The sequence below is a fragment of the Pyrus communis genome, chromosome 2, assembly GCF_041283825.1.
Source record: "Pyrus communis isolate YQ-2024b chromosome 2, ASM4128382v1, whole genome shotgun sequence".
NCBI classification, from domain to species: domain Eukaryota; kingdom Viridiplantae; phylum Streptophyta; class Magnoliopsida; order Rosales; family Rosaceae; genus Pyrus; species Pyrus communis.
Window position 1 is genome coordinate 13,736,314 of NC_142566.1, and position 144,179 is coordinate 13,880,492.

General features: G+C 38.1%; 4 protein-coding genes and 2 pseudogenes across 4 annotated transcripts; 3 read left to right on the forward strand and 3 right to left on the reverse strand.

Annotated features, from left to right (window-relative positions):
* Window positions 1–3,211: 3,211 nt before the first annotated feature.
* On the forward strand, window positions 3,212–71,069 carry LOC137737313 (uncharacterized; annotated as a pseudogene).
* On the forward strand, window positions 19,378–26,148 carry LOC137748600 (phosphatidate cytidylyltransferase 4, chloroplastic). Its single transcript, XM_088684118.1, has 8 exons — window positions 19,378–19,457; window positions 20,188–20,528; window positions 21,117–21,418; window positions 22,118–22,308; window positions 22,420–22,544; window positions 23,530–23,663; window positions 23,773–23,888; window positions 25,396–26,148. Exons 1-8 carry the CDS (start codon window positions 19,415–19,417, stop codon window positions 25,485–25,487), a joined length of 1,344 nt encoding a protein of 447 aa, XP_088540244.1. The 5' UTR covers window positions 19,378–19,414; the 3' UTR covers window positions 25,488–26,148.
* LOC137747063 (scarecrow-like protein 22) lies at window positions 53,815–56,931 on the reverse strand. Its single transcript, XM_068487066.2, has one exon. It carries the CDS (start codon window positions 56,317–56,319, stop codon window positions 54,073–54,075), a length of 2,247 nt encoding a protein of 748 aa, XP_068343167.2. The 5' UTR covers window positions 56,320–56,931; the 3' UTR covers window positions 53,815–54,072.
* On the forward strand, window positions 60,872–66,869 carry LOC148698600 (uncharacterized). Its single transcript, XM_088677311.1, has 2 exons — window positions 60,872–62,297; window positions 66,784–66,869. The coding sequence occupies exons 1-2, from the start codon at window positions 61,316–61,318 to the stop codon at window positions 66,867–66,869; spliced, it is 1,068 nt and encodes a 355-aa protein (XP_088533437.1). The 5' UTR covers window positions 60,872–61,315.
* A 17,715-nt stretch (window positions 71,070–88,784) lies between the features above and the next one.
* LOC148698601 (uncharacterized) lies at window positions 88,785–89,216 on the reverse strand. The gene has a single exon (XM_088678424.1). The coding sequence runs from the start codon at window positions 89,214–89,216 to the stop codon at window positions 88,785–88,787; it is 432 nt and encodes a 143-aa protein (XP_088534550.1).
* Window positions 89,217–89,593: 377 nt separating this feature from the next.
* LOC148698602 (uncharacterized) lies at window positions 89,594–111,413 on the reverse strand (annotated as a pseudogene).
* Window positions 111,414–144,179: the final 32,766 nt, after the last annotated feature.

Consider the following 144,179-nt stretch of genomic DNA (forward strand, 5'->3'; position numbering starts at 1 on the left):
AATTGGATTGGTGCCAATCACCTCACTGCCTTGCTAATTAGAACCTAAAAGATTGTTCACCAATACACTCTTGTAGTGAGTAACTAATGGATGATGGAAATAATTAATTGGATTAATTAAGTGTTGTGATTAATTTAGAAAGTCTAAAGAAATCATAAAAGCGATAAAAGATCGTTTTGGGCTTAAAGAAATGTTCGGGTTTAATTGGGCCCATTGGGCCTAAACCCATTGGGCTTTTATTCAAGCATTGGATGACTTGAAATAATAAAAGCCCAAGGCCCAAACAACACTAAGAAGGCTGGCCAAAGAGAGGGAGAGAGAAGGTCAATTGTTGACTTGTTTCTTTATGTTATAAAAGGAACTTTATAATAAAAGTTTCATAAGGGTTTTTTTTTTTTTTTTTTTTGTGTGTTCAAAACAACAAAAGAGAAAAGAAAATAACTCTCTCTAACACTAAAAGGGCCGGCCACCATAGGGGGATTTTAGCTAATCATTTTATCACCCCTTTGGTTATTCCTTCATCCTTCTCACTACACTAGTGGGTGAGGATCTTTAGAGGTTTTCAATTTTGGAAACTTGAAGAGAACCTAGGAGCACTCATTCTCAACAAAGTGGAGAAGGCAAGGAGGGAGGCTAGGCTCAAGGAGTTCAAGGAGCAAAGAGCTTGGAGGTGATCCATCCTTGGTCTAAGATCTAGACCAAGAGGTATAAAACTACTCCTAAACTTTGTTCTTCAATAAATTGTTTTTGATGCATCATAAATAAACCTATGAATCTTGAAGGGGATTTTCATGACTAGAGCTTTGATATTAATTGATGACATGCTTCCGTTGTTTTCGTATATAAATTTTGAATTGTATATGCATGCTAGTCAATAGAAATCCCACATAAATCTCATATTTTCCCTTCAAGTGGTATCAGAGCCAAAGGTTTATATTTGATGTGTCCCTTTGGATTTTATGCATATGGGTACTAATTTTATGTTTGACATATTAGTTCTTCATTCAAAGTATGTTTATCTTTTGTTTTTCAAATGTTGAAAAATTGTGAATCAATAGTTGAAAAAGATATGTATGCAAAAGGTGTTTTGGATGCATGAATGAAGAGTGAGTTTAGAACAAATTTTGGGGCTTTGAATCATAGGGAGGGCACGGCAAAAGGGGATTTTTTGGCTATGTGTTTGTGTTTTGTTTTGAACCTCACCCACACACTTTGAAGCTAGAAAAATGTGTTCTTGAAGTTCTTGGTTATGTTCTTGGTGTTCATGGTTTTGTTTTTTGAAAATAGTTTTATTTAAGTTCATAAATTGTTTTATGGATTTGGATGATATTCTTATCATCAATATTTATTACAAAAGTTTTTTTTTTTTCAATCCTAGACTTCTTTAGGATATTTTAAAACTTTTTCCCTAATTTCCTTAAAGCAAAATCAAGTGCAAGCATAATTTGAATTCTTTTTCTTCTTTATGTTGAAATAATGCAAGGTGGGTGAGACCTACCCACCTCCCCCTTCATATGGCCGGCCAAACTCAATGGATTTCCCACTTGAGGGTCCTTTTGTAATCATGAAAAGTTTGGTTTTACTTTTAGTATTTATGATTTGACCCCTAACTTTTTCATATTTGCATTTAGACCCCTACTATTTAAAAATTGAAATGTTTGATTTTAATTTTGTTTAATGTTTAAACTCATCATTTAATTATGCCCATATGCACTAAATCTAATTGATTATGTTGCATTCCATTTAATCATTTAATGTGATTAAGTAATTAGAAAATGGGTGACTATGGACTTATGCCTTAAACGATAATTGAGCTACGAGAATAAGGCGCTAAACTCAAATTGTTTGAACCTTGGGAATGTGTTTTTAATTTCTATTTCAATTGGACCTTATCATGTTTGACATTAATCTATCTCTCCCTCTTAGTATGTGTAATTTGTAGGAATTTGTACAAATCGGTTTGTAATTCTTATTACTTCTTAATCTCTTTTAGTTAGTTGATTCCCTCTAGTACTAGACTAGAGTTTCTTTAACTATTGGTAAGGAGACATATTTAAAAGAGGGTTTTGACATGAGATAAAAAGATTAAATGGGTCCAACGCCCTAATTAGCAATGAATCATTGTCTTTCATTTCTAATGGTTCAATCAAAAATGTTTTAATTGAATTGAAAGCACGTAATTAAATTGACACAACCTCCCCGAGATCTTATTCAACAATGTTGGCTCGTTGTTGAATTAACCAATAAGTCCATGGTCATCCAAGAGCCTAAGATGACTATAAAGTCCAATTACAAGGGAATGCAAAAACCGTAGTAGTAGTAGTTACTTCCAATATTTGAAAAATTCGTTTTTGATATTGATTTGTTTTTTCTCAAAACAAATAGTGGGAGTATCATACGCTACTAAACTATAATGAATACAATTAGTAGTTATATGTATCTCCAATATTTTGAAAAATGTTTTGATATTGATTTGTTTTATGAAAACGAATAGTGGGGATATTGTATGCTACTAATTTCATTAAACTTTGGACTAGTAGTTATAATAGGACACAATTTATTTGAATGTGTTTAAATAAATAAAATTGATGAGACCTTAAAATCCCTCAATCAAATATAATATTAAGTTGAAAGCGTAAGAGTGCTTTGAACACTTTTTTCGTGGCCTTCCACCATGGTAGGCTCCAATCGTTTATGACTTGTACACCGCCTTCACCCTATCATGGGGGAGTACAAAGTGCATGTTTATACTCAGGAGGAGTCTATTTAAAAACATTTGATGTGGTGAAAGTAGGCAACAAGTGTAACCAACATCGTATCATCGTGAGGTTATATTTGGACCCCTATCTAAACCGGCATGGTGGGTAAGAACTTAACTAAGAAGAAATGGTGCCAACATCGTATCATCGTGAGGCATTATTCTCTAGAGGCCAATAAGATAGGTAATCACAAGAGGTTGTTGTGAATGGGTAAGTATACCCTCTCATTATTATTTTTGCTAGCCGACATCGTATCATCGTGAGGTGGGCTTGGTAATAGTGAGCCTCCTATAACCTGCTAGGAGCTTTCTTTGAAATCTCCCGGATTCCATCTTGAGGGATATGGAATTTGCCAAAAATGGTGGGTGGTGTCATTCGGTTCAAAGACCCGAATCGTGTGACTTAATCAACAATCAAACTAATTTATTTTATTGTTTATGTATTTAGATATGGTTGGAAGCACACTCGCGAAAATACTCGACAAACATTGCCTAGAGGGGCACAATTTCCCATCATGGTATCGTAATGTCAAGATTCTCCTAACATTGGAGAAGATTGTTTACGTACTAGACAAAGCTCTACCTCACATACCTCTTGGCCCTTCGGCCACTGAGGATGAACGTGCTAAGTTTGACAAGCACATTGAGGATGACACAGAAGCCAAGTGCTATCTGTTGGCTTCCATGAATGAGGAGCTACAGAGACAGCACGAGGGCATGGACAATGCATTTTCCATAATACTCCATCTTACGGAGTTATATGGTGAAGGGACGCGCAACCGTCGCTTTAGCACTGTCTGTGAACTTGTGAAGACCAAGATGGTCAAGGGGGCTCCAATGCATCTACATGCACTGAAGATGATAGGATTCATTGAACAACTGGAGAACCTAGGTACTCCACTTGACGGGGAATTGGCCCAGGACTTTATATTGGCTTCTCTTTCTGATTCATTCTCACAGTTCGTAATGAACTACAATATGAATAAAATGGATAGTACTCTCTCTGAGTTACTAAACATGTTAGTAACTGCTGAGAAAACTATGATGAAAGAGAACGTTGTAGGGACTTCTGCAGTAGCCTACAACAAGCCATCCTCTTCCAAGTCTAAGCCGCAAGGCAAAGGCAAAGGGAAGTAGAAGAAGTCACCCACTCTTAAACCGAAAGGAGGAGTGAAGAAAAAGAAGGCAATGGAGCCCAAGGGGGCTTGCCACCACTGTGGAAAGGAGGGGCATTGGAAGAGGAATTGCAGGTTATACCTTGCAACTCTTAAGGACAAGCCACAAGGTATGGTTTATGTTCTTATCTTCAATTCTAATTGTTAGATCTTCTAAATATTTATATTTGATATAAAATGCTAATCACTTGTATAATTGTATATAGGTGGAGGAGCTAAGTAGAAGAGGAACAAGCAAAGAAAAGAGTGGAGAAGGGTTCGGTCACCATGTTTTTTGCTTACTACTTGGGAAGTTTGTTTAGGCATTTAAAGATTGTCTTTAAAACTTTCTTATTGTGTTAAGAACTTATTATGTGGCTTCATATGATGGAAGACCACTATTAATGCCTAAATGTTTGAAGGTACTTAAATAAGTCTCTAAATGTTTAGAGATAATTCCTTTTAAGTTAAACATTGTGAATGTTTGTGTTATCATATTAATGTAATGTGATGAATGCCTTCTAATAAATAAAATATTTCCTTAAAGTAATGTTATGAATTGAATATTGTCTTGTTGTATCCTAGTTGAGATACATGATTATAATGATATTAGAAATAAGAAAAAAGTTTCTTATATGGTTATCACTTAAACCACAATAATCAAGATCACTCTTGATTCAATTAGTAGTTTTGAACAATTAATTGGACATTCTTAAAATTGTTTTAAAATGTCAAGTGTGTTAGTGATTAAACCAAGAATGAAGTGTCTAAATCAATAAAATGTTTAAAGATTTTAGTCACTTAATAACAAGACATCAACTTAGTGAAGAGTGAAACAAATGAGCTTGAAAGGTTTTAAAGCTACTACACAATGTCCTCAACCCGTATACTCCACGTTTATACATTTTTTTGAATGTGTGAAATGATTTCTCATTAAAGTCATGAGAAATAGTGTGAGGTGAGAAATTGGATATAAACTTGAATATGATTGGTTTATAGTTGTCTAAATAATAATAGTACTTGACTATTATTGAGAGTTTATAATTTTAATTGTTAAAAGACTCAAGCTCTACAAAACGTTAATATTCTATGTTGTGTAACATTCTAAAGAATAGTCTTTGAATGTAGGTTTCGTCAACCTAGCATAAAATGGTTATATGTTGGGAGTTGTCCATCATTCTCTTTTATGAGAACAAGCTAAATAACAAAGCATATGGACAAGTTGATGAAACAAAAGGGAATAGTTTCAAAATGAGTCACAACATATAGTTTAACAACAAGACAATCCGAATTCGTCACCTTATGTAACTATAACGCTCTATGTAGTTTTGATAAAGAATTATATCAACCACCTAGAAGGAATGGTTGAGTTTCTATATCCTTAGTAGAAGCCATGCTTTCACTAAAGACTTGGATAATTCTTATATGACTACATTAAAGTCTTAGTATGACTAAAACTTGAAGTATGGTGTATGACACCATTTAAATGATTCATTTAAATAACTTGTGTTAGCTAGCGTTGTTGATAGTCTCAAAATTGTTGAGACATCATTAATAAGCTAATGGATCTCAATGATTGTCAATAGATCCAAAACAAGTTAGTAGGAGCAATATGCATTCAAATCAAGAAAATTGAAGTGTTAAGTTTTTGAATGAATGCTAAGTTACAACAAGCCCAATGGGAGTGATGTCATAATTTGAGCAACAAGATATGAATAAAGTCTATTTGATAGACTTGATCAAACCTAGATGTTACTCGAAAAATGACAAGACATGACACGGTTAATTTTAAGTATAGACTTGAAATTGGACTTATTGATATAACAAAGGCTATCTCAAGGAAGTTATATGGGGAAATTAAATCTCAAATGTTGAAGATTTAAGAAAGCATTTTACTATATGATAGAAAATCACTTTCATAACCCTTATAATAAATGTGTCATAAAATCACAAAAGGGACACATGTATGGACTTGTGAGTAAATATCAAAAGGTGAAAAACCACATGGGTTGTCACTTTAAGATATTACTATATCCCAGGATCAGAATCATAGCAACTGAAAGAGTATTATTGCCTTTAAGAAAGGAACATCAAAGTGGGACTCTAGAAGCGTGCATTCACTTAGGTTATGAACCAAAGTGAAAATAATCCATTTTAAACAATGGAACTTCATAATGAATGAAGTACTAATCATATGAATATATTGATAGTATTGTACTACAATGGTCTCAAGGATTGGAGCAAAGTTTGTATAAAGTATACAAACGAAATATATGTCGATATATTGTTTTAGAAACTGCTTCAAAAGGTGTTTTGAATGGAAGGGGTTCTTTTAGAACCAATGATTGAATCCAAACCATAAGGTCGTTAGTAGGATACTATGACGTAATGGGGTGATAGCTCAAGCCATGGAATCAAGGTCTCATCAAAGTATTCGAACACAAGAAAGAGACATCATCAAAATATTTTAGAAACATTTGATAAGTAAATCCCTTTTAAATTAAAAGGTGATTAAATACATAACCAAGTTAACCTACGAGCATAAGCTCACTCAACTAGCATGTATAAGTTACACTAGTGATTGACTTTAGTGCAAGTGGGAGATTGTTGGAAATATGCCCTGAAAGTCAATCTTTGAAAGAAACCTTTCAGGACAATGTAATGATGTATATATGACTCTTATACATCGGAAGGCAAAGATACTAATTAGGACTATCTCAATGAACGAAATATGTCCTAAATAATGAATCCATGGACAATGGATTGATGGAAGAAGTAATCTAATGATGATTAGACTACAGAGACCTTCTTCTCATAACCATTATGTCCAAAAAGGTTCCTGGTCATAGGATTGTCGGAGGGATACTGACAATGCATAGACCGGTACATACTATGTCTGCTTCAAATGGAAGGATGGAAAGTCTCATCCCATTCGTGTAGTGACACTAAGACAAGTATGTAGGTGCTCATTAAGGGAATGAGTTCACTGAACACAATCGAACGAGAGTACTTGCATGGAGGTCTACTCACATGTCAAGCAAGTAACTCTGAAGGTTGGAATAATGTAAGTAATCCTTTGACCTGAGACATCATAGATGTCTAATGGTTAGGTCCTTGATCTTTGATCATGTCAAACGACATTCCATTGGAGTGTCCACGGCATTGTTGGGGTTAAGGTATCTAAACATGTAGGCATGTGAATGATCAACAAGGAATCTCTGATCCTCGTTATGAGAGGAAGAATACTCTGAGATATGATTCGGGAATCTTCGGCCGAAGTCTCGAGCGTAATAAAGGAAAACGTTCCTATGCGACTCAATTGAATCATATAAGAAAGCATAATCACATTAGGGGTTTGACATAGTATATCCATACCCTAGTGATGTGATTGAGAGTATTGTTTTAGAGAAGGATCGAATTACATTGTAATTCCAACTGAATAGGTTCTCCGAATGAACTTCTACATTAGCTTGGGTAGCCATGATATATGTTTAGATGTCACTCATGGCTTGTGAGTTCTTCTAGATGATTAAATGTAGTCATCAAAGAAGAAGGTGAATTAAAAGTAAGTTTTAATTCACTAAGTGGATGGATTAAATATAATCAATTGGATTGGTGCCAATCACCTCACTGCCTTGCTAATTAGAACCTAAAAGATTGTTCACCAATACACTCTTGTAGTGAGTAACTAATGGATGATGGAAATAATTAATTGGATTAATTAAGTTTTGTGATTAATTTAGAAAGTCTAAAGAAATCATAAAAGCGATAAAAGATCGTTTTGGGCTTAAAGAAATGTTCGGGTTTAATTGGGCCCATTGGGCCTAAACCCATTGGGCTTTTATTCAAGCATTGGATGACTTGAAATAATAAAAGCCCAAGGCCCAAACAACACTAAGAAGGCCGGCCAAAGAGAGGGAGAGAGAAGGTCAATTGTTGACTTGTTTCTTTATGTTATAAAAGGAACTTTATAATAAAAGTTTCATAAGGGTTTTTTTTTTTTTTTTTTTGTGTGTTCAAAACAACAAAAGAGAAAAGAAAATAACTCTCTCTAACACTAAAAGGGCCGGCCACCATAAGGGGATTTTAGCTAATCATTTTATCACCCCTTTGGTTATTCCTTCATCCTTCTCACTACACTAGTGGGTGAGGATCTTTAGAGGTTTTCAATTTTGGAAACTTGAAGAGAACCTAGGAGCACTCATTCTTAACAAAGTGGAGAAGGCAAGGAGGGAGGCTAAGCTCAAGGAGTTCAAGGAGCAAAGAGCTTGGAGGTGGTCCATCCTTGGTCTAAGATCTAGATCAAGAGGTATAAAACTACTCCTAAACTTTGTTCTTCAATAAATTGTTTTTGATGCATCATAAATAAACCTATGAATCTTGAAGGGGATTTTCATGACTAGAGCTTTGATATTAATTGATGACATGCTTCCGTTGTTTTCGTATATAAATTTTGAATTGTATATGCATGCTAGTCAATAGAAATCCCACATAAATCTCATATTTTCCCTTCATCAAGCAGTTAAGCAAATCACATTCATGTTTTATGAAGCAATAATTGGATGAAATCAATTCATATCACATATATGTTCATGGCTTTGAATTCTCCCTTAGCCAAAACGAGTTTAGCTCCTCATGTTCGCACTTAAACAAAGATAACTTAAATTAAACATTGAAAACAAAATATAGAATACACCTAAGAACGTTCCAACAATCCGAACTTGAATGGCAGGGCACGGCTCCAAGGGTCTCCTCTCCTTTCTCCTTGCAAGGTTGCGGCACATATCTTATTCCTTGTCCTTCTAGAAACCTGTCATAAAACCCCTTTCTAGAAAGCCTATTCCCTGCAAGTTTTGAATCCCTTTCCTCCTTTGTCTCTACCGTGTAACCCTAGTCCTTTTCCCTTAGGATTGTGCAATCTTTTTCCCTTCAAAAATTGTGTGAACCCTAGCCTATAAATACCTCATTATGCCACATAAATCAGACCACCCTCTACCATCAGATCACCACACCATCCACCACACCTCAAGAGCCTAAGTTCAGAAAATCCCCATTCTGCCGCAGCAAGGAAAGAATGAGGAGCCACCTGGAGCCGTGCTTGCCATTCAAGACGTTAGATTGTTGGAGCATTTCTAGGTGTATTCTATCTTTGTTTTCAATGTTTAAATTTAATTATCTTTGTTTTGTGAACATGAGGAACTAAATTCGTTTTAGTTAAAGGTGAATTCAAAACCATGATTATATTTGCAATATGAATTGATTACCTCCAGTTGTGATTTCATAAATCGTGAATGCAATTTACTTAGCTGTTTGATTAAGAACTTATTTTTGTATGTTGATTAAGGAGGCCTACTTAGTTTGCATGTATGAATTTGATGCTAGAATATAAGGGAGTTTCACCTAATCGTTATGAACTTATATTTATAAGTAGTGGAGGTTGCTAGTCACAATCGTGTTAAGTAAATTCCTGGCAAAAGTATCATGTTGTTCATAGTTACGAATGCCTTGTCAATGCTTATGATTTTCACAAAGCTTAATGATCTTTGATTGTATCTCTATTATGCTGTTCATGTAGGGAACTTTTGAAGAATAATTTGGTTGCCAATGCGTATCCCATCCAATTCAATGACTTAAGGAAAATCTGAGGGTTAATTAGTATTGTTCACGGTTAATTTGAGGCATTGAGGTTCATGGTTTATTGGAAAAGCTACTGGAAATCAATTTGTATGCAAGTGTATCATGTGTGGAGAAGAACCCTCTAGCTAGCCTATCACCCATCAATTCACCCCAATTTCGTTCAAATTGTTCAGAGTCTTTAAATCTGTTTGTTTTTACTTTAATTTCGTCAAAATCAATCCCCCCCCTTTAATTAAGTGTGTTAGATTAGTTTGGAATGTGTTCAAATCTATCCAATTTAGTGTTTTGAGTCTTACTAGTCTAAAATTCGTCCAAGTAACTCCTTAGAGTCTGTTTTGAGTCTATTTGCTAGTATTGTGTTGTTTAGAGTCTATTTAGTGTGTTTTGAGTTTTTAGTGTCTAGTTGAGTGTTTCTAAGTCTAGTTTTTTGTTATTGAGTCTAGTTTAGTGATTTAGATTTTAAATTGAGTAGATTAGCATCCCTTCTAATTCCCGGCCCAAAACGATCCCTACTTTCATATACTACAATCATAGGGTTTTAATTTGAGTGTTTGAATATTTCACATCAAATTTTGGCACCGTTGCCGGGGATTAGTAAAATTGCTAATCCCTTTGGTTTTTTTTTGTTTATTTTACTTTTGATTTTTGATTTAGTTTTATTTCTTTGATTTTAGGTACTAGAGAAGCAAGACATGGCAGCAAGCTCAAATTGTGAATCTTACTTCTTAGTTGTTGCAGTATATCGAAAGGACCACAATGCAAAGTGTCCTTACATTTGGTGTGTCCTATAGGCAAGGATATCAAACTCATCAACGTCCTCAATTAACTGAAAATGGAGGTGCCTGGGGTTATCAAGGCCATAGTCAATCAAGGAACAACCTGTTTTCCAACACTTACAATTCAGATTAAAGAGATTATTCAAATTTTATGTGGAGGGAATCTCAACAAGTTCAACAAGAAGGATATTGGCAGCCATATGAGGAGTTTTATTCAAGACCTATGCAGCCACCACAGCCTCCCCCACAACAATTCCAACCAAATTCAGGTTCGCTATTTGATAATGATCAAGCTATTCAATTACTAATTTCTGTATCGTAGGGATTACAAAATCAAATAAATAGAATAGCGAACCAAGACAAGGAGATGAGTGACATGAAGAAGCAAATAGGGTAGATCTCAGAGTTCCTTGGGCAATTTTGAGAACAAGGCCAACTTTCTAGTTCAACCGTTGTGAATCCAAAGGGAAGCTTTGAAACCGCCAAGGCCATTACTTTGAGAAGTGGCAAGGAGCTTGGAAATCACCCTTAACGAGGATGAAAAGCTGCTGCAAGAAGAAGAACAGGAAGCAAGGGCCATGACAAGGGAAGACTAATCCTTGCCATAGCCCCCTAAGGCCTTAAAACCGTCCCAAACCATTAAGGTAGTCCAAATTCAAATTTTTCTCATTCTATTCCACTAAATGCGCCCTTTCCTAGCAGGTTTATGCAATCTAAGAACAAAGAGGATGAAAAAGACATTCAGGAGACGTTTAGGAAGCTGCACGTCAATATCCCGCTCATTGATGTTATAAACCAAATCCCAAAGTACGCTAAGTTTTTGAAGAAGCTTTGTACAACAAAGAAACGGATTTGGGAGAAAGAGGTGGTACATGTAAGTGAGAATGTCTCTGCAATGTTGCAAAGAAAGCTGCGAGCTAAATACAAAGATCCAAGTAGTTTCACTATCCCTTGTGTAATTGGTAATACAAGGTTTGAACATGCTATGCTAGATTTAGGTGCATCAATTAATGTCATGCCATATTTTGTTTATCATCTATGAATCTAGGAGAGCTTAAAAATGATGGTGTTATTATTCAATTAGCCGATCAATCTAATGCATACCCGAGAGGAGTTTTGGAAGATGTTTTGGTGCAGGTAGATCACTTGATTTTTCTTGCAGATTTCTATGTGCTTAACATGGAGGATTCAACCCACTCTCCACCATCGCCAATCTTACTTGGACAACCTTTCATGAAATAAGCCCACACCAAGATTGACGTGGCCAAGGGAGCCTTAACTATGGAGTTTGGTGGCAATATGATTAACTTTAAAGTTTCCGAATCTATTGAGAATGCTAATGATGTTCATTCTTGTTTTGTCATTGATTTTAAAAATATAGGGCAGGAACGTTCAACACCAATTAAGAAGGATGCATTTCAGACCACCAACGAAGAGGGAATTGGAATAAAGCACAAGGGACACACCCCTACCATCAAGAAACCCAATCTGGCCGAAAGCACCCTTAGTGATTTTGTTGACAATCAGGACGGATCACTATCCCTTTCCATTCATTGAACCTTATTATGAGTATTTTGAGGAGCATGTCGTGGAGGATGTACCCCTCCATGTCGTGGGCACTAATGGAGCTTAAAAGGAGGTATCGTCCAACTAGAAAACGTTAAAGCAAGCGCTTCTTGGGAGGCAACCCATGTGTTCAAATAAAGAAGACCTAGGAATCTTCGGCCCCACAACCAGATTTACGTTCCTAAACCCTACTAGTTATTGATTTTACTTTGCCATAATTGTCATGTTTGTTAGTTGTGTGTTTGATTGTTTGTGTGTGAGGCTATGTTTGAAACATTGAGGACAATGTTTGGTTTAAGTGTTGGGTGGGTAAACAAATGATTTTTCATTGATTTTCATGGGATTTTATCACCTATCACTTCTAAAGTTGTTACTCACTGTTTTTAAGTGTTTTTAGTGTGTTTTGAGGTGTTTTAGTCTGTCCTATAACAGAAAATCTGAAAATTTGAAAAAAAATCGAAAAAGAGTGTTTGAAAAACCCAAAAAGAATCATTTTTGTTTGTTTGTTTGATTGTTTGTGTCTTAGGGTACCTTTCAACACAATGATGAGGATTTGTTTTTTTTTAATTGCATGACTGTTAAAGAAAGTTACAAACATGGATGGAAGTTTGATATGCTCTTTGGTTTATGCTTAGTTGTAGTTGTCGTTTACGAATTCATACGTAATCACAAAAGGAAAAAATCAGTTTTTGTAACATGCTTGAAGGAAGGAACTCAAATTAACGTTACAACCCTGAGAGACTTGAGCCTAAACTTTATTTGGAGAGTTATTAATCTATGATATTCTTGTTTTCTAAAGTCGTTGCATGATCTCATTATTTCTTTGCTTGGTTGCTACTTAGAATACGTTTCATCACTATAGATCCAAATACTAGAACTCATGCCCGTTTCATTCAAAGTATAAAATTGAGTGCATAACATATAACAAGATGAAGTTGTTTAGTTACCACCAGAGCCAAAAAGCCTTATCCCTTGAATTTGTATTGTAGGTTTAACCCCTTTGAGCCTTAGTTAGCCTATTTTCTTTGTTAACCACATTATCCTTACCTAGCCTAGAATAGGACTATCCGTACCCTTGTTCTTAAAGTATAGGGGAACAAGACTTAGAGGGAATTCCTTTTGATCTACAATTTGCAGAAAAACAAGTGTGGGGGAAGATTTTTCGTTGGAGTTCTATGAGGTTGTACGTTTTGTGTGCCAAAGAAGAAAGAAAAGGGCACGAAAAATAAAAAATAAAATAAAATAAAAACGTGAAAAAGAAGAAAAAAGAAGAAAAAGTTGAAGAAAAGAAAGAAAAAGAGTTGAAAATAAGTGAGAACGAACTCACAAGTATTGGTTGTTGAAGAAAGGGTCCAAAAGTTTGAATCTAGCCCTAAGTGTTGTGTGAATCTCCCATGGGCGTTTAAAGTTGATTTCTGCATTCAAAAGTGAATTCTAAGTATTTATTTCATTACTTTGCTTACTATTGCTTTGAGAACTTTTGTTTATCCTCACCTTTCTTTGTTAGCCAATACCTTAGCCCCGTTACAACCCTTAGACTTCGATCTTAATTGTTATGTCTTTCAATATGTGGAGTTTAAAAGTGGTATGAGCATATGGTATTTCTAGTTCTCGCATCTAAGTAGTGGCATTCCATTCATGAGATCATATACATGTTAATAATTCTAGAAAGTGCCTTCTTGGATTATACATATGTGAGTGATTATGTTTACATCAATCTTCTCACATATACCTAGTGTAAGGAGTGTAGTAAAAAAAATCTGTGTGAAAATAGAGAGTATATCCGGTGAGGAATTGAGTGAATTCTCTAAGGCATGTTACTACATTCAAAATATTGTTTTAATTGATTAAATGCGAGCTAGTGAGTGGTGACTGCGTATATGCTCGCGGGTAGGGATAACTAAAATCTTTGAGAATAGTGATTTTTAACATGTCATGTTGCATTGGAAATCCCTAAGGCAATTGTTGGAAGGTTTAGGTTGTGTTTTGTTTTCTTTGTTTTGCTCGGGGACTAGCAAAAGCTAAGTGTGGGGGAATTTGATAGGAGCATATTTATGCGACTTAGTTAGCTTGTTTTCTTGCATTTACATACTTGTTATAGTGTTTTAAGCTATTTTCGTGTGTTTTCAGGTTCAATTGACAAAGTTGGCAAGAAAGTGCAATTTTGAGCATTTTAGAGCAGTTTTGGGCTTGGAATGGATTGCACATGCATGGAGCAAGGTGGATGGACGAATATGAAGATCAATAGAGGCTAGGAATGTGCTTAATATCTAGAGAAACAAATTTGGAAGCATTGAAGATAATGAATCAACTACAAAGAAGGAACATTATCCAAACAACCTTATCTTATCCAAACCTTATCCAACCTGATCTTATCTTATCCTATCCTAATATTTTCCTACCTTAATTCCAGCTGCAAAGAGGATCCCTTTTCACAGTAAATCACCTAAATATCAAGTTCTAAAAGCCCTATTTTCGTGCCCTAAGTTTGTGCCACATATCTTATCCCTTTGTCCTTCTAGAAACCTGTCACAAAACCCCTTTCTAGAAGGCCTATTCCCTGCAGGTTTTGAATCCTTTTCCCACTTGGTCTCTACCGTGTAACCCTAGTCATTTTCCCCTAGGATTGTGCAATCTTTTTCCCTTCAGAAATTGTGTGAACCCTAGCTTATAAATACCTCATTATGCAGCACAAATCAGACCACCCTCTACCATCAGATCACCACACCATCCACCACACCTCAAGAGCCTAAATTCAGAAAATCCCCATTCCGCCGCAACAAGGAAAGAAGGATAAGCCACCTGGAGCCGTGCTTGCCATTCAAGACGTTAGATTGTTGGAGCGTTTCTAGGTGTATTCTATCTTTGTTTTCAATGTTTCAATTTAATTATCTTTGTTTTGTGAACATGAGGAACTAAATTCGTTTTAGTTAGAGGTGAATTCAAAACCATGATTATATTTGCAATATGAATTGATTACCTCCAGTTGTGATTTCATAAATCGTGAATGCAATTTACTTAACTGTTTGATTAAGAACTTATTCTTGTATGTTGATTAAGGAGGCCTACTTAGTTTGCATGCATGAATTTGATGCTAGAATATAAGGGAGTTTCACCTAATCGTTATGAACTTATATTTATAAGTAGTAGAGGTTGCTAGTCACAATTGTGTTAAGTAAATTCCTGGCAGGAGTATCATGCTGTTCATAGTTACGAATGTCTTGTCAATGCTTATGATTTTCACAAAGCTTAATGATCTTTGATTGTATCTCTATTATGTTGTTCATGTAGGGAGCTTTTGAAGAATAATTTGGTTGCCAATGCGTATCCCATCCAATTTAATGATTTAAGGAAAATCTGAGGGTTAATTAGTGTTGTTCACAGTTAATCTGGGGCGTTGAGGTTCATGGTTTATTGAAAAAGCAACTGAAAATCAATTTGTATGCAAGTGTATCATGTGTGGAGAATGACCCTCTAGCTAGCCTATCACCCATCAATTCACCCCAATTTCGTTCAAATTGTTTAAAGTCTTTAAATCTGTTTGTTTTTACTTTAATTTCGTCAAAATCAATCCCCCCTTTAATTAAGTGTGTTAGATTAGTTAGAAATGTGTTCAAATCTGTCTAATTTAGTGTTTTGAGTCTTACTAGTCTAAAATTCGTCCAAATAACTCTTGAGTCTATTTGCTAGTATTGTGCTGTTTAGAGTCTGTGTTAGTGTGTTTTGAGTTTTTAGTGTCTAGTTGAGTGTTTCTAATTCTAGTTTTCTGTTATTGAGTCTAGTTTAGTGATTTAGAGTTTAAATTGAGTTGGTTAGCATCCCTTCGAATCCTTGGCCGAAAATGATCCCTACTTTCATATACTGCAATCATAGGGTTTTAATTTGAGTGTTGGAATATTTCACATCAATGATTTCATTTGGATTTAAATGTGCCTTCATCTTCCTCTTTCAAAGAGTTGAATCTTTTGAACCTAGGGGTCTACCACAATTCAGATGTGCGATGGATGAATCATTTGCTGCCACATTATATTGCACAACAATGACATCAATTCTTGTAGGAGCATTTGCATCTAGTATAGGTGATTAGTCACTTTTGTTGCACCATTAAATGCATCTGGCATTTGATCGGCAATGCTTTGAAGATGAACAATTCTTCTCACTTCATTTTCACACTGAGTGCTTTATAAATCAAAAAGAGACAAGGTGAGTACATCCCATGTCAATTCCCGTCTCATCAAAGTGACAATTTGCATAATGAGCTATAAAACTATCACCCGTCAATGGTTTCAAATATCGAATGATAGATGATGAATTAAAACATACATAAATTCCCAGTTTGCACTGAGGTCCCATTTTAGTATGTTGTGGTGGTGCGATTAGCACATAGACGACACAACCAAAAACTCGTAAATGTAAAATGTTTAGTTGGCGCCCAAACACATGTTGTACTGAGAAGTATTGATGGTTGGCAACAAGTCTTAATATAACTAATGATGCAACATGTAGGATGATATGTTCCCATGTAGAAAATGGCAATATTGTTTTCATGAGCAGAGTGAGAGCTACTAATTGAAGCCATTTGATAAATTTTCTGCTAACCATTTTGAGTATGGACATGAGGAACAGGGTGTTCAACATCAATGCTCAGTGTCATGCAATAATCATCAAAAGTTTGAGATGTAAATTCACCAGTGTTCAGTCATATTAACTTAATAGAATAATCTGTAAACAATGCTTGTAACTTAATTATCTAAGCAAGAAGTCTCGCAAAAGTTATATTTTGAGTAGACAAGAGACAAACATGTGACCATCGAGTAGATGCATCAACCAAGACCATGAAGTATCAGAATGGTCCACAAAGTGGTTGAATAAGCCCACCAATATCCCTTTAAATTATTTACAAAAATTATTGGGATTCAACATCAATCTTCAATTATGTCTGATTGGCTACATATTGTTGTTACTTTTGCTTTTGTAAGCATCAAGCTTAAGAAATACTTTTGATCTCGAAGTATTATATCGTGGTTGCGTTGTCTACAAGACAAATATCTTCAACCTTGTTCTTGTTTTGAGAACATCCATATTTTTTATTCATACTTTTTGAGTAAGACAATTTGCGTTAAAAATAGTTTATTCATAATAAAAGGAAATTGTAATGCCACTTTTATTGAATTGAAGGTACAACGTTTAAACGACAAGTTTAGGTAATGAAAAGCAAGAGTACATTGAAAATAAAATTGATTTATTTGGTTCCATAAACTTCGTTTCCCCTTTCCATAATAAAGTTTGAAATATCTAGATGGGTTTGTTCAGCTGTCCTGATAAATCGAACACTGGATAAGGTGTATTCATCGAATCAACCTGGTCGATAAAGTTTGTCTCAACATTTTTTTTCTTTGAAGGATGCTTGATAAAGATCCATAAGGTATTTCGGGGTACGACATGTATAGGCCCAATGACCATTGCTCCCACACCTATGGTAGACTTCTTCAGGATTTTTAGGAGTCTTATTCATATGAGCTTTTCCCTTATAGCGATTTACATTTTTAAAGCTTGTGTTTGGATTATGCCTTGGACCCTGATTGTAGAATTGACCACCATCGTTCTTGCCTTTCTCATGCCATCGACCTCACTTGTAACCACGTCCTCATTTGTAATTATTGCCATGAGAAGAGGTTGTGTTTACTTCAAGGGAGATAACATTTACTTTTGGGAACGGTGTCGATCCAGATGGTCGGACTAATGATTTTTCATTAGGAGCTCATTATTCTGCTCTGCCACCAGAAACACAGATATCAACTGGTTGTACCTCATTCTGTACACTACTGCCAGCACCGAAAGTCTTTTCCAGCATATCTTCCACAGTGATAGTCTCTCCACAAAGTTTCATTTGAGAGCTAATTCTGAACATTACAGAATTGTACTCAATAACTGTTAGGTACTCGCTCTTTCATCCTTATAGAGGTGGTGACGAATCAAGATCATGGCTTTCGTCTTATCTTGAGAGAATGCAATGTTTCCTTCCTTGATGGTGCCTCTAAGGTCTCCTGCCTTCAGATGGATCTTGGCGTCCATAACCCAGGTAAGGTAATTTTTTCAGTGACGTTCAAAGGGACAAAATCAAACTTTGCCAAGTTCATCATTTTCTTTTTCTGAAAAATAAAAGTGAGATGTGCAAGAACTTGCAATAATATGTATCCAGGTGGAATGTAGTGTTAGAACTTTTGGTTCGTACAAATTTTTCATTTTTGAACTTCAAGCCAAAATGATAAGCATTCGAAACTTCATGCTCGAGATTAACATAATTTAGACATTAATTAAAAATTGTTAGGTAGTTAATTAACGAGGAGGGCAATTGTACCGCACCATCCTCAGCACAATAATGTAATGCAGGATGGGCAACTATATTGCACCATCTAAAATTGCAGTAAAATTAAATATGCAATGCAGGATGAACGATTATACTGCACCATCTAAGATTATAGTAAAATTAAATATGCCGTACAGGATGAGCGGTTGTACCGCACCATCTAAAATGCAGTGCAGGATTAGTAATCAGGAGCAACACCAAATAAGAAATAAATATTATAGGTAATTATTAAGTTGAGGACTAGGAGAAGGCATGATGCTAGCAGTTCTTGGCAAGGGAACACAAAGCAGGTGAGACAGAGAAGAAAGAGGAACAGTAATATCCCTATGGGAAACATTTTTCAGTAAAGGAAATGAAGATTGGTTAGGGTTAAATAGTCATGCTGATAATGTGTTATAAATAGGTGAAAAAGAGAGTGGGAGAACCTTTGCTTGAGGTTGAAGTGGAACATATCAAAGTATCACACTTCCTTAATATCTTACTTGTTTCGGGTATGAGAGATGGATACAAAAGAAAATAGTGAAAAGAAACTTGTATGATTTCTTTCTGCTGTTGTTTGTGCTTTTTTATGTTTCACAAAAAGGACTGAAAATCTATGTTTTTCAATCTATATTTGGAGTCTCCGCATGGCTCCTTTAAGCAAATATCAATATCACCGCCTTACTTCCATCTTTTATAGACAAAAGGCACTGTAATAAAATAGTAAATACTATTCACCATATGCAAATTAACTATTTTGCCCACATGGGCATCACTTACAACAGTTTCATGATTTTGCTTCATTTCTTCTCTTTTCCTAAATAATAGTTTATTTTTTATTTTTTATTTTTTATACAAAGATTAGTGAAAAAATGGCTAGCAATCTCGAATTATTAAAGAAAAAAAGGGAAGAAATTAATCAATTTGAAAATAAGTCCAAAAGTGAAGAAACAAATAAAACCATGTCATTCACACGACCGTTCGTTTCTATAAAAGAATGATTTTTTTCTCTCATAATATTTTTCTCCTTTTTTTTCCTTTATATTTGAAACATGTTAATATTTTATATTAATTTTTTTATAGAAACGATAATAATAAGAAAGTAAAATAGGGGAGAAAGGAAAGGAATGACAAGGGAATAGAAGAGGGAGAATCTCATTCCCTTTCTAAATCGATGGCGCGGTACTCTCTGCAGCACCCACAAAATCGCAATCAACATTTGGGGTGGTTCGGTATGGGATACCATACCGAAACTAGTATCCCGAATCCCAAACCAAAATTTTTTGGGACGGAAATTTGAAGATCAATCCCAAACCAAATTTTCGGTAATCCCAAATTTCAGGAATCCTGAAATATTTTCGGGATTTTGGGACAAATCGGGAATCCCAAATTGAAATATGAAATTATGAATTGTTCTTCAAATATATAATTCAAGAACACATTCATGATCTAGGAATTTCATTTCATTAACACTACCATTTAATTGAACACTGGCATGCCTGACTGTTTTTATCATAATCAAAATTCAAATTAATTAAACCATTTTTGCAATATGTTGAGAGACAAAGAATCAAGTCTTCTAAAATCATCAGCCATGGCAGCAGCAATAATAAAATCCACATGAATATCAAACAAAACATGAAAAATATGCAAGGTGTAGGGCATTCCAGGTTGCAGAGTATGAATTAGAAACTACTAACATCAATTATAAAAGAATAATATATATATATATATATATAATAATTAATATTGTATATTTTCGGTTCGGTATGGGATTCCCGAAATATCGAGTAGCCAATCCCGAATCCCATACCGAAATTTTGGGATCGGTTCGGGATAGCATCCCGAAAATTTCGAGAATTTCGGTTTGGAAAATTTTTGGTTTGGGATCAGGATTTTTTTGGTTTGGTTCGGGATTTTTGGGAATTTTTTCCACCCCTAATCAACATGGTCTTGTTAAATCTCAGCATCCAATCCCTAATAAAAGTGCCTACGCCCCAATAAATTCACAACCCCTCATGGCAACGACGTCGTTTTCCCAACGCCACCGGTGCAGTCCACCCCCACTCCCCCTCCCCTCTCTTTGCTTCTGTCCCTGCCGTCCCTCACCCTCAAGAACCCTAGTTTTTAATCGTCCGTCGGCGAAATTGGGTAATTTGGATCTCTTGTTCGATGGGAATAGACGTCAGCTGGGGCTAGGCCGGAATAGAGTTTTTGCGCGCCGCCGTGTAATTACGGCTGTGGCTCGGGCGGAGCCGGAGCATCTTGGCGATGACAATGCCGATCAGGTACTGGAGAAAAAGAAACAAAAAGGACGAAGTTTGATTCTTTTTTTGTTGTGCATTTTTGGTTTTGCTGTGATTGTGAGTGGCATTTTGGTGAATTAGATTAAAAATTAAGGTGGAAGTGAATTTGATTGTGAGTTGTGGTTTTGGCGCGTAAAAGGAACTTTCTTTAGTGGCTTAGAGTGGTTGGTAGTTAAAGAAAAGATTGGAATTAGGAAATTTTTGCAGAGTGCATATTTGCTTGACACCGCATTGATTGTCATCGGATGAGTGTGATTTAATCTATTCACTACACAAATCTCGAATTTTAAACTCCGTGCATTGATTACCATTGGATGAGTGTGCTAAGAACTTCAAAGGTTCGTTGAATGGGTGGTGTTGTGAATGTGTTGTCGTATGGGTGAAAATATTCTCGAACTCTGAACAGCTTTTTTCTTTTTTTTTTTTTTGGGGGGGGGGGGGGGGCGGGGGCGGTGTGGTGTGTGGGGAGGTTGGTTTCTGCTTGATTGAGTTCTAACTAACACATTTCTGTTTTCTTTTGAGAAGTTGCATGTTCTCTTGAAGCAATGTACTGAAATGGGTATGTTTTAGGAAGTCCACAAAGGCAGTAAATTGTCATCAAACGAGGATGTGGTCTCAGAGCATCAACAGAAAGCAAGTCAGTTGAAGAAAAGAATTGTCTCTGGATTTGGCATTGGGTTATCTGTTGCCGTTGTTGTGTTGGCTGGAGGATGGGTATTCACAGCCGTTGTGGCAGCAGCTGTTTTTATTGGTGCACGTGAGTACTTTGAATTGGTTAGGAGTCGTGGAATTACTGAAGGAATGACACCTCCACCTCGATATGTATCACGAGTTTGCTCTGTAATTTGTGCTCTCATGCCCCTAGTAACCTTGTAAGATCCGTAATGTCCCTCAAGTACGGAATTTCTTTAATAATACTTTATCACTTTCCTCTTGTGTTGATTTATATATTATTATTACCTTTTGTACATACGCATTGGAAGCTGGAAATAAAATTGTAGCTAGTATCTAATTCCTTTTTTCTTGAGAAATTTTAATAGAAACCATGTTCCTGCAAAAGAAACTATTTTTTACTGGGCCGGGGGGTACTGGTTTTAAGAAATGTGGCAAAAGAGTAAAACTTTAATATGTAAAGTAGGTTTTTACCAATTTACAGGTCTCCGCACATTCCATTTATCATTGCAGGGATTTGTTTGATGTGTATTACATTGAAATCCTATGGTTGTCACTTCAATTAGTTTGAATATGGCTGTGGAGGTCGGCTTTTCCATTTACGCTTTCATTCATTGGGAATTTTAATTCTTTCATTCTGGTTAAACTTGTGTTATTATGGATGTGCTTGAATGGGTATAGGAATTGTCAGAATGGTAGTGTTGTCCGAAACTTGCATAAGTGTTTATTTGTTGCTTCAATAGACTCTAAAATAATGCTTTTTCATTCATCTTTGTTTTTTAAATATTTTAACTTTGAATCAAAGCATTTGTCTTAATAATTAATATGTAGGCATGAATTTCAGCTTGGGATAGGTGATCCCGGTTCAATTATGATTAGATCTTCTGATGTGTGGGCAGGTATCGCGGTCAGATTGATGTTTCAGTGACCTCTGCTTCCTTTTTTGTTGCTATAGCATTGCTTTTACAGAGAGGAAATCCTCGCTTTGCACAACTTAGCAGCACTATGTTTGGGCTATTTTATTGTGGTTATCTTCCTTGTTTTTGGGTTAAGCTTCGATGTGGTCTAGCAGCACCAGCCTTGCACACTAGTAAGCAGTTGGGCTTACATTTTTGTAATGAAAATTTGTGGGATGGATGGGAACCGGAGTTTACTTGCTCTACGTGAAGCTTTGGTTTCTAATTAGTTTGTTCTTTGGTAGGACTTGGAGCAGCATGGCCCATACTTCTTGGTGGACAAGCGCATTGGACTGTTGGTCTTGTGGCAACCTTGATTTCTTTCAGTAGCATTATTGCAGCCGACACTTATGCCTTTGTGGGTGGCAAGGTATCTATGCATCACATCTATCTTTTCTCTTCTTAATTTTTTAATTTAAAAAGTACATCTTCCTTTGATATCAAGTTCTTTATAGAACTGTTGTTATTGCATGTGGCAATTTTCTTTTAAAGGTTGTCCCCCAGTTATTTAAGGAACACATTTTTAGGTTCCACCTTGAAACAAAAATTAACAATTGGAACTCTCCATTTTTAAGGTTTACCTACGATCTTTGCAAAAAATCAACGAAATCAGAAGGCATAGAACCATCTGATTTATTGTTGATCATTTTAGTGTTTACCAAAAGCACCATGTTTATCTATTTATTTTGTCCCAATTAGATCATTGAACTACAATGTAGAATGGGCCTCAGAAAGTGTCCCTCAAAAGAGCTTATTTGAGGGATCCCTCAATAGAAGGGGACTCAAGGTATTATTGCTTCCAATCTTATGCAAATAAAGTTTAGAGTGGCTCCGAGATGTTGTCAACAAGCAGTTATAAAATCCCTGTGGAATAAACAATCCAATTTTGATGATGAGTATACCTCTAAAGAAATTGAACCATGAATTTGGAAACTATCATGATTTGATTTTTGGGAACACAAGTGATGGTTAACAGTTCTTGGGTACATGTGTGAAAGATTGTATGTGTTCTGCATTTTAACCTTTTTCCAACTGATTGCTTTCCATCTCTGTGAAGGTGTATAGGTTTTTTCCAAAAAAATTTCTAATCCAACAAAGCAAGTTTTAGTTTGTTAATGGCTCACTCTGCCTGAAACTTATTTGAAATAATTTTTCCGTTTTTAGTATCCAGCTATCTCAGTTTTGGAGAAAACAGTAATTTTGGCAATTGATATGAGAAGTTGGATAAGTCATCTAAAATTTCAAGATGCAAAAAGTTTATTTTCCAATGACATACTGTGAAGGACTTTCTTGTTTCAGGGTATTTGTTGGTCCCATGCCTGTAATAAATTCTTGATATAGCTGTGTACATGCAGGCATTTGGTAGGACGCCCCTGACTAGTGTTAGTCCAAAGAAGACGTGGGAAGGAGCTATTGTAGGCCTGGGTGGTTGTATAGCCACTTCTGTTGTGTTATCAAGGATTTTTTGCTGGCCAAAATCTTTGCTAAGGTATTCACTCTTATACAGTGAAATCTTTAGCTCTGTACAGCTTGAAAGTATGTTTAATGTTCATTTATTTATTTTCATTTATTTATGTATTTATTTTTATTGTTTTCAGTGCTATAGCTTTTGGGCTTCTCAATTTTTTTGCGTCTGTCTTTGGTGATCTTACCGAATCAATGATCAAACGTGATGCGGGTGTTAAGGACTCCGGATCACTAATACCGGGACATGGTAATGCCTTTCAGCCAATGATTACTCTTGTGCTAAAGTCTTTTAACTTTTGAAAGTTTTTGAGAAAATGCATTATCTGTTAGTTGACGAAAATTGTTTGAAGAATGTTTCATTCTATTCTATGTTTATTTAAAAGCTACTTATTGGTATATATATGTTATAATTCCAACTCCCTTATGGAGCTTGTTCTTTGATGTATACGACAATAGACTAAACATAGCAAATAGAAAATAACTAGAAACACACAAGATTTATACTGGTTTGGCAGAACCTACGTCCAGTTGTTATTTCTCTGGGTGGAGAAATCATGGCTTCTCTGAATTAGTAATAGAGCAAACGGTACTTTTGTAAACCCTAGAACCATTCCCTCTAACTTTCTCGGCTGTCTCTCTGTTCTCTCGTGTTTTTGCCTCTTGCCCTCACCCTATTTATAAGTATAGGGTGCGGCGTACACACCTATTTACTAATTAGGATTCCTTTTCTATTTGGGATAGGAAGTACACTTACATTCCTACCCCATTTCTGCTTCAAAAATTCCTAATTCAATTTTACAAGAAAAGCTATTCTTTCCTAATTCTTGTAGGACAAAAGTATGTGCACGTTTAGCTTTCCTAATACAACCCTAAACAAAATACGAGTCTAACGAATGACGAGCCAAATCCAAACAATATACACTCACACTAGTGTTCTTCTGAGAGCTGAGAACAATTTGAGGATTTGCAGCTCATTTTAGGTCATATATGGACTGATGAGATGCAAATTAGTTCATAGTGGGTGAAATGTATTTCAAAAATTTGAATATGATCTAAAGACCAATACAGAAGTCCTCAAGTAGGGTCCTTAAAGGAGGGGTCCTGTTTTGCAGCTGTTACGTGTTAGATCATGTCCAAATGACTTGAGACTTATTAAGATGATCTTCCTTCACTCAGTATCTCAGTCCTCCATTTTTATCTGACAGCCGAGGTGAAACTGTCCTCATTTAAGAGTCTTACATAAGACCTTAGCTCTCAAAAAACTCCCCTGCTGGATGCCTCGTCTTCTCCAACTTGTCAACCCCTAATGTTATTACTTTTTAATCCATATAATAATATTTTCATTTATCTATCTTTACCTGGTTGGGGATATATGATTTAATACCCGTCATCTTGTACAGTTATAATTGTAGCTTAGAATATGGAGCATGGACAATTGACCATGAATTCTAGAAAAAGTTTTTAACTCAAAATCTATTGGTTATCTTTGTTGATTGCATTACATATTCTTCATACCAGCTTACTGCTGTGTTGATTCAAGCGGTGTTTGTACGTGATCTTTCTATGGCCTCCTGCAGTCTCTCTTTACCTAGTATTCCACTACTGCTTTGTCTTCCGTGTAGTGTAGTTTTACATGAGATATAGGTCTGTCATGCAGGTTATGCTTTTATATTTTCCTTCTTCTCTCGAGTAATATCACTCCCTTGAAGATTGCGATCGCATGCCGCTCATATGGTATTTGTCATTTAATGCAGGTGGAATACTAGATAGAATGGACAGTTGCATGTTCACAGGTGCACTTGCATACTCCTTCGTCAAAACCTTCTTGCCAATATATGGGGTTTGATAGAAATATTGTCATCGCTGATCGAGATGTATAAAGAAACTATACAAAGCAAAACTAAGGTTGAAGAGTTCTGGTTAGCATCTATGTTCTAATCTGCTAGCTTGTTGGAGTGATGATTGAGGATTCCTTTCCTTTATTTATCCCAGGAGCTTGAGCTTTTCTAAGTCTTAATTTTATTCTGATCTAGATGCGCTAAAATGATGTTTCTCGTCACTTGTAAGAGACTTGAGGTAACATTTTCCTGACGTCACCGGGTCCTCATAATCCTCGTCATACTGCATGCTCTGAGGAGTTACGCTGTTTCTTGAGTTACACAGCATTGCCTGTACTTCAATCTAGGTACCTAGTGTCAGTGATAACATGAATCCTTATTGATTTTTTTGTATATTTATGTCGAATAAGGCCCATTGTGATGACAGATAAAACAGGGGGGATTATTCTCGTGGTATATTTATGTCGAATAAGGCCCATTGTAGTGAAAGATAAGATAAGTTGCATCATCTTTAGCAATCAATTTGTATATAATTTACCTATCACTTAGTATTACGGTCGAGTGGTATTCCTCTTCACTTGTAAGTGAGAGGTTGTAGATTCGATTTTCGTCAAATACGAATTTGAACCACATTTTAAAATTAAATTGAAGCTAATGTTTGCTTGCTTTCGGACGGGCTTATGCTTAATTACCAGTTCTACGAATCCTAATCCTTGTAACCAAAGGCTTGCAATGTATATGTAAAGGGTGTAACGCAATGAAATCAATCAATCCATTCAATTCAATATTTCTTTTGGTACCAATTTTATTTATGTTCAGGACCTAATTTCTAGCTGGACTGGACTTATAATATATGCTTGCTTGCCAAGATAAATACTATTTTGCATACCAATTAACCATGAAAAAATTTCACTGGTTTTAACAATGGTACTTAAACATCTTACTTTGTATCTGGTAGCATTTGCGTTTACCTGTACACCACTATAAGCTGTTCGGTTAACATTGATTGTGAAATCAAACTAGGGAAAACTAATGAAAATGGCTTGAAAACTGAGTTTTAAAGATAATGACAAAATAAAGGGTAAAGTGAATAGTACAATGATTGATTTTTTAGTGTAAAAATGTAGTTTTTCGTTAGAGTGAATAGTAGCGGAAGCTTTTCATTAAAGTTTCCATCAAACTATCGCAATTTATACTTTTTAAAACCGATTGCAGATCCCTTATCATTCAAATTTCGTGGTCATGACAATGTTTATACTAAGGGGATGAGATTTGGTTAAGCTATACAATGAGTCAATCATAATAATTTGTTTTGAATACACGTTTGGCGAAAATTAAAACCGAGACCTCTCACTTACTAAAAATGTTATTAGACTGTAGTATTGCTGTAATATGGGGCGGCTTAACTAGTTGTTAATCTATAAAATATTTAAACATGTCTAAGTTGAGAGTAATATAGCTTAGATCATCAAATTTGTCAACCCTTGTTCTTACATAAAAGAAAACAAAAGGCTTACTTAGATCATCAAATAGTTGAAGAAAGTTGACATCAATTATGCATCAGCTATTAGACCAAGTTGGCAACCACCATTTCAAGATATGAATGTCTCGACAGATATTTATAGGGCTCATATGTTGTGTCTTTTATTGCTGTATAGCAACACTCAATTTTTATTTGTTTTCTTAAGTTAAAATTTTATTAAGGACGACAAATGGCTGAAATGTTTACTTTGTCAACAATAAATATAGTTATGATTTACAAACACGTGCACACACACCTCATGCATGCATAGGATTTCAGGTTAATTTTCCACCCATTAGAAACATTTTGTAAGTTATTAAACACAAAACTGTATCACAAAATTTGCATATGTGATTTTATATATGAACAGAAGAATTTTATGAGGTGTTTTTTTTTCGAAAAAAAAAACAAACCAATCAAATCTAAGAGCACTTCTAGCGTTGGCTAGAGCTCGGGGGACAGGCCAGCAAACAGGATCCGAGAGTCTAGCCTATTGACTTCAGCGTGTGGGAGCCTGAGGGATAGGGCAGGCCCGAGCACCAGGCCTGTCACGAATTGCCAGCTCGCGAGCCTGAAGGCTATTTGACGCAAGGCTAACTTCAGTCAGACGTCAACCCCTTTTTTTATTTTTTTTTTGTCAAGCACGTGCACTGCACTCGCATGTGGAGGCGTGTCACCCGACATGTTTTCAACGATTGGGGCCCACGACGCAGTTTCAAATTGTTACCGTTGGGAAGCCACGTGGCTTCCCATGATCCATTGGATCTCAACGACAAGAAAATGTGGATCGTCAGATTTGCAATGGTAAAAAAATAAAAAAAATCTTATTTAATATCAACCGTTGATCTATTCTCCTTTATAAATAAATAAAAAAAAAAAGAAAAAATAGCTTTAAATTTCATAAATGTTACCGTTGTGCCACGTGGCACAATCTGAAGTGTTGGAATTCAATTTTTATTTTTTTTTTAAATCCAACTGCAGAGATGAATTAGTTGAATAAAAAAAATTTAAAAATTGTAAAAAATGAATAAAAATCTGAAAAAAAAATTTGAAATTTTTTAAAAAAAATTGTTTTTACTTTTCTATAAATACATTCTCATTATCATCTACCTTATACTACAATTTCGTATTTTCTCAACTACTTGCAACCACATTCCTATCTTTCTCTCAAAGTTTCAATCCAATTTTTTTCAACAAAATGACTATTGATGCAGGTATGAATTGGATGCTTCTTGAAGATGTTGAGTTGTGTACTAGCTGGGTTGAAGTTACTCATAGTTCGCTTACGGGTAATGAGATGCAGTTGCGAGAAATGTGGAGTCTTATTCATACCAATTATCTTGAGAAAATGGGTGGGAAAGGAACCAAAGAATCGATGTCCAGTCGTTGGAAATTACTTAGCCAATCGTTTAGTACGTGGAGAGACGCCTTGGCACAAGCTAGTACTAATCTTCGAAGTGGGGAAAATTACACGGATCATGTAACAATATATTATTTATTTGTTTGTACTATACCCAAATTTACATTATAATTATTTGTTACCTACTTTCATTATAATTATTTCTTATCCTGCATTGTGTAGCAACTTCAAGCACAAGCTTGGTATGGTGCCAAAACCAAAACAAAAAAATAAATCATTCAACCGGTGGGAATGTTGGAATATTGTCAAAGATTGTCCTAAATTCAAAGTTGTGCTTGTCGGTCTAGAAGTTTTCATAAACAACACCCCTCTACAACTCTACACCCAATCATGCCTCTGTGGTGTAGATAGATTCGATTGCTCCGCAAAACCTCATCAGGGACTCAAGAATGGTTGATTTCCCCATCCTCATTATCTCATCCACTTGGTCTGTAGATGCTCCATATGCAAGCAGCAGTAATTTTTTTGCTGAGGAAGGAGACCCATAGCACCAAAAGCATCATTTTTTTGCACAAAGTAAGAATCATTTTTGCAAACAGCAATCATGATTTTGTTGAACAAATGTCATTCCATTCTAAAACGACGTCTAAAGTACATATCAGGGAATGCACTATTACAGACAAAATAATCGTCCAAGAGTTTATTACCTCGTCGTTGCCTGCTTCTATCAAGGTTTCCGAAACGGCTGGGCCTGCAGATCTGCCATAGCTTGGATGACTCGATGAGAATGTGAGGCTCTGCCCATTCTTGCTTCGTCATCTCTCCTCTACACTCCTCATCCTTTTCCCTTTCATTTTGGGCCACCTGGAGATTCAACATTTCTTCTGATTGGTTAAACAATTCTTCCTCTTGCTGATCAATTTCCCACATTATCCTTGAAGAAGAAGACATTGTAAAAAAAAGCAGAAACTATGAATAATGATATTTTGGTGAAGAAGGAATAAAAAACTATGAATAATAATAGAGATCTTGAGAAAATTGGTGTGAAATTTGTGAGGATGGATGGTGGATTATATGGAGGATTCAGAAAGGATCAGGTTGTAAACCACGTGGCATGCCGTCATTCGTTAACAATCTGATGGAAATCTATCCTTAAAGATTGTAAACAGATTATGACACGTGGTGCAACGTGATTAGTTAATAATCTTATCAGAAATTCATCACCAATAATTGTATTTTCGGATAATGACACGTGGCGCAACGACTACGATTAAAAATCTTATCGAAATCCATCTCCAATAATTGTCTTTTCGGATTTTATAACATGCGAAGCAACGAGAACGATTAAAAATTTTATCCGAAATTACAAATAAAATTATTTTGTGTTATTTTATAACTTTTCGGATAATGACACGTGGCGCAACGACAGCGATTAAAAAACTTATCCGAAATTACAAATAAAATTATTTTGTGTTATTTTATAAATAAAAAAATAATAATATTTTATTGTCTATTACAAGGGTTATTAAAGTGCAACGGTGTAGATGCAAAAGACGGTTACTGTTCACTAAGGGTGGTTACTGTTCATTGGATGGATAGCATAATGTATTGCCTGGGGGTTCCCACGCTGGAACTGCTCTAAGTTAATAGCCCAAACAAATGGTACAAAAAAATAAAAAATAAAAAAATAAAAAAAATATGAAAGAGACATGAGAAGCGATCAACGTCGGGTTGACCTAGCTAGTTGGATGAGATTTCCATACAAGAAGAAAGATGGAGCGTTGTAGTCAACTCATCCATGCAGAGCTTTGTGGAGCCAGAACACCACCAAATATTAGAGAGAGAGAGAGAGAGAGAGAGAGAGAGAGAGAGACTAATGCATGAGTGTTTGTGTTTTGTTATTGATATGGCCTACCATTTAGTGGCTTTTGACAATCATATGAGTGCTTACTTTTTGAGGCTCGGGCACGAAAGAAAATGTGTGGGATGCAACGAATGCGTTGTATCCAAGCTGACTAATAAAAAAAAATAAGAAAAAAAAGATAAAAGATAGAAAATAAAAGAGAGAAGATTAAAAACAATGAAGCGAAGAGGGAGAGTTGGAGAAGATATGCATGGTGGGCAAGCATCTATAAAAGTTAAGATAGTGACAGAAGCTAATAAGATTGTCTGATTTGCAGAACCCTAGCTTTTCTTAAGCAGACATACGCACCCCTTCCATACATATATCTCAAACCCCACTCCATCTTCCACCTCATACCAACTTTTGCTTTTCTTTTCATTGCTTTTCTTAGCCATTTGCTTTGGATGCTCACATGGTTTTGTCACTGGCTTCTTGTCTTCTCTTTTATTTTACTTTTATAAATTTAAAAGAAAAATCTTTACAATTCTTTTTCCTTTATTATGCCTATTTTACTTGGGGTATAGCAAATAGTATTTTGAATTCATGGCTCAGCTCATTTCTTTGCAACTAAGGAAGTAGCAATATTTGATGAGATTCGTTTGAGAGCCGTGAATGACATAATTGGTGAAGAAAGCTTAGGGATATGCATGCAGAAATAACTAGAAGAGAAAAATGACTTCAACTGTCGTACTATTCATGATTTAGAAAAACATGTAAGTTTTGGAATATGATTCTTGAAAGCAATCGATCTAGAAAAACATGTAAGTTTTGGAATATGATTTAGAAAAACATGTAAGTTATATTTTCTAGTTTGGAGAAAAGAGATGAATGGTGGAAAAAAAGATGGTGTGAACTAACTGTTATTAACACTTCAATAAAGTCATTATGCACTCTTTTAATTACAATAAAATTTTTACAATGTCAGTGGTGGCTCTCAAAATCAAAATGTGAAAACCCTTTTCATTTGTTTTCAATTCCAAGTTTATGTTTCATACATTTTTCCATTTCTCGATCATTTCTCCCTCCATTTTTTTATTCCTACTTGTTAATATATTTTCTTTATCTCCAGAAAAAAAAAAAAAAAAGAAGTGAAAACTAAAATCTAAAACTTAAATTGGTACTATCAAACGAGCTCTTGGCTAATTCACCAATTTCAATCCCATTTGAAGAGGAAATGTATGTGTGAGATATATAATTCTTGCTCGTACACATTCAACATACTATAGGGGGGTCTCACTGGTTTTCTACATGCATTTTGCAATAACCTTTACAAGATTTGATGGTGGCTTTGTATTGATTGAAAATACTCATGCATGGGCTGTTCAATTAAGCTTTATGTTGTGTCCTACGCAACTTATTGAAACTTTGAAGAAAAAGGCTACCAAATGACTTTGAGAGAAGGTTGGGTTGCGGGTTTCCGGGGGGGGGGGGGGGGTGGGGGTGGGGTGGGGGGTGGGCGGAGGGTGGGGGTTGCTTTAACAAATCTTTGTTCTTTCAAAAATAACTGAAAAAATCCCTCACTCCTAGGAGGAGGCTTCTCCAAGACAAAAGTGCTTACCTCAATTCCTTAATAAAAAGTTGTTTATCATCATTATACTTTCCAAAGGAAGGTTGATTTTCTCTCTTTTACAACAAGAAAAAATGTGCGTTGCTTTATGGGCCTCCATGACTAGCAAGATGCTTTAGATGGGTCTCTCTCTGTCTTTCTATCTTTGCCTCCCTTGCCTCTCATGGAATCTGCTTTCAGCTGTTGAAGTGACATGGGCAAGAATGGAGAGCATGCAGGACCGGCAGGTCCATCCAAGAGGGGATTGCATTTTATTTTAATGAAAAAATAAAATACATTTTTAAAGGAACTGTTTTCCACTATTACATGCTTGTGTTCGTTCCATCTCTTCATCCAAATTGGGCAACATAGAGACCTAAAGATCAGGACCATACTTGCTAGTTGTATAGATTTTGACATCTTCGTGGAGGGCATGCTTGTTTTGCATTAGAACTCACCACGCAAAATGCCCCTTAAATCTCACAAAACTTAAAAAAATATGAACAAACAAATTCTGGATTGGTAAATATCGGTCATGGTTTTATTTGGGTTGAAAACTACTTTGCCTTTTGATAAAGCCCATTTCGTGGATAAGAAATTCCCATTGTTCCTCAATTGTTCACCGTTCTTGAAAATGGCTTTGTTCCCCCAACTTGCCCCTCAAATTTTCTGGACAATCCAATATTTGATGAGTATAGCATTTGGTGGGTTCTGCTGGCTCGAGTTGAAGATATAATTAAACAGAAGTGTGCATGAGAAGAAAATGAGTGAAGCTGATGACATCAATTGGAGAAATGGCGAGAGAAAAATCAAATACTTGCTTGGATCATACAAAATACTTCAAATCTCCAACACCATTCGTTTAGAACTTTCCCATATTAAGAAATTGGAATCTCTTATATGATGGCAAGGAAATACTACATACGTACCCAGTAGAAAATAAACTTAGAGTGAGAAAATAGAAACATTTCTACCCCACCTGGACTTGAATGGGGCAATGGAGTTTTGCTTCAGACAAAGTAAGAAGGAAAGTGAACGTGGTCATCGTGAAGAAGTGAGCGATCGAGAGAATCCGACTGTCAGAACCATGACCTTGGATTCTTGGTCTCAAAGATACTGCAAGCATTCAAATTGTAACCAAAAGACGTACAGCATTATCTAAACCGAATCCAAGAGCAATGACATTCACTCAATACACTCTTAATTAAGTTTGAAGCATGTCGCATATCAGTGTGTAAATAGTATTCCCTTTGTTGGTGAAAAGGAAAAAAATAAACCAAGTTACTCAGTCCAATGTTCACTGAAAACTAATGAGATTTATCAAGTTTTAGCTTATCTTTGACCGGCTCACACAAAGAGGCACTAGGGCATGGTAAATTCACCATTTCTTTTCTGTTTGTGTATGTGTGTGATATATATAGAGGAAAGTAATATATATATGGAGTAAAGCTTCTATATACTCATTACTTCGGGACCTACTCAATTTTATTATTATAAAGAGGTTATTACTTAATAGGTAGAGGGTGTAGTTATAAAAAAAAAAAACTACATTAGTAGTAGAGCACGTTAATTTTCAAGATGTTCATTGAAAAAAGAGAAACAACTAAACTCTAAAAGCATACCAAAAGTTTCATGCCAAGAAGCTGTAAAAATGCTTGAGAAGCTTAAAATATTTTCGCTTTAAAAAAATACGTTCATATTAATTACGTACCCATATACATTCACTGTCTATAATGCAAAATCAGTGTAAATGGATACTTTTATCGGTGAAAAAGGAAAAATTAAACTAAGTTAGTCTAATGTTCACTCAAAACTAATGAAATTTAAAAAAAAAATTTGAGCTTTCTTTGATCGATCGGCTCACAGAGAGAGATAAGGGCATAAACCTTTTTTTCTGTTCATGTTGCTCTGTGTGTGTATGGTTAGTGTACGATATTCTTTTACAAAATAAAGGGCACTAGTACAGTTAAATGTGAACAATAATTTTGTAATGTAGTAACGTTAACACACAACATTAAATTTGATAGTATAATTTGACGCTCACAATGTAAAAACCACCATTGTTACAAAAATAACATTAATTATAACCTTAATTACAATTATTATGTAACCATGGATGATAAAGTTTGACAAATTTATAGTATAACTTTACCTTTAATTCAAACGTTGAATGTTATGTCATGTTTTAACATCATTAAACATTTGACTAGAGAGCATAAAGTCAAAGAACAAGAATAAAAACAACAAACTGATTATTATTCCATTAACTAAAAAAAAGCACTACATATTTTTCAAGACAACTACATAACACGAGAAGATAACATTTTATAGGCCGGGTGATCTCCAAATGAAGATTAAGAAATTTAACGATTTCGATTATACAATTTATATAATGAAGATACATAATTTGCAAGAGGTATAAGATATGTGCATTCCTCCATCATGAATGCAAATAGTTCTCATTGTATTATAAAATGAAGAGAAATATCACTAACCTAATAACTACTTGTACAATTTTCTAGAAACTCATTATAATACTTCCCCAAATTAAGAAAGAGTAATGAACTTATTCCTCCGAGTTAGGTTATGTTATGGAGCATTGTAGATTTCTACATTTGATATGGGACAATTTAGTATTTCTTCATTTATTCTCATTCAATCCAAAAGGGGATTTTGATTGGATACGTTGACTTTTTAATCTTACCGAAGCGTGTCATAAAAAAGTATCTTTATTATTGATTTTATCAATTATTTGATACTTATTAACCCTAGTCTTAGTATAGTTGTTAATGTTCATGTCAGTATTAATATTAATCCAGCCTCAACATCAACCTTCATTTTCAAGTCAAAATTTGAGAATTTTCCAATAAATGTTGTGGTCTATTTTATCTGATAAGGAGAGAGAGGGCCGGCAACAAGGAGAAGAAAGAGAGATGTGTTTGTAGAATTGTAGGAGAATGTGTGTGTTGTTATCCCTCATACATTGTGCCTTTATTTATAGTAGTAAAGGAGAGAAGATATTCCTTCATCCCCAAGGAATACAAGATACAATAGGAAAGGATAACTAGAATCAAGCCTAATCTAGAATTTACACAATCATACTTAAACTAAGAATGTTTACAACACTCCCCCTTGAGTGTGTAAATACTCAAGGTAGATTTAGCATCATGCAGAAGTTGAGGAAGTCGACTCATTGACACTGATTCTAAAGAACAATGCTTATTCTCAATAAGGTAGAAACTTGCATAAGTAGTAAGTCTTACTAAAAAAAACCCTAAGGCTATGGCAAAGTCTAAGGAAAAATGCGTAAGAGATGCAAAGTCAAAAGAAACGTCTAGATGACGTCATCGGGGATATGACTAGCTCAATGTGGGTGCCTCATTAAAACCTAGTTAGGTAGCAAAAATCAGTGGGAAAAATGCTCCTAATTGTAGGGAAAAAAAGTACATTAAGATCAAGCAAGTATCTATAGGATACTTCCCCTGAGTTTGACATAATTCCAAAGAGAAATAACAAAGTTACAACTCAGAAAGTTTATGCATACCAATTCCATGAACAAGCTTCTGAAACGTCGTCTTCGGCAATTTGGTGAAGAGGTCGGCCAGATTGTCTTGTGAACAGATTTGCGTGACTTCAATCTTCTAATGCTCTTGTTGTTGATGTGAAAAGAAAAATTTCGACGCAATGTGCTTGGTGTTGTCTCTTTTGATGTAACCTTTCTTGAGCTGTTCGATGCAAGCTACGTTGTCTTCAAAGATCATCGTCGGGACATCAACACAGGATAAAGATCACAGGAGCTTCGAATATGGCCCACTACTGCTCTCAACCAAAAACATTCCTGAGTTGTTTCATGTAAGGCGAGAATTTCAGCATGGTTAGACGAAGTGGCAACTAAGGTCTATTTAGTTGACCTCCAAGAGATTGCGGTGCCTCCAACGGTAAAGACATAACCCGTTTGAGAGTGCGCCTTGTGCGGATCATATAAGTATCCTGCATCAGCATAACTAAAAAGGCGAGAATAGACTCCAAGAGCATAGGGTGTGGAACCGTTTGAGGATTCATAGGGATAGAACAAACCCAAATCCGTAGTACCCTTAAGGCAACGGAAAATGTCTTTCACGCCAGTCCAATGTCTACATGTTGGTGCATTATTGTATCTTGCCAAAAGATTAACAGCAAAAGAGATGTCAGGTCTAGTGCATTGAGCTAAGTACAATAAAAAGCCTATCGCACTTAGATAAGGAACTTCAGGCTCCAAAATCTCTTCATGATCCTCATTCGAACGGAAGGGATCTTGTTTTGCATCTAGCGAATGAACGAACGACCATAGGAGTACTCGAAGGCTTCGCTTTATCCTCATTAAAGTGGCGCAACACCTTCTAGGTGTAGTTCGATTTATGTGCTAGGATTCCATCCGAACAATGCTCTATCTCGAGCCCGAGACAGTATTGAGTCTTACCTAGATCTTTCATCTCAAATTCTGACTTCAGGTGCACAGCAGTTCTTGCGAGCTCTTCAGGAGTTCCGATAAGATTCATGTCATCGACATATATTGCAACAATCGCAAATTCGGAATGTGACTTCTTAAGGAACATACAAGGGCATAGTTCGTTGTTCACATATCCCTGACTAGTCAAATACTCACTCAGACGGTTATACCACATTTTTCCAGATTGTTTCAAACCGTAGAGTGAACACCTCAACCGAATTGAGAGCATGTTCCAGGGTTTGGAAATATTTAAACCAGTCAATGTAAGTCCTTTGAGAACTTTCATATAGATTTCTGTATCAAGATCCCCATAGAGAACGCTGTTACTACGTCCATAAACTACATATCCAGTTTTTCGAAAACTACCAAACTGATAAGGTAGCGAAAAGTAATCACATCCATAACAGTTGAATAAGTTTCGTCATAGTCAATCCTAGGGCGTTGTGAGAAGCCTTGTGCAACAAGACGAGCTTTATAATGCACAATTTCGTTATTCCCATTATGCTTCCGAACGAAAACCCATTTGTAGCCAACGGGCTTCACATGTGGAGGAGTAGGAGCTACAGGTCCCAAACACCTTACGTTTCGTAAGCAAATCGAGTTCGACTTCGATTGCTTGTTTCCAATTTGACCAATCAGTTCTAGACATTCATCAACGGAATGCGGTTCAATGTCATCGCTTAACATGATCTCAGAAGCTAATGTAAATGCTAATGCATCGTTGACAATCATCTCATTTCTATGCCACACATCATCTAAGCTAGCATAATAGACCGAAATCTCAGGATTCTCGGGAAGAGGATTCGTCTCTTCAAGGACGCTTCCATAATCTAGAATTGATTGGGTAGAATGAGTAAGCGATAGTCAGATTCACGGTAGGTTCTTTAGGACCTTGTGCCATGGTTTTCCTCTTCCGGGGGTGTGAATCCTTTGAACCAAAAGGTCTACCACACTTTTGTGTAGGGGCAGATGATTGGCTAGCTGCTACTGTACGTATATCACCAAGATTGGCGTCCTGGGCTTCCAGGAGGGCAGTCTATCGTACATTTGGTACATCCATCTTTTCAGGCGTATTCGCAGCTAGAATATGTGATCTTGTCACACATGCTAGATCGGTGAAAGCATTTGGCATTCCCTGAGTTATGCTCTAAAGATTTAATATACGATGCACTTCAATTTTAGATTGAGCGGTGCATAGATCTAAATGAGACAAAGTGAGAGTCGTCCACGATAATTCGCGTCGTTCTTCAGGAACAGTGACGTTCTTATCTCCCCTTAACGATGAGAAGACTGTCTCATAGAAGTGATAATCTGCGAAACGAGCGTTAACTAGATCGCCTGTCAAACGTTCTAAGTAATGAATAATCGAAGGACAATCATATCCGACATAGACTCCTATCCTCAGCTGAGGCCCCATTTTTGTACGTAAGGGCTGCGAGATTGGTACATATATCGCACAACCAAATACGCGCAAATGCGATATGTTGGGTTCGTAAGGGCACTAAATGGTTGTGTCACAACAGGCCTCAGGCGGACCAACTTTGCTGTGTGCAATATTGCATAGCCCCAAGCAGCGATCGGGAGCTTGGTATATATGACCAACAATAGAGCAATCATTTGTAAGCACTTAATGAAAGCCTCTGCTAGGCCATTCTGAGTGTAAACATGGGGTACCTGATGTTCAACTTCAACCCCAACCGACATGAAATAGTCATCAAAAGTTTTAGATGTGAATTCTCCAGTATTATCCAATCGAATAGATTTGATCGGATAATCAGGATGGTGAGCCCTGAGCTTGATAACCTAAGCCAACAGTTTGGAGAATGCAGCGTTCCTTATGGACAACAAGCGCATGTGTGACCAACGTGTGGAAGCGTCAACCAAAACCATAAAGTATCTAAATGGTCCGTAGGGAGGGTGAATCAGTCCACAAATGTCCCCCTGAATCCGTTGTAGAAAAATGGGAGGATTCGAACCAATCTAGTCATAAGAAGGCTTAGTAATAAGATTTCCCATCGAACATGTTTAACATGTGATTCCTTGGATCGAACCTAAACTTCGGGTTAGTGGATGCCCGTGTGAAGATTTGAGGATATGGCAGATCGCTATTCGTCCAGGATGCTCCAAACGATCATGCCAAATGTAATTTCGTGCGCGGTCCCAGTAGTAGGGCCAGCCACATAGTGGCATTCTATGGGGCGTATGGTCATAGTAGATAGACCACTCGAGGTGCGCTCCACATCCTCAAGAAACTTAACAATGTTTTCCGGAATGTGGAGAATAGAGTGCCTCAGAAATGGTCAAGATTGTACCATTAGACAACATTATACATGCCTTACCGTATCCTTCTATCAGGTTGGATGGGCCTGAGAGGGTTGTCAGATGTGCATCCTTAGGTATGAAGTTAGTGAAATAGATGCATTCATGCAAAATGGTGTGCGTGGTTGCACTATCTGCCAGACAACTAACTTTCCCACTAGTCATACCTAGAATGAAAAATTAGTTTGAATCGGTCACATGCATAAAAGTTTATAAAAACAAATATCAATTCAAAATAATTTCATGTATCCAAGGATTAAAAACTTAATATCCAAAACAAATCACCAACTAATAATCCAAACATAAAGGAAAATTGATCAAAAATCAACCAGAAACAAATGAGGGGTTCAGCCACTAGGTGGAATTCGACCCCATTTGTCTTATTTCAACTAAAAATAAGTCTATGTCTATGATTCTAATCTTCTATAGGGGTGGTATCCTCCTGAAAATCAGAAACCTCCATCTTTGTAGTCTCCGGGTTGTCCACTTTCATGAAGTTCGATTCAAACTTCATACGACTAGAATGATATTCATTTACAACCTTCTGATGTGGTAAAAACTAACACACAAATTAAACCCTTTTTAGACAATTGTAGTATGAGTAAGTAGGGATCGTTCTAAGCCGGGGATTAGAAGGGATGCTAATCAACACAAACTGGAATTAAAAAATGTAAACTAGACAAAACTAACACAAGTAAGAACTGAGGGGGTTTTTGGACGAATTTTGCACTGAAACAACTAAATTGCAGAAACAAAGTGAATTTGGACAAAAATTGGGTGAAAGACTAGCTAGAGGATTCTTCTCCACACATAAAACATATGCATACAAGTCAATTTCCAGTTATTATTCCTATAAACCATGAATGACAATGCCCCAAATTAATCGTGAACAACACTAATTAACTCTCAAATTTTCCTAATTTCATTGAATTGGACTCAGCAACGTAATCAAATTATTCTTCTCAAGTTCCCTAACTATGAACAGCATGATAGAGATACATATCAAATATCATTAAGTTCTGTGAAAATCATAAACATTGACAAGGCATTCGTAACTGTGAATTGCATGATACTCCTGCCAGGAATTTACTTAACACAATCATGACTATTGACCTTTACTACTTGTAAATATAAGTTCATAATGATTAGGTGGAATTTCCTTATATTCTAGCATCAAATCCCTGCATGCAAACTAAGTGTGCACCCTTAATCAACACACAAGAACAAGTTCTTAATAAAAACAGATAAGTAAATCGCATTCATGTTTTATGAAACAATAACTGGATGTAATCAATTCATATAAAACATATGTTCATGGCTTCGAATTCACCTCTAGCTAAAAAGAAATTTAGTTACACATGTTCGTCATAGTTGAAAAGCAATCTAAAATAAACATCGAAACTAAAATAAGGATAGAAAGAACTCTGGAATTCCCCAGCACTCCAATGGCAGATTCGGCATAATCCTTAGGTGCAGGTGCATGGCACTCCTCATTCTCTCCTTCCTTGAAGCACAAATCACTCTTTTCCTCTCAGAAACTTGTGCCACTCTCTATATTTTTCTCCTCTCTCCCCTTGAAAGTTGCGGTAATAGGTAGTATGTATAGGCAGGGGGCACGACCCAATTTGTGGAGGAACAGGATTAGGTTGTTTGCATTGTTTTAGGACTCCTCAAATTAGATAGGAAGTGGTTTAATGTGATAAGGAACCCCCCTTGCAACTGGAGATAAGGTAAAGTAGGATTAGGATAGGATAAGATAAGGTTTGTTAAGGATAAGGTTGGATAAGATAAGATTGGATAAGATTTCCCTTTAATTTCTGATTCCTTGTCTTCCAAGCCTCAATCCTAATTCTTCCAGATTGTAGCACATTCCTAACCTCATTTGACCACCAAAAATGCCCATCCCAAGTGCTCTCCACGCATGCTATCCAATCCAAGTCCTCCAAATTGCTCCATTTTGCCGTTTGTTTTCACTTTTGCTAATTGGACCTACAAACACAAAAAAATAGCTTAAATCACTATAATAAATAGAAACTAACTAAGTAAATGCAAAGAAATAAGCTAACAAAATCGCATAAATATGCTCTTATCACCTTCTTGGGAGCTCGGCAATCACGGGACCAATGGTCCTTTGAACCATAGCGATAACACATGTCTACATCCATGGTTTTAGGTGTTTTGCCTTTATTCTTGAAGTTTGGGGCTTTGGGAGTGAGGTTTAGGCGCTTCTGGGCTTTGTTTCCTCCCTTAGATGGGCCTCTGTTGACATTCGCATGATGGCTTCTGGCCACCCTACCACGCAACTTTTGGAGTTTTGGGTGTTGGTTGGTGCTATAATGTGCTTTAGGCACAACAGTGGCCCCAGTAGGTCGAGCTTGATGATTCTTCATCAACAGCTAGTTCTGCCTTTCAACGAGGAGTAAAACAGAGATCAAATCCGAGAACTTAGTAAACTTCTGAGCTCTATATTGTTGTTGCAGGACAATATTAGAAGCAGAGAAGGTCGAATAGGTCTTCTCCAGGAGATCCTCTTCAGTCAAAGTTTCATTGCAAAACTTGAGAAGTGATCAAATTCGACAAACTTCATAATTATATTCATTCATAGACCTAAAGTCTTGGAAGCTCAAATGCTACTAGTCGTGTCTTGCTTCAGGCAAGAATATGTCCTTTGGTGATCAAAACGATCAGCCAAAGTAACCCATAGAGCACGTGGATCCTCCTCAGCAAGATACTCAATTTGCAGAGCGTCATGAATATGTCTTCCGTTAAAGATCATAGCGCTGGCTTTTTTAGCTTCACCAACAGGCTCGTCCGTTGCTTCTTCAATAGCAGGACCCAAGTTCTTTGCGGTGAGGTGGAGTTTCACATCTTAGACCCACTTGAGGTAGTTCCTTCCAGAGACCTCCAAAGCGGTAAAGTCAAGTTTGTTCAAATTCGACATGTTCCTGTCACAAAATAGATGGACAAGATGTGGTGAGTGTAATGGAGAAAAATCAATCCATTCACGTAGGAGCAGAACATACAGGTTCTAATAGACATGATTTGGTTTAATTTTGCATGAAAAACTTCGGGTTTTCATGGGTGATGTTTTTAAGTGAAAACTTCAGGATTTCAAACAAGGCATGTTTATAAGAAACTTCAAGTTTCAAAATAATTACGAACTTCAGGTTCATATATTCCTGCAGGCAAACACAAATATATATATATATATATATATGCAAACAAATATGCAACAAGAATATGCGTATAAAATTTAGGTTTACAATTATAGTTGAATTTTAATTATTTGGACTTTGGGCCAAATTAAAGTGTGGGTGAAAAAATATAAAACCCATTGGTCCTAAAGTAATTAGGCAAATAAAGTTCGGGGCACAAGAGAAAAAAAAAAATAAGGCCATGGGTAGCTTAAAAAAAAATTGGTCCATGAGACCTAGGGCGAAAAAAATGGGATGTGGGTGTGGTAGGACCTGCAGGCCCATGGGGAAGACTGGGGTTGGGGGGGGGGGTGGGGAACGAGGGGGGTTGGTCTGCTGCAGGCAGACCAAGAAGCTAACAGAATTTTTTTTTTTTTTTTCAACACGGGCTGCTTTTTTTTACCTAGGCCACTTCAGGTAACCCAAAAAATTGGGCCTTAGGGTGTATAGCCAAGGAGCCCATGGCTCTAGCTTGCAACGTGACGTGGCTCAGCCCACAGGCTACAGGCCTGGGCTAGGTCGTGGGTTCAAAAAAAAAAAAAAAAAAAACCCTAGCTGCACCAGGTTTGTTTCCTAATTGCAAAAAAAAAAAAAATGCCCTTCTTTTTTTTTCAATTCAGTTCAATTCATATGTAATTCAATTATATGCATATGCAAAACAATAATATGTTAATTGAATTCAATTTGATGCATATACAAATATATTTGATGCAATTCATAACCAATATCAAATTCACATAATTCGACAATTATGATTATGAGGCATACACAATTTATGTAGAATTTAAAATTCGTAAAACTTAAAGTTGGGTCATGCATCATGGTGAATGTTCATGCTATCAAGACTGCAAAAATATCGAGATAAAAACCGTTGTTTTGAAAGAACCTGATTGTGTGATGATATGGATGAACTGGTTTGATGCAAAAAAAAATCTCTGACGTCAAATTCCTAAGTGCAGCGGTAGGAGCGTGCTGATAACGTGTTGTGGTCTATTTTATTTGACAAGGAGAAAGGGCCGGTGGCAAGGAGAAGAGAGAGAGAGAGATGTGTTTGTAGAATTGTAGGGAAATGTGTGTGTTGTTATCCCTCCTACATTGTGCCTTTATTTATAGTAGTAAAGGAGAGAAGATATTCCTTCATCCCCAAGGAATACAAGATACAATAGGAAAAGATAACTAGAATCGAATCTAATCTAGGATTTACACAATCATACTTAAACTAGGAATGTTTACAACAATAAAAATATTTTCTATCCATATATTATTCATATCTCAAATATCATTTTCTGAAATATTGGTATTAAACTGAAACTCTTGACAGATGGCCAATAACCCAAGGAAAGGAAATATCGCTTATATTTTCTTATGACATCCTCTTTCTTATAGATCATTGGCGGACCTAATTAGAGCCCACAAGGGTCACTTGACCCTTCTCACCATCTTGAAAATTTGTCTTCTTATATGTTATCCAAGTTTTTCCATATTTATACTTATTGACCCTTCTGCTACAATAATATTTGCCTTAATAAACATAATCTATTATCATTTGCTCAATGGTTAGAAGACTCATGACACTTGGGCTTAAAATGAGCATGGTACTTTATTTCATGCTTTAAGTCTTTGGATATATTCACATGTATATATTGTATTTGTTTGATTTTTTTTTTTTCAATAAATATAAATCAGCATTTGACACTATTATTGTTTGTCTATCTTTTCAATCTATTTCCTTGATAAAACTTTGGTTATACTTATAGTAACAAAATATTGGCTATACATAGCATTAGTATTAATTATCATATAACTTTGGAATGATAACACAATTAGGTCGTAAATATCAATTATGTAATATTCATAATAATTATTATGAATGCGTAAGGTCACATACTAAAGTTTGGTAATTATTTTGGTGAGATTTTGATATTTTAATTTATATTTCCAATGTAGGACATGCGAATCTCTCTTGAGAAAAATTGAGCAAACGGATGAATTTTGGAGTGATTCCAATTGCTGGGTGTTTGCGAGTCTTTCAACTTGCTCATGATAAAGTTTTAGATTTTTATGCTGAGCTGTTGATTTATGGAGTAATAATGGACCAGGGTGTGAAGTTGTTAAAGTGACATTTTGGGTTTAGGATTATGTTTCCTAAGTTATCCTTTTATTATTTTGTTTCCTAACTTTAGAAGACCTTTTCTAGGAAGGATTTTATTTTGTAGTAGTACAAATAAGGCTTTGTCGAGTTTAGGGTTCTCTCTATTCAATTTTTGAGAGAGAATTCTACATAGACTTTTGGAGATTTGCAAACTTCCATAGAAGGTGTTTTCAATCCTTTCTTCTTAATAATATTTAGATTTTAATTATGATTAGGTTCGAATATCTAACCCACTTAGTACTACGGTCTAATAGTATTCCTATTCACTTGTAAGTGAGAAGTCTTAGGTTCGATTCTCGCCAAAGGCGAATTTGAGCCATATTATTGATAGCCCATTGTGAGGCTAAGCCAGCCCCCTCCTCCTAATTATGTAGATAATATCAATTGTTCAAAAAAAAAAATTATGATTATGCGTATAACTAATCATTTTTGCTAGGGCGAGTCCACGAGCCTTAGTATGAATCTGTAGTCTTTATTTAATTGCTTATGATATTATGCATGGATTCTTTGAATTATTAATCATTATATTTAAACTTTCTTTATGTCTTTATACATAGTTACGATTCGGATGTTCAGATAAGTAATCGGATACAATTTGGTCAGAATATCACCGGATGATTGCTATGGCTTCTTGTGATTAAAAATTGTGATTCACTTAAGGCAAGTATCACGTCTTAAAAGCTGCATGCACTTTCAGAAGGTTTTTACAAAACTTAACGACGTCTTGCATGTGCATATTTGATCTGAATATCACAGACATACTACATGTTAGATATATGTTTTTACTTGAGTATGACGAGGACAATATGCATGAAGAGAACCTAACCTTCAAAGTAGCATTTGTAATTCATAATTTATTAGTAAAACTACATAGGGTTGTTAAAGTAGCGGTGGAACCTTAGTGTGTTTTTATCATTGTTTTTCAAAAATGTGTATTTACAATTTTTGGCTTCCTTAAATTGCTTTCTTGCCAATTTGTTTAATTATTTTTATTAAAAATTTTAAATAATAAACTCAATTTTTTTCTAATCTTTGTTTTAAATAATTAATTCAGATTTGGTTTTAACATTAATTATTTCAAATAATTCTTATGGAGAATGACATTATTTGAGCCATTTATACTACAATTATTTTATTCTCTTGCAAATATTTTTGAGTTTTTTATCTTTACTTTTGCAGGTGGTAAAATTTTTATCAATATGAAATAAGAAGCAAGCAGAATATTAGATAACTTGGCCAAGTATTATACTATTGTTGTCCTTGGAGGCAACCACCGTTGGCTTTCTTCATGCAACATGGCCTCATTTTCTAATCTTATTATATTAAACAAAAGTAGTTTAATGAAGTGTTTCCAAGGTGCTAAAAGGAAATACTCTAAACTAATTATGTAAGCCTTCTGAGGGGTCCAATAAAACACAACCCATGTGATGTGATTTCATTAGGAGATAATTGAACAACAAAACGTTGCAATGCATTGTGCATAATACAGGAGGCTGACATATATAGTTTAGGAGATAATTGAACGTCCATCCTTTGAGACCCTTACTTTTTGTTAAATAAAAAGAGTTATAACCGAATAAATAAAAATTTGGAGTGCCAACCAAAATTTAGCACTAATAATTTATGGTTAATTAAATAACCATATTATTAAATTAATTGTCGTAATGTTGTTTTTTATGTCAAAGTTTGATATATTATATATTGTTCAAAAAAAAAAAGTTTGATATATCATACATAACTATTTAAAAGGCTAGATTAGTTGATCAATGCACACTAGTAAAAAAACACTTTGTGCAACGTAGGTACCTTCGTCGCGCAAAGTCAAAAATCGTTGCCTGAAAAATAGTGCAATGAAACATTCGTCGCGCACTAACTATTGCGCCAAGACAGTGGCAACAGGGTTTGCACGACGAAGAAGAAACATGCGTTGCGCAAAGTGGCTTAGGTGGCTTTGCGAGATGTAGTGACATGCGTCGTGCAAAGTGGCTTAGTGGCTTTGCATGACAATGGTTTCCTCTTCGTCGTGCATACCCTTTTTTTTTTGTTTTGGTCAAAAATATTTTTTATAAAATTTTTAATAAATATTGTAATTAAATTCTAAACAAGAATTAATTAACCAAAGAAAAGTATTTAGTTATAAAATATATGAAAATGTACATACAAGATGTCTGAACAAAAAAGAAAAAACTACGAGTGGTCTTCTAGGTTTGATACATCAGGCTACTTGGTATCATCAGGGCGAAGTGGCTCGGAGGTCGAAGGTGGAGCAAGATCAGGTGCTGGTAGCGAGATTTGGAGGCCGGACATCTGTATGGCTCGCACAAGGTCTCTCACCTGCTCGGCATAGGTCCTCATCTGCTCGCCCTGGACCCTCATCTGATCGCCTGGACCACAAGCTGATCCTGTAGGGTTGTCACGTCCTCCTTCAATGCATCAACCTATGTTGTGTTCGATCTGGAAGAAGTGTTTGCATAAACAAAGGTGAATTGATTTGGGATGTGATTACAGCGAACATTAACCTATTGAGCAGATGTAGAAATAAATAAAGGATCTGCACGGGTTGAAGATGGTTAATAGCCAAAAATTAGGAGCAAGCGTTCCTGTCGAATTGAAGGTAACAACAGATAAACATAACAAATCCCAATAAGCAACTACAATAGAGTTTTTTTTTTTACTTCCAAACTTTGATTTTTTATTTTATTTTATTTGCGTTGTATGTTTCGAAAATGAACTTGTGGTTGTTGATTGAAACGGGAATCACAATTTATCTTTGTTTTGTGACTCTCTGCTTTTCCAGTTCCGCTTTTGGTTTCTCCACTATATTTATGGAGAGAGAGAGTATAGACTTCAAACTTTTAAATTAAGGAAAAAAATATACATTGCAATTTGCAAGGTTTGTGTTTGTGCAACACAACATTTAAAGTTCCAATTGAAGACAGAAATAGAAAATAACTCTGTAACGATTAGGCTAATAGTTCAACATCACTAAGTTGTTGCACTGGTACCTTCATATTTCTCTGTGGGTCAAATGATTTTGAGCAAGATAAAAAAATTTGGCATAGTTTACATTGCCCTGAGCAAAAACCAATAGATTGACTCCCCAAAGCCAAACCATCATAGTCTGCACATGTCAAAAACAGACAAATAGGTTTCAATAGAAGGAAAAAGAATGCAGCAGTTCTCCTTGGTATGCTTGGCATTCTTCCATCCTTCATATCGTTTCCCTCTATCAGACGCAAGAAACCCTCCTTTGCACCATTTTCGAGCTCACCTGTACCTGAAAGATTTTTTTCTATAGCTATAAAACCGTGACAAGAGGGGAAAAAAAAAAAAAGCCCCCCATGGTAGATATATATCAACCAGAACTCAGAAGTCATAACTCAAACACTTAATTGTACCCAAATCAGAGACAAGTAGTCTGCTACCCGACTTTCTTAAGCGAGGACTATTGGAAGGCGCTGTGGCAACACCTCCAAACATAGATAAAGCTAGCAAGTAGGAATTTTTCCTCCGCTAAGCCAGCCAACAAACTGCAGCAAATGAATTCACAGAGAAATTTAAAATTTCGTTATAAAGTGACCAAAAGAATTTGGAAAACCATGGTTTTAAAGTTTGGGAAGGTGGGATATTAAGCATAACATCTTTCAAACTAATGATTCATAGATGCAATAACTTCATTCTAAGATCCCGGACGCCGTCTAAACTGCATAGCTCTGTTATGTATAGTAACTAGTCTAGCTGAACAAAAATCAAAATTCAAAGCCATGCATCTGAGCAACACCATTAGGATGTAAAATAAAATTATGGACTTCGAACGCCCAGCATTGATGGGCAACCAAAAATCCTATCTTTATGAATAACAAGCACCAAATTCACCATTTAATTAGATGCTAAAAAAAATTATACCAATCCCATTTCGTTAACCAACTAAACAATCAATGAAAGAGGAAATAGCATACTGAATCGTAATAGTGAATCAATGAAAGAGGAAATAAAGAGAAGAGGAAAAAAAGTTTGAATGTCATATATGTCAAATGAATAATGTAATGTCGAACAAAGAACTTCCAACTAAAATTCTCCAAAGTTTTTCACATTTTTTGAATCTTGAATAACCTTCCAACTCACATTAAGAAATTGAAACACTTGACAAGCCCCAATTTTCATAGAACAAAGAATGAACACATCTATCACTACATTAATCATGGATTTAATTTCCGCATATTTTGATCCCAACAGGTAATTAGTCATTCACAAACAAACAAAAAAGATCAAAATTTTCAATATATTGGGTAATATTAACCAAAATTCAATACAATCATATATAAAAATGGAAGAATAACATAAAGGTTTTGAATCACCTATGTGTAGTCAGGCGGCTATGGAGGTCTACAGGTGAGGAAGAGGGGAAGGCAACTATGGAGTTTTTGACTTATGTTAGAACACAAGAAAGAAAGATAAGAAGTGACATTTCCGTTTTGACTTTGTGCGACGTATACACACCTTCATCATGCAATGTTGGGAAAAAAGGCAGTAGAAGTCTCGGTTGGTGCCAAAAACTTGCGCAACACATGGACAGTTTTGCGCGACGATGGTTCACATGTGTCCCGCAAAACAGTTTTGAGCGACGGAAGATTCGTCGCGCTAAGTCTCGTCGTGCAAAGTTGGGAAAAAATCTTGGTTTGGCGCCAAAAACTTGCCTGATGCATAGCACACATCGCGCGAAGTTGTTTTGCGCAATGACGGTACACATTCGTCACGCAAAACTGCTTCACACGACGGAGTGCTTCGTTGTGCAAAGTGTCGTCGTGCAAAATATCCTAGCTTGACGATTTTCTGTTAACGTTGCACAAACTGACCTTGCACAATGTAATTTGCTACGTCGCGCAAATATGTTTTTGTACTAGTGATAGGTTGTTCGTCTGGTTAAACGCAAGTCATAACAAACTTATCTAGTGCTCGATAAGGACTGTTTTCCCCATTGAGAAAAACTTGTTTCTTATATACCTACATATTCATTTTAAAATGAATATTTTAACTAACTAAAACAAAGTCACTTAGTACCACGGTCTAATGGTATTCCTCTTTACTTGTAAGTGAGGGGTTTTAGGTTCGATTCTCGCTAAAGGTGAAGTTGAACCACATTATTATGGCAAGTCCATTGTAAGGATTAGCACACTCCATCACCCTCTTAATGTAGATACTATCATTTGTTCAAAATAAAAATAAACAAATAAATAAAAACTAGTTAAAACAAAGAAGTAACCCCTAAAGAAACAAACACGTAGCACAAGTAGGTTTATTAGCATCATTTTCATTTATCAGATTTTGTTTGGTTCTTTCACTCCTTCAGGTATTGATGAGGTTTGTGAGGTCATTCAGCCAATGGTCACTGATTCTGAAAATGATTTTTTATCTGCATTACCTACTAATGAGGAAATTAAGGAGGTAATTTTCTCTTTAAGTGCTTCTAGTGCGCTTGGGTCAGATGGTTTTCCAAGTTTTTTCTATCACCATTGTTGGGATATTGTTGGCTTTGATGTTATTCAATTTGTGAAGCAATTCTTTCAATCAAATTGGTTATACCTAATGTCAATAGTAATTTATTTGTTATGATACTGAAGGTAGAAGACATTATTTCCATTACTCAATTTAGACTTATTGCTTGGCAAATTTTCTTTTCAAGATTATTCCCAAAATTTTTGGCAGTTCGCCTTTCTCATGTTGTTCAACGCATTCTTTCTCCACAACAAGCTGCTTTTGATACAGATAAGGCTTTAGGGTTCTTTCTCCACAAAATTTTGTCATAATTCTTTCTCCACAACGCATTCTTTCTGTCCAAAATTTTGGCTACATATCACATATTGTATTGACCTTGTTTCAGAATGTTTCAATGTGCTTGACAAAAAAATCTCGCAATGGTAACATGAGAGTTAAAGTTGATATAGCTAAGGCTTTTGATACTTTAGATTGGTCCTTCTTGTTGCAGGTGCTTACTAACTTTGGGTTTTCCACTTGTTTTTTGGAATGGGTTTCTACTATCTTAAGATATGCCAAATTGTCCATCTTAATCAATGGTTCCCCGCATGATTTTTTCTCTTGTTCTCGGGGAGTGCGCCAAGGGGATCCTCTCCCTCAGTTGCTTTTCTGTCTAGCTGAGGATGCCTTATCAAGGGGTCAAATTCGACTTCAACTTGATGGGCTTACTAAACCAATTTTTGCTCCAGGAGGTTGTATTTCTCCTTGTGTTCTTTATGCAGATGACTTGTTCATTTTCTGTAGTAGTGATGGTGTTACACTGCGTAGTTTGTATGGTTCTATAGATATGGTAGGGACTCTGGTCAATTCATCATTAAGGATAAAAATACTTTCTACTTGAGCTCTACTTTAAGGCATCACAAAGTTGTGGTCAAAGCTACTTAGGATTCAAAGAAGGTAAAGTACCATTTGTCTATTTAGGAGTTCCAATTTTTGTGACAAGCCTAAGATGTGTAATCTTCAAGCCATGGCAGATAAAGTTAAAGCTAAGTGAACAGGTTGGAATGGGAAAATTTTATGTATGACATGAAGAGTTCAACTCAATCAGTTTTTTCAGAGTATGCCTTTGCATAGTTTTTCTGTTTATCAGTGACCTTCCTTGCTAAGGTCTCTTTTGCAATGTGCTTGTAATTTTATATGATCTGGTGACATGATCTCAAAGAAGATTGTTACCGTTTCTTGGTCTCAAATATGTGCACCGAAAAATGAGTGTGTGCGTGATCTTTGCTTTCTAAATGCTACAACTCTCTTAAAGCTTGGATGGGTTATTATTACTCCTAATTCTCCTTGGAGTGTTTATTTTTTAGAACGATTCCAGCTACATGATTATTTACTCCTGATTCTCCTTGGAGTGTTTATTTTCGAGAACGATTCCAGCGACATGGTCGTTTATACTCTTCTTGTTACAAATGATCTTCTATATAGTCTGGTATTAAATCCATTCTTCATATCTTGTTTCAGAATTGTCATTGGGTGATTAGGAATGGTTCTAGAACTTCTCTTTAGGTTGATAAATTGTTAGACACATTTATTGTGGAGGTCGCTAGTGCGACTGAGCTTGCTCCTTTTCTATCTCGTACTAAGGTCTCAAATATTATTCATATGGGAAAATAGGTTATTCCTTCTATTTTTTCTTCTACTTTTCTAGACTTGGCTATAGAGATTTTAGAGATGCCTCTTCCAATTGGTGAGGACAAGGATGTGTTAATTTGGGAAACTTCTACATCTGGAGTCTTTTCGTATTCTGATGGCTATGAAATTGTTCGTCATCAATTTCTTGTTAAGAGTTGGGATTCCGTTATTGTATTCTTTTATAAGATGGGTAAGGTGTATGCCTCCCCCCCCCCCCTTTCTTTTTCTTTTCTTATACTTTGTTTTTCTTGCTATATGAGGGGCCGGGTAAGGTTTATTATTTATTTAATCTTGTCTTCATTGTTATATATGCTACCGTGTATATAAGCATTTTTTCCTTCTTCTTTCTTATAGATTTATATGTGAGTTTGTCTTATTATTATTCTATTATAATCGATATTACTACAACTACACTAGGCGGAAGGGATGGTTTGAATTCGAGGCGCAATGGATTGAAGATAAATGTTCTAAACTAAAATATTAGTTTAGTCTCTTGCCTTTTTTACCAAATTTGAATCACGTCTTTGTAAATTATAGTAGTTTAGAGTTTCATCTTGTCAAAAAGAACATAAAATTTGATATATATATATATATATATATATATATATTGGATATAATTATCAATATTGGTTATAAACCATTACATATCTAGCTCACCTGGCATAAATAAACATATACACACAAATTAAAAATGGAGAAAATTGGTAGTTAGAGGGATGTAGCATGATAATGAGAAGGAAATCAAACAATAAGGGTTGTTTTATTGACACCCCATATTTGTTAAATACACCTCACTTAAAATTTAATACTAAACAACTTAGATGCTCTAATATGAAATGAAAATTTAGGCCCTAAATTTTTTTTTTTAATTTCTTTTTTTTTTTAAATATCCTTTAAATACGCCCGAAGTCATTTCTAAAGTTAGGTAACATGTTAAGTTCTCAAACCTACTCTTTTTTTAGGAATGAAACATGAAATCGACTTTTTGAAAGAGGTAAGACTTCATATTTTTCTTATTTTGCTTTAATTTGAACATCTTACTAATTGGGAAACAATAAATCCCAACACATGTTTTTGGTAGGTCCCCAGAAAGATGGCGATATTTTAGTACATCTTTGCCGAAGAGATAAAGAATGGTGGATACCTTGCACTGTTTCATTTGTTACGTATTGTATGTTCCCTATTGAAAATATAGGTTTTCGTATGGGCACTCCACATATTTTTTTTAGCACTCCTCATGTACTAAAAATACTTCACACTTACTTTTAAAATTTAAAATTACCTTAATACACCTCATTTACTTACGAAAGCCACCATCACACACCCCACTTACTATAAATTTGTAAGATTCAGTATGTCATTTCCAAACTGTGCTATATTTCAGTTGGAAGCTACCAAAACTATGCAAGTTTCCAACAAGTCTACCGAAGGCGTGCATATTTTTAGTAGGCTCCAACCAAATAATGCATTCAAGTACAATGTTTCAAATTTTCAGCAGGTATCTACCGAAAAGTTGAAGCTACGGAAATATATTCAAATTTTTAGTAGGTACCTACCCAAAATATGAATCAAGATTTAGGGTTTAACAAGCATAACGACATCATTCAAATTGATGAAAAATGATAAAAAAAAATTATGAAGTCTTACCTCATGCGAGCCTCCAAATAACTGATTTCATAAACCATTTTTCAAAACCAAGTTTTTTTTCTTTTCATAAAACGTGTTTGTACTTTCAATGATTAGTGTTTTGTTCTAAAATTGAGTGAGGAGTGGGTTTGAAGGCTTGAAGAAAATTACTTATCAATCTTGGGTGTATTAAAAAATATTTTATTTTTATTTTTAAATAAACGACCTTTATGAGGTCTAAGTAGTCTTTTCACATTAGGACATATAAGTCATTTAATGTTAAATTTTTACGTGGGGCACATTCAACAAAATGACAGGTGCCAATAAAATAACCCCAAGACCAAATAAAATTGGTTTTATACCATTAGTGAACCCTAGGCTTGCTTGGAATCCTAATGGAAACAAAATACAAAATTAACAAAATTCCAAACACATACTCAAAACTAAAATATGAATTTTACCTGGTGAACAAAGGAATTTGGCTTAATTTAGGCCAATGGTGGAAGATAGTTTGGATGGGTTTTAAAGCTTATATTCAAGGTTTTAAAAGACGCTAGGAGCTAGTCTGGCGATGGGTTAGAGCCTAGCGCCTAGACAGCTAAGTGAGGTCTAGGCGGATTTAAGTAAATCCATTATATTTCGTATAAATAAGTGTTTGTTTATACTTAAAGTACATATAATTTAATTATAAACTACAAAATAGAATAACATATATATTATGAAGTCTTGGAACATAATAAAAATATGGGAAACAAGCACATAATGTGTGGTCATTTAAGTATTCAACAAGTCTCTTACAATTTATTAAAGAAAAATAAAATAAAAAATTAAAATTATCTATTTTCTTTCTAAATAGGTCGTAACCTAGGTGGGTTTAGACGGATGTTGAAGACGTCATTATCCATAAATTAACAAGGGTGTGAAAGGTAACATCAATTTTTGCTTCTCACACACACCTATCCATTTCCCGCCATTGTATCAACTGGATTGAAGACGTCGGTATCCAAAAATTAACAACAGTGTGAAAAATAAAAATATGTGTGTGAATGGCACTATCTTTAAGAAAAACACCAGAATATATAGATATACCCAAATTCTAAAGTAAGAAACTGAAAATATAAATAAATAAACAAAACCTGTACAAAGCCATTGAGTTACTTTGAATGTTTAGTTTCTTCATTGGAATAAAAAGGCCTACTACAGAACCATAGACAATTAGGGCATAGTTGCAGAATCAAGGAAGAGAACCGAAAGAGTTCCAAAACTAAAGCAGTAAGTTATGAATTGGTAGAACCAACTTCAAAATGCAGGTTCTTCAGCACCTCCAAGCTGAGGCAGAAATGAGATCCTTGCGCTGCCAGCAGAGAACAAGCGAAGACTGTCTCTTCTCGACGTGGAACCCCCCAACCGGAGTCCGCTGCACCAAGTACTCGGCCTGGGACTCGGTGAAATTGCTGAATGTCAATGGTGAGAACCCAGATGACAAAAACAGTGTCCTCCAGGAAGGTGTTCTTTTAGGGGAATGATGGCGGCCTGTTACAATCTTTTCAATGCCTGGTTGGAGCAAGTACCTCTCAATCTTCTGCAGTGCATCTGGGTTTACATTGACAGCATCTATTGATTCAAGCAGGCCGGAGTAAGAGTGGAGGGCTTGGATTATTTGGTTGGGAAATGGAACATCGGTCCGATCACTGCCTCTGTCCAAAGAGACAACAATTCTGGGAGAAAGCTGCTTAACAAAACGCAAGATCAATGGAAGCAATAAAGGGTTACTCGAAAAGGAGCCAATCGGGAGATTGACAGCAATTGCCACGCGGTCAGAAGCATGAATAGGCAATCCCCACGAAGCAGAGTTCAACGACTCAAGGCTCACAAGTTCAAGTTCGAATGCCAAGTTGAGCTCACTAGCAAAGTATTTGAGGTTTTCTCGAGTGAAACTAACCTCAAATTCATCATGCGCGGAAGACGATATAAATGCAGTGATTTTAAGAGAAGATGCACCCCCATTTCTCAAGGCAACTTCTTGCATGAAAGAAGCCCATTGCCCGCCATAGCCAATATCAAAATCAATAACATGAACACGATTAAAGCCCTCCACGGCTTCAAGGATGGCTTGGTTACAAGTAAAGTTGGCAAATTGGACAACAGGCGAGATTTCAGAGAACGATTTATAAGCACCAATCTTGAAAATGAGGCTAAAAGGCGACAAAGCCGAAGAAGAAATACTAGAGGTGTTGATGTGAAGGAGCAATTGCAAGGCCTCCTTGAAGTAAAAAGCAGCCCTTGAAAAAGGCTTACCAATGGGAGAGAGCTGGTGATTGAGCCGCGCCAATATCCCTTGCGCGAGTACCGGATTTCCTGTTTCGATCAGCTCTGCTGCATTAAAAAGCTGGTCAATTACTGCTTGCTGAAGCTGCTGCTGCTGGTGGTTCTGGTTCATCATTTCTGTACCGCCCTCTGCCGGGCTCATCATTTTCTCCTTTGCCACCGGCATTGTTGGCCTCTGCTGCTGAAGGTGCTGAGGAAGAAACTGAAGCTGCTGCTGCTGTTGCTGAGCCCGAGCCAATAGCTCTGACCCGGGATTCAAAAAGGGTACCCTTTGGACTGGGTAACCGGGTCCAAATCCACCAGAATTGAGCCTTTTCGACGGAGGCGGTGAGAGAAGGTGGTGCTCTTGCAATTGGGCATATGTCAAAGGCATAAACATAGCTGGGTTCTGTGTAGACTGAGCTTGGTTTTGGTTAATTACCATCTGGGGATTGAAAATCTGAGGCTTCTCCTCCAGACCCATGTTCTGTTGCCGCTGAAACATGCCGGAAGACAGCGAAACCGGAAAAGGATTATTCATTGAAGCAGAGAACATTGTAGGGTTTGGTCTCGCATTGCTGCTCTGAGTCTCAACATTTGAGGCATTATTACTGAAATTAAAATCAGGACCAGAACTTGCGTGCAGAGAGGGGCTAACCAAACCCCCAGAATGATCATCGGGTTCGAAGCCGCCGCCGTATCCTCCGCCTTGATCCACCACATCCTGAAACCCTCCGCAGCCGAATTCCAAATTTTGGTGGTGATGATCAGAGCCGCTTGAACTCTGCAGCAGCGTGTTCAATCCGAGAGAGGGGTCTTCGATGTCACTCATAATCAACCTCAGGATGGACTGCTCTTGACCTGGAGACTCAGACAGAACGCTCTCCCAGTCCTCCATGCCGAGCGACGGCCCGCATTTTTGTTCCTCTAAGGGTGTTTGAGATGGGTTTTCGACCCCCGCCGCAGTGGTTGTGTCTGTCGAGCCACCGCTGGCTCCGCTGCCGTGGGAGGAAGACAGTGTTGAGGAGGATGTGGGCGGGCTTGGGCTTCTTCTGGTGTCGAGAACAGAGGTGGGCTCAGTGCTGCCCACATAGCAATTCTCTTTGCTGCTGTGGTGGCGGTGAATCCACTTTTGCGGCGGCGATGAAAGAAATGAATCTGAAGCAGCAGCAGCAGCAGAAGAAGAAGAAACAGAAGAGAAATCTAGCACCCCCTTCCCTTGAAATTCCTCAAAGGGTAGGGGCATGGCCTTCATCTAACAAAATCAACACTCCTACAAATCTCCTCAAACCAAAAAACACAAAAATCTCCAGTTTTTCTTCAAAACCAACAAAACCCACAACCCCAAAAGCACAAATTACAAATAGGTTGAACTCAAATTTACAACCCCAGAGAGCTCAATGCTAAAAACCCCAAAAACAAAAACTCATTTTTTTCTGGTTTTTTAGTCCAGATTCTGGGTCAAACAGAGACTACCCAAGTACATGCTCAGCTGTTGAAACGAAATCTCTCAGCACCCAAAAGCACTTTTAGCTGCTGCTGATGCGGCTTCCGCTGTTCTGCTAGCTTAATGGCTTTTGTTGTTGCAGAAAAAGCTTTTGCATTTGAAACAAACAGGCCTCGGGGCTCAAGACCCACTTTTGGAACCATCTTCTTTCTTCATTTCTTCTGTCTGTGTGGGTTTGGGCGTTTTTGTGGGATTATTTTTTTTATTTTTGCTCGTTCTTTCTCCTCTGCTGCTTCTGGTTTGCCTTGAGCCTTGAGGATCGAGGGTTTGAGGGGAGTAGTGCTACTTCGTCTTCCTTCTGTTTTCTGCTATGTGGATGCGTGCAACATATAAAAGTGGTAAAGTGCTCTCTCTCTTTCTCTCGTTTTCTAACTTTTGTTTTTTAATTTTTAATTTTTTTATGTGGCTTTTGTCTGTAGATGTAGTTATCTAACTCGCTGCTAAGGACTAGGGTTACTGTCACTCCCTTCAAACCCATTCGCATGCATCACGCGTAAATGCCAACCGCAAACTCTATCAAGCTCACTATTGGCCACTTAGTACTACAGTCCAAATGTTTTAGACTTGATTCTCATCGAAAGTAAATTTGAATCACATTATTACTTGTCAATTGTAAGGCTAAGCCTACCATTTCCTCTTAACGTAGATAATATCGTTTGTTTAATAAATAAATAAATAAAAGATGTGCTATTCACATACCCTTTGATAATTTATGTCCATTGATCTTCTTTAATTCATCTGATTCGACGGCCGAAAATTAAAAAGGTGTGTGAGAAGTAAAATGAGATGTGTGGATATTACATCCCAAAAAAATAGTCTTCCCACTTGTTAACGTGTCAATTACTATTCACTCTAAAAATAAAGATTTGAAAATGGTGGTTTGTGTATTATAAATTAAACGGCTACAATTATTATAAATTTTAGAAAAATCCTTTACTTGTAACCGTTGAATTAAAATTGAACTGTCCATGTTAGTGAATCATGAGGATCCCCACCATTTACTTAGAGCAAGCCCAGCGTGGCTTTTTGCTCGAGGGAAGGTGGACGGAACAAGGGCCCGAGGGCCAGGCAATCAGCTCCAGCGTGGGCCAGCCCGATGGATGGTAGAGGCCCGAGCTTCGGGCCCGTGGGGGATTGCCAGCCCGAGGTGGACGTGACGTCATATTGACGCCAGGCTGGTGTCAGCGCAATATTTAATTTTTTTTGTGTAAGGCGCGTGCACCCCACCCGCGCGTGGGGGCGCGTCGCCAACACAAAAATTAGAAAAAAAAAGAGTCTGTCAGTTACCGTTGGGAAGCCACGTGGCTTCCCACGGTCCGTTAGATCTCAACGGTCACTTAATGTGGACCGTTCAATCTCCACGGTAAAAAAAAAAAAGAATCAGATTTAATATCCACCGTTCGATTTGAGATCAACGGTGGATATTAATATTCTTTATAAATAAAAAAAAAAGAAAAAACAGTTTTAAAATTAAGAAAAGTTACTGTTGTGACACGTGGCACAATTTGGAGTGTTGGAATTCAAATTTTTTTATATCCAACGGCAGAGATTAATTAATTGAATAAACATTTAAATAAAATTGTAAAAAATTCAAAAAAAAATCTGAAAAATCTGAAAAAAATTGTAAAAAAAATTGTTTTTACTTTTCTATAAATACCTTCTCATTATCATCTACCTTACACAACAATTTCATATTTTCTCAACTACTTTCAATCACATTCCTTTCTTTGTCTCAAAGTTTGAATCCACTTTTTTCAACAAAATGACCACTGGTGCAGGTACGAATTGGTCGCTTATTGAAGATGTTGCGTTGTGTACTAGCTGGGTTGAAATTACTCATAGTTCGCTTACGGGTAATGAGATGCAGTTGCGAGAAATGTGGAGTCTTATTCATACCAATTTTCTTGAGAAAATTGGTGGGAAAAGAATCAAAGAATCGATGTCCAGTCGTTGGAAATTACTTTGCCAATCGTTTAGTACATTGTGACATCCCGTCCCGGAAATATCGAAACGTACGTATGAAATTACAATTTTGCCCCTAGTTCGATTTTGTCATGTTGTGGGTTGTTTGGTGTGTTGGGGCATGTGTTTGGAACCTTGCACACTCCCACACACACACACTGACACTGCTCTCTCTCTCCCTCTGTCTTCTCCCTGTCTCCCTCTCCCCCGAGCTCCCTTTGCCACTGTACATGTACGGACACACACCAAGAACCATTATCCCGTAGCAGATCGAGGAAACCAAGGGTGGAGTTGTGATCGTGAGGTCGAGGGGAGCACGAATATACCCTTTTCAGGTAAGAACATCGACGTTTTCACGTCGATTTCTTAAACTCCGTTTTGGGTACTGTTCATGCAAAGCTTGTACATTGAGTTTTAGAGATTTCTGAGCTTGTGGTTGTGTTTGTGAGGTTCCCAGGAACTTGGGAGTGGTTCGTTGGGTGAATTTGGACGTCGGGATTGTCCTGTGCAAAGTTGGCCGAGTTTTGACCTTGAAGACAGGTATAATTCCTTGATTTTTAGGCCTTGAAACTAGTCTAACGTTGTTCTACTAGTCCTAAGCTTCATTTTGGTATAAAGATTGTGAAAAATGGTTGAAAAACGAAGGAGAAAACTTAGTTTGAAAATTACCCAGTTTTCCGGCGCCGTCGCCGGCGCCGGCGTCTCGCCGGAGAAGAAAGGGGAATATTCCGTTAGACTTAACGGAATATTCCTAACGGCAGTTGACGGCGTCAGTTAAGTATAACGGAATATTCTGTCAGGTTAAAGGAATATTCCTGACGGCGTCAGTTGACGCCGTCAGTGTGCAGTGCACGTGGCCGCGCGTGGGAGGCGCGTAGGGCCGTGCATAGGACGGCGCGTGGGGGCGCGTGCGGGGTCCAAAAATTATTTTAAAAATATGGTTGTGATCCTGAGGTTGTGTAGAGCACGTTGGTATATTCATTTGTCCATTTTGAGCAATGTATGAGAAGTTACTTCGAGAAGTTGGTTATGTGCTTTAAAGTTGACGTTTTTGTAGTTATTTCGCATATAGGTGACACGTATCCCGAGGACGAGCGTGGTCACGCGAGGCATGGGGGCTACGACCCTTCTACATATCAGTGAGTGGGCTTTTGTTTTCCGTATATACCTATATACAATTATATTCCCAGAAATTGATTAAAAGGGTTAATTACATTATGCCATGCACTTTATTATTATCGTTTATGTATCATTTCATGCATTATTAATGGCATACACATACATATGCATATTGGGTGCTGTGGACGCAAAGGTAAGTGCCAGGTAAGTGACATTCATGTTTATGTTTCCGTAGTGGTTTGAGATGCCTAGAGAGCTCATAACCTGCACCCCCGGTGTTAGTGCTCCCGCCCAGAGTAGGGCACAGTCCTTCACGTGATGTTCACCTCCCGCACCACACGCTCAGCTTGGATCCAAGTTAGGTGCATAGGCCTGTCGTACAGACCACATTAGGTGGTTCCGACTCGTAGGTGACCCGCGATTAGTCGCACAGTCTTCACGTGATCGTAGCACTAGAGCGTATATATATGTATTACACCCAGGCCTGTCGTACAGACCACTTTAGGTGGTTCCGACTCGTGGGCAGGTTTAGATATTGAGATTGAGATTTGAGCTCTAGATGCAGCCGTACAGGTCACGTTAGGTGACTCCGGCTGCCAGATGTTATGATGTTGATATGATTTATACCTGGGCACTTACATATCATTATGAGGTTTGACATGGCATATTCTTGAGCATGATTAGCATACCCTTGAGCATGCTTGGCATATCTATACATACGTATATATGTTTATTTCTGGGAAGTATACAGGTTTTACGGCGAGGGGTTAGAATGTATTTTGCTAAATGGTTTTCAAAGAGATTTGTTTTTGCCCACTCACGCTTTTGTTTTTGCGCCCCTCCAGGTTCTAGTTGCTTAGCCGTTGCGGTGGTTTCCTTTGAGAGCTCTTCGGCGTTCTGACAGACACTCCCTATTGTAGGGCTGCCTTCGGGCGTGCTACTGTTATCGTTTTATTTGGGCTGCTATAGACCTGCTCTGAACTTGTATCTCACATACTAGCACTTATTCTAGTACTTTGTATGCTAGTTTTTAATTGTTCATACTTTTATATTACTACTTTATTAGCTTCCGCACGTGCACATGGCTACGTCACCTTTGTGTGACGGCCAGCACGCTCCGATTTCGGTCGGGGTGTGTCAGTTTGGTATCAGAGCCTAGGTTTGGCAGTCCTGTGTCTGTGTGAGTATTCTAATAACTTTGGTGTCTTCTGTCAGAACTATGCCGCCTCGTCGGGAACCCCGTCGCTCTTCTGAGCCTAGTTTCCCCGATATTACTCAGTTGGGGGAAGCTTTTGCTACAGCCCTTCAGGCAGTGATGCGCCCTCCCCAGAGGACCCCTCTGGAAACCATGTATAATTTGAAGTTGGATAAGTTTAAGGGCAGTGAGGGGCACGAGGGCGCAGAGCGCTGGCTAGAACATTTAGAGAAGACTTTCCGCGTGCTGCATAATCAGGGGAATTTGCCTGTGGAGAGGTGGGTCGAGACGACCTCGTGGTTTCTGGATACGGAGTCGGCAGCTTGGTGGGAGCAGGAGCTTCGTAGGTTGACTCCGGATCAGAGGATTGATTGGAATGTTTTTACTGAGTTGTTTAGGAGAAGGTATGTGCCCCCTGAGTACATTGACCGGAAGAAGCAGGAGTTTACCGACCTGAAGTAGCGGAAGATGTCAGCGAATGAGTACTACCGGAAGTTTACGGACTTATCTCGTTATCACCCTGATGTCGCTGGTAATCCGGCAGAGATGCTCCGTCTTTTCCGTTTGGGCACCAGGAAGAAGTGGCGTTCTATGGCGTCGACTGTCCACAGCGAGACTTACAGGGACTTCTATGAGATACTGCTGAGGATCGAGGATTCGGAGAATATGTCGAGCGATACTGATGAGGAGAAGGATAGCAACCAGAAGAAAGATGATAAAGGAAAAGGTCAGGCATCGCTCGGGCCCCGTCAGACTCAGAACTTCAAAAGAGGTGGAGCTAGCTCGAGTTCTTCGAGTGGTGGCTTTAGTGCCACTGGACAGGGCCGTGGAGGTAGATTTGCTGGTGGCGCTAGAGGCCAGAGACAGGGCGATGGTGGGCGAGGCAGAGCCCCAGTTTGTCGTAGGTGTAGCAACCGGCATTTCGGCGAGTGTAGACGTGGCAGTAACGGGTGCTTCACATGCGGACAGGTGGGACATAGAGCGGCGAATTGTCCCCAAGGTCAGCAGCAGCAGAAACCACAGCAGACCTTTATGCCACCGCCTGCACCACTCCAGCAGATCCAGGGTCCTAGTAGCTACGGCCAGACGAGTCGAGGTGGTGCTTACCACTATCAGGGTGATGCTGTCCCTTATGCTCCGGGGCAGTATCAATACCCTCAGGATCCCTATTCCCAGGGTGGCTACCCCCAGTATTCAGGCGGCTATACGCCGTATCCTCCAGCTCCAGCGGGTGGCTCTCAGTGGTATCAGGGAGGACAGTATCAGCAGGGGGAGATTGCCACTAGCAGTGCAGGGTCTTCGAGACAGTCGGGTCAGCCCAGTCAGGGGCGTGGTGCTCAGGGACGTGGCATTCAGGCGAGCAGAGGCCGAGGCGGGCGTCAGCAGGGACAGGGGTGTCTTCACAATATTTCTCTGCAGGACGCTCAGAACAACCCGGACTTGATATTGGGTACGTTGAACATTCTTGGTTGTTACGCTAGAGTCTTAATTGATTGTGGAGCTACACATTCCGTAATTTCTCATACATTTGCTCAAGTGACGCAACCTCGCCCCACACCTCTAGGGTATGATTTAGAGTTTGTTATGCCTAGAGGAGAGAGTTGTGTTGTAGATTGTGTGTACCCAGGGTGTCCAGTGATCGTAGAGGGTGTTGCTCTGTCAGCCGATCTTATCCCGTTAGATATTGTGGACTTTGATGTGATTTTGGGCACGGATTGGTTGCACTTCTATCGTGCCAACATTGACTGTTACGGGAAAGTAGTTACGTTGCACCGACCTGGACTACCTGTGGTTACTTTCGTGGGTGAGCAGAGTGGAGTGAGACATGGCGTTATTTCGGCGCTGCGAGCGAAAAAGTTGTTATCTAAGGGTTGTCAGGGGTATCTGGCTCATGTGGTGCTAGATGAGGCTGTTACTAGCAGAGTGGAGGATGTGAGAGTGGTCAGACACTTCCCTGATGTATTCCCTGAGGATTTACCTGGTTTACCCCCAGATCGAGACGTAGAGTTCACTATCGAGTTGCTTCCAGGTACAAATCCCATTTCTTTAACTCCTTATCGTATGGCTCCCGCGGAGTTGAGGGAATTGAAAGTTCAGCTGCAAGAGTTAGTGGATAAGGGATTTATCCAGCCTAGTACGTCGCCTTGGGGCGCTCCAGTGTTGTTTGTGAGGAAAAAGGATGGAACTTTGAGGCTGTGCATCGATTATAGGCAACTCAATCGGGTGACGATTAAAAACCGTTATCCATTGCCTCGTATCGATGATTTGTTCGATCAGCTGAGAGGTGTTTGTGTGTTTTCGAAGATAGACTTGAGGTCTGGGTACTATCAGCTGAAGATCAGTAAGGATGATGTCCCTAAGACGGCATTCAGAACTCGTTACAGTCATTACGAGTTTCTGGTTATGCCATTTGGGTTGACGAATGCACCAGCCGCCTTTATGGATTTGATGAACCGAGTATTCCAGCCTTACTTGGATAGATTTGTCATTGTCTTCATTGACGATATTCTGGTGTATTCTAAGTCGAAAGCAGAGCATGTTCGACATCTTACTTTGGTGTTGAAAAGGTTGAGGGAACACCAGTTATATGCTAAGTTTAGCAAGTGCCAGTTCTGGTTAGACCAAGTTGCATTCTTGGGGCATGTCATTTCTGCTCAGGGTATTCTGGTTGACCCTCAGAAGGTTGCAGCGGTAGAGAGCTGGGAGCAACCGCGGACCGTCACCGAGGTGAGAAGTTTCCTTGGCTTGGCGGGGTATTATCGGAGATTCGTTAAGGATTTTTCGGTGATTGCCTTGCCGTTGACGAGGTTAACGAGGAAGGATGTTAAATTTGAGTGGGATAATAGGTGTGAACAGAGTTTCCAGCAGTTGAAGCATTGTCTCACTCATGCACCTGTTTTGGCACTCCCAGACGATAGTGGTGATTTCGAGGTTTATAGTGATGCTTCCTTGAATGGTCTGGGATGTGTATTGATGCAGCATGGTAGGGTGATTGCTTATGCTTCGCGGCAGTTAAAACCTCATGAGATGAATTACCCTACACATGATTTGGAGTTGGCTGCTATCATTTTTGCATTGAAGTTGTGGAGACACTATCTTTACGGAGAGAAGTGCAAGATCTTTACAGATCACAAGAGTCTCCAGTATCTTTTTACACAGAAGGAGCTTAATCTTCGTCAACGGAGGTGGTTAGAGTTGCTCAGTGATTACGATTGCACGATTGATTATCATCCTGGTCGTGCGAACGTAGTGGCTGATGCTCTTAGCAGGAAGTCACAGGGTCGCATTAATGCGTTGTACGCTAGCCGTATTCCTCTTTTGGCGGACTTGCGTGCTACGGGAGTAAGGTTAGAAGCGGAGGACAGAGATGTGGCTTTACTTGCTAATTTCCAAGTCAGGCCAATTTTGGTCGACCGGGTGCTTGAAGTTCAGGTAGCTGATCAGGAGACTCAAGAACTTATTCAAGCTAGAGAGCAAGGAAGGAGGCGAGACCTCAGAGTTCGCGATTCTGATGGCATGTTGATGCTAGAGGGTAGAATGTTCGTGCCTAATAGTGTGGAGTTGAAGAAAGAAATTCTCGATGAAGCACATATCTCGGCTTATGCCATGCATCCAGGAGCTACTAAAATGTATCATACCATTCGACTGTTTTATTATTGGCCGGGTATGAAGAGGGAGATAGCTGAGTATGTGAGTAGATGTGCTGTTTGTCAGCAAGTTAAAGCAGAAAGGAAGAAGCCGTTTGGGTTGTTGCAGCAACTTCCCGTTCCGGAGTGGAAATGGGAAAATATCACCATGGATTTTGTGTACAAGTTGCCGCGTACACAAAATGACTTTGACGGCATTTGGGTGATCGTTGATCGACTCACTAAATCGGCCCATTTCATTTCAGTGAGAGAGAAGTATTCTTTGAGCCGTTTAGCGGAGTTGTTCATCTCGAAGGTTGTAAAGTACCACGGTGTCCCTGTGAGCATTATTTCGGATCGAGATCCACGATTTACATCGAAGTTTTGGGTAGCTTTCCAGGAAGCTTTGGGCACGAGATTACTTTACAGTACGGCGTATCATCCACAGACAGACGGACAGTCAGAGAGAACTATTCAGACTTTGGAGGATATGCTGCGAGCTTCGGTGTTGCAGTTTAGTGATGCTTGGCACCAGCGGTTAGATTTGATGGAATTTGCTTACAACAACAGTTTTCATTCGAGCATTGGCATGGCGCCATTTGAGGCCTTGTATGGCAGAGCTTGTCGCACACCGTTGTGTTGGTCAGAGGTTGGAGAAAGAGTCTTAGTAGGTCCAGAGATTGTTGAGGAGACTACTCAGAACGTTCAGGTGATCAAGTCTAACCTGAAAGCAGCTCAGGACAGGCAGAAGAGTCTGGCGGATCGGCATGCTACGGACAGAGCATATGAGGTCGGAGATTGGGTATTTCTGAAACTTTCACCGTGGAGAGGTGTTGTGCGGTTCGGAAAGAAGGGGAAGTTGAGTCCCAGGTACATCGGACCATACGTGGTCACAGAACGAGTTGGTGAGGTAGCTTACAGGTTGGAGTTGCCTCCGGAGTTGGCTAGAGTGCATAATGTTTTTCACGTGTCTATGCTCCGACACTATGTTGCTGATCCATCTCACGTGATACCTCCTCAACCGCTTGAGATTAACCCAGATTTGACGTACGAGGAGGAGCCGGTGACGATACTAGATTGGAAAGAGAAGGTTTTGAGGAACAAGACGGTAAATTTAGTGAAGGTTCTGTGGAGGAATCATTCAGTTGAGGAAGCTACGTGGGAGACAGAAGGTCGAATGAGGGATTTGTACCCTCGATTGTTCTTTGACTACTAGGGGGTTGCTGCTTTGTTGTTTTGAATTTCGGGACGAAATTCTTTTAAGGTGGAAAGGTTGTGACATCCCGTCCCGGAAATATCGAAACGTACGTATGAAATTACAATTTTGCCCCTAGTTCGATTTTGTCATGTTGTGGGTTGTTTGGTGTGTTGGGGCATGTGTTTGGAACCTTGCACACTCCCACACATACACACTGACACTGCTCTCTCTCTCCCTCTGTCTTCTCCCTGTCTCCCTCTCCCCCGAGCTCCCTTTGCCACTGTACATGTACGGACACACACCAAGAACCATTATCCCGTAGCAGATCGAGGAAACCAAGGGTGGAGTTGTGATCGTGAGGTCGAGGGGAGCACGAATATACCCTTTTCAGGTAAGAACATCGACGTTTTCACGTCGATTTCTTAAACTCCGTTTTGGGTACTGTTCATGCAAGCTTGTACATTGAGTTTTAGAGATTTCTGAGCTTGTGGTTGTGTTTGTGAGGTTCCCAGGAACTTGGGAGTGGTTCGTTGGGTGAATTTGGACGTCGGGATCGTCCTGTGCAAAGTTGGCCGAGTTTTGACCTTGAAGACAGGTATAATTCCTTGATTTTTAGGCCTTGAAACTAGTCTAACGTTGTTCTACTAGTCCTAAGCTTCATTTTGGTATAAAGATTGTGAAAAATGGTTGAAAAACGAAGGAGAAAACTTAGTTTGAAAATTACCCAGTTTTCCGGCGCCGTCGCCGGCGCCGGCGTCTCGCCGGAGAAGAAAGGGGAATATTCCGTTAGACTTAACGGAATATTCCTAACGGCAGTTGACGGCGTCAGTTAAGTATAACGGAATATTCTGTCAGGTTAAAGGAATATTCCTGACGGCGTCAGTTGACGCCGTCAGTGTGTAGTGCACGTGGCCGCGCGTGGGAGGCGCGTAGGGCCGTGCATAGGACGGCGCGTGGGGGCGCGTGCGGGGTCCAAAAATTATTTTAAAAATATGGTTGTGATCCTGAGGTTGTTTAGAGCCCGTTGGTATATTCATTTGTCCATTTTGAGCAATGTATGAGAAGTTACTTCGAGAAGTTGGTTATGTGCTTTAAAGTTGACGTTTTTGTAGTTATTTCGCATATAGGTGACACGTATCCCGAGGACGAGCGTGGTCACGCGAGGCAGGGGGGCTACGACCCTTCTACATATCAGTGAGTGGGCTTTTGTTTTCCGTATATACCTATATACAATTATATTCCCAGAAATTGATTAAAAGGGTTAATTACATTATGCCATGCACTTTATTATTATCGTTTATGTATCATTTCATGCATTATTAATGGCATACACATACATATGCATATTGGGTGCTGTGGACGCAAAGGTAAGTGCCAGGTAAGTGACATTCATGTTTATGTTTCCGTAGTGGTTTGAGATGCCTAGAGAGCTCATAACCTGCACCCCCGGTGTTAGTGCTCCCGCCCAGAGTAGGGCACAGTCCTTCACGTGATGTTCACCTCCCGCACCACACGCTCAGCTTGGATCCAAGTTAGGTGCATAGGCCTGTCGTACAGACCACATTAGGTGGTTCCGACTCGTAGGTGACCCGCGATTAGTCGCACAGTCTTCACGTGATCGTAGCACTAGAGCGTATATATATGTATTACACCCAGGCCTGTCGTACAGACCACTTTAGGTGGTTCCGACTCGTGGGCAGGTTTAGATATTGAGATTGAGATTTGAGCTCTAGATGCAGCCGTACAGGTCACGTTAGGTGACTCCGGCTGCCAGATGTTATGATGTTGATATGATTTATACCTAGGCACTTACATATCATTATGAGGTTTGACATGGCATATTCTTGAGCATGATTAGCATACCCTTGAGCATGCTTGGCATATCTATACATACGTATATATGTTTATTTCTGGGAAGTATACAGGTTTTACGGCGAGGGGTTAGAATGTATTTTGCTAAATGGTTTTCAAAGAGATTTGTTTTTGCCCACTCACGCTTTTGTTTTTGCGCCTCTCCAGGTTCTAGTTGCTTAGCCGTTGCGGTGGTTTCCTTTGAGAGCTCTTCGGCGTTCTGACAGACACTCCCTATTGTAGGGCTGCCTTCGGGCGTGCTACTGTTATCGTTTTATTTGGGCTGCTATAGACCTGCTCTAAACTTGTATCTCACATACTAGCACTTATTCTAGTACTTTGTATGCTAGTTTTTAATTGTTCATACTTTTATATTACTACTTTATTAGCTTCCGCACGTGCACATGGCTACGTCACCTTTGTGTGACGGCCATCACGCTCCGATTTCGGTCGGGGTGTGTCAACATGGAGAGACGCCTTGGCACAAGCTAGTAGTAATATTCGAAGTGGGGAAAATTACTCGGATCAGGTAACAATATATTATTTATTTGATACCCAAATTTACATTATAATTATTTGTTTGTATTATTTATTTGTTACCTACATAATTTATTATTTATTGTTTGTATTATTTATTTGTTACGTACAAAATTTATTATTTATTGTTTGTATTATTTATTTGTTACCGTCATAATTTATTATTTATTGTTTGTATTATTTATTTGTTACGTACAAAATTTATTATTTATTGTTTGTATTATTTATTTGTTATCGTCATAATTTATTATTTATTGTTTGTATTATTTATTTGTTATTTATTATTTATTATTTGTATTATTTATTTGTTACCTACATAATTTATTATTTATTATTTGTATTATTTATTTGTTACGTACAAAATTTATTATTTATTGTTTGTATTATTTATTTGTTACCTACATAATTTATTATTTATGGTTTGTATTATTTATTTGTTACCGACTTACATTATAATTATGTTGTTTATATTATTTTCATTATAATTATTTATTTGTATTATTTACTTAGCCAATTGTATTATTTATTTGTTACTTATTTTCATTATAATTATTTATTTGTATTATTTATTTGTTACTTATTTTTATTGTGTAGGAACTTCAAGCACAAGCTTGGTATGCTGCCAAAACCAAAAGCAAAAATAAATCATTCAACCGGTGGGAATGTTGGAATATTGTCAAAGATTGTCCTAAATTTAGAGTTGTGCCAGTCGGTCCAGAAGTGCACATGAACAACACCCCTCTACACTCTACACCCGATCATGTTCATGAAGATGATGCAGAAGAAGTGCCCGAAACGCCCCTCCCTGAACAAGCGTCGGGTTCGACCCGTTATCCAATTAGGCCTCAAGGTAAGAAGGCTTCAAAGAGAAAAGGGGGTGCTTCCAAGAATGATTATGCAAAGTTCATGGAAGAACTTACTCGCCAAGGTGAATTGACTTTGGCGAGGGAAATGGCGAAAGATGAGGATGATAAGGCTAGAGAGGCAGCAAAAACAGCAGCTGTTGAGAGAGAATTTTATGCTGATAAGAGAGAAAGAGAGCTACTTAGGCAAGAAAGGGAACATGTTAGAGAAGAAAGACGGGCTCAACAAGATCGTGAGATTATGAACATGTCTTTAGAAAGGAAGTCTCCAAATTCTAAATTTTTTTGGAAGTCAGAGAAAACGGACGTGGTGCGAAGGAGGCGTGCAAGAGAAACGATAGCAAGCCAAGGTGGTTCTAGCACCACAAGAGAAGATCATCCTAGCACCACAAATTGGTTAAGTGATGATGAATAGAGTACTTTTTGTAATTGGAGCCCATAATTTTCCAATCACTTTGGGTTGTAATTTATTATTTATTGTTTGTATTATTTATGTTGTTTCCAATTTCTTGAATATTTATTCAAATTAATTTGGTAAGTTATTTATACTAAGAATTACCCTCTGCCTCCTTGCTTTATGCCAATTGTGTGACATCCCACATCGCCCAGGGGAGTGATCCTTAAATGTATATTCCCATCCCTACCTAGCACGAGGCCTTTTGGGAGCTCACTGGCTTCGGGTTCCATCGGAACTCCGAAGTTAAGCGAGAAGAGGGCTAGAGCAATCCCATGATGGGTGACCCACTGGGAAGTTGCTCGTGAGTTTCCAAAAACAAAACCGTGAGGGAATGGTAAGCTCAAAGCGGACAATATCGTGCTACGGTGGTGGAGCGGGCCCGGGAAGTGATCCGTCCCGGGCCGAGATGTGACAATTTGGTATCAAAGCCTAACCCTGGCCGTGGTGTGCCGACGAGGACGTCGGGCCCCTAAGGGGGGTGGATTGTGACATCCCACATCGCCCAGGGGAGTGATCCTTAAATGTATATTCCCATCCCTACCTAGCACGAGGCCTTTTGGGAGCTCACTGGCTTCAGGTTCCATCGGAACTCCGAAGTTAAGCGAGAAGAGGGCTAGAGCAATCCCATGATGGGTGACCCACTGGGAAGTTGCTCGTGAGTTTCCAAAAACAAAACCGTGAGGGAATGGTAAGCCCAAAGCGGACAATATCGTGCTACGGTGGTGGAGCGGGCCCGGGAAGTGATCCGTCCCGGGCCGGGATGTGACAAATTGTGATTTATTATTGTTTAAGCCCACTCTAATATTTTCTTTTATTGAAAAAAAAAAGTGATTTTCTACTTGTATAAAATAATTAAAAGTCCATGACCATCGTTCTAATTATCTTCTTTTTACATAGATTAAAACCCACACAAAGTGTGACTCTGTTTTCTTCTTAAAATACATATACTAAGAATTACATAAACATAAACATAAAAAAATTACATATACTAAGAATTACATAAACATAAACATAAAAAAAATTACATAAACATAAACATAAACATACTAAGAATTACATATACTAAGAATTACATAAACATAAACATAAAAAAATTACATAAACATACCAATATAATAAAACACACCAAATAAAATAACATAAACATACCAAATTCAAAAAAACACACTAAATGAACTTAATTATCTTCAGCTTGTTTCAATGCCCACTGGTGTTCTATCAAGTCAATTTGTCGGGCATTGTGCATGTCTGGCATTTGAAATGCAGTATATCGTTGAATGAGCCTTTCATTGTAACTGATAGGAGCATATTTATGCAACTTAAATGGCTTGTTCTCGTACATTTACGTTATGTTTCTTTAGTTATTTTAGTTCTTTATGCTTCTTTTGTGTGTTTTCAGGTTCTAAGGGCAAAGTATGCAAAAGGATGCCTTTTGGAGCCTTTTGGAGCAAATTAGAGATTGGAATAGATATCATATGCTTGGAGCCAAAAGGATGGACGAAATTGAAGACTTGAAGTAGGAAAGTTAAATCCTAAAAAGACCTCATGTTTGAGCATCATTGAAAACTCCTACGCATTTTAGAACACAAAAACAACATTCCTAGCAACCTTAGGACATTGTCGTGTGTTTCCTTGTGTCTCCCTTCCTTGCCATGCAAGGAAGGGCTTTGTTCCCTATTTTAAATACTTAAACACTACCACTTATCATTCACCACATATCATTCACCACTTATCATATCATACATTCATTTATCACTTATCATAATCATTCACTTATCACTTAACATATCATACACTTATCACTTATCACTCATAATCACCTACAACATCCACCTACTTCACCTACAACATCCACCTACTTCACCTACAACTTCCACCTACTTCACCTACAACATCCACCTACTTCACCTACAAATGACATAGCCATATGTTCCCTCCACTACTCCTATAAATACCCTTGCATTCATTCACTCCCCATTCAATTCACATCTCTCCATTTCTGACATCTCATTCACAACACAACACCCCTCAAACACTTCCATTATTCCCTAGCCGTGAGCTTCCCATCTTCCCCTTAGAATCCAAACCGTGAGTCCCCCTTCCACCATTCCTCATCCATTTCCATAATTCCCCAAACCTCACCTTAGACCTTGTGCTACAACAACGAGGAAGATAAGAGGGCCTAAACGTTCATACAATTCAAGTTTGAGTTGTTGGAATGTTTAGGTGTTTCTTTGATTTCAAAGTTTAAATTCAATTCTCTTTGTTTTGTACGTATGAGGAATGGAAGAGAAGAGTGCCTAAACATTCATACAATTCAAGTTTGAGTTGTTGGAATGTTTAGGTGTTTCTTTGATTTCAAAGTTATGAGGAACTAAACCCCCTTTAGCTAGGGGGTGATTCGAAACTATGTTTATATTTGCAATATGAATTGATTAACTTTCGTTGGAATTTCATAAGTTGTGGATTCAATTTGTTTAACCGTTTGATTGATAACTTATTTATGAATGTTTATTAAGAATGCGCGCTTAATTTTCATGCATAAATATGACGCTAGAATATAAGTGAATTTCACCTAATCGTTATGAACTTATATTCACAAGTAGTGGAGGTTGCTTATAAACAATCGCGTTAAATGAATTCTTGGCACGAGTTTCATGCTCATCATAGTAACGAATGCCTCGTCAACACTTATAGTTTTCATAATGCTTAATGATCTTTGATTGTATCTTTATTGTGCTGTTCACGTAAAGGACTTTTGGAGAATGTGGTGAATTGCGTTGCGCTAACCCATCCAATTCATTAACTTAAGGAAAACTTGACGGTTAATTTAAGCGGACCTAATTAACCCAGGGCGTTGAGTTTCATAATTTATCGAAAGACCAACTGAGAATCAATCTTGTATGCAAGTGTAACATGTGTGGAGAAGAACCCCTTAGCTATTCTATCATCCATTCATTCCATTTCATCAATTTCATATTTACATTCTGTCTAGTTTATTTAACTTGTTTCGTTATTTCAATTTTCGTATAAACTTAAATCCCCCTTTACTTTAATGTCAATTTAGTTAGAAATCATTTTAGTTTGTGTTTTTAAAAGCATTTTGAGTCTTTGGTTTGTCTTAGTGTTTTAAAGTTTAGTTTTACATTCTTTGAGTCTAGTTTAGTGTTTTATATTGTGTTTTTACGTTTTTGAGTCAAATCCAAGTGATTAACAATCCCTCCTAATCCCCAGTCCAGAACGATCCCTACTTATACATATACTATAATTTGACGAAAAGAGGGTTTAATTTGTGTGCGTATAAATCACGCATCAAATTTTGGCGCCGTTACCGGGGATTAGCAACTTTGCTAATCCCTCGGTTCTTTTCTTTTTTTTGGTTTAGTTGTTTTCGTTTTAGTTTCTAACTTAGTGTTGTTTTCTTTGTTTGTTGTTACTTTTGATATTTGATTTAGTTCTCTTTCTTTGATTTTAGGTACTAGAGAAGTAAGATATGGATTTTGCTAGCATTCAAGCTCAATTGGCAAATCTTACTTCTAAATTGTCGCCGTATGCCGAAAGGACCACAATGCAGAGTGTCCCTACATTTGGTGCTTCATATAGGCAAGGATTTCAAGCCAATCAATGTCCACAAAGAGATTGGAGGGATCATTCAAACTCTATATGGTGGGAAGATCAACAAGTTCAACGTGAAGAATATTGGCAACCATATGAGGAGTTCTATTCAAGACCTATGCAGCCACCACAACTTCATATGCAATATGCTCAATTAAATTCAAGTTCGCCAATAGATTATAATCAAATTCTTAATGAAATAAATTCTTTGGCGCAGGGGTCACAAAATCAAGCCAAGGAGGCTCAACAAGAAGCATATTGGCAACCATATGAGGAGTTCAATACAACACCTATGCAGCCACCACAACCTCCCCCACAACAATTCCAATCAAGTTCAAGTATGTCCATGGATAATGATAAAAATTTTCAATTACTAACCTCTTTGACGCAGGACGAACAAAATCAAGACAAGAAGTTGGGTAAATTGGACGAGCAATTTGGGCAGATTATGGAGTTCATGAAACAAATTCAAGAGCAAAGTGAACTCTCCAACTCAACTATTGAAAACTCGAAGGAAGATTTTGAAATCCATAATGCTATCACTTTGGGAAGTGCTATGGAGGTTGGAGCTGACCTAAAAATGTCCAAACATAGCCTAGAAGTGGATGAAGAGCTGCTAATTGAGGAGGAGGAAGAAGACATGCACACGGCAAGGGTAGAACAACCCTTGCCGCAACCCCCTAAGCCCTCTAAACCACCCACCACCAGTAAAGACGTCCCAATTCCATGTTATTCTGATGTTATTCCACCCAATGTCCCTTTTCCTAGCAGGTTTTTGATTCCCAACCAAGAAGAGAGTAAAAAGGACATCGTGGAAGCCTTCCCAAAGGTGCAAAATGCTATTCAAATTCTTGGTGCAACACAGCAAGTTTTAGATGGTGTTGAATTCTTCAAAGGACTTTGTACACCAAGAAGAATGATTCAAGAGAAGGTAGTGGCTGGAGAAGATGTAGAAGGCATCAAAGAGGACATATTTGAAACCACAATTCCCAAGGAAGTTGGATTTTATGACACGGGACAAGTCATAACTTTCGAAGGGGTGTTTATTCTGGAGTTCATTTTGGAGCACACAGGTAAGCCGCCTCCCCGAATTTCAAATTTCTTTTATACTAACATGTGGTTAATGATTCAGGCACCCAATCTGGAATTTAAACTATTACCGGATCATTTCAAGTATCACCGCCCATTCAAAGATAAATTCCATGCCGTTTGATTTTATTTATGTAAAAAAAAAAAAATAAATAAAAAAATAAAAAAAAAAAGATACTAAACATGGAGAAAGATGGAGCCTTCACAGAGGATGTTTACGTGAAGCCCCGCTACGAGGCGTCGAAGCGGAAGGAATAGAAGCGGAAGGCATAGGAGCGGAAGGCGCAGAAGCGGGAGGCATCGGAGTGGAAGCCATCGGAGCTAGAGCATTCCAGGCCTCAATACTTGGCCAAGCGCTGGATGACCCAGGAAAAAGGTGCCTCTGGAGACAAGCCGCAAGCCTTTGACGGTCACTGTGAATTCGACCCTCAGATTCTTGCAGCTCATCAAGCTTTCTCTTCATGCCCGACGAATAGTTATTTGCAAGCACATGCAAACTTCTATTCTCGTACTTAAGCTGCTGGATCTCTTGCTTAAGACTCTCCACCTCTGCCATCAATGATTCCACCTGACGGGAGTGGGCAAGCAGGCGTTGGCCCATGTTGGACACAGAACTCGCACACTGAACACTAAGTGCGAGGGACTCTTGAACGGCCAACTCATCGGACCGTCCTGACAGCAGCCTACTATCTTTTGGAGTGAGGAGGTTCCTAGCTACTATTGTAGCTGTTGTGGCGTCCTGCATCACGGAGTCTTCACCTGTAAGAAGACCGTTAGAAGATAAGAAAGAAGGGCGCCATACGTTACCTTGACGCGGCGCGCCCGTATCACTGCTAAGGCTCAATTCCAAGCTAAGGTTCGATGAGTTTGCCATTTTTCAAAAGTGTTCAAAGAAAAGGGATGGAGTTAAATTTCAAAGGGCCGGAGTCGATCTTCAAGAATGGGAAATCTTCAGAGTGTGTTTGTTGTGGTGATCGATAGCTCAATAAAAAAAGCCAAGGCGACGCGTCCACCGATTCAAAAAGCCGGAATTTCCGGCGTAATTTTGGCGACGCTTTATCGGCTTTTCAGAAGACGCGTTCAACTTTGTCAAAAGATTTCTTCTTTTTAGACAACATGTGGAGGCCATCACCGTAACTACATATCTTTAGCCGACAAGCGCAAAGTTCGGCGACGCTTTCTCTGCTTTTCAGAAGACGCGTGCAGCTTTGTCAAAAGGAGCCGCATCTGCACTACCACGTGTCGTTCAGAAAGCGAAGCGGCGTCGTTCAGAAATCGAAGGGGCGCCTGCTCAGAAATCGAAGAGGCGTATTCAGAGATCGAAGAGGCGCCACTATTTCAAAAAGCCGGAATTGCGGGATCAAAACGTTTGTCGACAAGGGTAAAAAGTACCACCACTTGATATTATCTCTATATATGTCGACCTTCGTCTTTTATGGCAGGGCAAACCTGAAGAAAATGCCCAACTCTCCCTCACCTCTGAGGGCGCACTCCCAACAAAGCCTCTTGAAATACTCAATTTTTTCTCCCCCAAAGAAGATACCAGAAACCTGGAGTACAAATGAAGCAGAAGGAAACGGTCGATCAAAGCATGTGGAGACAACCACAACAAATACATGTGCTGCTTCATTCGCCGTTTCTTCAAAAGCAAAGGTATCTCATATCATCAAGGTCTAAAGCAAAAGTATCTCATATCATGCTTTTTCCCTGTCCTTTTCTTTGTCCTTGTTCTTACTCGCATGGCAAAGTGAAAGAAGCAATCAGCCGGCACTTGGAGTCAGTCTTCCGATCTGGAGCCAACTGCCTGGAATCTGTTCCTGATTGCTTACCTAGCATTGCTCTCGAGTAGTCATCTTCAACGGTTGATACACTTCCAGAGAAGGGACCACTTCTGCAAAGGGGAACGAGTAAGGCAAGTGAAAATGATACATTGAAGCATGTGGAGACAAACTTAGGCTGAGTTATCCTCCAACCCTTTTCAATACGAATTGGAAAGATTGAACAAAGAAACAGACCAAAGGAGTAAGCTCAGACCTTCGGGGAAGACCAAAAGAATCCTGCTGCCCAGTTCAAGATTATGTAGCACAAAGGAAAATCAACGATGGGCGGAAACTAGTTCAAGAGCAAGCCTGTGGAATCACCAAGATCAATGCCTCAATGCAATCACCAAGGAGAAGAGGGAATTTACACTCCATAACCAGATTTGCGTCCCTAAACTCTTCTCTTTGTTAATTACATTATGCCATGTTTAATATGTTTAGTTGCTTTTTGTGTGTTTACTTATGTTTTGTGTGAATCTATGCTTAAAACATTGAGGACAATGTTTGATTTAAGTGTGGGGGGGGTAACTAAAGTGTTTTGATGCAAATTCGTAAGGTTTTATCCACCATAACTTATAATGTTGTTCCTTGCTGTTTTAAGGTGTTTTTAAGTTGTTTTAGAGTGTTTTAGTGTGTTTTGTTTTATAATTCGAAAATCCCATAAAAATTTGAAAAATTGTTTTGAAAAACCCAAAAAGAGTTGTTTTAAAAGTCGTTTTTGTGTGTTTGTGTCTTAGGGTACCTTCCAACACAATGATAAGGATTTGGTTTATAATTGCATGACGGTTAGAAAGAGTTATAAACATAGAGAAAAGTTTGATTTACTCTTGGTATATGCTTGGTTATGGTTATAATGTATGACTTCACATGCAATCATAAAAGAAAAATTCGTTTTTGTAACATGCTTGAAGGAAGAAACTCAAACAAACGCTACATCCCTGTGAGACTCGAGCCATTACTTTCTTTGGAGAGTTATTTTCTGTGATTCTTTATTTTCTAAAGTTGTTGCATGATCTCATTATTCCTTGCTTGGTTGCTACTTAGAATGCAATTGTATCATGATAGAACTAAATGTTAGAACTCATGCCCATTTCATTCAAAGCATGTTATTGATTTGCATAACACATATTCAAGAAGAAGTTGTGTAGTGACCACCACCATAGCCAAATAGCCTTACTTCCCATACTTCGTATTTGTTGTAAGTTTTAACCCCGTTGAGCCTTGTTCAGCCTTTATTCTTTGTTTACCCACATTATCCTCACCTAGCCTAGTGTAGGACAGTCCACACCCTTGTTCTTAAATGATAGTGAGCATGACTAAAATGAATTCCTTTTGAGTACATTATGTAAGAAAATGAGTGTGGGGGAGTAAAAGTTTGTTCTTACGTTTATATGTATGTTTCGAGATTCAAAAGAAAAAGAAGAAAAAAAAAATGAAAGAATAAGTGATTGAAGAACGGTTCCAAAACACCAATTCTGGGCGTAAATTGTCTAAATTCTCCCTTTTTGTTCAAAAGTTGAGTTTTCATTCAAAAGTGAATTCTAAGTTGATTCAAATGCTTTGCTCACTATTTCTTTAAAAACCTTTGTTTTCCATATCCCTTCTTTGTTATCCACATACCCCAAGCCCCGTTACAACCCTTGACTTCTATCTTGAGTGTTGTGTATTTCAATTTGTGGAGTTTGAACTTGGTATGAGCATATGGTATCACTGGTTCTCGCGTCTAAGTAGTAGCATTCCATTCATGAGATCATATCTAAACATGCTTATTAACTCCAGAAATTGCTTCCTTTGAAATACATATATGTGAGTGTTCGTTTTTATGATTACATCAATCTTCTCACATATACCTAGTGTAGGGTGTGTAGTCAGAAAATCTGTGTGAAAAACGAGAGTACATCTAGTAAGAAATTGAGGGAATTCTCTAAGGCATGTTATTACATTCAAAACATGGTTTTAAATGCTTAATTGTGAACTAGTATGTGGTGACTATGAGTAAGAATGTACTTAAGTGTAAAGATGGCTCAAATATGTGAGAATAATGATTTTTAATTTGTCATGTGCATTGGAAGTCCCTGATACGATTGTTGGAAGGTGTAGGTTGTGTTTTGTTCTTTTTGTTTTGTTTTTCTGTTTTGCTCGAGGACTAGCAAAAGCTAAGTGTGGGGGTATTTGATAGGAGCATATTTATGCGACTTAAATGGCTTGTTCTCGTACATTTACGTTATGTTTCTTTAGTTATTTTAGTTCTTTATGCTTCTTTTGTGTGTTTTCAGGTTCTAAGGGCAAAGTATGCAAAAGGATGCCTTTTGGAGCCTTTTGGAGCAAATTAGAGATTGGAATGGATATCATATGCTTGGAGCCAAAAGGATGGACGAAATTGAAGACTTGAAGTAGGAAAGTTAAATCCTAAAAAGACCTCATGTTTGAGCATCATTGAAAACTCCTACGCATTTTAGAACACAAAAACAACATTCCTAGCAACCTTAGGACATTGTCGTGTGTTTCCTTGTGTCTCCCTTCCTTGCCATGCAAGGAAGGGCTTTGTTCCCTATTTTAAATACTTAAACACTACCACTTATCATTCACCACATATCATTCACCACTTATCATATCATACATTCATTTATCACTTATCATAATCATTCACTTATCACTTAACATATCATACACTTATCACTTATCACTCATAATCACCTACAACATCCACCTACTTCACCTACAACATCCACCTACTTCACCTACAACATCCACCTACTTCACCTACAACTTCCACCTACTTCACCTACAACTTCCACCTACTTCACCTACAAATGACATAGCCATATGTTCCCTCCACTACTCCTATAAATACCCTTGCATTCATTCACTCCCCATTCAATTCACATCTCTCCATTTCTGACATCTCATTCACAACACAACACCCCTCAAACACTTCCATTATTCCCTAGCCGTGAGCTTCCCATCTTCCCCTTAGAATCCAAACCGTGAGTCCCCCTTCCACCATTCCTCATCCATTTCCATAATTCCCCAAACCTCACCTTAGACCTTGTGCTACAACAACGAGGAAGATAAGAGGGCCTAAACGTTCATACAATTCAAGTTTGAGTTGTTGGAATGTTTAGGTGTTTCTTTGATTTCAAAGTTTAAATTCAATTCTCTTTGTTTTGTACGTATGAGGAATGGAAGAGAAGAGTGCCTAAACGTTCATACAATTCAAGTTTGAGTTGTTGGAATGTTTAGGTGTTTCTTTGATTTCAAAGTTATGAGGAACTAAATCCCCTTTAGCTAGGGGGTGATTCGAAACTATGTTTATATTTGCAATATGAATTGATTAACTTTCGTTGGAATTTCATAAGTTGTGGATTCAATTTGTTTAACCGTTTGATTGATAACTTATTTATGAATGTTTATTAAGAATGCGCGCTTAATTTTCATGCATAAATATGACGCTAGAATATAAGTGAATTTCACCTAATCCTTATGAACTTATATTCACAAGTAGTGGAGGTTGCTTATAAACAATCGCGTTAAATGAATTCTTGGCACGAGTTTCATGCTCATCATAGTAACGAATGCCTCGTCAACACTTATAGTTTTCATAATGCTTAATGATCTTTGATTGTATCTTTATTGTGCTGTTCACGTAAAGGACTTTTGGAGAATGTGGTGAATTGCGTTGCGCTAACCCATCCAATTCATTAACTTAAGGAAAACTTGACGGTTAATTTAAGCGGACCTAATTAACCCAGGGCGTTGAGTTTCATAATTTATCGAAAGACCAACTGAGAATCAATCTTGTATGCAAGTGTAACATGTGTGGAGAAGAACCCCTTAGCTATTCTATCATCCATTCATTCCATTTCATCAATTTCATATTTACATTCTGTCTAGTTTATTTAACTTGTTTCGTTATTTCAATTTTCGTATAAACTTAAATCCCCCTTTACTTTAATGTCAATTTAGTTAGAAATCATTTTAGTTTGTGTTTTTAAAAGCATTTTGAGTCTTTGGTTTGTCTTAGTGTTTTAAAGTTTAGTTTTACATTCTTTGAGTCTAGTTTAGTGTTTTATATTGTGTTTTTACGTTTTTGAGTCAAATCCAAGTGATTAACAATCCCTCCTAATCCCCGGTCCAGAACGATCCCTACTTATACATATACTATAATTTGACGAAAAGAGGGTTTAATTTGTGTGCGTATAAATCACGCATCAGTAACGTCCATCCCTTTGTAATGGCTCATATTGCACGGGCTCATCGGTGGCGTCATGAGCACAATATATATGTGTTCTTGAATTGTTCATCGGGTCTGGCTCATATTCATCAACAGCTTCATCATCGTACTCATCTTCTACAATCATGTTGTGAAGAATGATGCACGTCATCATGATGGATCGAAGCGACTCTACATCAAACAATCTGGCAGCACCCCTGACGATCGCCCAACGAGCTTGGAGGATACCGAAACAACGCTCCACATCCTTCCTGCACCCCTCTTGACAGCTTGCAAAGTGTTTTTCCTTTGCATTCCGCGGACGTGGCACTGTTTTGACAAATGTTGACCATCGCAGGTAGATGCCGTCAGCTAGGTAGTATGGCCCGTCGTACATACGTCCGTTGACCTCATACGTAACTTTTGGTGCCTTTCCTTGCAGGACATCGTTGAACACTGGGGATTGGGTAAGGACGTTGATGTCATTTTGAGCTCCCGGGACCCCGAAAAAGGCGTGCCAAATCCATGTATCAAAAGATGCCACCGCCTCCAGAATGATACTTTTTGCTCCTTTTCTGTCCCCGTAAGCGCCTTGCCATGCACTTGGACAGTTTTTCCACGTCCAGTGCATACAATCAATGCTTCCAATCATCCCAGGAAAGCCACGCATCTCCGCCTTCTTTAACAGCCGCTCCAAGTCCATGTGTGTAGGTTTGCAGAGGTACTCAGCGGTGTAGATAGATTCGATTGCTCCGCAAAACCTCATCAGGGACTCAAGAATGGTTGATTTCCCCATCCTCGTTATCTAATCCACTTGGTCTGCAGATGCTCCATATGCAAGCATCCGCAAGGCAGCAGTGATTTTTTGCTCAGGCAGTAGACCCATAACACCAAAAGCATCTTTTTTTTGCACAAAATAAGAATCATGGTTGCAAACAGCAATCATGATTTTGTTGAACAAATGTCGTTCCATTCTAAAACGACGTCTAAAGTACGTATCAGGGAATGCATTATTAGGAACAAAATAATCATCCAAGAGTTCCATACCTCGTCGTTGCCTGCTTCTATCGAGGTTTCCGGAACAGCTGGGCCTGCAGATCTGAGCCGCAGCTTGGATGACTCGACGGGAATGTGAGGCTCTGCCCTTTCTTACTTCATCATCTCTCATTTGACGCTCCTCATCCTCTTCCCTTTCATTTCTTACCTCCTGGTGATTGAACATTGCTTCTGATTCGTTAAACAATTCTTCCTCTTCCTGATTGAATTCCCACATCATCCTTGAGGAAGAAGAAGAAGACATTGAAAGAAAGAAACAGAAACTATGAATAATGATACAGATTTTTGTGAATAAGGAAGCAGAAACTATGAATAATGATAGAGATCTTGAGAATTTTGGTGTGAGATTTGTGAGGATGGATGGTGGATTATATAGAGGATTCAGAAAGGATTAGGTTGTGCATAATGCCACGTGGCATGCCGTCATTCGTTACAAATCTGATGGAAATCTATCCTCAAAGATTGTGAACAGATTATGACACGTGGCATGCCGTCATTCGTTAAAAATCTGATGGAAATCTATGCTCAAAGATTGTGAACAGATTATGACACGTGGCGCGACGTGATTGGTTAATAATCTTATCAGAAATCCATCACCAATAATTGTATTATTTTGTATTATTTAAAAATACTTCGGATAATGACACGTGGCGCAATGAGAACGATTAAAAATCTTATCCGATATTACAATTAAAATTATTTTGTATTATTTTATAAATAAATAAAATACTCATATTTTATTGCCTATTGCCAGGGCTATTGAAGTGTAACGGTGGAGATGCAAATTCTATTGCCAGGGCTATTTACTGTTCATTAAAGGCAGTTACTGTTCATTAGGTGGATTGAATAGTGTATTGCCGGAGGGCTCTAACGCTGGAGTTGCTCTTAGGAGGGGATCCAATTCTGTCCGATTTAGTTTGCACTCAGGCAAGCCGTCAGGCGGAAGCTGCCAAGATAGTTATCCACCGATATGGGAGGCGTTTTTACTCTTTTCGTATTTTGGTGTTCGTACAACAGCAAAAGAATATACAAAAAGGAGAACGAAAATGTTCACATAATTAAATGAACTAGACAAAGAGTAATTTTTTATGTTTATCTTGACAAACAAACATTGATCGTTACAAACTAGACAAAATTATGCAGAAAATACTTGAATGAATTTTTGGTCTAGATACAAAAATACTAATAATGTAATAATTGACTTTTTTTTGCTTGGTTGATATATTTGACTTGAAAATACTGATATTGCATTGAAATCCGACATGAGTTCTAGAAAAAGTAATAATCTATTTTGACTTGTCTTGACATGTAAATTATGCAGAAAATAGTGAAAATAATTAGCAGTTTAGATTGCCACCTTAGGCTTCGTTTGACACGTTGTACAAGACCATCGAATAATACTAATAATACGAAGCGAGTGTTTGGTAAGTCTCATATTAAATAAACACCGAATTATTTAATCCGGCCCCACCATTTTAATACCCCTTCTACCTGCTTAATTATGCCCTCCAAAACCTTGGTATTATTAGTTGGACTCATGCTAAAGAAAAATCACACTCGTTTTTCTTCGACCTATCCCGCCATGGGCGGCAGCGCATCGTGACCTTCGATAAACACCAAGTAGATATGAACAGAGAACCAGAGATAGTTGATCGAAACCAAGTGGGCATCGCGACCTCCGTTTCTAGTCATCATGACCTCTGCTTTTGGGTAACGTGACCTTCGTTTCTATTCTGACATCTATGGTGGCAGTTCGAATATCTCGGTTTGTGGCTTAATTGTTAATTGATTTTGTTGATGTGATGGGATTAAACTAAAATTGGGAGAAATTTCATGTGGGTAATGTTGTATTGGCTACTGGGTTTTCAAAGAATGTATTTCTGATGTGGATTAAGGTCTCAAAGGATTAGAGATCATAGTGGGATATGAGAGTAAGTCCACCCCAAGAGATAGACCGGCTCAAAGTGTGAAAAATGGACCAGGACTCCACTAAAACACTCCAACCCAGCCTAATAGGCTAGCCTTCAGCCCAAGCCAGGCCATAGGCCGGCCCAAAATGTGCTGAGCAATCAACTAGCTTATGTGACATCATGCTGACACCAACATGATGTCACGGCACACTTCTATTTTTTTTTTGCATCAGGCGTGCGGGAAACACGCTCACGAGCGCATAAACGAGTGTTCCCAACAGAAAACAGGCAGTGGGGCCCACCGCTTCAACACACCAATTTGGATCCGTGAGTGGCCATGTGGCTCGTTATGGGCCATTGGATTTCCAATGGTCAAAAAAATTTGAAATTCGAACCCAATGGCTAGATGACATGGTGCGTTCTAGGCTGTTGGATTTGAATCTTTTCCAAATCCAACGGTCCGCATTAATTTACTTAATAAAAATTAATAAAAGGTTAATAAAAATTGTTAAAAATACATTAAAATTTTTAAAATAAATTATTGACACATCCCGACCGGAGTCGAGTCATGCTGGCTGTCACCTGAAGGTGATGTAACCAAAAATGTAAATGATCTAAAAATATGAATAAATTTAAACTGAAACTAGAACTTAATTAAACTAATAAAATGAGTGCGCAATAGTGGGTAGAACCCATAAAATACAAATGTTCAGAGCATAGAAGATAAAAGAGTGTGCAGTCGAAACTAGTTAGGGTGCTTAATATACAACAGGAAAAGTTCAGATGATAAAAGAGTGTGCAGTCGAAACTAGTTAAGTTGCTTAATACACAACAGGAAAAGTTCCTACATTTATTTAGAGATATGTCAGAAACGCTAGATATTCCTTGTACCCCACATAGTAGGTCAGCTATTTAAGACCTGGAAGGGCGAAAAACAGAAGGGTGAGTGGGCAAAAACAAAGGTTTATAAACACATTTATTTTCTGAACATACTAACCCATCACCATAAAACATGTATAGTTTCCATAAAATCATACTACATATAAGTATGAAATCAAATGTAAATCAAAAAATAAATCCAAAAATATGCTAAATCCCAATATCTCAACATAGCATAATAAAATTAGGTGTTCATCAACCTATGCTAAATACATAAGTTCATGCAGATAATTTCTGACATGAACAGGACTGGGTGTAATCATAATATACGCTATAGTACTACAATCACATGAAGACTTGGCACATATGAGTCAGAGTTGCCTAATGCAACTTGTACGACACGACTGGCACATACTTGGATCCAAGGCGAGCGTACGGTGCGATGTGCACATGGCCCAGGCCGAGCACTAAACTTGTGCAAGTATGTATGATGAGCAAGTATAATGTATGTGATCATGCCATGACTATATATAAATCTCAACATCATAATAACATTTTTTAAATTAAATAAATCATGGCATAATAGGTGTAAAATCAATATAAAAACACATGTTGAAACTATAAACTTTATATATATATATATATATATATATATATAGACACACACACACACACGAAAACAAATGGCCACTCACTGATACGTCGATGGATCGTAGTCTCCTAGCCATGCTTGCCCTCGTACTAAAAAGGTAGGAAAAACTCCCATAGTTTGCTCAAACGGAAGGTTTGAATATACGAAAACACTCTACTTCATGTCACGGACCCATACATGTCAAGCACTCGTTGGTCGGTGGCCGGATGTGCCCTCACGCGTCGACTAGTCCACAATTACACGCTTCCCCATGCGCAAGCCAGTGACTAACGAACACTAGGAATATTTCGTCAGACTTGACAAAATATTCCGTTAAACAATTAACATAACTTAACGGCGTTATCTGACGCCTTTAGAATATTCCGTCAACTTTGATGGAATATTCTTCATCTTTTCTGGTGGAATGCCCCCGTCTGGTTTCGTCAAAAACTGGAAAACTTCGCCGGTTTTTCGGGAAAAATTCAAATCTTCATAACTTGTTCATTTCTCAACCATTTTTGACAAAATTTATATGGAAATGAAGCCCAGGAAGAGGAGAACAAGTTTATACCTCTTAAAAGTTTAAAAAGTGGTTGGAAGTGGCCTGAAATTGGCTCGAAAGGTTCAGACTATTTTTCGACTCCTCGAAACCGTGCTTCTACACGTTGGTTCTTCTTCAAACTTATACTAGGAGCCTCGGGAAGTTGTGTAGAGGCTTCCTAACATCCTAAAAACTTGTAACTCGGTTGGAAGCACATCGGAGCAAACTCATCCAAGTCGAAGCTTCCTAGTTGACTAGTCAAAACTCATCCATTTCGTGATCAGTTGGTACAGCTAGGTTTGTGAGGATGAGTGGAGTACAATGGTAGTGTTTTTAGGTTCAATCTGTGAAGTTTGATGGTGGTGTATTGTTGTTGCAAAGAGGAGAGGGTCTCGGGATAGAGAGAGAGAAGAAGAAGATGAGAGAGAGAGAGAGAGAAAAAAAAAAGTTGAGTTCTTATTGGACAGAAAGAAGAAAAATCTGATTGGGTGATAGGATTAAAGAGTGAAATTGTTTGGTGGTGAGGGATTTAAGGGCACGAGTCCAATTTAAAAAGAAGAAGGGATAAGATTTTCAGATTTTTCCCAGTAAAAGTACACAAGAAAATTCATCTCCTTATCAAAAACGGTGTTTCTAACTCTGATAAATTAGCTCACACGTGTGTACAATTCTACCCGCTACAACATACTTTAATTGAGTGTAACTTTTTCGTTACAAATCTGATTGGGTCTAACTCACGTTCATGCGTTTGTAACGAGTACCATTTAATTACGATATCAAGAAAAATAATATAAAAACAGAATGACTACATCCACGTTAGGTTCCACTTTTGCCAAAAAGGACATAAACGTCAATTTACACATTTGGGGACAAAATTACATGGAAAATTAGGAACGGGTCGTCACAACCTACCCCCCTTAATAAAATTTTGTCCCCGAAATTTCAACACTACTAATGATCAGTCAAAGAACAAACATTGATTAAGATCTCGCATACGCTCATCTGTCTCCTAGGTAACTTCCTCAACAGAGTGGTTTCTCCATAAGACTTTCACCATACAAACGGTCTTGTTCCTGAGAACTTTGTCTTTCTAGTCAAGAATCGTCACTGGAACCTCATCATACGTAAAGTCAGGATTAATCTCTAACGGCTGAGGGGGAATCACATGTGATGGATCAGAGACGTATCTCCGTAGCATGGATACGTGGAACACATTATGCATCAGTGACAACTCTAGAGGTGGATCAAGTCAGTAAGCAACTTCACTAACTCGCTCAATGATCTGGTATGGTCTGATGTAATGAGGACTTAGCTTTTCTTTCTTCCTGAAACGTACCACGCCTTTCCACGGTGACATCTTTAAGAATACCCAATCTCCAACCTTATATACTCTGTCGGTTAGATGTCTATCTATTATACTCTTTTACCGATCCTAGGTTGCTTTCAGGTTAGCTTTTATCACCTAAATGTTATGTGTCGTCTCATCTACGATTTCAGGACCAACCAAAACTCTTTCGCCTATTTCAGGCTAACACAACGGTGTATGACATGGTTTCCCATAAAGCGCCTCAAATGGTGATATACCAATGCTGGAGTGAATGTTGTTGTTGTAGGCGAATTCTATCAAAGGTAAGCGTTTGTGCCATGCATCTCCGAACTGCAGGACTAAAGATCTCAGCATATCTTCTAACGTCTGAATAGTTCTCTGTGATTGCCCATTTGTCTAAGGATGATAGGCGGTGTTGTAGAGTATTCTTGAGCCTATAGCTTCTTGAAAAGCTACCCAGAATTTTCAAGTAAATCTGGGGTCCCGATCAAAAATGATACTAACTGGAACACCATGATACTTGACAATTTCAGAGACAAAAAGTTCGGCCAACCAACTCAACGAGTAGTTCTCAAAAACAAGTAAAAAGTGCGCGGATTTGGTAAGCCGATCTATAATTACCCAGATACCGTCATAACCATTTCGTGTACGAGGCAGCTTGTACACGAAATGCATGGTAATATCTTCCTATTTCCACTGGGGTATGGGAAGTGGCTGTAGCAAACCGAATGGTTTCTTTTTTTCTGCCTTAACCTGCTGACAAACCGGATAACGACTCATATACTCCGTAATTTCTCTTTTCATTCCAGGCCAATAGTAGAAATGTCAGATAGTATGATACATTTTAGTACTCTTGGGATGCATCGCATAAGTTGAGATATACGCCTCATTGAGAATTTCCTTCTTCAGTTCTTCCATATTCGGTACATACATCCGATCACCCTACATGAGCATACCATCAGGCCTTTGAATTTTTAGATCTCCCCTATTGCCGTTCAACACCACTTGTTTTTACTCTTGGGATTCTTAATCGTTCACCTGGGCCTTGAGAACACGATCCAACAAAACTGGCCTGACTTGAAAGTTGGTAAGTAAGGCTTCCAGGTGATCCACTCCCAAAGTGGTTCTAGTAAATCTTAGGTCGGTGAGAAGAAGAACACGACATGCATAAAGAGTATTGGGTCGACCGTGAGATTTCTTATTGAGAGCATATGCTACAGTATTAGCACGACCAGGGTGATACTCAATGGTGCAATCATAATCACTGATCAACTCCATACACCTACGCTGCCGAAGCTTAATTTCATTTTGAGTAAAGATATACTTGAGGCTCTTGTGGTTAGTGAAAATTTGACACGTTTATCCATAAAGATAGTGCCACCAAAATTTTAAAGCAAAGACAATAGTTGCCAATTCAAGATCATGACTAAGATAGTTCATTTCATGGGGCTTTAGCTGTTATGAAACATAAGCTATTACTTTCCATGCTACATTAGTATACAGCCTAGACCATTCAAAGAGGCATCACTGTAGATCTCGAAGTTCCCACTATTATCGGGAAGTGCTGGGACAGGCGCATGAGTGAGACAGTACTTTAACTATTGAAAACTTTGTTCACAATCATCACTTCACTTAAAATTAACTTATTTCCCGGTCAACCTTGTCAGAGGCAAGGTTATGGCTGAGAAGTTTGTGACAAAGCGTCGATAATAGCCAGCAAAACCAAGAAAACTTCGAACTTCAATGACCGTCTGAGGTTGCTCCCAATTTTCCACTACTGCTACTTTCTGAGGATCCACAAGAACCCTCTGGGCTGATAGCACATGTCCCAAGAATGACACTTGATCTAACCAGAATTGGCATTTACTGAATTTAGCGTACAGCTGATTCTCCCTTAACTTCTTCAAAACCAAACGTAAATGTCTAGCATGGTCAGCCTTGCTATTAGAATACACCAGAATGTCATCGATGAAGACAATTACGAATTTGTCAAGGTATAGATGGAATACCCGATTCATCAGGTCTATAAAAGTTGTCAGAGCATTAGTCAACCCGAATGGCATCCCAAGAAACTCATAATGACCATATCGAGTTCAAAAGGCTGTTTTCGGAATATCTTCACTTCTGACCTTCAACTGGTAATAATCACGAAGCTGATACAAACGGTCATCAATGCAAGGCAATAAATAACGATTTTTAATCGTCACCCAATTCAGCTGTCTGTAATCGATACATAGCCTTAATGTTCCATCTTTCTTCCTCACAAACAAGACTGAAGCTCCCTAAGGAAAAGTGTTCAGCTGAATAAAACCTTTATCAACAAGTTATTGCAACTGGGTTTTCAATTCTCTCAACTCAGCAGAATCCATACGATAAGGAGTTAGAGAAATAGGGTCAGTACCTGGAAGTAGATCGATGGTGAACTCCACTTCACGATCTAGTGGTAAGCTAGGTAGATCATCGGGAAAAACATCAAGGAAGTGTCTGATTACCCGAACGTCTTCCACATGAGCATGAGTCTCCTCAGTCACCACTACATGAGCTAAGTAGCCTTGACAACCCTTTCTCAGCATTCGCTTCACCCTCACGGCAGAGATAACTCTGTTGTCGATAAAAGTTACAATTAGCATGCCAGGTCGATGGAAAATGACAATTTTTTGGTGAAAATTCAACATGGCACGATTATAATCTAACAAATCCATGCCCAAGATAACATTGAAATCAACGATGTCCAAGGGAACAATATTAGCTGGCATTATGGCATCCTTTATAAGAACGGGACATCCTCGATACTCCCAACTAACACAACAAGTTTCACCCCTAGGCATCGAAAACTCCAATTCATAACCAAGAGGAGTGGGGTAAAGTTGAGTCTTTTGAGCAAACATATAGGAAATAACCGAATGAGTAACACCCAAGTTAATTAAAATTCTAGCAAGATGGCCAAGAACATTCAACGTACCCAGGATCAAATCGGGGTTACTCTGAGCATCCTGCAAGGTGATGTTGTTGACGCATCCCTATGCTTGCTGTTGACCTCCACGGCCCCTGTTTCCCTGGTTGCTGCATCCCTGGTTACCTCGACCTTGATTTGTCGGATTAGGCTACCTGGTCAATCCACCACTGCTAGAAGCTACATCAAGATTCTGGTACTGTCCTTCAGTATACCATTGCGCTCATCCGCCCTGATACAGCGTATAACCCCCTGGTACTGTGGATAACCACCCTGGTAGTAGGGAACATCGGGTGGGTATTGATATGCTCCTCCTAAATGCTGGGCTATGTCACCTTGGTAATGGAAAACACCACTGTAACTTGTCAACGTGTAGGTACTAGCCCCTGGAATCTGATGTAGAGGAATTGCAGATGGTAGAGTAAAATGCTGAGGTTTCTGATTCTATTGACACTGATTAGCTTTGTGCCCTATCTAACTGCAAGTATAGCATCCACTACCTCCCCTCTTACACTTTCTGGAGTGACGAATATTGCACCTGTGGCAGAACTGAGCACCAGAATTACTAGGGTTCCTTTGATTTTGAAAGCGTGAACCGCCAGTGGATTTACCGCCCCTTCTAGGTGTATTAGAATTTGAACCACCGCTAGATGATCCAGAGATGTTACCACTTCTCTTGAAATTCTGAGTCTTTTGAGGGCCAAAAGATGACTGCCCTATGTTATCATTCATCTGACCCTTATCATTATCCTCCTCATCATCATCATTATCAGGGCCATTCTCGAAATCTTTAATACGAAGTAAAACCTCAAAGAACACTTGGTAAGTAAAGCATAGAGTAGAAGTCGCCAAAGAACGTAGTCGCTTACGAGTTTTCTTCTTAAAATAACGAAGCATATCTCTAGGATCCCCAACGATTTCAGGACAATAGCGGGATAAGTCAGTGAATTTCCGGTAATACTCCGAGGCTAACATTTTACCTTGCTTTAACTCTGTGAATTATTTTCTCTTTTTATCCTTATATTCTGGAAGTGTGAATCTAGCCTCAAATAGGTGTCTGAAAACATCCTAATTCATGGCATCTTGAGCAGACAACGGTCGTGACTCCTGAGCCCACCATGATTCGCTCCCAGACGTAAGAACCAAGTCGTTATCTTGACTCATTTCTCTGCTGGAAGGTTTCCTTGTTGCTGCATAACTCATAAAGTCTTTTCAACATAGTCAATCCAAACCTCGGATCTCTCAGGTCCTTTATTGCCAAAGAAATAATCTATCTGAAGATGGGATATAATCTTTAAGGTAGTCCTTTAGGAGGACGAAGTGTGGACTATATGGCGTTGGTAATAACCTCACCGAGTTGCCCAAAATCAGGAAAATTAGTCTCAGAAGGGACACGTGGCTCTCTACGAGGTGGTATGATTCTAACATAAGAAATAAAAAATTATTAGGGCCTAAAACACATACGAGGAATGTAGGATTGCCAAACCTATACTATGATACCAAACTAACATACCCGCGACCTAAGTTGAGGCAGGTTGGCCGTCACCCGAATGTGATGTAACCAAAAATGTAAGTGATGTAAAAATATAAATAAATTTAAACCAAAACTAGAACTTATTTAAATAATAAAGTCAGTGCGCAGTAGTGGGTAGAACCCATAAAATACAAATGTTCAGAGCATAGATGATAAAAGAGTGTGCAGTCGAAACTAGTTAAGGTGCTTAATACACAACAGGAAAAATTCCTACATTTATTTAGAGATATGTCAGAAACGCCAGATTTTCCTCGTACACCACAGACTAGGTCAGCTATTAAGGACCTGGAAGGGTGAAAAACAAAGGTTTATAAAACACATTTATTTTCTGAACATACTAACCCCTCACCGTAAAACATGTATAGTTTCCAAAAAATCATACTACGTATAAGTATGAAATCAAATGTAAATCAACAATAAATCCAAAAATATGCCAAATCCCAATATCTCAACAGTAGCATAATAAAATCAGGTGCTCATGACCTATGCTAAACACATGAGTTCATGTAGATAATTTCTGACATGAACAAGATTGAGTGTAATCATAACATAGACTCTAGTACTATAATCACGTGAAGACTACTGCTAGGCACGACACATACAAGTCGGAGTTGCCTAATGCAACATGTACGACATGACTGTCACTTACTTGGATCCAAGGCGAGCGTATGGTGTGATGTGCACATCCACGTGAAAGATTAGCCCTGGCCGGGGGCAAGTGCTACACATGTGCAAGCATGTATGATGAGCAAGTATAATGTATGTGACCATGCCATGACAATATATAAATCTCAACATCATATTAAGATTAAATAAATCATGGCATAATAGGCGTAAAATCAATATAAAAACATATGTGGAAACTATAAACTTTATATATGTACGAAAACAAATGTCCACTCACTAATACATCGATGGATCGTAGCCTCCTAGCCATGCTTGCCCTCGTATATCCTCGAGATGACTTTCTCTAATATATGAAATAACTAAAACTAATTAATTAATTCACATATACTAAAAACTTAGGAAAAACTCCCATAGTTTGCTCAAACGGAAGGTTTGAATATATTAAAACACTCTACTCAACGTCAAGGACCCGTACATGTTAAGCACTTGCCAACTTTGACAGAATATTCCGTCAACTTTGACAGAATATTCTTTGTCTTCTCATGTGGAACGCCGCCGTCTGGTTTCACTAGAAATTGGAAAACTTCGTCGGTTCCTGGGGAAAAATTCAAATCTTCATAACTAGCTCATTTCTCAACCATTTTTGATGAAATTTATATGGAAATGAAGTCTAGGAAGATACCTCTTAAAAGTCCAAAAAAGTGGATGAAAATGGCCTGAAATTGGCTCAAAAGGTTCGGACTATTTTTCGTCTCCTCGAAACCATGCTTCTACTCATTGGTTCTTCTTCAAACTTGTACTATGAGCCTTAGGAAGTTGTGTAAAGGCTTCCCAATGTCCTAAAAACTTGTAACTAGGCTAGGATCACGTCGGAGCAAACTCGTCTGAGTTGGAGCTTCCGAGTTGACGAGTCAAAACTCGTCCATTTCATGATCGGTTGGTACGGCTGGGTTCGTGAGGATGAATGGAGTATGATGGTAGTGTTTTTAGGTTCGATATGTGAAGTTTGATAGTGGTGTGTTGTTGTTGCAGAAAGGAGAGGGTCTTGGGATAAAGAGAGAGGGCGAAGATGAGAGAGAGAGAAAGCTAAGTTCTGATTGGACAGAAAGAAGAAAATTTTGATTGGGTGAAAGGATTGAGGAGTGAAATTGATTGGTGGTGAGGGATTGAGGACACAGGTCCAATTTAAAAAGAAGAAAGGATAAGATTTTCAAATTTTGCACAATAAAAGTACGCAAGAATTTCCGTCTCCTTATCAAAAATAGTGTTTCTAACACTGATAAATTAGCTCACACACGTGCACAATTCTACCTGTTGGAACGTACTTTAATTGAGCGTAACTTTTTCGTTACAAATTCGATTCAGGTTTAACTCGCATTCATGCGTTCGTAACAACGAGTACTATTTAATTATGATATCAAGAAAAATAATATAAAAACAGAATGACTACATCCACGTCAGGTTCCACTTTTGCCAAAAAAGACATAAACGTCAATTTACCCATTCGGGGAGAAAATTACATGGAAAATTAGGGACGGGTCGTCACATTATTATTTTTCCTATAAATATCAACCATCATCTTCCACCTTACACCACATTTTAATATTTTCGGATAATAGTACTTTTGGATAATGACACATGGCGTGAGAAGATTGGTTAAAAATCATATCTGAAATTAAAACTAAATTTAAAATTTATTATTTTATAAAAAAATTAATAATATTTGAAATGAGTTGGGTGCCAGCGCATTTTATAGGGATGGAGAAGTATTTGGCCAATTTACTGTTCATGGGATCTATCAATGTTCACTGAGTGGATTAAATAGAATGAGTGCCAGCACATTTTTTAGGGGTGGACTTGCTCTGAGGAAGCCAATAGTAGTGGCCATTGACTGGGTTGTTTTCGCATTTGACAGCTTTGTCCGTCTTCAACTTGATGGTAGATGAAAACTTTTGTTTTTTTTATTCTTTTTCTTTTTCATTAATCATCAATTTTTTCTCTTAAAAATAATATTTTCTCTTATCCAGTACAATACAAAAACAGTATAAATAATACGACCAGTATCTTATGACAAATTTAGTCAGTACTATCTAATGACAAATTATCCTCACTAAACGACCATTATCTTGCACCAAACGACCGACTAATATAGTCAATGCTATCCGATGTCAAATTATTCTATCCGACTGAAATAGTTAGTACAGTCCGAGCTACAAAACGAGGCCTTAGTACTACTATCTAATTATACTTCTTTCACTTATAAGTAAAAGATATTAAGTTCGAATTCTAAGAATAATGAGTTCGTAATTAATTTATGCTTCCACCTCTTAATATAAATACATAGATGTATCAAAAATTAATAGTCTTCACTGCTTTGCAGATAAGGTTTTATAACAGACAGGTTGACAAATCTTTTCCCATTAAATATTAAAATTAGATAATTGCCCAAAAAGTAAAAGTTAATAAAGACTTCCAATTCCCCTGCACTGCACTCACCTATAAGGCGCGTGAGGAGGTTATAGAGACTGTTTATTTCTTTTATTAGTTTTCTTTTACAGAGAGCAACCAGAGAGGGAGAAAATATGAACTGGCCGAAGAGGCTTTTCGCAACTTTGTTTGCATTTCCTAAATTGCCTTTTACATTTGGCTACAATCTACTCCGATGTTCATGCGAGGCCAGGGGTAAAACAGTAATTGAATGTGACGGCCCGTTAATGCGTGGCCTTTTTGGGGTCTTTTGAAGATATCGAGATGGAATGGACGGACCCTATCTTCTGGTGCTAGTTAAAAGTATGTGGTTGCGATTCGGAGCTTCAGTTTTGTCGAAATTTGTACCACTCAACAGTAACAAAAGTTTAAACTGTTTATTCAAACCCTAAAAACTCATTACTACTACTACATTCTCCCTCCAAATTTTGTCTTTGGAATTTTGCGATTTATCCATTGAACTTTACAACTAATGAAAAAAAAAAAAGCACAAATCATTGACAAACAGCAATTACTTTCAAAATTAAGCCCTAATTAGGATACTCGGTCACGTAATCATGCATTGAGCATCATCTAAAAAGTTATCCTGTTATTAAGCGAGTATGGTCAAATTAACTTTTTTTTTTTTTTTTTTTTATCACGGTCAAATTAACTTAAAGTTAAGATTATCAGACCTAGTAAACAAGTTATTTTTCCATCAAGAGTAAGGAATCCACTGCTGTCAATGCATCCCTAAACAAGTTATTAGACTTGGCGAAGTGGGTTTGTTTTTCCCTTTTTTTTTTTTTTTTTAACAAATCATGTTGGAGTACGTAATTGTATTTGGGGTTGTGATTTGTGTATGCCAAAGCTCGTTGTAAGATCATAACACGTGATATTAGGATCGTCAAAATAACATAAATTTACTTGGTGTGCAATGGGAGCATGACCAAGCTTTCCGAGTGAGACTGGGGTCAGTATGTTAGATAGGGTTCAACGAGTTCAAAAGGTTACTTGTCTTGCAAGAATGAAATCCTAATTTTAGTCAAATTATGAAAGATATTTTAGGGATAATGCAAGTAATCAAAATCCTAGGAGGATTAGAGATCTTGTCCTAGACCCTTTTCGGCTTTTTCTCTTGGTTTAGCACTGGAACTACATGTGGTTTGTTTCTTCTAACAAATGAGAAATGTAGGAAGTCCCGTAATATGCTTTACCACTCCCCCCAAATAATCATCCCATGCATTGCACGATCGACATTCATACGAGATTCTGAAAAGAGCAAAAACTCTCAAATCAGATTGGGACAAAAAGTACAATGCCTATAAGGTCTAACTGCATAACCTAATAACCGACATAACTTCAAACACAATGTTGTATCAGTTAAGCTCGATTGTTGTACTGACTAAAGCCAAACCCGATGCAATTTGATAGCTTCTAGGCTTTTGCAACTCCAAACTAAAGTCAAATTGTGTGTCGACTGTCTGCTTGGTGCAAACAATGGCAACTATTCCCAGTGAGTAAAGAGTTTCACGGCCACAATTCTAGAACAAAATCAAAAAGGGGTTTTTTGAAATGGGTCCAAAGTAACTAAAAATTGGACCTATTTCAAAAGTCAAAAGTCACTAAAAATTGGACCTATTTCAAAAGGTAGTCTATAAAATTGAACCTATTTCAAATTTTCCCAATCAAAATAACGTGAAGATAAAAGCAGTTCCACCGTGGGCTATTGCTTGGTGAACTGGTGTTGGAACAGGGCCAGATAGCCCAAGGGACTTGGTCCAACATGTGCTGGCGATGGAGCCTGAGCGGGCCCGAGGGAGAGGCCCTGCACGAGTTGCTAGCCCGAGAACCCGAAGGCAAGGTGACGTGGACTGACGTCAGGGCGACGTCAGCCATAATATAAAATTAATAAAAATATAAAATATTAATAAAAAAATAAAATTAAAAAAATTGTAAAACCCAACAGGCTTCGAACTCAACGGCTTTCACCGGAGTTCATCGCCGAGGCTGATGAACACCCACAGACAAATGGCAAAGATCCAATCTCTCCTCCGCCACAGTTGCTGCCACACACCACACCACCTTCACCCCCACGCACTCGCGATCCCCCTCCTTCCATTGGTGTGCCTAGATCGCACGATTTGGGATTTGTTTTTGAGAGAGAGAGAGAGAGAGAGAGAGAGAGAGGGAGAGTTTGATTAGGGAGTGGGGAAGATCGGGACCGTTGACGGAGGCTAAGGTGGGTGGGATGGTGAAGATGGAGGAAGAGAGGTGAGGAGCGTTTGGGTGCGTTGGGGGGGGGGGGAACATGGGTTGAAAATCTGGGTGTGGGTGTTTTATTTTGGTTTTTTGTTTTTTTTTAATATTTAATTAATTAATTTTTTAATAGAAAGTGGTACAACGAGACCGATTAAAAATTCTATCCGAAATTATAAATAAAATTATTTTGTATTATTTAAAAAAAAACTAATATTTTATTGTCTATTGCCAAGACCATTTAGTGTTAGAGTGGAGATGCAAAAATTAATTACTATTTATTAATGGCAGTTACTGTTTACTAGATGGATAACATAGTGGATAGCCCTATGGAGCCTTAGACACGGTGGAACTGCTCTAAATGAGGGGGAGACCAAGAAGAATTGTCACGACTTCCATAACCAAAAATAGTAGGCGATGTAAGATGAATTATTTTTGTTTCTCGCTAAATGGATGAGGTTTTTTGAATCACTATCTGTTACATATTAATTCCAATTCTCATTTTGACATACTACATTTATTTTTTGGGAGCTTTACCTATAGGACAAAAACACAAAATATATTTCATCGAATTGCATTAGTTGTGAATCATTTCAAAGAGAGATAAAAGTTCAAACCTCAACCTAGACAAAAAATAAGCAAACAAAAATTTTATAATTCCAGCCATGCCTCCTAATAAACTTGTTCAAAACTATACTATCTATAAAAACTTCAAACTAATTTTAGATCACTAAACAGAAATGACAAAAGACAAGGAGGCTCCATTTTAAGTTTCTAACCAAGAACAATGAGATGGTGTGGACCTCATATCTTGGTCAAGCTATTGACCGGTCAACTATACATCATTTGGTCCATCTCTGAATGTGAGGCCAAACGATAAGACACCATCTGGTACCTATGCCAAACAGCTCAAGCCCACTCGACCGAAATCAGATTAGTTTAGTGATTGTCGGTACACGAAAATTTCATATTGTTCCAGAGATAAACAGAGTGTCGAATGTGTATATCACAATATCGGGGTATATAGTATACACTGTGCATACCAAAAAATAACTTCAAGTATTTTTTATTTTTTTTTGACAAACGGTATTATTTATACAAAAGGGGTGATGAGTGGGTTAAGCCTCACAATAAGTTAGCGATAATATGATTTAAATTCGTTTTTAGCGAGAATTGAACCTAAGACTTCTCACTTACAAGTAAAGAGGAATATCACTAGACGATAAATGACAAATCTCCAAGTAATAACTAGCAGCATTATTCTACGAAGTAGTTTATTTTTAGGGTGATTTTGTGTAAAATCAATAAAAGGTTACAATATTAACAATAAATCAACAATATTTATGTTAATTATAAATAGGTCAATCATGTATTGTGATACTTAAATGTATTTAAAATAAACAGAAATTACAAAATCTGCCACTATAGCTAGGACCCACTTCAACTAACACTCCCTTTCTCATAGTTTTATAATTTGGAATAAGTCCATACGATTAGACACTGCAACGCAATGTCTATTTCCTCATTCTGTTTTTTACATTTGGATTTAGATACTGTGTTGCAGTGTCCATTTACTAGTTTCGTTTTTTGCCATCACTCACACACCTCCTACATAGTCCTTCGTACATTTGGATTCAGACACTGCAATGTAGTGGTTTCCTGGTTATGTTTTTTTACTTTTGGATTTAGACGCTGCGTTGCAGTGTCCATTTTCTGGTTTTATTTTTTCCATCATTCACACATCTCATACACTTCACACCTTGCACGACTCCTGATTTTTGCATTTAGATTTAGACACTGTAATGTAATGTTTGTTTCCTGGCTCTATTTTTTTACATTTAGATTCAGACATTGTAATGCAGTGTGCGTTTCCTAATTCCATTTTTTACATTTGGATTCAGACACTGCAATGCAATGTCCGTTTCCTGATTCCGTTTTTCTGAGTTGAGTAGACTTTTCCATGTAAATGAAAGGCGAGAGAGAGAAAGAGAGAGAGAGAGAGAGTGAGTGATAAAATATACATTTTCTAACTATTTATAGGATTCAGACCTCTCAAGATTAGTTTCATAGGGATAAAACTCCAACGGCCAAAGCCTCTTCCCCCACCTCTCTTCCCCCTCAATTCCTTTTTCTCCTTCGCACTGCCACACCCCACCACTGTTAACAAACCCCAAATTCAATTGCAGGTCATATGTGCTCTAAGTTTTTTTCGATATCCCTTACTCTTTGAGCTTTTTATTTGACATCTCTTTCTTCTTCTTTCTTTTTATTCATCTTTGAGATTTCTCTCTCTATAATTCTTCCATAGTTTGGACAACCCCTCTCTTTGTTGTTTCGTTAACATCTACTGAGATTTTAAGGTCGAGGGACTTGCAATTAAGGGATGTGGAAGTCCTGGGGTTGATTTTGGAAAGTGTAAGGTGAGGAACCAACAATTGGGGGTTGTGGGTTAGGTGGGTTGTGGCAGTGTTGGTGGTGATTTTGGGGCGGGGTTGAATTTAATTTGGAATTTTGGGAGTTGGTGATTCGAAGTTGAGAGCTTTGAAGTAAGGGAGAAAGAGAAGAGTTGAGGGGAAAAGAGGAAGGATAGGAGATTTTGGCTGTTGGATATCTAATTATTTATAATGACTTAAAGCCTATGTGGCATTCATCATTGACTTATGCCTAATTAATAAAAATATATCATTGATTAAGTCCAAAACAAAAATATGGTATTGATATATGGCTTAATAGTAAAGTTTTTATTGACTTTTGGCTAAATTACCTTTATTTTTTTTTTCTATAGGGAATTTTTATTCGTGCAAAAGATCATGAGAGTTGTTAGACCCACCCTTAACAACCTTATTTCTCCACTCACTTTTTAATAAAATTTTAATGACACATTTGACCTTTTGTAAAATTATATATATACTAAACGCCTAACTTTCCAATTAATTCCTTTTGGACTTAGATCATTGTTCCTTCGATAGTGTTCTCCCAATTTTGTCCCTTCTTGGTTTTGTTTATTTCGTTTCATATCTACTAAACGCCTAACTTTCCAATTAATTCCTTTTGTATCCTTTTAGACTCAGATCCCTATTCCTTCGACAATGTTCTCCCAATTTTGTTCCTTCTTGGTTTTGTTTATTTCGTTTCTGCCACTGACAAAATATGCATTCTGTTTTTTCTGCCTTGCTTTTGGATCCACAGTAAAATGACGATCCTGTCCTCATAGGCCACGCGTTGTTTCTTTCCTGTTTTGATTCTTTGGATAGTAGTATCTCCATCATTCAACCGACATCTCTCTAATAAACAATCAAAAGCAAAAGCCGCTTTTTTCTTTTTTTTGAATTTTGAATTTTGAATTTTTACATTATTTTCTATCATATAGTGCTGATGAACCATTCCATAGTCCTTTGTTTTATCATATATTATCATTTCTGTCAAAATCTCAGTTGGTGCCTTTGTTTACATGTGTTGTTGGTTGTTACTGCTGATTTACACGTGTTGTTGGTAGATGTACCAATGTTCATAATCTTGAAGAAGAAGAAGGACGGAAGGGCCGACCTTTTTCTATTTGCTTCCAGAAACAACTGTAACAGTGAAGTATTTAAAAGTTTTGCAAATGCAGCGTTGCATGTGGACAATAAGCAGACATGCGACCAATGCGTCGATGCATCAACCGACACCATGAAGTATCTAAATGGTTCACATGTTGGTTGGATAGGTCTATAAATATCCCTTTGAATCTTCTGAAGAAACTTAAGAGGGTCGTGAATAATTTTGTAGCTAAGGGTTGAATATTCAACTTCCTCAGAGCACTTCCACCAAGGGTGGGATAGGCCGGCACACAACGAAAAAAATAGCCTGGCACCTAGGGAAGTCTCTCCAACCCAGCAGATTGCCTGGCACCCAGCGCAAGTTAGTCTCCAGGCCAGCCCAAAATTGACAGACCTTGGGACTGACCCATTTGACGCCATGTTGATGCTAGCATGGCATCGGAGGGCAAGGAGCCACGGAGGGAGAATGAGGGAGATGAGCTCGTTGTTTTGTCGATTTTTCGTACGACGGGAAGCTCTTGATGCAGAGCAACTTGGACATGCTTTCCGCAAGACTCGATATTCATGCAAGAAACCTATCGGACGTTTACAACGCCGTCGTTTTAACACGGCAATTCGCGATTGTCGTTTCGAGGCCCGGCGACGAAGCTTGCAGAGACGACATAAGGTTGTTTGCAAGGATTGTTTCTATTATTTCTGGGTTTTGTTCGTATAAGGTTGTTCTGATCGAAGTCGAGATTATCACGCCGTTGATTCGGGTTTTGGAGTGTGGGAGTGAGGTTGGGAAAGAAAAAGCTGCAAAGAGCTTACAGAGATTAAAGTGAGAAATTAAAAATAAAATTATTATTTTTTATTATTTTATAATAAAAAAATAATATTTTAATAAAATTGACTAAGCTATTTTTTGTTAAGGGTGGAGATGCTTTGGCCTATTACTGTTAATTGGGGTATATTACTGTTCACTGAGTGGATAAATGGGTTAGGTGCTGGCGCAATTTTGTTATGGGCGGAATTGCTCTCAGGAAGCATGCTTTGCATGGTAGATGGCCAAGATAATTTTTTGGTGATGCCCGTGTGATACTTTGAGGATACGGCGCATCATATCTCGTCTGGGATGTCCCATTTGTTCATGCCAAAGTAGGAGAGTGCTCTGGAACCTAGGCATAGGGCCGGCCACGTGGTGGGTCTCCATGGATCGAATGGTCGTTATGTACAACCCACTCGGGAGACGTTCCAACTTCTCATGTATACACTTCTAGCTATATTCATAAGAATCGATACAAAGAGTTTCAGAACCATTCTCTGCAATAGTTTCAACATGATATTGATTATCTCGAATATCTCTAAAGCTTAGCAATGTTCTTCCGAAACGTGGATAATAGAGGGCTTCTTGAATGGTTAATTCAGTACCATTAAACAAAATTATACAGGCATTTCCGTATCCTTTGATCATGTTGGATGGGCCTGAGAGTGTTGTGAGATGTGCAGTTTTAGTTATGAAGTTAGTAAAATAGTGTTGCTCACGCAAAATGGTGTGCGTGGTAGGCACTATAAGCTAGACAACTAAGTTCCAAACTAGTCATACCTAGAAATAAATTAATTGAATGGGTCACTTGCATAAATATAATTCCATTCATTCAATTAATCAATCGAGAAATAATATCCATAAAAATAATTATCCATAATTCAAAACAAACCAAAAACCAAACAAATAATTCCAAAGACTTAGAAAAATTGTCCAAAAATTTAAACCACAAACTTAGAAAATTAGGGGGGTTCGGCCACACCTAGTGGGTTCAGCCACTAGGGGTATAAAACACCCTAACATGTCCTAGAAAAATTAAACTTTATTCTTTCATGGGAGCAGATGCATCTTGAAAATCTGAAACCTCTATAGTTGTAGTAACATCTTGGAGATGTTCCACATGCACAAAATTAGTCTCACGACAGGAGTGATACTTGTCAATAGCCTCGGGGGTAGCTCGGCATACGTGTGACCAATTATCCCTTGATCCATAGTGGTAGCACATGTCCAGTTTTATGAAAGTCGATTTAATGGTAGCTTTTCCCTTATTCTTGAAGTTTGGGGCCTTAAGGGCAAGGGGTTGGTCATTCTGGGTCAAATTTCCTCCCTTAGGTGGGCTTCTGCTTTGTTGACCTTGGGCCTGTGGTGAGGCCTGCTGCTTATTTCCATGGCCATGCCGGGGTTTCCGTCGGTTGTGGATGCTAGAATTAGTCGTATGCGCTTCAGGCGGAATGTTCGATCCAGTAAGTCGAGCTCGATGATTCTTCATCAAAAAAATGGTTTTGCTTTTCAGCGAGAAGTAAAACAGAGATCAAATCCAAAAATTTGGTGAACTTCTGTACCCTATACGGTTGCTGCAGGACAATATTGGTGGCTTTGAAGGTCGAATAGGCCTTCTCCAAGAGAGCCTCTTTAGTTAAGTCCTCGTCACAGAACTTAAGCAGTGATTAGATTCTATAAGCTTCAGAGTTATATTCATTCACAGACTTAAAGTCTTGGAAGCGTAAATGCTGCTAGTCGTGTCTTACTTTAGGGAAGTAAATGTTTTTCTTGTGATTGAAGTGATCAGCCAAAGTAACCGAAAAGGTGCGTGAGTCATCCTTAACGAGGTACTCGATCTGCAGTGCATCATGGATATGTCTTCGGATGAAGATCATAACAATAGCTTTCTGAACTTCATTGACTGGATCGTCAGTAGGTTCCTCGATGGTGGCTTGAAGACTCTTTGCAATAAGATTCACGTCTTGAACCCATTTTAGGTAGCTTCTTCCAGATACTTCCAAAGTGGTGAAATCGAGCTTGTTCTAGTTTGACATGTCCCTAAAACATATGGCACCAAAAAAACGTGGTTAGTTATATGGAAAACCATAAACATATATTGTAGAACATTCGGGTTCTATACACATGTATTGGTTTAATTTAAGCATGAAGGCTACAGGTTTCATGTGGTATGTTTTGAATGAAAACTTAGGGTTTCAAAGGCACTAAATTCGAAACTACAGGTTCTATTTTAGTTCTAAATGTCTAGTTCATATATAGGGGGTACCTAAGAACACAAAATACAATATACAACTAAGTGTAGTGGATTTGTGGATTGCTTCAGGTACTTAAGTGTGAGTGCGTCAGGACTACAAAAGATCAACGGTTCAAAGAAAAGAAATAATTTATTGAATCGTTAATTGCCAAAAAGTGAGGTTCAGGCCAGTAATTTTGGATTAATTCTCAGATTAATGGACTGCGGGTCACTTTAATTAATTCAATAGATTGTAACCATTTAGGTTTGATCGTAGAAACAAAATAATAACATTCGGGTCAATATCAGCGGGAATGCTAAAAAATAACTTTGGATTTGAAAAAGCATAGCCCAATATCAGTGGGCTGGTTGCCGTGTATGGGGTAAGGCCTTAAAGGGGTTTAATAGGCCACGGGTTGGCTACAAAGGCAGCCCAATCATAGCTGTAGGCCACATGCTGATTTTGGGAAGGAACCCAGCAGCTAGGTGCTGGTTTTAGGCCTCAAAATGGCGCGGGGGCAGGCCAAACATATGCTGGCCTGCAGGTTGGTGCTTGCAAAGCTCATCTTAAGCTAGGGTTTGGTTTTTGGGCCAGGGCAGTATAAGCTAGCAGCTCTAAAGCTGGTGGCAGGTTAGGTCAAGGGTTGACGAAGCCTAGTAAACAACGCGGGCTTGTTGTAGGTGAGCCTAGGGCACGAGACGAGGCCTAGCAGCATATGGCTGTTGGTCCGTGAGCTAGGGATGCAGTGGACAAGTCCATTGAGTATTGCAAGTCTCTTGGAAGTGGGCTGGGGCTGCATGCCCGTAAAAGAACCCTACTAGGCCGAGGGCCTGGGTGTCATGTGTGTGCAGCAAAGCCCAAAGGGTTGCTGCTATGTGGTCTAGACGTCCAACGATGTCGTCCCAAGGTGTTGCACGGGCTAGGTTGCAGGCCAGTGACGGGGCTCGACGACGGTGATGCCAGCAGTGCACGGCAGTGAGCTGCGGCTTATGTTGCAAAAATCCCAAATTTTTTTTTTTCGAATTCTAAGGTTAAGAACCCTAATTACTTCTAAATTAATTTCGATGCTTTGACTCACAAATTCCACATAGCATAATTGCGTATTGCATGAACAAATATATATATTGACAACGTATATGAACACATATGCAATATATATAATTGAAAGGAAAATATAAATATAGGGGGGTTCATGCGTCATGGGGAATGTTTTCATGCTTCAAGGTTGTTTCAAATATCTTAATTTATTTTAAAAGAACCTGATTAGCAGAAAACGATTAAGCCTTTGATTGTGTAGAAGAGCGTCCTCCTACGATCCTTCAGTTCCTTAGTGTCTGGCAAGACCATGTTGATAAAGTGTTGTTGACCTAATTGACTGAATTGTATTTAGGACTAAAGTGGGAGAGGGCCGGCGACAAGAGAGAGAGATGAGAGAAATGTAATTCTAAGGTGTGTGTTGTACCACCCTATTGTGCCTTTATTTGTAGTAGTAGGATAGCTTAAATCCTTACCCTAATAAGATTACAACTCTAATAGGATAATATTTACTAAAGGGAATATTCCAAGATATCTTAGATACACTAGGATTTACACAATCACATTCCTAATCTCATAGGACTTCAGCAATTGTATAATTAAGTGGGAAATTTTTTGAAATGTCATATGAACTTATGCACTTTTATCAATTTGTCATATGAACTAAGTGGGAAATTTTTTAAATAGTCTTTGTAGTTAGTTCGTATGACAAATTGGAAAAAAAAAATGTGTAAGTTCATATGACATTTCAAAAACATTCCTTAATTAAGTTAGACTTTCTTAATCTGATTGTTTTGCTAATATTGAATTTTGCCCCATTAAAACGTTAATTCTTTTGACTTTAATAATGTTTCTCTACAATCTGTACTTCAGTAATCTTGGCCTAATTCTCTTGAATCTTTCTGTGTTGGTATGCATATGCACCATTGTGGACAAGAGTTTGAATCTCTTTTTCTTTTCTTTTCTTTTTACAATGTAGTGTATATTTTAATACGAATAATGATTGACAGGCTTTGAGCTTGAAACTTTAAAGGGCTCGAGTGGTTGGTTGGATGAGATTGGGCTTCAAAAATAGAATTGGATTGATAGAGACATGTAAGGTAGGACTTGTAACCTATTTATAAGGATAGTTAACCCACTATATCGTGGATTCATAACCTATCATATTCAGTCATAATCATCTCACATTTTAATATAACAAACAAATGACTGGACTCAAATTTATTTTAATTGGTCACAATTTATCCCAACCAACCCACCAAATAGGCCTAGTAGTTGTAGTTCCCTCCCTCACGGCCAAAGAAGAAATCTGAGCTAGTGCAGCTAATTATCGTTATACCTTTAAAAGTAATCTTTTTTATTTTTATTGTAACAAATGATATTTATCTACACTGAAGGGTGGAAGAGTAAGTTAAGTCTTACAATGAACTAGCAATAATATGGTTCAAATTCGCCTTTGGCAAGAATCGAACCTAAGTCCTTTCACGTACAAGTAAAGAAGAATACCACTAGACCATAGTACTAAGTGATTCTTAAAAACTAATCAACCAAATATTATTTAGGGTTAGGGTTCATTAGGTAGCACTGGGAAGGACTGAGTGGGACAAGTTATGCCAGCTGCATTTAATGAATAAAGGAGGGGCAGATGGTAGTACAGGAAGGACAATCGTTGATTATGATTGGACAATCCATATGTAAAATGCCAAAGCAACAAGTCTATTCAACTAAAATTAACTGAATTTACTAAAATACCCTCAAGATTTGTCCATTTCTATTTACTATATGGTCATGGTGTGCTGCTTTTGGCATTGCCAAACAAAAATTAACTTGAGGCTCCAATCCATCGTGGAGATCATATAATTAGATTTATGGGATCTAGTTACGTGAAACATCAGCATATAACAAAATTTTGGGTAAATTATACTTTACCACCTCAGGTTTGGGATCTATTGCAACCTCATACAACATCTTCAAAACATTTCACCTTTATACCTAACCTACTATTTTATTTCAATATAGTACCTCTATTACATTTTCCATCCATTGATCCGTTAAGAGCTGACGTGGCTGCCAAATTTGTGCTGACCCATCTTCCCTCGACCCACCTCCCTCTCCTCCACCATTTTCACCTCACTCGCACCCACCCGCACCTCCCCCGCAACCCCCCACCTTTTCCCTCTCCACCCTCTTTACCTCCTCGACCTTTGTCCCCTCTCTTTACCACCAAAACCTCAACTTCTCCCTCTCCGTAACTTTCCCCGACCGCAAGCCCCTCCTCGAAGTAAAACCAACGATGCAAGACAAAGACCGAGAACTCAATTCAAAATCGTGTGATGCGTGCGCGTTGATCTGCCGTCGAGTTGTAGGAAGGCGATGGTTGCTGTGGTGGTGGGTAGGTTGAGAAGTGAGATAGAAAAATGGGTTGTGGTGGGTCGGGTTAGGAGGGAGACCAAGGGTTTGGAAGAGCCGGTGGCAAGGGGTGGTAGGGTCACCAGAAAGATCTCCTTTTTCGATTGAGACACCAGTGGATGTCAGAGTGGATGGACGAGGGGGTTTTCACTCGTGGCGCTGGGGGAAGGGGTTGGTAGAGTGGATGTCGACGACGCAAAGTGTGGCGATGTGTGCCTTGCAGGTGACAGCGGCAGGGGCTTGGTCGCAGACCTCGCACATCCAGATGTGTTCATGGATCATGGTGTTGTAGGTAGGTAGAGAATGAAACGGGAGGGGAGATCTTGCAAGAATCGCAGAGCTTGGAGGGAGGAGAGGGAGGGGATGAAGGTTGGGGAAGATGGGTTGCCGACGAGTTCACGATGGCGTGGGGGGAGGTTGCAAGGGCTTTGGCGGTGGAGAGAGAAGGGAGGGAGGGTTGTTTGGGGGTTGCGGGGGATGTGGGGGTGGGTTGTTTGGGGTGTTAAGGTTGCAGGGAAGGAGAAGGGCTAGGGGAAGAAGATAGTTCTTTTCTTTTTATTTATTTATTATTATTTTTTTTAAAGATTTTTAATTTTTAATTTTAATAAATAGGGTAAATTATTTTAATATTTTAAATGATCACGTCAGCTCTTAATGAATCAATGGATGGAAAATGTAACGGAGTTACTATATTGAAATAAAATATTACGTGAGGTATGAAAGTGAAATGTTTTGAAGATGTTTTATGAGGTTGCAATAGACCCCAAACCTGAGATGGTAAAATGTAAGTTACCTCATAATTTTTGATAATTTTTTAAAGGAAGGACCACATTGACTTGCGACACTTATTTTTAGGGATTACATTGATCGATCTACAATTTCAGAGATCATTTTGATGTGATAAATCAATTCTAGAGACCATTTGTAACATAAATCCTATTCTTAATTGTATACATAATACATTATTGAGTACATTGAGGGAAAAGTGAAAACAACATGTTGAGATCGACTTGAGACTTCCCCATCCATGTATTCAAAACTTTGTGAGGTAAATTATTGAAATGTAGGGGAGAGTTGAAAGGAAATTTTGTTTTGTCTGCAAACAGGAGTGAGACCAAGACTTGAAGGGTGAGTCTGTGAGACATGATGATGTAGAATTGCTTTCATTTGGCTTGTGTTTTTTAACCGCGCCAATATTGGTTGGATTACACACATGTAATTAAGAAAAACAATATCTATGTTGATTATTAGTAGAACCGTTTAATATAAATTGTAAGTAATTCAGCCGAGTTTTCGACGAGAAACATGCTTCAACATGAGATGAGTTTCTATATCCAAATCTTAAAATGGCACTCTTTGAGCAGAGTCAGTCGCATGTGCCACAATTGCCGTTCCACCCTTTACTTCCCCATAAAATATGAAACTACGAGAGAGAACATGACAGGGGACAATAGTAGACAACGATAAAAACCCTAATGGCATCAGAAGGAATTAGAAATATGGGCGGTTTTATATATTGTCCAGACAAAATCTAAATTTTGGGTTTTAATGTGAGAGGGAAGAGGGGACATGCGTAGGTATGCCATGAGCTATCTTTAGGAAAACCATGATTAGGACATGTCAGAATGAAGGCTTCTAGTTTATCTTCTGCCCCCATGTGATTGTTTACGACAACTCCTTCTCTCAAGCCCCCCATATGAAGTGTATAGTGACCCGACTTGAACCGCCTTTGCTTTCTTGCCTCCCTTTACTATATAGTTTTTTTTTATTAAACAAAAACTTAAGAGGCTAAAAATTGGGTGTTATATGTTCTTTTCTCACCTCTCAAGTCACCCCACATCTCAAGCAAACACAATATAAGAATTGCATGTCCTACCCTAGGCCCCCAAAACAATTTTCTTAAAGAGTAGGTCTCAAGACTAAGCAAGAAAAAAAAAAAAAGATTATTGCATTTTACACTCTTTATGTTTTAGGTGATTTTCAAAAAGGACACAATGTTTCAATTTTCTCACATACATCTAAAGGTTTTGATGATATTATTTCAATTTCTGTAGTCAATCTATTTAATTATATGATCCTCCAATCAATGATATGAAAAATGTGAGACCCATTTAGTGAAAGATTAGGAAGTCAAACTGACAAAAAAATATAGTTGAGGATCAGAGTATCAAATGAACAAACAAACCAATCATGAAATGACAAATATTATTATGGGAAAACAAATAATAAAGTTTGTTGAGATGGCTACAAACTAAAGGACTGTGTCTTCACTAACTTACTTTTCATACTAAACTATAAGCTATATTTATAGTGACCAAAACCTAAGAAACCTTAATTTGCAAAATACCAAAATTACACTAACAATAAAATAAAGTTAAAATACTAATATTTTCAACATATATATATATATATATATATATTGATAAGATTTTAGAACCTCATGGTGCAATGTGAGAAATTGAACCTTGTGATTTATTTTAAAAATTCATTCCAAACCTAAAAGATGTAAAATGTAGTTAATTAAAAAAAATAGGGTAAATTACATAGAACTACCTCAACTATTGGGTCATTAACAGTTTCATACCTCGTCTTTAAAAAGTTTCAATGTCATACCTCATCTATGAATTTGTTACAATTTCATACCTTCCGTCAGTTGTCTGTCAATTCCTCCGTTAAAATGCTAACGTGGCAAGTGACGAAACCCATTTTCTATTAAAATATTAATTAAATATTAAAAAAATATTTATAAAAAAAAAAAAGAAGAAAGAAACCCAAACCCAAATCCCACCCCCTTCCCATCTTTCCCATCCGTCCCCCCTTCCAAACCTAGAACCCCCCTTCCCCGCGCCCTCTCTTCCTCCATCTCCTCCTCCCTCCTATGGCACTTCTCCCCCTCCCCCTCCCCCTCCTCCTCCGCACCCACCATCTTCCCTCCTTTACACACCCCACTCCTTAAATCCACACCCATTCCTCCATTCAAAACCCCCAGTTCGTCTTCCCCCACCCTATTCTCCCCCCCCTCACTTGAGCCCAACCTGCAACCCAGAAGAAAAAAAAAAAAAAAAAACCCAGATCCCTTCTTCTCAGATCCCTTTTTCCCCGTCTTGGGGAAGATGAAGATGTTTTTTTTACTTTTCTGGGTTGCAGGTTGGGCTCGGGTGGGGGGGAGAGGTTAGTGAAGTAGGAGAAGGGGGATGAGCGTCATGGGAGGGAGGAGGAGATGGAGGAAGAGAGGGCGCAGGGGGGGCGTTGGTTTTGGGTTTGGAAGGGGGGACGGATGGGGAAGATGGGAAGGGGGGATGGGATCTGGGTTTGGGTTTTTATTTTTATTTTTTTCTTTTCAAAAATATTTTTTTTTATATTTAATTAATATTTTAATAGAAAATGGGTCCCGTCACTTGCCATGTCAACATTTTAACGGAGGAAGTGACAGGTAACTGAGTGAAGGTATGACATTGTAACAAATTCGTAGATGAGGTATGACATTGAAACTTTTTAAAGACGAGGTATGAAACTGTTAATGACCCAATAGTTGAGGTAGTTATGTGTAATTTACCCAAAAAAATAATAGTTGTCTTCCCAAGGTTGTAGGAAGTTTAGGTTCAACTGGAACGTGGCAACAAATAGTTGCTTGTAAGTGTGTTATTCTATACATTCACGATGAGTTCAATTCTTGTAAATAACCTTATTATCTTTTCATAAAACTAAATTGGCCTTTTAGGTAATGCTAAGGAGATCATTTATTTAAATGATATTTGTAAATAATATGATCGTGGTTATTGATGATTAAATTATTACTTAAGTGTTTAATTAATTTGTTTATATACTATTTGTGACACATTACAAAATTTACAAATGTGGTCTAAAAAATAGTCTACCTAGCATTTCCTTTTCCAATATAACTTTCTTTTGATTGGATAACAAATTAAAATGAATTTCTAAGAAACCAACCAACATATCCTAGCTATAAGCCCTCCCTATCCACATCCCACTCCCATAAAGCATATGAGCGCCTTTTATCAAAGAGGTATTTGACAGTTTGCCCCCCGAACTTGTATAGATCTGCCAATTTCCCACTAAACTTTAATTTTAGCCGATTACCCCTTGACTTTTATAATTGGCCAATTTTTTCTTTGAACTTTAACTTAGCTGATTACCCCTCTAAAAATTTACAAATAGCCAATTTCTCTCTAGCGTTAGACTTTAAAAATTTTCATCCAAATTTTCATTTTTATGCCATATACAGTTGTCATGTGTTGTCTGCGTGATCAAAATTGATGCAAAATTGGATGCAATTTTTTAAAATCTAGCATCAGGGGGAGAATTGGCTATTTGTAAAAGTTCAGGGGGTAATCGGCTAAAATTAAAGTTTAAGGGGCAAATTGGCTAATTATTAAAGTTTTGGGGGGTAATATACTAAAATTAAAATTCAGAGTGAATTGAAAGCTCTATACAAGTTTGGGGGGCAAATTGACAAATATGCCTTTATCAAATAATGATTAGCCTTGAGAAGGAATGCAAACTCGGATCATCTCCAAAACTTTCTGTCCAGATTCCGCGGATCAATTAGTTCTAGCCTTTAGATTTATATATACTGTTCATGATTAATTTTGATTTTTTAATGAGTTTCAACATAAAAAATTTATGTTATTTCTCTCCTCTCTCGTTCTTCCATTATGCGTGCTCTTCTCCTTCCCCCTCCAAACGTCATTTTTGCATGCCTTTATACTGACAATCAAGCCCTTGACAACCTTGCCATCGCCGGCATATTCCACCTCAGTAAGTTCGATCTTCACTGCCTCGCCTCCAAGTCTATCTTCACCTCCAGGATCTGCCTCAAAATCTACATCTACACCAGTCGCAGGGCCACCACCTGCGACATAATCTTCGAGAAGTTGTTAGCCTAGGTTTCGGTGCTGTTGAATCTGGGCGGATCAGAGTCTAACTCCAGCGTTTTCCACAACGGGTGAGTCTCTGAGGGGAAAGGTTCCCACAAGGGAATGCCAAACCCGACTCGAGATTCATGTTCCATTCGATGACGAACCAGAGTGTAGCCCGCAAATGTTTCAGATCCAACTATCCAATGCGACATCTGGCATCTGCACCACACAGCTAGTCGGAAACCCACACATGCGCAACTAATCATGGGTTGTTGCACTGCTCATGGGATCCGGACACAAAGCTCTGGAGACGATTTGAGTCCAAGGAATGCCACGACCATGTCGTAGCAAAATTCTTCCGTCTTCAATATTGACGAAATTGTACCTACAAACAAATGAATTCCTTTGGTCAAGGCCAAAGCCAGACGTGCCAAAGAGGTGGTCCCGGGGAGGGGGGGAGGGGGGTTGGGGAGGGGTTTTAACCAATAGATCTCCAATGTCTAAGTCTGTTTCTCTAAACAAAAGAGACAGAGAATTTAGTGCTTAAGTGCGTAGCAAAAGCTTACCAGAAATTGGTGGACATGGGGTACATGGGTTATATATAGAGGTAAGACCAGCCACATGTGCATGGTTTTGCCCTCACATGTCTGAACATCCGATTGGTCAAAGTGTGTGATCCGTAGGATGGATGAGGAAAGAATTTTCCCGAAGATATTATTTAGTAAATAACATCTTGGGATTATCTTGGAAGTATCTTTGATTGGATATGATTGTGATTCCTTACTTAATTGAGTGATAGTTTAGGGGACAAATTGGTAGTTTAGCCTTAAGAGTAAATTGCCGATATGCCCCTTGAACTATCACCTAACTTTCGATTTCCCATCTGAACTTTTTAATTGGAAAATTAAGGACTTTTAGTAATTAATCATATCAGATGTCGAGAGTAAACTGCCGATATGCCCCCTGAATTGCACGTGGAAAGTCTTTGTGGGCCTCGCCAATTTAATAAGGGCATTCTTGTCTTCTTCAGCCAAAGCTCACGTGTTACCTCTACAATTTTTTGAATTGTTTCTGGCTCTACAAATGCCCCCATACTTGCTGTGCTGCACACAGGAAAGGGCAAGAGATGTAGAAAATCCCAAGTTGAGTAGGCAAACAGAGAGTTGTTTTCTGATTTGCTTTAGATTATGTACTTTGACTTGGAGTTAAAATCTTTTAGGAAGGGGAAACCAACTGCCACTAGGGTTAAATAAATTTGGAGAATAATTTTTCTCCCAACAAGAAAGAGATAAAATCAGAGGTAAATTGTACCCCTTTCCATAATTTTCTTACTTGCTTGCCCTTACGACGAGTTGATTGACGCTGTCTTTTTCTTCATTACACACTAAAGGTAAGAAAAATTAATTTTTTTCTCTTTTAATATTTTTGCATGGCTAATTTGGAGCCACGAGGCTGTAAGAATGGCTCAACATGATGCCGAGGGCGTGAGCGGTGTGACTGGGAGCGACATAGCTAGGGAAATTGGCTTAACTTAAGCCTAGGGTGAGCAGCGGTGTGCCTAGAGCCACAGCTTAAGGGTGGCATGAGCTAGGAGATTGGTTCGGGTTAGGGTTGAGCCTTAAGTAGAGGTTTAAATAAAGTCGGAGAATAATTTTTCTCCGAACAAGAAAGAGATAAAATCATAGGAAATTGTACCCCCATCCATAATTTCTTGCTTGCCATTGTGAAGAGCTGATCGACATCATCTTCTTCTTCATTGCGCGCTAACTTTTTATATTTTTGTGTAGCTAATTTGGAGCCATAAAGCCGTAAGAATGGCTCAGCATGATGCTGAGTGTGTGAGCATTGTAGTTGTAAGTCGCAGAGCTAAGCTTAGCCTTGGGCTTGTGTGTAGGGCGCTATGCTCGGCCTGTGGTGGGCTTAACAGACACAAGGAATAGAATGGCTAGGCCTAAGGCCTGGCCTGTTAGCATGGGAAAAAGAAAGTTCAGGTGTCTTGTTGGCTTGGGGTGCGAAAAAGTGAAGGAGAAAAAAGGCTTGGCAAGGCCTCCTGTTGATATAGGTCGAAACGTGGGGTGTTGCAAGCTGCGTCGTACGGTGCTGGGTTATGACCTGGTGCTCCCTGCTCCTTTTTATCTATGTTTTTATTTCTTCTCTCCAAAGATACTCGACGGATGTCACTGCTCTAATCTTCACTAGCCAGGGTTAGCTAGAATTTCGTTATGGGGAGACAAGTCACTTATGATTATAAAGGTCTACAGAGAGATAGTCAGAGGGTTGCTCACATCGAGTATGATTTTCCAACGACAGTTGAGGTGTGGCCGTTGAATCGGTTAAAACCTCCGTCAAGTGTCTAGTCATGCTTTTTAAGCTCGTTCTTTGCATATTAAAAGCTGAAGAATGTTAACTGTGATACCATTGTCCACCATTATTCTGTAAACCATGGCATGGGCTATATGAACATAAATCATCAGGGTGTTGTTAAAGGGGAAGTCTAGCCCTTCAATGTCTTGCTTTGTGAAGCCGATGATCGATCCTTGTATAATGTCGATGGCCAAAACCTGGGAGCTTTCCTTGTCTGCTAGATTTGCGAAATCATGTCCCTAGAATTTACTATTTAATTTTATATATTTCGTATTTACGCGAATTTATTTTGTTTCCGTTAATTTTAGAATTAGTTATTTTGTTACAAAGTTTGAATTTTCTTAATTAGTCATCATGGATCTTTCAAGTTCATTCTTAGTATTTTTGGATAAAGCTCGATTCCACGAGTCATAGGCGAAACCCGTTTGCGAAACATAATTGTAACGAAGGAATTACGAGCTTTTAAAGTCATGGGCAAATATGTTATTTAGACCTTCTATATTTAGAAGGCCCAAGAAATCTTGAGGGGGGCCTTTCTTTTTTGGAAACCCAGATCATCAGCAAGCCCAAACTATAGGCGATTGGGTCACTAACTTGGATTGCGACCTGATTCCTTTTAACGATGACTTTTTATTTTTATTTTTTTTATGCAACAATAATCTTTGCCATCGCCAGTGGCGGAATCAAGATTTTGGGTTAGGAGGGGCCTTTCATAAATGTTAAAAAAAAAAAAAAAACGCTACAACACCACAAACAATGCTAGCTCTGAAACAATGCTACAATACGGTCCCAAATCCTTGTCTCACACTCGCGAATCCATCATCTCATTCATAGTTTGGTCATCGTCTCAACCACTACTTTCCTGCTAATTTTGATGTTTGCTTGCTCAGTGACGATGATGTTAGTTTTCCAATTCCACTCCATTTCATCAGTACATTCCGATCAGTTAGGAGCCATGTTAATTGGTGAAAAAAACAGCATAATAAAAACAACTAACAAAAACACGAAAGTCGCACATGAATGGATGTAGAATTCAAGTTTGTCAACAACCACTAGCACCATGTGAAAAAAGATTAAACTCTAAAAGAAACAACTATCTTGCCTACTTCCTATTTCTCCCTCTGGTTAAGGCCCTAATCTCCTAAAAAATCTTTGGAAATCAGAAAGATAACTCTAATTTTTTCTCTATGAAAAAAAAATGTCGGGGTAGGCTCAGAACCATTCTGGTCCCTTCATAACTTTGCCCTTGGCCACCACCACCAAATTATAGCCCATGACCCTAGAAGCAAAACCCACCAAAGCTTCAGTATGAAAAACCATCGTAGGTTGCCATTTGAGGCCATTGAAAAAGGACGATCCAAACAACTTGAGATCGACTTACTTCAGCTCTAGTTACAAAACCTTGGTCTTAAATCATTCATCGAACATCAGATAGTGGCCCATGACTGAGCCGTTCACCTTACAGACTAATTTCAATACCTTGAATCCATTTTGGATATCCGTTTGATGTAATTATGCTGTTTCCATTTTGGATATTTGTTTGATGTAATTATGCCGTTTGAGCATAGTTTCATAAAGGTCTACCAGACTAAGATCTAACTGTTAGATTGTCATGAAATTATGGTATGTTGTTTCGCATACTATTTGAGGATCCTAGGAATTTATGGATTGGGCCACTTGATTGAGGGTTAACTTTGGGTCAACTTATTCTCAATCTTTCTTAACTGTTGAATTAGCGTTATTTGAGACTTGCTAAAGGTTGCGACTCATCTCGAGAGTTGTGCACCTCGTTTCATGTGTAAGGGTGCCTTGCCAAGATTTACGTGTTTACTGGACTTCTAAACAAGTATATTGGAAATGGATTATTGTACCGGGGACCATATTAGAAATATTCCATAGAATTGGCACGACTGTGTGATTAGATATTGTTGGTCTCTTGGAATCGTTAGTGTGTGTGTGTTTATAATTATGATTCATATTGAATTGATGTATGATGTATGAAGTGGGATATACGATGTGTGATTATGTGACTGCACATTGTAACAGTGTCGTACATAGGTGGTCCTGCTTGGTTAATCTACAATGGGATTATGTGTATTATTAGTTAATCTGCATTGGAGACTATATGCATTCTAGGGGTGACTCCGCATGAATAATCCGCATTTAGGGGTCACTGCCTACCTGGTTACATAATTCCATAAGCAGTTCAGCCTGGTTAATCCGCATTGGGGAACTACACTATTAGATGCATGCCTATGGTTCAACGGTAGTCTGTATTAGGGACTATATGCATTCTAGGGGTGACGCCATCAGATGGATGTTTATGGCATTCTTTAATCCATACTAGGGGACTATATAGAGTTAGATTCCGTTGAGTAGTCCAGAACCCTATTTTCGTTGGATTTCCTTGAGTCATCCGAAATCTCTTTCCGTGTTTAGTTCTGTTGAGTGGTCCAAAACCTTACCTTTGTTGGATTTCGTTGAGTGGTCCGGAATCCTTTTTCCTATTCGGTTCCGTTGAGTGGTCTGAGGTCTCTTTCTCTATTCACTTTTGTTAAGTGGTCCGAAATCCTTTTCCCTACTTGGCTCCATTGAGTGGTCCGGAACCCTATCTTCATTGGATGTCGGTGAGTTGTCCATAATTCCATTCCTTATTTAGTTTTGTTGAGTAGTACGAAACCCGTTGAGTAGTACGAAACCCTATCTTTGTTGGATTCCGTTGAGTGGTCCGAAATCACTTTCCCAATTCGGTTCCATTAAGTTAGTCTGAAACCCTAGATTCTTGTGCATAGAAGTTAAATAAATCGAGAAGTATGACAAACTTTATGCAGATTGGCTTTATTAAAATTGAAAGTGATATTTGATCTCATTGGTTGATCAATGCAGTTAAATGTTAATATCGTGCATCTGTGATTCATGGAATCGATTATTTTTTGTGCTTGTGAAATTGGGTTGGAAAACATTGTGATATATGTGAATATCAAAATGACAATCCTAGTTGGCATATTGTTTTGTTATGGAGTCTGGAATCTAGTGAATCATGCTAGTGGAGTTCTATTGAGTGATTATAGAATTGTATGATTTTGTGCTAGAAATCACTATGAGATGTGTTGGAGTTTAAAGAAGGGTGTACTACGAATGGCTTGATCTCGTCTTAGTTCACGTAAGCAGTCTAACATAGATGTTAGATGCAACTATGAAATAAACAAAAAAGTTATAATGTTATTGAACCGTCGGGTCGTTTTTGGTCATGTCTTTGAAGTGAGGCATGATAGTTAAGTTGGTGTGTTCTGACAGTCCTGGAGGTATCTTGAGATCAAGTGTGACAAGATCTTTTTCCTTTTGGAGTTGTTGATGGCTTGTAGGTGCTCAAATTCAACGAAGTTGTTGATGATGGCTTGTCTAGGTACTTGTCACACCTGCCTGGGATGTGTTGCTGGCTTGTTCAGGTACTTGTCACACTTGTTTTCCTTCACTAGCTTTTAAAGGTAATCTTTCCTTCACCGGCCTTTTTTCACCGTCGTGTGGCCAAAACTATGGTAGAATGCACAGTACTTTATGTGATCCAGCTTAGAGGTGCCTTACTTTGATGTAGGTGGTAGCTTGAACCATGGTTCATTTTGGAGGTCGTAGAAGATCTGGTTATAGGGATTGAGAACTTCATGTACGTTTTAGGCATCGGGCCCCCTTTCATCGAGAAATGGTCCATGCGCTTGACTTTTAGCTTAATTTTTTTTTGTTAGGTTGATTTCGTTAGCCTTTATTTGGCTCGCTAGGCTTCGTACCAGAGTGCATGTTTTTTTTGCCAAAGCAAATAAATTCACTTAGGTTAAGTCATTTCCCATGACCAATTCTTCGAGCAGAAAGTGGTATGTTAGGAGTCCCTTCTTGAAGCACCTTGCACATAACAATCTTAGTCTTCTCATCCTTGATGTGGAATATTTCCTTCAGGTTTTTCTCGATGTTGAGCGGGTGGTCAAAGTTCTTCTTGATCACGCGATTAGATGAATATTCCTTAGTGAAAGCCAAGGAAAGTTCGTTGATGCTTCTGATTGATCGCGACGGTAAGGCATGGAATGTAGTATCCCACATCGGCAGGGTGAGGGTTGGTCCCTAGACTTATATGTACAAGCCCCTCTCCTCCTAGCATGACGTGTTTTGGATAGTGAGGTTCTCTTGCCCAGGAACAAATTCGTGAGGGCGTGGCCCAAAGCGGAAAATATCGTGCTATGGTTGAGTCGGGATGTGACAATTTGGTATCAGAGCTAGACTCACCATCCGTTCGGATGTGTCGATGGGGACATTGGTCTCCCTAAGGAGGGTGGATTATAGTATCCTACATCGATAGGGTGAGGGTTGGTCCCTGGCTTTATATGTACATGCCTTTCTCTTCCTAGCATGACGCATTTTGGGTAATGAGCTTCTCTTGCCCAGGAACAAATCTGTGAAGGTATGGCCCAAAACGGACAATATCGTGCTATGGTCGAGTCAGGATATGACATGGAACCAGTCTTGTGCTTCACCTTGCTAGGTAGTGGCTAAAATCTTGCACTCAATGGCATCATTTTTCATGTAGAGGATCATGGTATTGTAATAATGCTTCAAGTGTTTCTCAGATTTCGTCTCCCTTAAAGAGTGTGAAATGTGATATGTTGAATTTACGCGGTTGGGTTTGTTTGCTGGCAAACATGCTACTTATGATGGTGCTCGGTGCGGGCTTTTAGTTGCACTCAAGTCGAATTTTGTTTATCATTCTCTTCGTCCCCTGGCCATCTACTCAGGTATGAGGTAGAAGGAACTCCATACGAGCTAAGCTATGAGTGGACATTTCGCTTGGAATCTAATCCGAAATGCTTGTCAAAGTGTGGCCGAGTCAGGAGTGCAGACTACCGAAATGTTGTGTTTGTAACTGGTTAAGTGGCTACTTGCCTGGGCACGTTGGAAAGAAATGTCATTGTATGCACTCATCCTAATTCGGGTCACTTCATCAAGAGTACACTGCATCTCGATATGCTCCAAAAGCTGGCTCACCTAAGTTGTCTGCTGCACAATGACGTTTATCAAATCTATTATTTATCAAGACAAATGTTGGTCCCCATTTAGGGAGGAAGAGCTCAGATAATAGGCATCTTTGGTCAAACCTACAGAATACAGGGTAAAAATACCTGTGGTTCAGTCGTCGGTTCGAAGATTAGTCTGGTCAGTTTATTTTGACCTAGAGTCGATCTAGAAACCACGAATTGGTTCGGCTAAACCAGTTTGGGGACCCGTCTAGGTGGTTGGGACATAATCATGCATGAGGTCGAGTCAAACATTGAGGTGTGGATCCAGATTGGTAAGGCCCACCTGGCCATGGGCTGAGGTGTGTTGGTGTTGCGCAGGGTGAGCTTAAGCTTACAGCGCTACCCTTGCTGCAGCTTCAGATTGGGCTCTTATGTCAACGTTTGCAGGTTGGGCTTGCAGAAAAGCTTAAGCATTGGCACTGTGCTGTAGTTGTTCACTGTCGCATCTGGCTGGGCCTATGTGCTGCTATTGTGTCTTTTTACACTTGGGTTTCGGCTTAGACCATTGTTGCTCTGCTGGTCCTTATTATTTGCTGGGGTGCAGGGGTTACAGTGAAGGCTTACGACAGCGAGGCTTCTCCTATCATCGTGTTGAGCCATGAGGAACGGTAGCGCGTGGTCACGTCATGGTCTCTATCCTCCTATCTGTGTCCATAAACGTAGGGCGTTCTGTTAGTCGTGGTTTCAGAATTTTCCACCATCGTATCCTTTCCCCAAGGTTATTCAAAGAACTTTAAACAAAACTGTAGTAAGTTTCTGTGAAAAGAGAGAGTTTAGGCTTAAGTGTGTATCAAAAGCCTACCAGAAATTGGTGGAGCTTTTAGAGCTTAACTTCTTTGCCAAATTCTTAGATTAAATATAAACCTATGACTAACATGCATCTCCCCTAGCTCTATATTTTCACTCTCCATGTCTAAATTTGATGTAATAATTGAAATGAATCTAAGCCTAACAAGGGCTTGCCAAAATAATGTGGTTGAACTTCATCTTTGGCAAGAATCGAAACTAAGACCTCTCACTTATAAGTGAAGAGGAATACCATTAGACCGTAGTATTAAGTGGTATAAAACTAAATCTTTTAAACGTTCAATATTTTTTTTTTTAAATTCTCTCTCTTAATATAAATTAGTGTGAAATATTGATTGTAATAAAAGATTGGACAATAGGCATAATGTTAGACAATGTTTGGAAGTATTTGTATAGGGCGGCCTGATTAGGACAATAATTTTTGCTACCACGATAAATCACTACCAAAAATTACAATTCGTTCTACAAATTTTTTTTTCGTTGCATCAAAAGTCGTTGGGTGAAGTGATTTTTACCCGACGCAAAATTTGAGTCGGTCTGACAAAACGGGTCCACGTTTAAGGTTTTGTCAAAGACTTTGTGAGATAGAGGCTGTTGTTCGGACAAGAAAACTTTGGTTGGGCAAATGTTTGGTGCAAAGGGAAGAAAAAAAGGGCATAGTGTGTGAAATCTTGCTCGATGAACCATAAAAGGCTTTATTGCACAAAGGCTTAATTAAGTTTTATGGCTTAGGGTTTCGTTTTAGCTCTGTTTTTGATGATTTTTTTTACAAATACACTTATCGACTCTAGGAGAATACAACGAATGAACCCGATCATCAATTGAAAATATTTACATTAGTGCATTCTTAGGTTCTACTTAATGGAAGCATAGTTTGTATATACTTCAAGATCTGATACTTCAAGATCTGATAGTTTCTGCAAATCTATTGTTTTGATGGGACACGCATTCTACGAAACTAGCTTGCACGATCCAATTGTCAAACTTGTTTGTATATACTTCGAGATCTGATACGCCAAACATATCCAAAAAAAACAAACATTCAAAGATAATTAACGGGATGAAATCCTTTTACTGTTAGAAATGAAAACATAATCTATTGGTCGTTTTAGCTCCGTTTCTGATTTTTTACAAATACACTTCTCAACCCTAGAAGAATACAATGAACGACCCCAATCATCAATTTAAAATAGTTACACTAGTGGATATGAAAAAAGCTTACATTCTACTTAATATTAGTATAGCATACACTCTAAGTGTTCGGAATCTACTTGGTTGACTAATAGGAGCATATTCATGCGACTTAATTAGCTTGTTCTCGTGCATCTATGTTGTGTTTACTTAGCTATTTTAGTGTTTAAGGCTACTTTTGTGTATTTTCAGATTATAAGGCCAAAGTGTGCAAGAAGATGCAAATTGGAGTCTTTTGGAGCGAAAGAGGAATGAATGAGTTGAAGATTTGAAGAAACGACGAATTCCTACTCCAACGATGAATTCTTACCAAAACGAGGAATCCTACTCAAACAAGGTTTCCTACTTGAAGTAGGAAAGTTAACCCTAAGTTTCCCGTTTTGGTAAACTTTCCTAAACTTAAACGTCCGTATTTTCTAGCCACTTTGTAGGCCTTGTATACACTTTAGTACACAAGACCAAGGCCCTAGCCCAATTCCCTTCCCTTGCCGTGCAAGGGGGGGTAGTTTTGTCTCATTTTATGCATTTAAACCCTAAACCCTAATAACCCTAGTTCTACAACCTTGCAGCCGGACCTTAATTCATATTGATTCACCTTTCATTCCATATTCATTCACCCTAATATTCACCCAAAAATCCCATAAGCCGTTCTCTCCCATTTTTCCACCATAAGCCGTGGCCCCCCCCCCCCCCCCCCCCCCCCCCCCCCCCCCAATTTACCATTGACCCTAATAAAATAAAAAATCTGGCCGCAGCCACCATACAATATTATTCACCTTTGCCGTGCATTCCAGGATGATTAAACATAATTTTGACCCTAAGCCGTAGCATATTCACCCTAATTTCATTCCATTCATACACATATTGTTTCACGCAGCCACCATCACCCATTCTATCCAATTCTCTCCCAAAAACCCGTGCATTCCATCACCCAAAAACCATCAGCCGCAACCAATTCCAGCCTTCCCCCATCACTGCCGCAGCTATCTCCACCTTTCCAGCCACCTTCCACACCTTCACACACCATCTACCAACCTTGCCGCACCACCCAACCTCCCTAAATCCATCCCTAACCCAGAAAACTATCCAGCAATTCCCTAAACACTCTCTGCCGCAGCAAGGAGAAGAGGAAAAAGGAACTTCGACGCACAGAAATTCAAGTGGATTCGTTGTGCGTTCTAGGTGTAATCAATCCTTTGTGCTTTATGTTTAAATTCAATTGTATTTCTCTTTTTGTGAAAATGAGAGGCTAAACCTCTATTTAGCTAGGGGGTGATTCGAAACCATGTTTATGCTTGCAATATGAATTGATTACTTTTGGTTGGAATTTCATGAATGGTGAATTCAATTTGTTTAACTGCTTGATCGATAACTTATTTATGTATGTTGATTGAGAGTGCACGCTTAATTTTCATGCATGAATATGACGCTAGAATATAAGTGAGTTTCACCTAATAGTTATGAACTTATATTCACAAGTAGTGGAGGTTGCTTATAAACAATCGCGTTAAATGAATTCTTGGCACTAGTTTCATGCTCATCATAGTAACGAATGCCTCGTCAACACTTATAGTTTTCATGATTCTTAATGATCTTTGATTGTATCTTTATTGTGCTTTTCACGTAAAGGACTTTTGGAGAATGTTTTGAATTGCGTTGCGCTAACCCATCCAATTCATTAACTTAAGGAAAACTTGACGGTTAATTTAAGCGGACCTAATTAACCCGGGGTGTTGAGTTTCATAATTGATTGAAAGACCAACTGAAAATCATCTTGTATGCAAGTGTAACATGTGTGGAGAAGAACCTTCTAGCTAGCATTCATCCATATCTTCATCACATTCATATTTACATTCTGTCTTTAAATTACAATCTGTGCATTTAGTTTAATTTCGTCAAAACCTCAATCCCCCTTTACTTTAGTGTCTAATTTAGTTAGAAAGTGTCTTAGTTTGTGTTTATAAGTGTTTTGTATTCTTTGAGTCTTTTGATTTGTTTTAGTGTTTTATTGTTTAGTTTTGCATTCTTTGAGTCTAGTTTAGTGTTTTTAACGTTTGTTTTACGTTTTTGAGTCAGTTTCCAAGTGATTTAGTAATCCCTCCTAATCCCCGGTTTAGAACGATCCCTACTTGCATCTTTACTACAATTGTCAAAAGAGGGTTTTAATTTGTGTGCTTAATTAGTTCGCATCAAATTTTTGGCGCTGTTGCCGGGGATTAGCAACTTTGCTAATCCCTTGGATTGTTACTTTCTGTTTAATTTAGTTTTTGTTAAGAATTCTGACTTTGTTTTGTTTTCCTTGTTTTAGGTACTAGTGCATGACTCGGAGTTCTCAACCGATTCGTGAGCATATCTCGGATTTTGACAGCGATTTTGAGAGGACTTTGAGACGGAAGAGGAAGCCACACGAACCAAGTCCACAACGTTCGGAATCTGACCTTGAAGAAGAAGAGGCCATGGTAGGTGTATTTGAGGAACCCATGGCAAGGCTATTTGAAGAACCACAAGCCATGGCCGTAGACACCCGGACACTCAAGGAGCTTTCGGCCTCGGGATTGGATAATGCCGCACCCTTGTGTATCCAATATTCCCCACCTGCCGAAGGGAAGACCGATGAGTTTGAGTTGAAGTCAAGCTTGCTTCACCATATTCCGAAGTACCATGGGTTGTCCATGGAGGATCCGAACAAGCACCTGAAGGAATTCGAGGTGGTATGTTCAAGCATGACTCCCATCAACGTCGATGGAAGTATATTGAAGATGAAGGCTTTTCCATTCTCTTTGATGGACAAAGCCAACGATTGGTTGTACGACTTAGCTCCCGGAACTGTCACATCATGGGAGAGCATGAAGAGGGCTTTTCTGGAGAAGTTTTTCCCAACTTCTCGAATCATCCTTTTGCGTAAAAGGGTAAGTGGGATCCAACAAGAAGAAGGTGAGTCATGGCCTGGCAAACGGGTCGTGTCTGTCGTGTTCGTGTCGTTTTCGTGTAACACCTGTTATCTTAACGGGTCGTGTCGTGTCACACCCGTTATCTTAACGGGTCCTTAACAGGTCGTGTCACTTTACCCAACGGGTAAAGTGACCCGACCCGTTATGACCCGTTATGACCCGTTAAGAAAAAAATATATTTTTTTACAATTTGCACATACCACACATTGCGACATAAATATTACTTGAAAACATTAAAACATTTCTCGTTCAAGTACTATATCTACACTCGAAAATGAAAGCCTAATAAAAAAAATAATACATACACTACTAATCTATTACAAATATTAAATGTATATAATTATTAATATTATAGTTGATTCATACTTTTATTAAGTATATAAATTCCACTAGTGTAAATATTTTAAATTGAAGATCGAATTCATTCTTTGTATTCATATAGGGTCAAGGAGTGTAGCTGTTAAAATTCATCAAAATCAGAGTTAAAATAACCGTTAAATCGTGATTTTTCGTTTATAACCGTTGAAAAGCTTTGTCCCGTTACTTGATCTTTGAATGTTTTTTTTTTGTGATTTTTTGCTAATGTGATCTCCAAGCATATACAAACAATTTTGACGGTTTGGATCGTTGAAATTAGTTTTGGAGAATTCGTAAAACGATAGATTGACTAACACTTAGAGTTTATTTATACTTTTATTAAGTATAACATAAGATTTTGTGGTATCCACTTGTGTAAATATTTTAAATTGAAGATCGAATTCATTCATTATATTCATATAGGGTCAAGGAGTGTAGTTATAAAAAATCATCAAAATCGGAGTTAAAATAACCGTTAAATCGTGATTTTTCGTTTATAACCGTTGAAAAGCTTTGTCCCGTTACTTGATCTCTGAATGTTTTTTTTTTGTGATTTTTTGCTAATTTGATCTCCAAGCATATACAAACAATTTTGACGGTTTGGATCGTTGAAATTAGTTTTGGAGAATTCGTAAAACGATAGATTGACTAACACTTAGAGTTTATTTATACTTTCATTAAGTATAACAAAAGATTTTGTGGTATCCACTTGTGTAAATATTTTAAATTGAAGATCGAATTCATTCATTGTATTCATATAGGGTCAAGGAGTGTAGTTATAAAAAATCATCAAAATCGGAGTTAAAATAACCGTTAAATCGTAATTTTTCGTTTATAACCGTTGAAGAGCTTTGTCCCGTTACTTGATCTCTGAATGTTTTTTTTTTTGCGATTTTTTGCTGATGTGATCTCCAAGCATATACAAACAATTTTGACGGTTTTGATCGTTGAAATTAGTTTTGGAGAATTCGTAAAACGATAGATTGACTAACACTTAGAGTTTATTTATACTTTCATTAAGTATAACATAAGATTTTGTGGTATCCACTTGTGTAAATATTTTAAATTGAAGATCGAATTCATTCATTGTATTCATATAGGGTCAAGGAGTGTAGTTATAAAAAATCATCAAAATCGGAGTTAAAATAACCGTTAAATCGTGATTTTTCGTTTATAACCGTTGAAAAGCTTTGTCCCATTACTTGATCTTTGAATGTTTTTTTTTTGTGATTTTTTGCTGATGTGATCTCCAAGCATATACAAACAATTTTGACGGTTTGGATCGTTGAAATTAGTTTTGGAGAATTCGTAAAACGATAGATTGACTAACACTTAGAGTTTATTTATACTTTTATTAAGTATAACATAAGACTTTGTGGTATCCACTTGTGTAAATATTTTAAATTGAAGATCGAATTTATTCATTATATTCATATAGGGTCAAGGAGTGTAGTTATAAAAAATCATCAAAATCGGAGTTAAAATAACCGTTAAATCGTGATTTTTCGTTTATAACCGTTGAAAAGCTTTGTCCCGTTACTTGATCTTTGAATGTTTTTTTTTTGTGATTTTTTGCTGATGTGATCTCCAAGCATATACAAACAATTTTGACGGTTTGGATCGTTGAAATTAGTTTTGGAGAATTCGTAAAACGATAGATTGACTAACACTTAAAGTTTATTTATACTTTCATTAAGTATAACAAAAGATTTTGTGGTATCCACTTGTGTAAATATTTTAAATTGAAGATCGAATCCATTCATTGTATTCATATAGGGTCAAGGAGTGTAGTTATAAAAAATCATCAAAATCGGAGTTAAAATAACCGTTAAATCGTGATTTTTCGTTTATAACCGTTGAAAAGCTTTGTCCCGTTACTTGATCTCTGAATGTTTATTTTTTATGATTTTTTGTTGATGTGATCTCAAAGCATATACAAACAAGTTTGACGGTTGGGATCGTTGAAATTAGTTTTGGAGAATTCGTATGCCATCAATCAAGTTCCGTGTGTGTGTGTGTGTGTGTATATATATTTATTAAGTAGATTTAAATCTATTTATTTTGTACGTATAAATTATAATTGACTGGTACACGGAATAGTACATACATCACGTGTCACGTGTGTCATTATAAAAATAGTGAGATATGTCATGACAGTCATGTGTGTGATAAAAAGTTAATAACTTAAAAAAAAAAAAAAAATTTCTCACCACTTCTATTAATTTTCATTTTTCCCTCTTTTTTTTGTTTCCTTTTCAACTTTTTCTTATCATTTTCACTTTTCCCTCCAACATCTTTCCCTAATTCCCTCACTTTTTTGTTTTATTTTCAACTTTTCTTAACATTTTCATTTTCCCTCCATTTTTTTCTTTCAAAAAGGGCGGCAAGTTGGCAAATGCATGATCATGATTCATGCATATTAAATTATTAATTAATATGCATTATAGTTTTTATAAAATTTAATATATATATATATATATATATATAATTAGTATAGATAGACTTAATATTTTGGGGGTATAATTATTATAGTATATATAATAATTATAATTATTATAAATTTTATAGTTAATTTAATATATATATATATATATATATATTTATTATAATTTTTAGGGGTATAAAATTGTAAAATTAATGTATATAATTATTACAGTATTTTTTTAGGGTTATAAAATTATAAAAATAATATTCTGCTTATCGTGTATCGTGTTTACCCACGTGTATACCCGACCCAACCCGTTATCTTAACAGGTGCTTATCGGGTTACCCGATAAGACCCGATTCGTTATCGTGTCGACCCAAACACCTGTTAATTTCGTGTCGTGTCGTGTCGGGTTATCGGGTCGTGTCAGAAATTGCCAGGCCTACATGGGTTGTCCATGGAGGATCCGAACAAGCACCTGAAGGAATTCGAGGTGGTATGTTCAAGCATGACTCCCATCAACGTCGATGGAAGTATATTGAAGATGAAGGCTTTTCCATTCTCTTTGATGGACAAAGCCAACGATTGGTTGTACGACTTAGCTCCCGGAACTGTCACATCATGGGAGAGCATGAAGAGGGCTTTTCTGGAGAAGTTTTTCCCAACTTCTCGAATCATCCTTTTGCGTAAAAGGGTAAGTGGGATCCAACAAGAAGAAGGTGAGTCATTTCCTACGTATTATGAACGTTTTAAATCTCTTGTTGCTTCGTGTCCACAACATCAGATGAAGGAGGAGTTGCTTTTACAATACTTCTACGAGGGGCTCCTACCAATCGAACGTCAAATGCTCGATGCCTCAGCGGGTGGAGCATTGGTGGACAAGACACCCAGGGATGCTAAGGTTTTGATCGCTAACCGAGCGTTGAACGCTCAACAGTACGAAGGAGTAGGCCAAAGAGGACCCCCACGACAACAAGTACATGAGGTAAGTTCCACACCCGACATTCATTCACAATTAGCTAATCTTACTTCCATTGTGTCTCAGATGGCCGAAGGAATGAGGGTGCAAGGACCAATTGTGTGCGGAGTGTGTTCTATCCAAGGACATGCTTCTGAGAAGTGCCCGCAACTCATTGAAAATGGTGGATGGGAAAACGCTAATGCCATTGGATTTCAAGGCCAAAACCAACCAAGGAACGATTCGTATTCCAACACCTACAATCCCGGTTGGAGAGACCACCCGAACTTCAAATGGAGGGAGCCCCAACAACCACCACAACAAGGAGGCTTTAGGCAACAACCCCCGGGCTTCTACAACAAGCCATACGTCCCCACACAAGCACCTCCACAATCTGCCCAAACAAGTTCAGGTAACACTTTAGATAATGATACACTTCTTAAGTTACTAACGAATTTGTCTCAGGGGCAAGAAAATCAAGCCAAAGCCATGCAAAACCAAGATAAGAGGGTGGAGCAATTGGAGAAACAAATTGGGCAGATTGCAGATTTTGTAGGGAAGTTTCGTGAGCAAGGCCAACTCCCTAGTTCTACAATTCCAAACCCCAAGGGAGGCTTCGAAAGTGCAAAGGCCATACTCTTGAGAAGTGGAAAAGAAGTCGGGGCAGGTCCTACACCATCACCATCAAGCCCTGAAGAGGATGAAAACCGAAGAATTGAAGAGGAGGAATCAAGACAACCCACGGCAAAGGTGGAAACACCTTTGCCGCAAGCTTGTGTTGACCCAAAAGTGTCCAATTCGGCCAATAAAGGTAAAAATGTGTTAAATTCAGTTCCTACTAATGTTGTTCCTTCGAATGTGCCTTTTCCTAGTAGGTTCATGCAAGCGAAGAAAGAAGAAGCCGAGAAGGACATCCTTGAGACATTCCGTAAAGTTCAAGTACATACCCCTTTTGGACGCAATCAAGCAAGTCCCGAGGTACGCCAAGTTTCTCAAGGAGCTTTGCACCACAAGGAAGAGGATGGCGACCAAAGAAGTAGTAAAGGTAGGTGAAAATGTCTCCGCCATCTTGCAACGCAAACTACCCCCCAAATGCAAAGATCCGGGTAGTTTTACCATTCCTTGTGTCATTGGAAATACTAAATTTGAATCTGCCATGCTAGACTTAGGTGCCTCTATAAATGTTATGCCATATTCAATTTATGCATCTATGAACCTAGGAGTATTGAAAAATGATGGTGTAATCATAGAATTGGCCGATAGATCTAACGCCTATCCCAAGGGAGTTTTGGAAGATGTGTTAGTGCAGGTAAATCATTTAATCTTTCCGGCGGACTTCTATGTGTTGGAGATGGATGAATCTGACCATGCCCCTACGTTGCCAATCCTACTTGGCCGGCCATTCATGAAGACGGCTCGGACAAAGATTGATGTGTTTAATGGAACGTTGTCCATGGAATTTGATGGGGAAGTTGTTAATTTTAGTCTTTCTGATTCTATTAAGTATCCTAGTGAGGATCATTCATGTTTCTCCATTGATATAGTTGACTCATTGGCGCAGGGACACTTTGAAGATTTGAACGCCGATGCACTTGAAAACGTCATTTCAAGAAGCATGGAACTCAAAACCGTGCAAGGGGGATTGATGCTAGCCCACGGCACACACTCTTTACTCCATGCCGTGCCTCCTAATGAGGAGTGCCTTGAGTTGGTTTCTGCCCTGGAGTCATTGCTTAAGCACGAGAGTAAGTTTTCTAACTTTGAGTCAATTCCCATTTCGACTAATAAGTTGCTTCCATCCATAGTTCAGGCACCCATCCTTGATCTCAAACCACTACCAAGCCATTTGAAGTACATTCTCTTGGGGGAAGAGGAGACACTACCGGCCATTATTTCTTCATCACTCACGGCACAAGAAGAGGAGAAAGTAGTGCGTGTTTTGAAGGAGTTCAAATCTGCCCTAGGTTGGACGTTGGCCGATATCAAAGGTATTAGTCCCGCCACATGCATGCATCATATATTTCTTGAGGAGGGGGCCAAACCAACTAGAGAGGCTCAACGCCGTCTTAACCCTCCGATGATGGAAGTAGTGAAGAAGGAGATAATCAAAATATTTGATTGTGGAGTCATCTATCCAATCTCGGATAGTAAGTGGGTGTCACCTATCCAATGTGTGCCGAAGAAATCTGGAGTGATGGTGGTGGAAAATGCGGAGAATGAGCTGGTGCCCACTCGAATCCAAACTGGTTGGCGCGTATGCACTGATTATAGGAAGATAAATGCCACCACGAGGAAGGACCACTTCCCATTGCCGTTCCTAGATCAAATGTTAGAAAGGTTAGCGGGTCATTCATTTTATTGTTTTCTTGATGGATATTCTGGTTATAATCAAATTGTTATTGCCCCGGATGATCAAGAAAAGACTACGTTTACATGCCCCTTTGGTACATTTGCTTATCGTCGTATGCCATTTGGTTTATGTAATGCACTTGCCACATTTCAAATATGCATGATGAGCATATTTTCAAATTATGTTGAGAAAATTATTGAGGTTTTTATGGATGATTTCAGTGTTTTTGGTAACTCATTTGATGGTTGTTTGAATAATCTTAGTGTGATTTTGAACCGTTGTGTTGAAACAAACCTTGTGTTAAATTGGGAGAAGTGTCACTTCATGGTTAAGCAAGGTATTGTTTTAGGACATATTATTTCTGAAAAAGGTATTGAAGTAGATAAATCTAAGGTAGACCTTGTTCGTCACTTACCCTCTCCAACTTCGGTTAGAGAGGTTCGTTCGTTTCTTGGTCATGCAGGTTTTTATAGGCGCTTCATAAAGGATTTCTCCAAGATTGCGCAGCCACTATGCCGATTGCTTCAAAAGGAGGTGGTTTTCGAGTTCAACGAGGCATGTGAGAAAGCATTCAACCACCTCAAGGAAACCCTCACTTCGGCTCCCATTATCACACCTCCAGATTGGAGCCTTCCATTCGAGTTGATGTGCGATGCTTCGGACTATGCGATTGGTGCTGTTTTGGGGCAGCGAAAGAACAAACAACCTCATGTTATTTATTATGCATCTAGAACACTAAATGATGCTCAATTAAATTATTCAACTACTGAAAAAGAATTACTTGCTGTAGTATTTGCATTAGATAAGTTTCGGTCATACTTACTTGGTACTAAAGTTATTATTTTTACTGATCATGCAGCTCTCAAGTATTTGCTCACGAAAAAGGAGGCCAAGCCTAGACTCATTCGATGGATGTTGCTTCTACAAGAGTTTGACATTGAGATTCGGGATAAGAAGGGCGTGGAGAACGTGGTGGCTGACCACCTATGTCGAATGGTGCATGAGGAAGCATTGCCAATTTCGGAAACATTTCCAGATGAACAACTTCTGTCAGTTGAGGTAAGTACCCCTTGGTATGCCGATTTGGTTAATTTTTTGGTGTCTAAGCAAGTTCCTAACACCTTAAGCAAGGCGCAACGTGATAAATTAAAAAAGGATGCACGTTTTTATGTGTGGGACGACCCTTATTTGTGGAAAATAGGCCCGGATCAGATTGTGCGTCGTTGTGTTCATGAATCTGAATTTAATTCCATTTTGAGTTTTTGCCATACATATGCATGTGGTGGACACTTTGGCACACAACGCACAGCGTTTAAGGTTCTTGAAAGTGGTTTTTATTGGCCTACATTGTTTAGAGATGCTAGGGCTTTTTGCTTAACATGTGATAGATGTCAAAAGACCGGAAGTTTAGGCCAAAGAGACCAAATGCGACAAACCCCAATCCTTGTTGTTGAAATCTTTGATGTTTGGGGTATTGATTTTATGGGTCCGTTTCCTATGTCTTTTGATTTTACGTACATTTTACTTGCCGTTGATTATGTGTCAAAGTGGGTGGAAGCTAAAGCCACCCGAACTAACGATTCTAGAGTTGTTGCAGATTTTGTAAAATCTAACATTTTCTCTAGATTTGGGATGCCTCGAGTACTCATAAGCGATGGTGGTCTCATTTCTGCAACCGTACCATTGCGGCGTTGCTCAAGAAGTACAACGTGTTGCATAAGGTTTCCACACCTTATCACCCCCAAACTAGTGGCCAAGCCGAAGTTTCAAATCAAGAAATCAAGCAAATCCTGGAAAAGACTATTGGGCCGAATAGAAAGGATTAGAGCTTGCGTTTGGAGGATGCACTGTGGGCCTATCGAACGGCTTACAAAACGCCCATTGGTATGTCCCCATTTCGGCTAGTCTATGGCAAGCCGTGCCATCTACCCGTAGAGCTTGAGCATAAGGCACATTGGGCGGTCAAGACCTTCAATATGGATGTGGACGCGGCGGGAAACCATAGGAAGCTACAATTGAGCGAGCTTGAAGAGATTAGGCATGAAGGGTATGAGAATGCCCGGATTTACAAGGAGAAGACCAAGGCGGTCCATGACAAGATGATTCGAGGCAAAACCTTCTCAATCGGGCAGAAAGTGTTGTTATTCAATTCCCGTCTTCGATTATTCCCTGGTAAGTTACGTTCTAAGTGGGTTGGTCCATTTGTTATCACTAATGTTTTTGTGCATGGTGCAGTCCAAATACAAAGTTTGAAAACTGGACAAGAATTCAAGGTGAATGGCCATAGGTTGAAACCCTACTACGAGAACTTTGTTGAGCATGTTGTGGAGGAGATCCCATTGCATGCCGTGGGCTCCAATGGGGAATGAGCATAACGTCGTCCGGCTGCAAGACGTAAAAGAAAGCGCTACTTGGGAGGCAACCCATGCAATCAACAAAGGAAAAAATTGGGAATCGCTCCACACTCAGATTTGCGTCCCTAAACCCTTTCCTTTGTTGCTTACTTTATGTTATGTGTATTGTGTTTAATTGTTTCTAAAACATTGAGGACAATGTTGAGTTTAAGTGTGGGGGGGTAACATTCTGTTTTGAGATATTTTTGCATGAAATTCGTAGGGTATTACCACCTAACATGTCTAAACTTGTTTCCCACTGTTTTTAAGTGTTTTTAAGCTATTTTAGAGTGTTTTAGAGTGTGTTGACTTAAAAATCCGAAAATACCATAAAAATTTGAAAAATTGTTTTGAAAAACCCAAAAAGAGTTGTTTTTGTGTGTTTGTTTGTGTCGTAGGTCACCTTCCAACACAATGATGAGGATTTGGTTTTTAATTGCATGATGGTTAAAGAAAGTTACAAACATGGATGGACGTTTGATATACTCTTTGGTTTATGCTTGTTTGTAGTTATAGTTTACGAATTCACATGTAATCACAAATGATAAAAATCAGTTTTTGTAACATGCTTGAAGGAAGGAACTCAAACTAACGCTACATCCCTGTGAGACTTGAGCCTAAACGTTTATTTGGAGAGTAATAATCTGTGCATCATTGTTTTCTAAAGTCGTTGCATGATCTCATTATTCATTGCTTGGTTACTACTTAGAAGACGTTTCATCACTTAGTTCCAAATGCTAGAACTCATGCCCATTTCATTCAAAGCATGTTATTGATTTGCATAACACGTATTCAAGATGAAGTTGTGTAGTGACCACCATCAAAGCCAAACAGCCATGTGCCCTCCACTCATTTTGTGTTTAAGTTTAACCCCATTGAGCTATGTTAGCCCATGTTCTTTGTTAACCCATATCATCCTCACCTAGCCTAGATTAGGACCATCCGTACCCTTGTTCTTGAAGCATAGTAAGCATGAATGAATTCCTTTTGATTATGTGTTGCAGAAAATAAGTGTGGGGGAAGGATTATTGATATGAGTTTATGTGCCATAGGCATGGTTAAAAAAAAAAAAAAAAAAAAAAAAAAAAAAAAAAAAAAAAAGAAAAGAAGAAAGAAAGAAAAGAAAAGAAAAGAAAAAAGTAAAAACAAAAAGAGTTGAAAATAGTTGAAAAGTATTGGTTGTTGAAGTAAGGGCCCAAAACAATGAATTAGGCCTTAAGAGTTGTTTGAATCTCCCTTACTTGTCTAACAGTTGATTTCTTCATTCTAAGTGGATTCTAGGTCTCAATTTCATTACTTTGCTTGCTATTGCTTAAAGAACTTTTGTTTATCCCTACCTTTCCTTGTTAGCCAATACCCCAAGCCCCGTTACAACCCTTGACTTCTATCTTGAGTGTTGTGCATTTCAATTGTGGAGTTTGAATTTGGTATGAGCATATGGTGTCACTGGTTCTCGCATCTAAGTAGTAGCATTCCATTCATGAGATCATATCTAAACACGTTTAATTACTCCAGAAATTGCTTTCTTTGTTATAACGTATGTGAGTACTAGTCTTTCATGTTTACATCAATCTTCTCACATATAACTAGTGTAGGGTGTGTAGTCAGAAAATCTGAGTGAAAATTGAGTGTATAACTAGTGAGGAATTGAGGGAATTCTCTAAGGCATGTTACTACATTCAAAATGTGTTTTAATTGATTAAATGCGAACTAGTGAATGGTGACTATAATTAAGTATGTGCTTGAGGGGAAGGAAGACTAAAAGCTATGTGAGTAATGATCTTTGACATGTCATGTTTTATTGGAAATCCCTGAGGCAAACGTTGGAAGGTTTAGGTTATGTTTCGTTTGTTTTGTTTTGTCTTGTTTACTTTAGTTGTTTTGTTTTGCTCGAGGACTAGCAAAAGTTAAGTGTGGGGGAATTTGATAGGAGCATATTCATGCGACTTAATTAGCTTGTTCTCGTGCATCTATGTTGTGTTTACTTAGCTATTTTAGTGTTTAAGGCTACTTTTGTGTATTTTCAGATTATAAGGCCAAAGTGTGCAAGAAGATGCAAATTGGAGTCTTTTGGAGCGAAAAAGGAATGAATGAGTTGAAGATTTGAAGAAACGACGAATTCCTACTCCAACGATGAATTCTTACCAAAACGAGGAATCCTACTCAAACAAGGTTTCCTACTTGAAGTAGGAAAGTTAACCCTAAGTTTCCCGTTTTGGTAAACTTTCCTAAACTTAAACGTCCGTATTTTCTAGCCACTTTGTAGGCCTTGTATACACTTTAGTACACAAGACCAAGGCCCTAGCCCAATTCCCTTCCCTTGCCGTGCAAGGGGGGGTAGTTTTGTCTCATTTTATGCATTTAAACCCTAAACCCTAATAACCCTAGTTCTACAACCTTGCAGCCGGACCTTAATTCATATTGATTCACCTTTCATTCCATATTCATTCACCCTAATATTCACCCAAAAATCCCATAAGCCGTTCTCTCCCATTTTTCCACCATAAGCCGTGCCCCCCCCCCCCCCCCCCCCCCCCCCAATTTACCATTGACCCTAATAAAATAAAAAATCTGGCCGCAGCCACCATACAATATTATTCACCTTTGCCGTGCATTCCAGGATGATTAAACCTAATTTTGACCCTAAGCCGTAGCATATTCACCCTAATTTCATTCCATTCATACACATATTGTTTCACGTAGCCACCATCACCCATTCTATCCAATTCTCTCCCAAAAACCCGTGCATTCCATCACCCAAAAACCATCAGCCGCAACCAATTCCAGCCTTCCCCCATCACTGCCGCAGCTATCTCCACCTTTCCAGCCACCTTCCACGCCTTCACACACCATCTACCAACCTTGCCGCACCACCCAACCTCCCTAAATCCATCCCTAACCCAGAAAACTATCCAGCAATTCCCTAAACACTCTCTGCCGCAGCAAGCAGAAGAGGAAAAAGGAGCTTCGACGCGCAGAAATTCAAGTGGATTCGTTGTGCGTTCTAGGTGTAATCAATCCTTTGTGCTTTATGTTTAAATTCAATTGTATTTCTCTTTTTGTGAACATGAGAGGCTAAACCTCTATTTAGCTAGGGGGTGATTCGAAACCATGTTTATGCTTGCAATATGAATTGATTACTTTTGGTTGGAATTTCATGAATGGTGAATTCAATTTGTTTAACTGCTTGATCGATAACTTATTTATGTATGTTGATTGAGAGTGCACGCTTAATTTTCATGCATGAATATGACGCTAGAATATAAGTGAGTTTCACCTAATAGTTATGAACTTATATTCACAAGTAGTGGAGGTTGCTTATAAACAATCGCGTTAAATGAATTCTTGGCACTAGTTTCATGCTCATCATAGTAACGAATGCCTCGTCAACACTTATAGTTTTCATGATGCTTAATGATCTTTGATTGTATCTTTATTGTGCTTTTCATGTAAAGGACTTTTGGAGAATGTTTTGAATTGCGTTGCGCTAACCCATCCAATTCATTAACTTAAGGAAAACTTGACGGTTAATTTAAGCGGACCTAATTAACCCGGGGTGTTGAGTTTCATAATTGATCGAAAGACCAACTGAAAATCATCTTGTATGCAAGTGTAACATGTGTGGAGAAGAACCTTCTAGCTAGCATTCATCCATATCTTCATCACATTCATATTTACATTCTGTCTTTAAATTACAATCTGTGCATTTAGTTTAATTTCGTCAAAACCTCAATCCCCCTTTACTTTAGTGTCTAATTTAGTTAGAAAGTGTCTTAGTTTGTGTTTATAAGTGTTTTGTATTCTTTGAGTCTTTTGATTTGTTTTAGTGTTTTATTGTTTAGTTTTGCATTCTTTGAGTCTAGTTTAGTGTTTTTAACGTTTGTTTTACGTTTTTGAGTCAGTTTCCAAGTGATTTAGTAATCCCTCCTAATCCCCGGTTTAGAACGATCCCTACTTGCATCTTTACTACAATTGTCAAAAGAGGGTTTTAATTTGTGTGCTTAATTAGTTCGCATCATTGACTCACTTCTCTTTCCATACATAAAGGATGTTGAGGGGAAAAAGTTTCCTAGGGTTTTTTTTGTGAGCATCTTGCCTCAAGAAAAAACAAAATACTCTTTCTTCCCTCACACTTAGGCTGGCGAATATAGAGAGAAGGGTGTTAGCGTTCTCTTCTCTCTTTGGTTATTCCTTCATCCATCTCACTACACCAGTGAATGTGGATCTTTAGAAGTCTTCAATCCTGGAGACTAAAGGAAAATCAAAGGAGTTCCAAGTTCAAGATGTTGGAAATGTGCCCTAAAAGGCAATCATATGGTGATACTTTACGGACATTTCACATGTTAAACTAATCTAGTTTAATATAAAGGGCAAAGATTATTGTTTAAAGCCGTTTCCTATAAATGTTATATGCTTAAACGATAAGTCCAAGAAATATGTAATGGGGAGAATGTGATCTAAAGAAGTTAGATTCATGAGACCATTCTCTTTCATATACATATCCTAAACGTTCTTGATCATAGGATTGCCTATTAGGCATTGACAGTCTATTAAGATCAGTACGTGCTATGTATTTTCTTAGAGAGAGTGACTGGTCTCAAGTCATTGTTGTGACTGACACCAAGACAAGCATGTAGGTCCTCAATAGAGAATGAGTCCACTGAACGCAATCAACAAGGAGTTCTCATACTCATGTCACATGAAAACTCATGGTTTGGATAATGCAAAGTAGTCATTTGACCTAGGGCATCATAGTTATCTTGTGGTTAGGTCCTTGATCTTTGACTATGTCAAAGTCAATCCATCAAAAGGTGTCCATGGCATAGTCAGGGTTAAGCCACTTAGCCATGTAGGCAAGTGAATTCACAACAAGGGATCTCTAACTTTCAAACAGTTTGAGGGAGATTACTCTATGATATGATTAAGAATCTCTGGCTAGAGTATGAATGAGATTTAGGAATTCGTTCCAAATCACATTCAAGGTAATCATATAAGTAAGAGAATATCATTGGATAGTAGACATAAATAAACTATCAAATCAAACAATGTGGTCAAGAGTATTGTATTAGAGAAATGCCGTATTGGATTGTAATCCCAAACTGAATAGGTTCTCCACCTCTTCTTATTAGCTTGGGTAGTATAACATGCTGCTAGGTGTTACTTATGGTTTGTAGAAGCCCTAAAGGTGTATAATCACTAAAGGGAGAATTGAAAAGTAAGTTTCAATTCACAATCGATTTGAAGAGTTCTAATTGCCCACTGCCTCGCTAAAAGGAACCTAATGGATTGTACACCGTGTAAGGTAGAGATTGAAGAAACAACAGAGATGAGTAAGGATAATTAAATGGTTTAATTATTTATGGCTAGGATTAACTAATATATTAACTAATCAAACAAATAAGTTCATTTTAGACCTCGGGTTAGTTTTGGGCCTCAAGGCCCAATGGGCTTCGAATGTCAAGTCCAATAACTCAAGTTGTATGACAACTTGAAAACACAAAGGGCATGAAAGCCCAATGAACCCACATGGCTGGCCATAGAGAGTGTGAGGTAGAATTGGTTTTAATTTCCATTATGCCACTCAATGTAAGTGGCTATAGAAAGGAAATTATAACTCATTCCCTCAAAAGAGTTTTCTAGAGAGAAAAGAGAAAAACACAAAAGCTCTTTCTTCTCTTAGGAGGCCGGCCACCCTAGCAAGAATGGACTAGCATCCATTTCTTCCTAGGTCACTCATCTCTTCCTCAATGCTCTCTTTGGTGTGGAAACTTAGAGGTTCCCTTTCTTAGGAACTTGGAAAATCCATTTCTTCATCCATATCCAAGATGTCATGGAGCCAAGAAGCAAAGTTCCTCCATCCACATCCATGGAGCCAAGGAGCAAGGAGACTAAGGAAAGAAGGCCCTCACATGGGTGAATATCCTTTGCTAAGCAAAGAAGAAGGAGTTCCAAAAGGAGAGGTCTTGGAGGTGGTCACTCATTGGATTCAAAGCCAAGTCCAAAGGTATAACGCATAAATCCCTTTTTTTGTTTTGATTATGATTCTTTGATGCATCAACTTTGAACCTATGCTGCTTAAAGGAGATTTGCAGAATATAGCTTTGATAATATGCTTTCGTTGCTTATGTATATGAATTTTGAATTGTATATGCATGCTAGTCATTAGAAATCCCATAGAAATCTCCATATTTCACTTTCAAGAAGGTCTAAATGGAACACCATTAGAAATGGCAATGTCTTAGAAAAGGCAGCAGAAGCGGCTTCCAAGCTGAATGAATCTTAACATGAAGAACATCAACGGGAAAGTTAAGAAAATGTGGAGACGTATACCATGCCAGATATTGTAGCTGTTATCTAGGCTTTGGGAGAGCCCAAATAAGAAATAGTTGTAGCAATGAAGAAGTAGAGGAACTCAATCCCGAAGCCCAACAAAAAGATAAGTGAGAAAGGTTGTGAACAATGAGAAAGGAGAAGAATCAGTTGCCATTGCTGAAAAAGGTTCCAAGAAAGGACCACCTTTTACAACCCAGGATGTCATTGCCATATTGAAAAATGAGTTACACCGAAGCTCCGAAGACTAGAAATAAATTCCGCAACCTCTATATCCAGTCAAGTTGCTCAACCTGCCATATCCTAAGAATTATGAAACTCCCAATTTTGTCCTCTTTAGTGGAAGAAAAGGGTAGCCCAACATCATTATAATTAGAAGATAAATTACAACGGTTAACACACACTTTCAAAGAGTTGTTGGAAGATGACAACTAAATAGAAGCCGTCGTGAAAGAGATGTTTATACCAAGCAGGAGAGTCAGTGTCAAGCATTTGAAGGAGTAGTGTTAATGTTCCCGAAATACTTTATAACTATATACCTAGTGGAATGTTGACTTGATAGGAGCATATTTATGTGACTTAGTTAGCTTGTTTTCTTGCATTTACATAGCTAATTTATACTTGTTAGAGTGTTTTAGACTATTTTCGTGTGTTTTCAAGTTCAAATGACAAAGTTGGCAAGAAAGTACAACTTGGAGCATTTTAGAGCAGTTTTGGGCTTGGAATGGATAACACAAGCATCGAGCAAGGTGGATGGACGAATTTGAAGTTCAAGAGATGCTAGGAATATGCTTAAACATCTGAAAGAATTAATTCAAGACTTGGAAGATAAGGAATCAGCTATAAAGAAGGAAATATTATCCAAACAACCTTATCTTATCCAAAACTTATCCAACCTTATCTTATCTTATCCTAACCTAATCTCTTTCCACCTTAATTCCAGCTGCAAGGAGGACATCTAAATGACATTAGAACACCTAAATATCAGGTTTCTAGAAGCCTTATCCCTATCCCTAAATCTATGCCGCAAGGACCATTCATTTTCCTCCCTGGAATCTGATTGAGAGTGTCATTTTTCCTTGTTGATTTGGAGTCCTAATTCCCCTCTTTCTCAGCCTTTGCCATGCCCTCCCTTCTCCCTATAAATACATAGTGCCGCAGCATTCATTCATCACCCATCTCTCACCACAATTCACAACACGCATCCATCGTACACATAAATCTTTCATTGTGTCGTAGCTTTGCAAGGAGAAAGGAGAGGAGACCCTTGGAGTCGTGCCCTGCCATTCAAGCTTGGAGTGCTAGAACGTTCTTAGGTGTATTCTATCTTTTGCTTTCAATGTTTAATTTAAGTTGTCTTTGTTTAAGTGCGAACATAAGGAACTAAACTAGTTTTAGCTAGAGGTGGATTCAAAGCCATGAACATATATGTGATATGAATTGATTTCCTCCAGTTATTGTTTCGTAAAACATGAATGCGATTTACTTATCTGTTTGGTTGATAACTTATTCTTGTATGTTGATTAAGGAGGCCTACTTAGTTTGCATGCATGAATTTGATGCTAAAATATAAGGGAGTTTCACCTAATAGTTATGAACTTATATTTACAAGTATTGGAGGTTGCTAGTCACAATCGCGTTAAGTAAATCCATGGCAGGAGTACCATGCAGTTCATAGTTACGAATGTCATGTCAATGCTTATGATTTTCATAGAACTTAATGATCTTTGATATGTATCTCTATCATGCAGTTCATATAGGGAACTTGATATGAATAATTTGATTGCGTTGCTAAGTCCAATTCAATGAAATTAGGAAAAATCTGATGGTTAATTTGTGCATTTCACGGTTAACTTAGGGCATTGTCATTCATGGTTTATAGGAATAATAACTGGAAATCGATTTGTATGCATATGTGTCATGTGTGGAGATGAACCCTCTAACTAGCCATTCACCCATTTAAACACCCGATTTTGTCCAAATTGTTTAGAGTCTTTAAATCTGTTTGATTTTACTTTAATTTCATCAAAACCAATCCCCCCCCCCCTTTAATATTTCATGTTTACTTAGTTAGAACTTGTTTAATTTGTTTCTTTTAGTGTTTTGAGTCAAAGTTAAGTTAGAATTCATCCAAAGTAATCCTTAGTTTCTGGTTTGAGTCAAATTGCTTGTTTTGTGCTGTTTTGAGTCATTCTAGTTTGTTTTAAGTTATTAGAGTCTAGTTTAGTGTTTTTGAGTCTAATTTGAGTAGATTAGCATCCTTTCTAATCCCCAGCCTAGAACGATCTTTACTTTCACATACTACAACTACATAAAAAGGGTTTAATTTGTGTGTTAGTTTATATCACATCATGACTCGATGCATAGAAGTTCAGATATGGCTGTAGGAAATCCATGAAGTCACATATGGTGTTGATCAAGTGGTCAGTCTTTACTGGCATCTGCATAGGAAGGGTTACTATTGGCCAAAGATGAAGAAGTAAGCCGTATATGTCCAAGCTAACTGGTCAGGGTATGCCAAGACACCTTTTATTGAAGAAGCATTCACGATCTCATTACCTAGCCTTTTTTATTGATGAATCATTTCCAAGCATTGCTAAAGATACTCGCAAGCTAATTGGAACAACCAAAAGTTATTTTGTGGAGAATCAACATTCTATTGTAAGGGATTCAATGGAAAACTGTTATGTTTGGGACCATCCGAGTCTTTTCAAGTGATTGATAACTTATATGTTTCATACATCTATACCATCCATTCCTAATCTCTTTGTAATATTTTTGAGTTAAACTGGTTGAGTTTTACCCTCTTTTGTGTTAATGTGCAGTTAATTGTATTTTAGAGTCCATTTGAGGGCGAATGAAGCAAAATGATGCTGAAAGTGGAGAATTGAATAATGATTATGATGTAGAGAGAAAATCAAAAGTGGAAACTGAAGATAGTGATGAATATGACCCTTTAAGAGACAAATAACATCAAAAAAGTCTAAAATAAATGCTCTATTACTGGGATGTCTTGGCATTCTATAACAACCTCTTTTACCTCATAAAACCTAGCTTGTCAGCCATTTTTACATAATCTGCCCTTGGGGACGTCCATAGCTCTTTCTCTTCTCTTTCTTTGGTCTTTCTTCTAGAAACAAATCCTTTTTTCATTCACCATCTGCCGCCATCACAGAAACCATGTAACCACGCTATTCTTGAAGGAGTTCCACATCAAAATTGCTTCAGGGGGTTTCTTCTATGGATTGAATTTCACTCATGTTGCTTTTCATATCTATATATTATGTGATCATGTTCTGTAATTAAGTTTATAGCTGGGGATTTTGATGTAGCCTTGCAAAACTATTCTATGTTATTAAGTTAAAGCATTTTGTTCATCAATCTGTTTTCTTGTTTCATTCACTGATTTCATAGTTTAATTTGTTTGTTTATCTTAATGTTTGATCACCATTAGGGTTTCCTAGAGATTATTTGAACAAGATTATAGTACATGTCATCCTTAATCTTGGTGGACATGTGAACGAATGAAGAAACTGCTATGCAAACATCCTACCATGTGATTTCTTTGGTTCTTTGAAGTTTTCTTGTTCATAATGGATTCTTAATTTGTAATCTAAGTTCAACATCATAACTAGATGCAGATTATGGGTACTTGATCACAACCACACATCAAATGGATGATCATAAATAAGTAAAACGAACCCTAGATGCAGATTGGAGAGCTGAATAATTTTCATGAAATTGGCTTGTACTGGTGAAATCGATATTCGTAGTTCCATTCCCATTGTTTTTTAATCAACCTATCATCTATCTTTATCTTTCTTGTATTTTTAAGTTATTTTGGCTTTCTATTCAAAAATCAAATTCAACTTGTTATTTGCATTGTTTAGTTAGGGTTCACATAAAGCTAGTAATTTATAGAGGTCTAATCAGTCTCTGTGGTTCTGTACTATTACTTGTGCCATTATACTATCCTTATATTTGCACTTGAAAGGAACATAACATTGATGTAGGAAGTACATGCTAGAGAATGTGGAGAACATTAAGAAAGAGAGAAACTACATAGACAACTGTTAAACTTGGGATACTATTGTTCTACAATGAAAAAAGATTCACACAGCACAGTCAAAAAATGATATACATGCTAAATCCACGGAAATCTGATTCACAAGCCTCTAACATTGCTTCAAGACATGCGTACTCTGTGGTCATTCCACACTTGGGGGTTGGATTTAATTGGGACAATTAACCCACTTTCGACGGCCATATATGGATTCTCATAGCCACTTAATTCTTCACAAAGTAGGTTGAAGTGATTCCTCTTTGAAAAGCCACATAAGCTGCTAATGCGAAGCTGCGAATTGTTGGAAAGTGGATAGGCAAAATTTAAGAGGGTAAAAGGTCCAAAAAAAAGAGAGTAAACAACCATTCGAGGTCTAAGTCCAGGGTCTGTAAGAAGATTAGCCAATATTTTATCCAACTTAGGACCTGTTGGGGCCCAAAAATGTCACGCAAAGCCCAACAGGATTGAAGGTCCAAACGTTCTGTAAGGTACACACAATTTCATGCTAAATCTTATTTATATTATATGCTAAGTAAGGTTTTATTTAATTATCATGCCACGCCAAGCACATTTTTTTAAACCTAACACTTATGAAGCTCACATGGACCCAAGACATCTGGTTTAATAGGGCTTGCTTGAGGGTTGAGGTGTGGAAGGTTACGAAGTTCCACAAGGCCCATAGAAAACTCTTTGATATTAGAGACTTTAGCCTACTTGAGAGTACCAGAGTCCAAGTCCAACTTAGAGTGATCCTATGTTGAGTAAGCAAATGAGGTATTTCTCTGCACATTATTTTGCTTGTGCATTGCCATTAGCCCAACTCCACAACAACTTATCTTTCTATAGTATTTCACCCTTTCTTTCACCAAAGTATGTCACATTTTCCCTAACCAATGTATTCCACCTTTTCCTTACACCAAAACTTGTCTTCCCATAAACCAATCCCTGCACCAAGCCATTTCACCATTTTGGTTTAATGGAAAAGTAAGCACAAAATGAACTCTTGGCTTTCACCATTAGGGAGAGATTCTTAATGATTTCCTGCCAAAAGTGTCTTTAGCATCTTTGATCTTTACATCCCTTTCCCTGCTGGAAATAAGCTATTTCTAGCGCCTCATTTTGTTTACTGGACATAAGGCAACTTCGGTTCTTCATTTTACCCACTGGAGACAAGTTGTTTCTGGCACATCCTTTTATTTAATAGAAATTAAGGATTACCATCACCTATTATAAATTGAAAACCAAGATTAGAGACATAAGGATACCAGTTCAATTATAGGAATAAGAGACACACAATGGTCAGCTAGAAGAAAATGGGAAGAAATATACCAAATCTATAGACCAATCCCCTTCTAACATGTCCCTTCAACCTCATGCCTAGGAAGAAAGATGCACCCTACTATAGGAAACCCTTATTCCTGCTGCAGCAACGCTATAGACTCCAACTCTAAGCTTTTGCCTTTCACTACTCATCTTCTACTTAGAAGCCTTAACCAGCCACCATTACTATAAGTCTAACCACTACATGATCTTTTACGAACCCTTTTCCGAAATCCCAACCTAACTACACCAAAATGAACCATGCCAAGTTTATTTATTTTAACTCCCATTATTGGTTAGTTTAAAAAATACTCCAAAAAGCTGCCAAAACCAACGAGGAAAAACACCTCATTAGCACCTAAGGAAACACTTGTCAGCACCTAGGGAAACACTCACCAATGCCCAA

Coding starts and splice junctions, on each gene's coding strand:
- LOC137748600 (XM_088684118.1), top strand. CDS start 19,415: ATGGCGCGGTACTCTCTGCAGCACCCACAAAATCGCAATCAAC. Junction 19,458..20,187: donor CCCACAAAATCGCAATCAAC/ATTTGGGGTGGT, acceptor CCCCTAATCAAC/ATGGTCTTGTTAAATCTCAG. Junction 22,545..23,529: donor ATGCCTTTGTGGGTGGCAAG/GTATCTATGCAT, acceptor GTGTACATGCAG/GCATTTGGTAGGACGCCCCT.
- LOC137747063 (XM_068487066.2), bottom strand. CDS start 56,319: ATGAAGGCCATGCCCCTACCCTTTGAGGAATTTCAAGGGAAGGGGGTG.
- LOC148698600 (XM_088677311.1), top strand. CDS start 61,316: ATGTCAGCGAATGAGTACTACCGGAAGTTTACGGACTTATCTCGTTAT. Junction 62,298..66,783: donor CAACCCGGACTTGATATTGG/GTACGTTGAACA, acceptor ACGTTTTTGTAG/TTATTTCGCATATAGGTGAC.
- LOC148698601 (XM_088678424.1), bottom strand. CDS start 89,216: ATGCCAGCTAATATTGTTCCCTTGGACATCGTTGATTTCAATGTTATC.